We start from the raw sequence: 117,107 nt of genomic DNA on the forward strand, positions 1-117,107 counted from the left end.
AATACTCCTGGGATCCCTGGGTGGCGCAGCGGTTTGGCGCCTGCCTTTGGCCCAGGGCGCGATCCTGGAGACGCGGGATCGAATCCCACGTCGGGCTCCCAGGGCATGGAGCCTGCTTCTCCCTCTGCCTATGTCTCTGCCTCTCTCTCTCTCTCTCTCTCTCTCTCTCTCTGTGACTATCATAAATTAAAAAAAAAAATTTAAAAAAAAATAAAAAATAAAACCAATACTCCTCTATTTGACAGCTTCACAAAGAAACAGTAATTTAATTACAAAAGAACTAATAATCTCTCCCTCCATTTTAACTTCTCAAAGTATCGAATTTTGATTTGTTTTATGTAATCAGTGGTTTTGAATTACTTTTTGGTTTGGTTTCTTAATGTGAAGTCAGACACTACCAAAGATTGAAACGAAAGCATTGACATACAAGGCATTTGGGGCTAAGCATTTCCCTTATGGGAGGCTTCAGAAGTGTGACCCATAATTTGGCCAAGTATAGAATTCAAGTCCAGATTCCTTTCTCTTCAGCACCTGGAAGATATTGCTCCATTATCTTTATGCATCTAGTACTACAGTTAAGTTCTGTTGTAGACCCAATTCCTGTAATATGGATATTGGCCCCTATTTTAGGCAAAGCAGAATTAATAGCCAGATCTATCAGCCTCACCAGACAGTGGAAATGTCACCGAAATGAGACCCACAAGTGAAATTGTTGGACAGCAGAAAATAGCAAGAGCTGGTGAGGGGAGCATATATGGGGTGCGGGTGGGGGAGCAGAACCAGGCATCTCCAGCAGAGGGTGGGCTGCACAAAGCTTCCCGGTCCTCCTCCTCTGCCAGTCTAGCCCTCCTTGGCTCAGTGCCTACCCTGTAGCAACAGTAAGGCAGCAAAACAGCCTTCAAGGCCAGCAAAAGTTTGTGGAAAGGGAGTTACATGGCGATGCTGGGCCCTGGCTGGGTTGGAGAATGGAAACAACAGCTCCTCTCCTTTGCCCTGAGGACTAGGCTATTATGACCCAAGGGGAAGTTCTTGTTTTGGCAGAAGTATATGGAGATTCCCTAATGAGTAAAGTCCCTGGGGTTAAGACAGAGAGGAAACAGAGTAGAGGAGCCCAGATTATAACCCCAGAGTCTCTACTCTAGGCTGTAAATCTCCAATCATCCCCCCCACCCAACACCCTTATCTGTGCTTTGAACACATTCCTCAAACTCAACAAGATGGGCACAGGCTTTCATCCTCCATCCTCCTCCTACATCATGACCAAGTGAAATTTATCCCAGGAAAAATCAACAAGATTTGCCATAACTAAGAAAAAAAAAAAAAAACCTCATGATCACCCATTAGATGCAGAAAGATCATTTGATAAAATCCAACATCCATTGTTGATTATTTAAAACAAAAAACAAAACCCCCAACTTTCTGCAAACGAGTAGAAGAGAATTTCCTCAAGCCTGATAAAGGGTATCTACAAAAAAAAATATGTCACTAACATCATTATTCATGGTGATAGACTGAATGTGTTCCCCTAAGACCAAGAACAAGGCAAGCACGTCCACTCCTGCAGATTCTATTTAGCACTGTACTAGAGGTTCTATCCAATGCAGTAGGGCAAAAAAAGAAAAAAGAAATGAAAGGCATCAAAATTTGAAAGGATGAAGTAAAACTGTCTTTGTTTTTATATGGTGTGATCACATATGTAGAAAATTCTAAAGAACCTACAAAAAAAAAAGCTACTCAGAAGTGAGTTTGATAAGGTTGCAGCATACAAGGCCAAAATATAAAATTCAGTCATGTTTCTATATCCTAAAGATGAAGAATCTGAAATAAAAATTTAAATAATAATACTACTTACAATAGCATCAAAAACATTAAATGATTAGGGATAAATCAGGCAGAAGAGGTACAAGACCTACAAACAAAACATTACAGAGAGAAATGAAAGAGCTGAAGAAATGGAGAGGTGTGTTTTGTTCATAGGTCAGAAGACTCAACATCATTCACATTGTCCCAATTGATATTAAGTCTCACTTGTGCCCTGGCCTTAGTAGATGAGGCTGATGGTGAGCTGGAGGGTTTTGGCGAGAGAGGGAGTGGGCACAGGGTGCTACACTTGGGTGGCTCCTCACCTGGGCAGTGATACTTCTTGTTTCTGCCAGGTGTTGCCAACCACCTGCAGTACCACCCGGTGTCTGACCCATGCTGCCCCTCCCACCGTTCTATGTAAAGGCAGACGTCTTCATTTTTGCCCCTTGGCCCCTGGCGAGAATATGCAGCAGTCCATAGAACCTTGTTGCTCCCCACGTGGAATCTGGACTAATGGAGCTGTCCACAGCACCTGGGGCCTCTTCTGCTCTGTCCACACCACCTCGGGGCATGGAGCAGCGGGGGCGGAGGGGGGGGCAGGACTCCCACACACACTCTGCCTTGAGATTTCTCCCAACTGTTTTCTGTTCTCTCTGGAGTCCTGCTATTCTAATCTACTAAGAGTCCCCTCTCCGCCTTTCGGAATGGAACTGTATGGTTTGCTTGCTTATACCGTGGTCATTCTTAAATCCATTGTTTCTATGAACTTGGGACAGGAAAAGTCAACATTGCAAGGTGTGTTCAGTCCACTGACCTGAACCTGGTGCCTTTTCTTGGGTTTCCCCGCCCCTCTCCCCAGGTCTCTCTCTCCCACCAAGACCCTGCCCCAACTCCAAACATCTGGCCCCACAACCAGGGACTAGGGAAGCTACCAAACTGCCTTCCTGAGAGAAGAAACTCAGGAGCTGCTCGTCTTCTTGGTGTTCATTGGTTTTGCCCTGGTCGCCCTCGGATGTAACTTCTGGGTTCTAAAGTCAAGTCCAAAGCTCAGCATGACCCACCCCTCCGGGTGTCCTTTGCCCCAGGTTAGAGCCCAGCATGGGTTTTGTAAAAATAGACTTTATTATAATAAAATTGTCTTTTTAAACAAATGCCCCCACCGTTCCACACCCCTGGAGACCAAGGCGGGAGTGGGGGGGGGCAGGGGTTCAGCCAAACGATCTCCCACCATGGTGAAGGAAACATGCAGAGACACTCACCCAGCCACAGGGTTACAGGGGGTGGTGAGGGTAAGGGTGGAAAGCTCTCCACCCCACTCAGAACAGAGAATGTATGAAAATAGCTGCATAAATCCGCCCTCTTCCCCAGTCCCCAGACTCTGACGGGGACCAGAGGAAAATGATGCAAAAGAGAAGTTGAATCCGATGAGCAAAATAAGGCAAACCCCACTCTGGCTTTCTGCCCGCTGGCCCCAAGGGCCTTTGGGAGTGGGGACACACAGGGGCCAGGAAGCCAGGCCGGCAGGGAGGGGCGGAGCACTGTGGAGCCTGATTGGCCCACTTTGGCATGGCCTTTCTCCCTGGGCCGGTGTGGTGGAAGCGACAGGGGGAGGCTGGGCTGAGGCACTGAGTATGTACATATATACAGGGGTCTGCCCCGCCTGCCCCACGGGGAGCTGGGGCTCCAGGGGATCCAGTGCAAACCTGCCTTCAGGGGAAGGAAGACTATGGGGATAGCCAGGGCCATCAGGGCAGGGAGGACCCAGGAAGGGACCAGCAGAGTGTGGTGGGAAACCAGGCGTGGGCAGCTGGACCAGGAGTCCCGGCTCCTAGGGTCCTGGCACGGTGACTGGGCTGCTCAGCAACCTTGACCAAGGTATGTCCTCGTTCGCAGCTCCGTTTCCCCTTCCGTTGGAGGAAGGTGCCCATCCAGAGGAGCCATCCTTGGGAATGCATCTAGCTCTGACCTTCACGAGTCTCTGATTCCCATCCAGGTGCCACAGTAACTCGGAAGAAGAGCATCCAGGGCCTTTCCCACCCGGTGATCTGGGAGCCTCGGAGTGAAGGGGGGGGGGGGGCGCTGCTTCTGTCTGTGGGACGGGCCACAGCATCACTCCTTTTTCCCAGAGCCCAGTTTCCTTAGGAGTTGCTTTCCCTTGGAGAGGAGACCCCACACCTTGTCTCTCATGCCCTGTGACCCCCCCAGTTGAATCGCGGGGAAGCGGCCAAGGCCAGGGGCACGGGGCCGACCTTGGGGCACCGGGGGCCCTTGTGTTACGCTGGCCCAGTCCTAGAATATGAGAGTAAAGGGGCAACGTCAGAGCCTGACTCCTTGCCCCCACCTGATTCCTCCACCCTACGACCTCAGGTTCTTGTAATCCTCCGCATAACAGACCCATGGTCAAGAACCAGAGCCCCACCACCCCACCACTGCCCCCGCCCCACAACAAAGCTCAGAGGGGCGAATGCATGTGATGATGCTGTGGGAGCGCTGGGGACAGCCACAGAGTCCAGTTCTGCTTCCAGAACCTGGGCAAGCCCCTCCCCTTCTCTGGGTCTCTCTATAGGGAACTGGGCTGACAGAGCTCTGGAGTCCTTGGACCTCCCCCTTGGGATGGATGCCCCAAATTCCCCCCATGTCACCCCCTCACAGCAAAGGAAGAGCAAGGGCCAGGACCACATAGAGAGACAGCCATCCCCCCAAGGAAAGGCAGTTGTTGCACCACCTCACATGCTCGTCCTGCCCCACAAATGCAGTGCCCCAGCCCCTTCAGGGAATGGAGGCAGTGCCCACTCTGTGAGAAGGAGACTGGGACTCTTCCTTAAATGGCCTCTGAGAGGGCTGCAGGGGGCCTGGGCACAAGGGCATCACTTAGCTCCCACCACAAGCTCTGGAGGCTGCCCTGCCACCCCTGCTAGCATTTCTTCCTTGTGAATCTCCTCCTAGCTTCACTAGCAACTGTGAGTGGCTCCCCTTGCCCCAGGCCCACCCAGACAATGCTGTTGGTGGCCTAAAGGACAGTGGTTGGGTGCACAGGAGAGCCACCAGGAAGCCTCCCTGCCCCTATTTCGCTTTCCCACATCCTCACCGTAACCTCCTATGCCTGGCACAGCCCAGTCAGGCCTTGGCAAGCCTACAGGTCTTGGTTCGCCACCCCTGCTCCATACACCTTCCTCAAGCCCCTCCCCCTCTTCACCACCAGAGCCTGGCCATCTCCTGGCCAAAGCCAGCCATGGAGCCCCGACCAGTGGCAGGGGAGCCAGGTGCCCAGCCTGGGGCCACAACACCCAAGGCCCTGATGATGTGGCAAGGCCATGATGATGTGGCAAGGCCTTCCTCCAGGGGGGTCTGTCGGCACCCAGAGGTATAGGCATCTACTGCTAACCAGTCAGGGCTGGTGGCCAACCAGGGAGTCCCCAGTTCTTCCCACTCCTTCCCAGGGCTCCTTCCATAATATCGCAGGAGGGAGGGGTTGCTGCAGGAACAAATGAAGGAGGTTTCTGAACCCCAGGGATGAATGGTTGGTGGTTATCTGCAGATTCCAGTTGTTTAAGTACCCCCCCATCCCGCCCACCTTTTATTCCCTCCAGCCGAGAAAATTGAGTATTAGAAGTAAAACCATGTATCTGATTCCCTCACAGGTTACAGTGCAGAGAACAAGGGTGGGGAGACTATTATTACTGGTGGCACTGTGGTATCATCATTTTACCACCAATAATAATCACAATATTATAATACCATAGTCAAATAGTATCATAATATACTGATGAGTCATGCTATGGATGTCACCCAATATTCTATAAGCTGCAGGAGCTATAGAATATGGGGAGTCAGCTAATATGGGGCATTATGTACTAAAATGACATGTATTCCTATAACAGCTGGCACTGCCCAGAGTAAAGGCAAAGGGAGGGGATGAGCGTACACCCAGATCTGGCTCACAGAAAGATCTCCCTCCCCCATTCTGGGGAGGAAGAAAAGCCAGGTCAGCTCCAGCACTGAAGACAAAGGAACACTGTCTGATGATGGTGATGTAAGGAGCGGGAGTCACATGAACAGAGGGGGCCAGTCCCCCCACTTACACGTTGCTCTCTATATATATCTATCTCCATCTAGCACTGGACTCGTCTCCTCCTCGTTCTCTGAAGAACAGGGAACAAAGAGAGGAGATGGGTTATGGACTGACTCACATGCTCCCTGCTCAGTCACCAGGTCGCCCAGCTCACAGGAACTGAAACTTTGCACAACCTTTGCCTTTGGAAACACTGCAGATGGAAGCCCACGGTTTCCCACTGGGGCCTGGCCTCTTCCTCCTCTCCCTGCTCTGTGAGGCTGGAACTCCACTGTATTCCACCCGCCCCAGGAGAAGCACGTTCTAAGAACAAGGACCTGAGGAAGCAGAGCCTTGCTGGGCACCTGGGAGACAGAGAGACCCAACAGGGCAGGAGGTTCCCTGAAACCCAGGCTATGACTAGCTAGAGATGTGGAGGGTACAGGGGGCCTTTGCACAAGGTCCCCTTATCTATGTCATCCCCGGGGTGGGGGCAGCTGGGTCAGGTGGGTCAGGGATCGGGGTCCCAGCCATCACTGCTCTGCAGAGAGGGGCACATACTGGGAGGGAGCTGGCCCCGGCTGGGTCCTCCCTGGCAGTTCCTGCCTGGGCACAGTGCTCACCTGGATCATAGCTCGGCTGCTTCCTTCCCACAACACTGTCCCAATCACCACCGCCGCCACCACCACCACCACCACCACTACCACCACTGCTACCACCACCACCACCACCACCACCACCACCACCACCCCGGCAGGGTACAGCCCCAGCTTACTGACCTGACTCTCAGCTTGGGGTGTCCCGGGCTCCCTGTCCCGGACACCTGCCTCAGGCCCAGGGCCCTCCAGGAAGTTGGATGGAACCAGGCCCCTCCGTCCATTGAGCTCCCCCTGGGGAGGAGATGCTGGTGAGACTGGGACCAAGAAAGAGGCCTCAGCCCCGCCCCCTCAACCCTGCTGCCCCCCGAGGGAAACAGCCTGAGGTCAGTACTACTGCTACAGCAGTGACTTGGTCCATCCTTCAGGCTTACTCCAGAAACCCTCACTCATCCCCGTCCCTGGCTCTAGTAAGGCCCTCCCTGAGAGGGCTGGTGAGGGGGGCATATATGGCACACCCCCGCCCCCATGTTCTCACATAGTAGAAACCGTCATCGTCCATGTCTCCGAACACAGTAATGACGTCCCCTGCCCGGAAGGGCAGCTCCGCCTGTGGAGAGCCCAAGAGGCAGGTGTCAGCCCTGGGGAGGCGCTGCCAGCACCCTATTGGCTGAGCTCTATTTGTGGGTCCTCACCTCCACGTCCATGTTGGGGGAGCTCTCCCGGGGGTTGTAGTCAAATGCAGCCACCATGGTACGGGGAGATTTCAGGCTGGCAGAGGAAGTGTGCTGGGTGTGGCCTGCAGGGGAAGGGGGAGAGGGCCAGGGGCTCTCTCTGGACCCCCCATGCCCTACTGTCCTCCACACTGAAGGCCTGCTGACCCCCTATTCACTACCCCTCCACTAGTTGCAGCCCCAGGGGGGAACCCAGGGGGCCACCCAGGCCCACCTCTTTCCCAATATCCCCAGCACAAGAATGGCCCCTCACCTGCACAGGGCTGGGCAGGGCTTTCCACCTCAGCTGTGGAGAGAAGGTGCAAGTGAGCCCGGCCCCTCACTCCCCTCCTCATCCCAGGCTGGGGGCCGTGTGGGGCAGGCAGGATGCTCAGTCTCACGCAAGGGAGGCAGGAGAAAGATGTTCAGAGAGCGGAGCCCAGCCCTTTGCATGTGGTAGTGAACTAAGACCCAGAAAAGGTAAAGGACTTGCTCCAGGCTGCACAGAATTTAGTCAGGTGCTTTCTGGAGCAGAGATCCTGGCAAACCACAACCCGTCCCCATTAAAAGGAGGCTCCCCAGTGGAAAGAATGCAAGTGGATGAAGGCCTGCCCTAATTCCCTTTACCTGCTCAAAATCCCACTTGTGTCTCCCCAGAGAGCCAAGTGGTGCCCCCCACCCCCACTCATCCTCTCAGGCCCCAAGGGAGAAGGGGGTCTCACCCACCTTTCTTGGAACGGCGGGGCTTGGGGGGAGGCCCAGCTGTGCGGGCTGTAGAGTACACAAAGGGACCATTCCCTGATCCAGAAAGGCAAGTATACGTAAGAGAGAAACTGAGGCAGGGGAGGGGGATAGGATAGTGACTCTGGAGTCTCCTCTTTGGGCTGTGCCTGGGTTCTTCTGCTCAGGTTTCTAAAGGGCATTCCTCTTCCAGCCCCAACCTCCAGGATCTAAACCACATGGTCCCTCCCCTCTGCCGCAGACCCCCATTCCACACGGCAAGCTCACGGCTGTGGCCACACTGGCCTAAATCTCTGTGAGGCCACAGGCTCTGCTGAACTCCAGACAAATGAGGCTCCCCAGCCACCCTGGACATATGAATCGCTCAGGAGGGGCTGAGTTGGAGGTGGGGTGGTGGAAGGAAGGTAAAGGACAGCAGCGGCTCATACCTGAGCCTTCAATGAGAACATCTGGAGGCAGATAACCACGCTGGAGCAGCTGCTGTCTCTCCTTGGGGCTGTCCACAGCCACCTCGACCACCATGTTGCAGGGGATGTAGCCCATCCGGCCCTCACCTTCACCCCGGTAGAAGCCATCAGCATCTTTGTCCCCAAACACCTAAAGGCAAAGACCAGTTGTCTCAGGAGACCAGTGCAGCTCGTGCCCTGGGTCCTAGGCCCTGAGCCCCACAGCACCACACTCAGGATTGCAGAAGAACACTCTACGGTTTACAGGCCGTGAATTGGGAAATAGGGGGACACAGCCAAGGATAAGGGTCAGAGGGAGGAGAGGAGATAGCCCTTTTCATATTATCGTCACTCACTGCACACCCATTCCCCCAGCCCACCCCATGCTAGATCCCTGTAACCTCAGAGCAACAGCAAAAAAGCTTCAACAAATACTCAGACTTGAGTACAAACTGTATGTTAACAGCAAGGGTTGTTATCATGCTGAGCCCTGTGCCAGGCAGTTGAAGTACTCTGTGTATCCTGAACCTAATCCTCAGCCACTTCCGTGAGACAGACATGAACGTTATCCCCATTTTATCAATGAGGAAACTGAGGCCCAGAGCAGTTAGTTCATCTAACTCCCAAGGTTGCACAGCTCCCAGTGGCAGAGCCAGGATTTGACTCCACATCATTTGGCTCTAGAAGCTGTGTTCGCACCCAGGCAGGCTAGGATACCTCCAGTACAGCAAAGGAGAGAGGTCGAGGGACCCAGCAGTAGGTAGTCACCTTTAGAATCTGGCCCTCCCGGAAGGGGAGCTCCTCTTCCCCAGCATCAGGGTTGGGTGACATTGACACAGGGTCATAGTCGAACAGAGCCACAAAGACCCTGACAGGCAGGTCCTGGTAAAGCAGCGCTTCTTCTGGGGGGCTCCTCAGAGGGGCTGCAGAGAGCAATGATGGTAAGCTCTGGCCAAAGCATCAGGTGAGGAGAGGCCCCTCAGCCTAGCCTGGGTCCCTTTGGGTGCTCACCCAAGTCAGTGGTGCTCGCCCTGGAGGCCTGGGCCCCTCTCCGCAGGGGGCCCCTCCGCCCAGAGCCATCCTGCCCTCTGGGCTCCCCAGTCTCTGTTGCCTGCAAAGAGAGGGCAACAGACAGCAGAAGTGACACACCATCCCACAGGTGGGCACCTGGGCAGGGGCAGGACCCCACGCACATTCCCCAGCTCTGCCCCGTTAGCGTAAGCAGCACAGCAGAGCAGAGGCACAACATTCCTCTCCTGGAGCCTTGGCCCAAACTCACGGAGACATCGGACACCCCCATGGCGGGAAGGTGGGAGACCCCGGCTCTGGCAACCCTAGCAGATGAGTGCAGTAGAGGGGACTAAGGTTAGCTCCCAGAGCTGGCCGAGGAGCATGGGAGAGGAGACCTCTTCTCAGGGTCAGTGTCCCGAAGACGTAACTAGCTAGGCAGAGGAAAGGGCCACCCCGCCCAAAGGCAGGGGGCTGGCTGGCAGCAATTGGCGACTAGCGATCACAGAATATTGTGCATCCATCCCAGTTCCGATCAGCAGAAGCAGCAAAGCAGTGGAATGTGGGTGGGAGGAGGTAGGAGAGGGAGCCCAGAGGCCCAGCCCCACCTCTGCGGATGGAGGCGGCAGCAGCGTGGAATGGGAGCGGCTGGTGGGCAGCAAGCAGAGCCACCAGGCGGCAGCAGGCAGGGGGCTGCCAGGGTAGGGGGTAGGCACGGACCCGCGAGGGTGGCTCCTTGGCTCTACCAGTTGCACTGCGGCCTCTCCGCTCTGGCTCCCCCTTCTCCCAGGCCGAAAGGCGTGGGGAGGGGTTGGGGCCTGAATGAGCCTTCAGAGGCCCCCTGGACCTCCCTATGGGGGCTGTGCCCCAGGCCTCCCCGTCTCCGAGGTAGCAGGAGCTGGTGATGCCGATGCCCCCGTTGCCTGCCTCTGGCTCGTCCTCAGAATCATATTCGATGCTGATTTCCAAGCACTTGGGGGAGAGGCAGCTGGCCAGGTTAGATTCTGGGGCCCGGCCACGGGAGCATTTCCGGGAAGGGGGCGGCCGTCCTCTCCCACCAGCCTCTGGCAAGCCCTTGGTCCCCTCGCCCATGGGGGGGCTACCCCTCTCCCGTGTGGGGCCCGGTCGTCCAGAGGCCTGGGGCCCGCCATTGCTGAGAAGTCGGCTGCAGTGTTCACGGGGGTCTGGGGACCGCCGGCGGTTTGGGGGCTTCTCAGGGGAGCCACTTCCTCTCTTCCGGCCACTTCCACCAGCAAGTCCAGGCACATCCTCCAGGCGGTCCCCAGCCCTGCAGGGCTCTGGAGACAAGGGACACGGGCCAGGTCCTCGAGGCTGACCACTGTCACAGCCAAGCCCTGGCACTGCCGGTGCAGGTGGGCCAGGGTCTTGGGAAGAACAGCCTGCTCCTGGCCTCTCCTCATCCTCCTTGTCCTCCTCCTCGTCTTCCTCGTCCTCCTCTTCCTCCTCCTCGGGGATGCTAAAAAGCTTCTTGCCGCAAAACTGCTGGAGGGGCAGCTCCAGGATCTGCTCCAAGATCTCCTCATCACTGTCAGTCTCACAGAAGGGGTCGGGGTCGGGCTGGGGCTGGGGCTGGGAGGGAAGGAGGGCAGCAGGGAAGAAAGGTCCATGGGAAGAGGATAGAGCTGTGACCTTTGTCCTCAAACGAGTGCAGGGGTTGCAGGCAACCCCATCGCCCTCCCTCAGCTTCCTCCAAGAGGAAAGACCAGAAAGGGGGCTGGCCCAAAGTCCCATAGCATGTCTGGAGCACAGCCAGAGGAGGAATTACGGAACACACCCAAGGAACAGGCTGCACAGATGTTGGGTTTCGGGGGACAGGAGTGACAGGGAGCAGAGCAGACCACGCCTGTAACAGCGGAGAGGCCTTCCCACCCCTCCCTAGAAGCTCCCAGCAAGGATCTCAGATGGCCGGGGCTCTGCACATGGTGGGCTAGAGCAGGAGAAGGAGCAGAAGAGAGTTCTTCATTTTCTCCTTTCTTCTCAGGAGGGCAGAGGCCAGTCCTGAGCAACTTCCTATACTTCCTATCGATTGCTTGGGACAGGGCCCAGGCCACACACCTAGAATGTTGCTGGCACTCAGTGATGACTGGAGCAGCTGCTGGCACGTGGGGTAGAGGCCCCTGAAACCCGAGATCTAGGGCCCACCGGCCTCCCCTCCCCTCATTACCTTGGCCCCATTCTCCCTGGTGCTGTGGCCAACAACCTGCTTCTGGAAAGAACAAGTCCTGGAACCCAGCTCCTCTTCCTCTTCCTCCTCCTCTTCTTCTTGAATGTCTGAGAGATCAGAGTTGCGGCCATGGTCCACAAGGGAGTTCATCAGACGGCCCCCAAGTTCTGATGTGTCCTCCCTCTGCAAGAGGTGAGACAAAGGAGGAGAGGAAAGGGTCGCAGGAGGCACTGGGGGGTCTGGGAGGGTCAGCCCCAATTGGAATGACCGAGGTCCCTTGGCAGAGGGAGGGAGGGTCATGTCCCAAATGGGAAGTGTGCACAGGTGGGGGCAGGGAAGTGGGGGGTGGGGGGAGGATAGCAGCCAAAAGGAAAAGAGAAATCCAGGAAGACAAAGTGACAAAGAAGCAGACACAGAGCACAGACCAGAGCAGAAAATAAACGGAGAGGACATCCGGATTGTGGCTGGCAGAGGCAGGGAGGCAGGCCCCAATTCAATAACATCCCAAACACATACCTCAGCCCTGGGCCTCAGCCCAGACCCTGGGTCTCCTCCACGGCAGGCCTCAGCACAGGGCACCCGCTGGGCCAGTGCTCCCTGGGCAGAGGAGGGTGCTGGGAGAGTCTCCTCCTTGGCCAGGGGCGAAACTGCAGGGTCAGGAGCTCTCTCGCCCATGGCTGGCTCGTTGGCCTTCCCATCCTCTGAGGCACCCAGCATAGCTGCCCCAGCCTCCTTCTGGAATGGTAGGCACTGAGGAACGGCCAAAGCCCTAGGCCTTTCTCCCAGCCTCCACCTGTTCCCCCTCCCCCTGGCAGGTACCTGAGAGCAAGGTGCCAGGGGTTCCTCATGGGATCCTCTCGACATCTCTCCAGGAGGCGGACCCCCAAGGGGCTCTCGAGCTCCCCGGGGGTCAGGGCGCCGGAGGGGAGAAGTGGAGTCTCCAGGCCCTGGGGAAGCTGGAGCGAGGGATGGTCTGGCCTCGGAGCCTGGTCGCGGTGAGGGGCAGGGGACGGTGGCTGGCAGGCTGGCTGCCACCAGGGCCGGGGGGACAGGCGCCGGAATGGAGTCGGCTGACTCGCCGTGGGGCGACATGGTGCGCACAGCCACCTCGCTACACGCCTGCAGCTGATGTAGCTGGGACAACTCCACCAGCACGCTGCCTGCCGTGGGCGAGGCCACCTCCATGATCTGCAGGGTGGAGGGAAGGCAGGCTGGGGAAGGGAGGCTGCGGGGGCCACATGTCAGGACACGAGGGTGACAAAGGTGGTCAGCATCTGCCAGGCATTGCGTTAAGGCCTTGGCGTATCTCCTCTCACTTAATCCCCCTCCTGCATGCGATCTGAACTGCATTCATTGCTACCAAAGCCCATGCCCTCAACCAGTCTGCTGGCTCCGTGGTGCCCAAATGCCAGGGACTGGGGAGACTAGGCCTCTGAGCATGGCAAGGAGAGCCCCCTTCCTGTTCCTGGGGTACAGGAGGCAGAGTCCCCAGGCCATACCTTCTGCCCATCAGCATAGATGGCATAGCCTGTGACCCGGACGCCATTGGAGGTGCCAGCAGCGTCGATTGTTACTGGTAGCCAGCTGATGATCAGGATTCCAGGGGAGGGTCCCGGCTCAATCTGCACATCCAGGGGGGCATCAGGCGGGCCTGAGGGGAGAAGGGCACAAGACCAGGGGATGCAGGACGCTCACCTCGAGATGGCAGCCTAATTTGTGGTTCCCCTGTAACTCCCGTGGCCTGGCCTTCTGGGTGTTATGGACAAAGCCCAAGCCTGCATACCTGCTGGGAGTGTGGTGAACTGCAGAGTGGCAGCCCGCTGCTCCGGCCTCTCCCAGCCTGGTTCCCAGGACTCTCGAGGTGGGAGCTGAGCCTCTACTCGGGCCTGATAGAGAGTCCCAGGCCGCAGGTGGCAGAAGGTGGCCCAGTAGGTGCTGGGGCGGGCAGGGGGGCACTCTTCCCCATTGAGGTAGACGGCATGGGCCAAGTTGCTATTGCCGGGCACCCAGGTGATCTCGGCAGATGTGGCCGTCAGTCGATGGACCCGCAGCTGGCTAGGTACCACCCCGGCTCGGGTACCCAGCACCAAGCAACAGCGCAGAGGGTCGGAGCTGCCCTGGCTGGTCAGGGCCTGCACAGAAACACGGAGGGGCCCGGCCCGCAGGTCCAGGTTCTCAAGCACAGCCTTGGGGGGCACCCCTGGCCCCAGGGCCTGACGCAGCTCCCCATTCACGCAGATATGGTAGCCACATAGTTCCACACGCTCGGGAGGTGGCTCCCAGGCCAGGACCACACTGTGGGCCAGCTGCCTGAGGACCACCAGACCACGGGGGTGAGGCACGGCAGGGGGCCCGCCCAGGCCCTCAGGCTGGGGGCTCAGACTGAGCTCGGCCCCCTCGGCCTCGTCCTCAGGTCTGGGCTGGCTGCGGCCCCCGCTGCTCTGGCCTCCGCTACTGCTGCCACCCCCACCTCCGCTCAGGAGACTGAGTTCAGGGCCCGAGCTGTGGGACAGATCGGCCAGCTCCGAAGGGAGGGAGGTAAGGAGGTCATCGTCGGACACACGCTCTACAAAATTGGAAGGGACCAGGCCCCTTCGGCCATCCATGAGCTCCCCTGGCAGAGGGAGGGCGGGGGAGGGGGAGACAGAGAGGAGGTAGAGAAAAACCGGTCCGATAAATGCATTTGAGCCAAGGTTAGTGCATGATCTTAAGCATTTGATGCAAATCAACATTTATCTGTGAGTAGTTTTAAAACGCAAGAGCAGTCGATGTGTTGCAGGAGGGAGTTATTGCTAATATTCACCGGGACGATAACAACACTGCAGTGATAGAGGCCAGCGCTTCTTAAATCTTAGTGTGCCTATGAATCGCCTGGAGATTCGTTAAAATGCAGATTCTAACTTAGTGAGGTCTGGGTGGGGCTACAAGTCTGAATTTCTAACAAGTTCCTAGGTGAGGCTAAGCTCTGCCAGGCTGCCAGAGAACGTCCATGTTCTGAGGAGATGAGTGCCGAAGCGTGGCTAGGCAAAATGTTATGATGTCTACAACTCACTTTTACCTCATTTTTCTTTTTTAACCTACAGACGGAAAAAGGAAATACGACAAAAAGTTAACAACCTCTGAATCTAGGTGGTGAGGATAGGAGTGTTAACTGTACTACGCTTTCGTGTTTCTGCACGTTCGAAAACTTTCATACTGCGAAGGCCTGAGGAGTAGGGGACAGAGACACCCTTCAACCTCCCTTAGTGGAAAACCGACATCCTCGGCGGGAGAGGAAAGCACCGCCTGGTCAGGGGAAAGGAAAGTAATTTGGTCCGGCAGCCTGAGCACATCAATATAAGACTGACACTAAGGTATGTGACGGGAAAGAGAGGAGCCGTCGCAGACCCACACCACCTGTAACAGCTGGCGCTGGAGCTCTGGCCACAGCCAGGGCCACGTTCCCCAAGTTGAAGCCACAGACAGCAGTCCCCCATCTGGGACCAGACATATATGAAGCAGCCACTTAGCTAAATGTGATGAGGGACATGGCATCATGGGCCCTGTTGTCTCCAGGCCTTTAAATCTATCCCAGATGGGGCAGTTCAAATTCTAATAATCTGAGGTTAATATTTGTGGTTTGGCTGTCCTCTCCCCACCCCAAGAAAAGGTGTTGGCTCTGGGTTTTCGGTTTGTTTGTTTCATTTAAAGTCATTTTTCTGGGAAATACTTAACCCCACTTCTGTTATTCAGACCTCTGGGGACTTGAGCCTCCCTCAAGTTCATGAGTTCACCCTCATTCATAGCAGCTACTCAAAGACCAGGCACAGGGCCTGGGGAGGGCACACTGAGCGGGCTCTGAAGACCCAGCCTTACAAGCCCAAAGCTTTGGATGTTATAGATTCAGATCTAACCTCTTTCCTAAATCCCCGCCCGTGGTTATAGTCCTCACCCTGCCTTGCCTACACTCCAACCCTGTCTTGGCACCACGTCACTCCCCCTGCTGTCTGGCCAGGACCCCCTAAGGAGTCTCCCAAGACTGTTTCTGCTGCAGGTTCTGCCCTGTTGCCCAGTCTCAGGAACGGGGCACTACTCAGTTGCCTGAGCCCCCCATGGACACTGGAGGGCTGCCCTGAAGCCTCTGCCCTTCCTGAGCCCTGGGACCTGCTGACTATCTACTAACTCCCTTTCCTGGGCTCCAGGCCCTCATTTCACCACACCTGACTGAAGCCCAGCATCAGACCCAAGCTGCATGCCCAACTTCCATGTCACTAAGTGTTAAGCACCGTCATGCTCCATCTGGCAGCACAAAAGCAAATTTCTTGGGGCAGATCTGTGGTCAGACCAGCTTCCCCCTCTCCTATGTCCCTTCCACATGGGCTGCCAGGTCTCTGCCTGCCCTTTAGCTAAGTCTGAAAAGTTCTGGTGGGCTGAGCTAGTTGAGGGAGGGTATGGGTAGTTGGGGGTCTTTGGGAAGATGAGCTTGAAAGCAGAGGGATGGACAGAATAACTCTGCTACCTTCCTACCTTCAAAAAACCCATCCTCATCCATGTTGCCATAGATGTAGATGTACTCGCCCGCAGTAAGAGGAAGCTCTGCCTCTGGATTCTCATTGGGGCCCTCGAACGGGTTGTAGCTGTTGAAAAGAGGTGCAGAGGAGGAAGAGTACAGTGACCTATATCCTACCTCCATGTCCCGTCTCCTCTCTCCCACTGTACTAGGCCCTTAATGGATACTCGCTCATCCTCAATAGCCAAGTAGAGCACTCACTGCACCCACCTGGCCCAATAAGGCTGAGACGACGTGTCCAACTGGGATCCCTGTGCCATTCCCACCACCTTTTCTTCACCTGGTCCCTTCCTCCCATATACCTGAAACATTAGGGAAATGGGAAGCGGGAGAAGGGGCCCACCTATAGCGCGCTAAGAAGACCTGGATCCTGGCTCCTCCCCGGGCGCCCTCTGGTGCTGCTGGGAGCAGGGAGACACTGTCCGCCTCCAGCTCCTCCACCTCACTGGCTGTGTCCACCTGTGGGCAAACAGAAGTTCAGGACCCAGGGCCAATGGCAAAGTAGGCAGGTTTCCAGGATGAGCCAGAGGATGCACTGCTTTGAGACTAGAGATAGCACATGCCAGACAATGCCAGCAGCAATGACCCCTGATGATTTATACATCAGCACCCAAGCCCGCGGGTCCCGGCAGAGCCTGGTTGCTCTGGCAAAGGGGAGTGAGAATAACCTGCATCTCTCCTGAGCCCTGGCCTCTACTGCACCAGCCCAGTAAAAAGACCGCTCTCCTCATCAGAGAAGCAGCCAAACACAATCGTGTGCAGTGGGCGACCAGGGGCAGTTTGTCTCCTTAAGGGGGAAACAGAGCAAAGCACTCCAGATGGGAAGAGCTGGAGGCAAGGAGAAGGAGGTGCGGGGAAGTCCCCAGAAGAAGGCTCCGGGGCTTGGGCTGGGGACAGGGCAGCCCATCCACCACACCGCCAAACCCAGCACCGTCATTCTAGCCCACAAGGGGGCAGTAGAGGCTGGGGCTGGGTTCTACTGCTTTCCAAAACCTTGGACAGCAGGGCTGCGCCTGACCTGTCGCCTCCACAAAGGGGTTTGGGAGCTGGAGACAGGGACAAGGTGATCAAGCAATGGTAACGAAAATAGCTGCCACATGTTAAGCATCTACCATGTGCCCTGCAGTAGTCCTCTTCCTTCTATTTTTTCACGTAATCCTCACGACATTACAAGGCAGGTTTTATTAGCTCCAAAATCCAGACAAGGAAACCAAAGCCCAGATAAGGTCAGAGACTCACCTAAGACAGAGCTGGGATCTGAATCCTAGAACCTGTGTTCCTTCTCACACAACCATCTGATTCGGCTACAGACACTAGCACGAACAGTCTTTTTACAGGGATCCTAGTGCCAAAGTGTCTCCCTCCATCCAGCTCAGGACTCTGGGGCCTCTCTGAGCCCCCAAGGGGTGGGGCTGGGCAGCCCCAAAGTAGGATCTGCAGGGAAGCCCTGGAGGGTGGGACAGGCTCCACCTGAGCTCCTCACCCATAAAGGAATCCACAGGCCTTCTCTCCCAGGGCCTGGTTCCACTTCCCAACTTGGGACCCACATGGACCAGCAGCCACCCAACTCCTGGGGACCCCAGAGGAGGATAGGGCCACTCCACACCTTCCCCAGGCCCCCGCCCCACCACTGACCTCCGGCGTGGGGCATGACTTGGGGCTGTTGTGGATGGATTCGGAGCGAGAGGAGTTGGAGAGGGACTCTGCTTTCTTGGCTGTCCTTCGAGGGACTCCAGTAACAGTGGCGTGGGTAGGCTCAGAAGACTTTGGAGTGCAGCGCCCTGGGGAGCCCGGAGGGACGTCGAGATCTAAAGAGAAGATGGCACGTGGGGTCTGTGGCCTGAGAAGGGACGAGGGAGCAAGGGTGGGGCTGCTCAGATATGAGGGTCAGGCCCTCGATAGCCACGTTTCCTTCTTAGAGGAAACATTTGAGGGAAACTTACTAAGTAGAGGTGGAAGTGATTTACATATATTATATCACACAATTCTCAGAGCAGCTTGATGAAGTGCACTGAATTATTCTCGTCTTACAGCTTAGGAAACCAGAGCCCGCAGAGGTTTAGCAGCATGCTCAGAATCACCTGGACTGTTATGTGAGAGGGGCTGGGGCCCCCAGAACTGCCTGATGCCTGGCCCAGCTCTTCATAAGCCCATACTACCAGCTGCTGATTCCTAGTGCCATGACCACAGAGTCTTGCTGGAGGAGAGGACCAGTGGCCAAGATGCCTGGTCAGACTCCAGGAGAGCCACTCCTGTGAGCTCATTTCTCCCCCAGTGGAGTCTTGGTTCTAGCCAGGCCTGGCTCTAACTTGCTGTGTGACTTTGGATGAGTTGCTAGCCTTCTCTGATTCTGAATGCTCCGCTCTATACAAAAGCCCCAGACTAATATCATTGGGGTCCACCTTACCTTTGGGGCCAGACCCCCGGCAGGGCTGGGGAGTGGAGCAGCAGCAGGGGGGTGGGGGGTGGTCTCCAAGGGTACTGTAGCCCAGAGCAGAGGTGAGTAGATCCAAGGGGCCAGGGTGCAGGCGGAAGGCCTGGAGCTCCTGTGCCAGGAGGCTGAAGCGCTCTGTTTGGCTGCGGCATTGTTCCTCCAGCTCTCGAACCCGGACCTGGGCCAAGACTTCCCATAAGCCACCAGGCCCAGCAAAGCTGCCCAGTCCCATCCGGTGCCACGTCCACATAGGAGGAGGCCACACTGGGCTTCAGCTCGTTATCTGAACAGCCCTAGGCCTGGGCACCAGCCCTCAGCCTAGCTGCCCCACTGCCTTAATAGTGTCTGAGCTGGAGGTGAAGTACCAGCCCTGTGGGGGCCCCACCTCCCACTCAGCACACCCCCACACCCCAGGCAGTGGCACTTCCTGCTTCCAGCAGCTTCTAGGCCAAAAGGAATGGCTCCCACTCCTAGCTCCACTGCCAGGACCTCCTCAGGAGTTTCCTTGGCTCTGCTGCTTGTCCCCTCCCACAGTCAGTGACCCAAATCCCTACCCTCAACAGAGATCCCACACAGGAACTAGGAACATCTTTGTGGCAGGAAGGAGCCAATTCTCAAAGAATTCTTCTCAGGTATCAGGAGAGAACCAACATTTGGGGCCTCTCCCCTGGCCAATATCAAGAGGATCATCCGTTAGGCCACTAATGAACTTCCTCATGGTTTGAGCGGCCAGGATTTAGAGGAGGGATGGCCCTGTGTCTGCCAGGCATGACTGGGTTGAGGTGGCCCACAGGTCCTGTAGGAATCCCAGCCCATCTACGCATTCTCGGGTCTGCTACCGATCATACCCTCCTCTGTCGGCCATGAGGACTGGGGCCACTTGGACCCAAGGAGGGAGACACAGCTCAGCCAGCCTGGAGAGGTGGAGGGGAGGGGATGGCCCAGGGAGGTGGGGGGTAGGGGGACAGGAGGCTGTACCTGCATGGAATCCAAAGTCGACTGTGGCAGGAAAGGAAAGCACAGAGGACAGGTTAGAACCATTCACCCTGTGGGGTCATTGTGTAGAGAGGGAGGGAGGGAGGGAGGGAGAGAGGGCCCAAGTGGACACTACCTGGTCGGCTCCCTGGACTGACTGGGCAGTTCCTAAATGGAAGGATATTTCAGGGTGAAGGCAGCCTCTGGGGGTGGGTGGCAGTGGGAGACTGCTGCCACCAGACCCAGGAGCCCCTGCCCAGCTGTGCCCTTGCCCAAGGAGGCCAATGGTGGAGGGGATTCCCTAGGCTCTGGAGCATTTTAGGGCCCTTCCTGCAACCCCACACCCCCCACAGCCACCAAGTCCATTCCAGCTCTCTCTGAACTTCCCTGCCTTCCCCCCAAGACCGGTCTCCCTCCCAGGACCCTACCTCCAGCAGCTGCACAGCCCCTTCATGTTCCCTCTTGGCTTCTGCTTGGGCCTACAGGGAGGAGGAGGCAAAATGTCAGAGGCAAAGGATGAGGAACAGGGAGGGGGTGGAGGGAGATGGACAAGAGGAGGGGCAAGAGGGAGGAAGGGAGGGCAGAGGGAAGGGAAGGGTCAGGGAGACAAAGAAGGAAGGGCAGCTGAGAAGGGGGAGGCTGAGGGCTCTCCCCTCCCACCAAACTCTCGCCCCAGAACCATACCTTAGGTCAGAAGGTAACGGTGTCAAGGAGAGGCAGGTGTGACACTGCTTCTCTCATTCTGAGACATCTACCCTCTGGGCTTCCCTCCCACCTCCTGGGAGGCTCCTTCTCAGCCTCCCTCACCTGCTCCCTGCCCTCTGCTCTTTCTGAATGTGTTGCAGGGCACAGGGCTGGGCCCGCTTTATACTCTTCGCTCTCTCCCAAGGGGTCCCATCTAGTCACACAACTGAACACATCTAGTCACACTCTGAAACATCCCTCTCTCTCTGACCAACTTCCCCACGACTCCAGACCTGTAGATCCAACTATCTATGGACATGTCCACTTGTATGGTTAACACACAATCCAAACGTAGCCAGAATCGAACTCAGGACCCAGGGCTCCCTAACTCTCATATCTGTTGCCCCTTCATCCTTCACCTCTCGCAGAGTGGAGAGCCTCGCTGTCCCTCAGGTTTACTCAGCAAATGGCCAAAAGGAGCAGGAACTCTACTTGAATCCTATGAAGTCTTCTGAGTACTATCTCCAAAATGTATTTCAAATCTTTCCCTTGGTTTCCACCTGTACTGCCTGCATCCAATCCAGACAGACATCATCTGCACCACCCCCAACACAGCAGCATTAACACCTGACCACCTGTCTCCCTTACCCCTCCCCCCACCCCACCCCTGCCACCTTGCTGCTCCAGTCACCTTCTGAAAGAATGAATCAGATCATGCTTCCCCCCGCTTGGGACCATCCAACAGCTTCCAACTGCTCAGAGAACAGAACATCCAAACTTCTTTAAGCCCAACAAGATCTGGCTCTCGCCCGTTCCTGCTGTTCTGTACAGCGTGCTGTATTCTAGCCACGCTGGTCTAGACCTCACAGTCTTTTCTGCCACAGGGCATTTGCACTTGAGTCTCCCACTTGGCGTACTCTTCAGCTGTCTCCTTCTCACTCTTAAGGTGCGAGGTCTTCCTTGCCAACCTCTCTAAAGTGGCCCCTTGCCCCATCCCATTCACTCGGTCACATCACCCTGCCACTTCCCCCACTGGGCCCCTAAGTGGCTGGGGTCCTCTCACTCGAGCATCTGCTTATTTGCTGATTGGTCTGGGACCTGATCTTTCTGCACCACTGTCCCCCAGTGCCTGGCACAGAATCTGGCATTCAGTGGGTGCTCAGTAAATGCTCATCGGATGAGTGGATGACTGAGGCTCCCGTGGCCCACCACCCTTCCCTCATCCCTGCGCCCACCTGCTGCAGCCTCCGGACCTCCTCCTGCTTCTCCTGCAGGCTGAGCCGAGCCTGCTCATGCTCCACCTCCAGCTGCTGCCTCCGCTGGGCCACCTCCCGCATATGCTAAAACACAAGACCCTGAGTCAAGGCCAGGGCCCCCGCTTTTCCGTTTCTGTGGATCTAATATGGGGGGGCCTCAGACCCCATGTGTTCCAGATACCCTCTGTTAAAAAGGAGACTGAGGCCAAAGAAGGGCAGGGGTTGGCGGCGCCAGGACTGGACCTCAGACCCCAGTGCCCCACATAGGGCACATTCTACAGACTCACTTTCTCCTTGTGCCAGGGACAGAGGCCCTCCCCCCACCTCCACAGTCTCCTCACCTTCAGCACCTGCTCCAGGCTCTCCAGCTTGCTCTGCAGGCCCTGGCTCTTGCGAAGGGCCGAGTCCCTCTCCTGTGTCACCCCCAGGAGCTGGCCCCTCAGCTCTGCATTCTCCCACTCCACCTGGAGAGCGGGAGCCGCAGGGAGCTAGGTGTGTCAGCCTTGTCCCAGCAGCTCCCTCACCAGGGGGACAGTACCCTTCATACTCTAGCCCGTTCAGGGGGTAGAGTTAGCCCCTCGCCCAGGAACCAGGGTCCCAGCAGAAGCCCAGGCCCCACGGCACATGGGCAGCGCTGCTACCTGCTGCTTTTCTGTGGCCCTCCCACTGAGCCGAGAGTTCTCCTCCACGAGGCGGGCATTCTCATTCTGGGCTTCTCTCAGCTGCAGTTCCTGAGAGACCAGGGGAGCTCTGGAGAGGGGACCCAGCACCCACACTCCTCTTCTCCCCACACCAGGACCTGGCCCTCCCAGACAAGGCCTTCCTCCCCCAACCCGGACCCTGCGCCAGGCAGGGCAGGAGAGCCCTGAAGGAAAGGTGAGGTGAGGGCAGAGCTGAGAGGGAGCCCACCACACGGCTGGCCTTGGGGAGGCCCTGGGGGGGAGCTCACCAGCTCCTCACATCGCCTCTGCTTTTTCCGGGCTTCCTGTTCCAGGCTCTCGCATTTCTTTCGCTTCTTGCTGAGCTCCGACTCCTGTGGGGTCAGAACCAAGGGCTCCTCATGTGGGAAGGCGAACCTTTCCACAACTGGTGGCCTGAAACCCTCACCCTGGAACTTACCAGCTGCTGCACCCTCTGCTGTTTCTCTGGCTCCCCTAGGCCAGCAGGTGGGTTTTCCACATCCTCCTGGGGTGTGGCCTGGAAATGCCCAGGGATGGGGGCTGGCACCGGAGAGCAGGGCCCCAGGGCAGCCTGCCCCCATCACATCCGCAGCCCAGCCTGTGTGTCTCAGTCTCCCAACCCCTCTCAGCCAACAAAGCAATCCCTGCCTAAGAAGGGGGTGGTGGTGCAGCCTGCCCACATCTCCAACTGATGTGGAAGTGCAGAGGCTGCTCCCCTGTGTCCTCCAGACATACTGCTTGGAGATCCTGAGACCCATGTGTGCCCTGGGAGTTGGGTCCCTTATCCAGGCCAAAGCCTTCCGTTTTTAGCTCCCAGCAGCAGCCCTGCTCTGCACTCAATAACCGTCCTGGGTGTCCTTCAGTGACTGGCAGAGAACTAGGAGACTGCCGGGGCCCCGCGGGCTGTGGTGCTCCCAGAGCTAGGAATTCTGGATCATCCAAACCCGGGCGGGCATTGCCTAGAGCAGTGCAAGCCCGGCCACTCTCCTCCTAGCTTCCCCCAAGCCCACCCCGTCGCACTTGAGACTTCTCCGTGCAAACTGCGGAGGAGGGCAGCCCTTGAGGGGAGGTGCATCTCCCTCCCTGGGCCTGGCAAGGGGCAAAATCTGAGCCAGAAGCGCCCCACGCCCGGAGGCCTAGGTCGCTGGGGAGTCCCTTCTCCCACCCCTCCTGCCAGAAGGAGGTGGACCGAGGTGCCGCCCAAGGAGAGGGGACGGAGAGGAGCCGACCTCTAAGTCCTGGCGGCCCGGAGTGGGGTTCCCCCACCACAGCCCCCGCGACAGAAGCTGCCTAAGCCCAGCGCCCGGCGAGGGTCGCCCGTACCTGGAGCCGAGGCGGAGGCACCGCCGCCCCCGGGGCGGGTGGGGGCCGCGGCCGGGCCTGGCGGACCCGGAGGGCGCTGAAGGGGGCGTCCCCGCGCTCGGGCGGCGGCGGGAGGCGGCGGCGCGGGCTGGGCCCCGGGCGGCTGCCAGGGCAACCGGGGATTTGCGGCCGGGCGGTACCACTGGCAGCGCGGCGGGGGCGGCGGGGCGCGGGGCGCGGGCCCGCGGAGGGGAGGGCGGACCCCAGCGGCCGCGGCGGGGCGCGGGTCCCGGCGGCCCTGCCCTCCGCGCTCGGAGCGCGCCTGGCAAGCCGGGCCGCGGGGCTGCGAGCGCCGAGCGGGGACGACCCCGGAGCGCCCCGCCCCCACCTGCACGCGCCCGGACGCCCGCCCTCGCGCCCCAGCTCACCTCTCCCGGGGCCCCGGGGGCGGGCGCCCCTGCTCTGGCCGGGGCAGCGGGTCCCGGGGGCCGGGGCGGCGGGGGCGGCGGGGGCGGCTCCCGCTGGTTGCGCAGGGCGATCTGCCTCTGCAGCCGCAGCACCTCCCGCTGGGACTCGCGTAGCAGCCGGTCGAAGTCCCGCACGTGGAGCCACTGGGGGCCCTCCTGGGGTTGGGGGCCAGGGAGGGGCGTCAGGCCTAGCCTCAGTTCGCCCCGCGCCATGCCCGGCCGAGCCCGCCCTGCACCTTGCAGGAGGGGCTCGGACGCGCGGGAACGCGCCGCCCTCGCCTGCAAACATGCCTGGTCATAGGTGCATGCGTATGCAGCCACATGCTCCCGCGAGCCCGCGTGCAGACGGTCACGCTAACTCATCTACGGGGCACTCACGGTGTGCCCGGCACCGTGCTAAAGGCCTTGCGACCATCGCTTCACACAATTGTGAGATATGTGTGGCTTCATACAGCCAGACCCGCAGGCATACAGCGCGAAGGCCTGAGCACAGAAATTCCCAGGCCTGGGACTCGGGGCTCCACCCCCTTCGGTTCAGGCTCCTTCTCCCCGCTCCCACCTGGGCCGTTGCCAGGGGAACCTACTCCCCAGCAGCTTCTACCTTCCCGCTTCATTTGCATCTCATCAACATCTCGTCTGCATCCCACAAGCCAGGCAGGCGGCCCGGTACAGGGCTGCTCAGGAAGGGGTGTCCGGACCTCGCACCTTGCCAACCAGCGTGAGCCTGGCCTGCAGCTCCCTGCACTCCCGCTGCAAGGCAGCGATCTCCTTGTCCTTAGCCAGCAGGGCGCTGGCTGTCTCACTGAGGTCCCGGGCTCGCTGATGGGCCAGGGCCTTCCGGCACAACTCCAGGCTGGCCCCAGGACGGGGCACAGGGGCACTCACCTGGCCAGAGGAGGGGCAAGGCCAAGGGTCATCTGAGGGCTGGGGCACGTCTCCCACTCCTCAGCTCCTCTCAATGGAGGGGGTAGGGTGAAAACCCGCCTTCTGTTTCTACCCTGTATGGGGGTGACCACTAGACTTACTCGACACCACCCCAGCAATTCTCAGGCAGAACTGAGAGGGTTAACTCCATATCCTAGTTTAGGATGCAGCAAATTCAGGGCTGCCACTGTTATGGGTCTTCATCCCTGCCCCCACCAGCTCTGCACCCAGAGATGAGCTCAGCGGGAGGCTGCAGCCAGCACCAGCACGTGGTAATCCAGAAACCTGCTCCCTGCCTGTTCAGGAACTCCCCGCCCAGCCCTTCCCTCCCTCCTATAACCCCAGAAACCCTCAGCCTCCTGGCCCAGATGGCACTTGCCCTTCCTACACCCTGGGCCTTGGGCTCCTGCTTTCCTGGGTGCTAGGAGTCCATGACTCCTAAGCCCCACTCCCTCACACCTGGCCTGGCTCCCCTGTCCCTGGTCACCCAGCCTCCATCCAGCAGCCTCCTGTCCTCACCACCTTCAGGTTAGTCTCCTGCAGCTTGCGGGCCCTCTCCTCCAGGCGTTTGGCAATGACCGCCAACTCGGCATTCTTCCGCTTCAGCCTCCGCACCTTCTCCTCTGTCTCAGGGAAGCTGCTCTTCCTCTGACAAGGGGTCAGCCAGAATTGGGGCATGTGGGGAGCACCCCACAGACCCAATCCTAACTGGCTGGGTTTTGGGTTAAAGGTTAGAGCCCGGGGCTTGCAGTGGGGTCCTTGGCCACCCTAGATAGGGGGTTCACCTTCTCTGGGTCTTGGGATCATATCATTTCCAGGTAGCCCCCACTTGGAGGGATCATATATGGGACGAGGAGGACGCTGAGGCACAGGCCTGGGGCATCTGAGTCTGCCTTCCCCCAGTTCCAACCAGGACTAGGGACTTGCTTTCCAAGCCTCACCAGCATCTGATTTTCCTCCTTAAGGATGTCACAGCGCTGCTGCAGCTCCCCCAGGGCCCTCAGCAGCTCCAGATTGGGCCTGTCCCCAAAGCCCATGTTCAGCTGGCCCTGGCATGAGAAAGGATGGGGCACAGCACCTCAGGAATACACCCTCCCCAGCCAAAGCCCTCCATATGGAAGCATCCTGCCCACCAGTGGTCTAAGGAGACATGGAGACGAGAGGGTTCTCCCCCATGTCCCAGGCCTTCAGAGACGAACGAGCATAGGAGGCCCAGAAGGGGCCCACACTGGCCTCTCCCAGCCTTGGGACCCTCTCTGCTAGTACCCAATTCTTTCCGTCTCTGCCCATCTCTTCCTGAGAAATGCCAGCTCCAGCTCCCAGCCCCACCCCTCCCGGCTCCTTATGTTCCCTGTGTCCCCCTTCCTTCCCCAAAGCCCTGGTCCCTCCATCTTCCATAGGAGGCCACTCACACCTACCCCAACCTTGTCCTACCTGTCTCAGCCCAGCACTGAGCCCCCTCCCCTGAATCCCCTTCCTCTGAATTCTGATTCCACCATACACCTCCACAATCCCCACCACCCCCAGGATCCTCCAGCCCTCAAGGACAGAGACTCTTGGAGGAGGAGACACAGACAGACCATCAGAGAGAAAATCACCAAGGGAAGGGGTAGGGGCAGGGCCAGATGTAGCAGACAGGCAGAGAGTCAGGACAGACATATGGCAAAAAATGGAGCCACTGAGATTCCTGCCCCGAGAAGGCATGGCACACAGTCACAGAGAAGGACCCCCAGACAGAGGCCAGGAGAGGAGAGGCTGGCGGTGGGGTTGCATATTGTGCCCAGGCTGGAGGGTATCATGACAGGCCCCACCACGTAGACCCCAGCCCTTCCAGCTCCCTTACCTTAGGGAGAGCCTCCACCTCCTCATCCTCCAGCCTCGGGCAGCTGGGTCTGGAGCTCGCTGCTTGATGCCTCAGGTTGGGCAGCCCAGTTTTGGTTCCTTCGGGCTCAACGCCCCCCATAGTCGTGAGGCTCTGGGCTCCCTCTGGCTCAGAGCTCTCTTCGGGCCTCGGCTCTCCAACCTGCAGAGCTGCCTGAGTATCAGCAACGCTTGGGGTCGCGCCTCCAGGTCCCCTCCCCTGGCCTGGAATCCAGCTCTGCCAGGCAGGCAGGGCCCATGGCTCCATGGCTCTGGGGTCCCCCAGCCGTGGGAGGGGTGTCAGTTGCTCCATGATACTGCCAAGGGGCCACAGGACCCGGGCCGGGGGACATCACCCAGACAAGTGGAGGGGCTGGCGAGGATCATGCCAGGCCAGACCCTCTCCTCTCTGAGCTCTTGGCTTCACCGAGGCTCCATCCAAGGTTGGTCGATCTTCCTCACCCACAAAGGAGGCTGCAGGAGTCAGAGCTGCCAGAGCCGAAGCTAAGGGTATGCGAGCTATGTCTGCTCGTGGCTGTGTGTGTGTGCGCGCAAGTGTGTGGAGGAGCGAGGGTGTCCCCGTGGGGGCAGGGAGGATGTGCAGAGGCCACCAACAGCAGCGCCTGGGTGAAGGTCTGCGTGTGTCTCTAGCTCTGTCTGTTCGGGGCAGCGCTGCCTGGTGTGTGTTTGGAGGAGGGATGCCCCCACTTGTGTGTGTTGGGGGTAGTGGTTCTGCGTGTCCCTGTCTGTGCCTGTTTCGGAGTTGCCAGTTGTTTCTCTCTGTGTGTGGGTGTCTGTGTTGCAGGGCTGTGGCAGTGTGTGATGCTGTCACTGGTTGTATCCAAGCAGCTCAGTGTTGTGCGGCTGTGTGCATCAGTGTCATTGTATGTCCGTCAGCATCTGCGAGTCTGGCCATCCATCTCGACCCTCAGCCTGGTTAGGGTGTGCAGGAGCTGCTGGGGGTGATCCTCAGCTGTCCGCGATGGTCCTTTATCTCCTGCCCTCCTCTCTGCTGCTTCTCTCGTGCTTGCTGGGCAGTCGGCAGGTCCTAAGGAGGCCTGGGTCGGTGGGCTGTTTGGCTCATAGTCTCTGTCCCTGCCGGCCTCAGCTCTGGGGACTGCAGGGGTCCCCTACAGTCCAGGAGCCCCGAGATGGGCGCAGAGGAGGGCTGAGCCTCAGAATGGGGGGGGGGGGGAGCAGAGAAGAGCCAGCCCTCCCCTCCCCCTTGCCGTCTTCTCCGCCCACCAATAGGAAGTCGGCTGCTGGTTTCCATGGTGATGGCGCTGGACTGGTGGGCTGGACCAGCAGGCAGGGTCGGGACAGAGGGAAGAGCTGGTTCCTCACGGGATCCCAGCCCAGTACTCCTGACATGTGGCCTCTCTGCCCTCGACCCCACATGCCCCATACCTTCCTTGTGCAGAAGCGAGGGGGCTGCAGACGGTCCTCCCCACATCGGCTCCCGCCCAAGACCAGTAGAGACGGAGACAGGAGGTGGTATGACAGATAGACAGAGCCAGCCATGGAAAAGGATAGGTATAGAAAACATGGGATTCAAGATGAAACAAAGAAAAAGAGAGACCGAGAAATCAAAAAAATGAAAACAGGAAGACAGAACAGAGACAGAGGTAGAAATTGGCTGAGGGAATTGATTCAGCTTTCTCCTGGCAGACTTCATTTCGGGGGTAACCTGACCAGCCGGGGAGACCATATGGCCTGCTGGGCTGGCTTTGCCCTAAACTGCAAGGAAGTTCATCCTCTGTCTAACCTTAGGCCTTTGTGCTTATGGGAAGATGGCTTTTGGGGACAAGGACATGGGAACTCCCGTACCCACACAAGTCGACCTGTCTGTGAGGGTAGGGGCCTAGATGAAGTCCCCAGAGACTGGGGTGTTGGGAGGGGCCTAAGGGAGGCAGCGCCTGCCCCCACTGAACCTGGGACGAAGTCCATCTGCACCCAAGCCAGCGTCCGCCAAGGTTGGGGGCCCTCGTGTGGCACCCTGGGGAATAGCAGCCACGGCACTGAGCCACGGAGCCCCTGACTGCGGGCTCCACCCAGGCCCAAGCTGATGGAACTGCGGGGGAGCGCTCAGGGAGGAGGTGGCAGCCTCGCTTCCCTAAAGTAGTGTGTAGATCATGCCATTATTTGCATGCGTGTGTATGGTATGCATGTCTAGAATAGGCATGTATTTATCTCTGTATACGTGAGAGGCGGCCATTGTATTCGTTTGCATGTGTACACAGAAACGTGTGTGTGCTATTATGTGTCGGTGAGTCTCACTGGGTATACATGTATGCATGTTTCTACGTGTGTGCCATTGCTTACCTATCTCCTTGCCATAGCATTGCATGCTATTATGTGTATGTGAGGCGAAGACTAGAAGTGTATAAATTACATGTATGTCACAGTGCATGTATATGCATGCTGTTCTCTGACATTTCACAGTATGTAATGACACATTCTCATTTCACAATATGTAATGACACACTCTCATGCAGTCATGTAAATTTGTGTAATGACAATGACATGATTTTATTTGGATCTACATATCTAGATAATATATGCCACCATGTATCTACTGTATATCTATAATCATGTATGAATGTGTCAGCCTATTTGTGTATGGAACCAATGTGTTTATTATGTGAGTATCACTATGTGTGTATTTGTATGCTTCTATGTGTAGCACGCATCAGATGTGTTTATGGTGTTGCATGTGTGTATATTGCATATGTATGTGTCCTGAGTGTGTGTATATCTGTGTGTCATTATTTGACATGCCAAGCATGTCACATGTATGTGTCGCTGTACACGTCTGTTGATAGCATATGTGCTGGGGGGGGTCCTTGAGTGGAAATGCACATGCATAATGGTGTGTATGTATATTATATATTAGTATTGTGCTTTATTTATGTATGAGATGCTTCATGTGTGTGCCATAGTGTGTTTATACCCGATTCTTATACTACCAAGGACCCATGGGACTTCCTTAGATAGAACTGGAGATAGGCCACTTTCAGTTTAGGGGTGTGGAAAGCAAGTGGAGGTCAGGGCAGGGCCACAGCTGAGGAAGAGGGTAGGAGGGCCCCTCCTAGCCCTGCCCCTCCACGTCCCGCCCCTTTTCCTGGCTTTTCAGGGAGGTCTCACCACCCCACCCCACCCCCCACTTACCCATCCCTTCCTTTCTTCCCAGGCTGGCCAGGCCCAGAGCTCTCTGCAGGTCTCACAGGCAGAGTCAAACCCACTTCTCTCAAGAGAGTGAGTGATTCTCCCTCCCGACCCCTTGGTGTGCCCACCCCACCTGTGTGCCCGCTAAGCCAATTCAGCACCCCCACCCCAGCAACAGAGTCTCAGACGAAACAGAAGCAGAGTCCATTCTTTATTAGTGTTGGGACCCCTGGCACCCCCCATGCCCCTCCATCTACCCTCCTTTTCAGCCTCTTCCTCGTCCTGGCATCTGTCCGCTTGTGGCCAGGCCCCCACGCTGGGGCCTCTGGGGCCTCTCCAAGGCTGGGGCAAGTCCAGCTGTACAGCCCTCCCAGGCCTCTGGGCGGCAGAGGAGCTCGTGTGGCATTTCCCGGGCTGGCCAGAACCAGGAGGGATGACGCCACGAGGGACAGTGGAGGCCTTTCAAGGGTCCGGGCTGGGTGGGGAGGGTGCCTGAGGGGCTCACCTGTCACACACGGTCCTGAGCGTGGAGGAAGATGGCGGTGGCGGTGGCAGCAGCGGCGGTGTGGTCTCCGAAGCCCACAGTACACTCATCCATAAAGTAGGAAACACTACACCCTCCAGTGCTGTTAGTAGTGCTTTCTACTTTATGGGTGACTGCACTGTCTGTCTGTCCGTCTGTGAGTATTCTTGAGGCCGCCTGCTCCTCTTCCTGACTCCTGCTTTGAGAGCCCCCCCAGCCCTCCCGGTGGCTCCCTAAGACCCTACCGCCCTGCCCCATGGTCCCCAGAAGGCCTGCACTGGGCCTTGTGGGCGGTGACTCAGCATGGCGCCAGTCTTTGCCTCCCCTTCCTTCCTCCCCCCACTTCCTCTTTGGTTCCCTCTTCCCTTCCCCCTGCGGCTCCACCCCATCCCCCCACCTTTGGAAACACTCAGGTAGAGACCACCACCACTCTGGTTCTGAACCGGGTGCTGACCCCCTGGGTGACCCCTTCCAACCACACTACCTGCCCTCCAGAGTCCAACTGAGGCAGCCACAGCTTCCTCCCACTCAGGCCTCCATCCGCAACCTCACCAGCCCACGGCCCTGACTCCCTCACCACCCAGCAGCTCCCCGGGCAGAAGCCCAAGGCCATCACAACAGAGATGGTGGCCATGTTGGGTGGAGAGGCCATTTAGTGCGTCTTGATGACACTGAGTCCCACTTTTCAGCCACCACCCACCCCCTGCCATCCCCACCTTACTTTCTGGCCTTTGTCCCTTGAAATCCAAGACCCCCCCTTTCTTCATCGGGGCCAGGAGCCATTTTACCTTCCTTGTCTAGAAGGACGTCAAGGCCCAGGATTTTGAGTAGCTGTTCCACCACAAAAGCCGAAAGTCGATAGATCTGAGGGTATGGCACCTCTTTGCCTAGAGCTTTGCTAGTAAGCCTTGGCATCCAAACTCTCAAAGTTCCTCCCCAAAATATCTCCACCCATGCCTACAAGTCAAACCCAAAGCCAAGAGTTGAAGAGCCCTGGTTGGGGCTGAAGTGAAGGTCCAGATCCTTACCTGATGCTGCAAGGCCCAGAGGAGCAAGCCCCGTGCTCCAGGCTCCCAAGTGGGGTTCCCTTCAGGGCGGGCAGGGCTTATAACCCCGAGGCCACGTGGGCCAGATCTCAGGGCGCCCAACGGTCGTGGAGCCCGCCCCCACACCGCAGTGGAGATTAGCCGCCCCTCCCCTCCCTGGGGAGGACAGACTGACAGGAAACCAGAGACAAGGCTGGGTATTGGCGGGAGGGGTGCTGAAGAGACCATCTCACACGCCCTGGGCAGGTGGCTTCCGGGACCCCAGGCTTGCCCTTCCCCCATGGCACCAAGTTGGGGGGACTGAGGGCACTGAGGGTGACCCAAGGAGATAAGGGCTCCCTGTCAGGGCCTTCAGTGAGTGCCCAGAACACAGGGTCCCCAGTGCAGCACAAGGAAAGCCCCACCCCCGAGAAAACTCTCTTCCTTTTGGGACAGCAGTGACATTCAGAACAAGCCATGTGTTGCCTAGAGAGACCACACATGTACAGATGCACGAAGGGAGGTCCAGGCCGGCATATCATGGTACCCTTCACATAGTTGGAGGCCTCAGCACCCCACAAAGCCATCCCTGCCCCCCGCCCAGCCTGTGGAAGACCGGCATGTGCCCGCAGCACAGTACGGAGGTCACGCTCGGGCCAGGTGGGCCTGTTAGCACTAGACTGGATGCTTAGGCTTCCTGTGAGGCCTGGAGGGCTAGGAGGGCAGGGCAGAGCAGTGGGGAGGACCAGGGTCTAGGGAAGGACGGTGGTGCCATTAGACTTGGAGGAGTGAAGGGGAAAAGACTCCAAGGGGAGGTTCTGGCAGCCACCGGATGTGGGCACGGGGCCCACCCACCTGCATGCCACCCCCGCTTTCCCCATGGGGAAGGCAGGAAGCTGCCCATCCCAGGGCCCCGGGCTGGGGGAGGGGAGCACGGTGTGGGGCTGGGTGGGGGCGGGGATGGGCTAGGTCTGGGCCACACATTTTCCCAAAAGTTCTCCAATCCTCTCAGCGGGCTCATTTCTGGAACCAAGAGGAATAATTCAGGGGGATGGGAGGGTGGTATGCATGGACCAGCATCACCCACTGGGACTCCTTCCCAGAAGGCCATGGGCCTCTTCTCTGGGTCCCCCATTCAGAGTCAGGCCCTCACAAAGTTCAGGGGACTCTCGGATTCAAGATCCCAAAGAGGGTTGGCATGCAGTAGGGGCCAGTGAGGAGGGAGATCATCACATGTTCTTTCCTTCAGGAAAGGCGATCCTCAACCTGAGAATTATTATCCAGGCCGGGTCCATAAATAGGGTGGAGAAAAGGAGAACAAGACCCTTCATCCACCAGGGTCTGAAGAGACAGCAGTGAGGAGGGCAAGCTGGCTAGAAATGGGACAGTGCTCCTTTAACAGACCACCGCTCTCCAGACCCTGGGTGGAGGGGAAGTGGCTGCCCTCCACGATAAGAGGATAAGAATATCAAAGTTGTGCAGTAACCTGAGTTCCTGGACCCCCACCCTTCGGGGCCCCTCCTCCTGGAGCATCTTGCCATCCCACCACCACCCTTGGCCTAGAGTGCTCTTGTAGCTATCACCTCAGAGATATTTTGTCCCGGCAAACAAGAGTCACAGACTGGGACTCCTGGGAGTCAGGAGCCTGGCTTCAGGGCCCAGCTCTACTATAGACTCTCTCCACATGTGACCTGTGGCAAGACAGAACTGAGTGTCCCTCCCAGGGACCCACAGGTCCCTTAACAGTCTCCAACTCAGCCCCTTTCCTGTCTTAGGCCAGGTGGAGGTGTCTCCGATACCGCTCCCTTGTGACCACAGAGGCTGCTTTCCTTTCATGTGTCCCCAGTGCCCATGGCCAAAGACCACCAGTGATGTTTGGTTGTTTGTTTGTTTTAAGAGAGAGACTAAGGCCCAGTCTCTCTACCCCAGAACTTTTGGAGTTAGGAGGCTTCTGGAGGGGTTGAGGCTTATACTGGTTGCCACCCTCAGGCTAGGGTTGAAGAGGGATGGAGCAGAGGTGAGGCCCATTGTCCCTGGAGCCTGAACTTCTCCCCCGACCCAGCAATGGCTCCCAGCTCCAGTGGCTTCAAACCAGGAGAAACAGGACAGGGCCAAAGACAAAATCAAGGACAAGGGGCATGGTCTGAAATAAGGACATAGAGATAATAAAAGTGGAACAAATGCACTGGACTGGAAGCCCCACTCCAGGCTGGCATGATCCACATGTGTGTCCTGCATAACTGACCAACAGGTACCTGAGGGAGGATCAGCGGATGCCAATGAGCGCATGTACATACACACGCACGCACACACATAAACACACACAAGGACACACATGGTCCAAAGGGCCCAAAAGATTCACAATCTTTCCAGGGAAACAGCAGACATGCCCAGAGCCATGCAGACAGGTAACAGCCTGTCTCAGGATGGGTAACAGCCCATCTCAGGCCTATAGACACACCTTAAGGAAGACCTGCTGCACACCCTGGACACATCTGCCTCCTTCCTGGAAACACCTGGGAAGGTTCACTTGGGAATTTGGAGCCAGCCATGGGAGGGAACCAGGGAACCAGGGATGGCTTCAGAACACAAGCACCTCTGTACAAGAGGTGTGACTCCCACTCCTGCCCCCAAAGCCCTCTGTTGCCGCAGTTCCCCAGGAGAAATGATGGCTAGTGGCTGAGAATGGAGGCGGTTGAGGAAGGATGCTTCTCTTTGTGGAGGAGAGAGGAGTTCAAGTTGACTCCTCAAATTCCACCCCTTGGCAATAGGTCAGGGCTCCATCAGACACTGACTGGGAAGCCTTGCTCACTTGGACTCTGCTAGGAAGTGTCCTCCATGGTCCTTCTAGTTCTGACACTCTTTGTCCAGGGATCGTATTTCTGCTCAGAGGTAGCAAAAGGGGAGGAGGAATAGGGACCAGGATAAGAAGTAGTAGAGGCAGAGAAGCTGGCATCAGAAAGAAAGTGGGAAGAGCCCTTCGCCAGGTAACGGGGCTGAGGCCTCTGGGGTCTGGGATCCTGGAGGGCTCCAGGTTCTCAATCGCACACCTCTGCCCCAACCTGACAGCTATCTTTGTGTGCCAAGCTGAGACTGTGGGTCAGTAAAGGTGGGCCTGAGGAGAAAAGGAAACAAGACCTGTCTTCAGGGACTCCCACTCTGATAGACAAGACAGATCTCTACACAGGGCGTGGAACTTTTGTGTATCGGTGTGAGAACAATTTGTACCAAAGTGGGCACAGAGCTTCAGGTCTGATGTGGACTCCTGGATCCTACTTGAGCAAACACTGAATCTGAGAGGTAAAGTAGAGCCCACATAAGGACCTCCACACATTCCTACATCCTACAAAATGACAGCAATGAGGGCAAATGAGTCCTGGGTGGGGTGGAAGGGCCCCACAGGCCTGAACTGACAGGTGCTACAGTGGCCACCTCAGAGATACAGGGGGCCCCCAGCAGATAAGGCTTCCTGGAGAAGGCGAGCATGGAATGAAGGGGGTTTGGAAAGAGAGAGAACAGGGCAGGAGCTGGCTGGCAAGGGGGAGAAACAGGGAGAAGAGGCCTAACATTTGCAAAGGGGAGTGGGCGCAGAGGGTGAAGGAAGGGCAAGGGTGCTGTCTGCACACGGAGGCACAGGCCCTCCCTGCAGCTGCATGGGTCTGGGGCCTTCGCTAGGCAACAGACAGAGATGGCAGCCCAGATAACCTGCCTCGTGAGGAGACAACAAGACAGAAGCCACAGGACCTAACCACTCACAAACAGGAAGTCAGAAGGCAGAGGAGGCCCGCCCTCGGGGGAGCAAGGCCTGGGGAGCCCCCAGGCCCCCCCTCTGTGTGACTACAGAGGAGGGAAACTAAACCCCTAGCATCGCAGTATGGGGCTAAGGACAACTGAAGTCAAGAGTCTCAAATGCTGGAACCTTTTGTCACCCTCCCTGGAAGGGCTACTAAAGGAAGCAGGGTCTGAGAAAAGGAAGTGCCTCAAGAACCTAAGACAGTGCATGGCCCTTGCAGACCTGAACTGGGCACCTAAGCAGGTGCCCTGGCTCCTCAGAGCCTCGGGGAGCACCAGTGTTGTTGAGAGTCCTCCCGAGGAGCAGAGTCGGCACCTTCTCCCCTCTGCCCCGTCTGCACTGCCCAGGCATCCCACAGGTTCAACTTCACTGTCTCCTGCTCTCCTGGGCTCAGATGCCAGCTCTGCTGGTCTGGTTCAGCTCTCCAGACCACAGTATTCAAGGCCTTTTAAGCAGCAAGGTCAGGGTGTAGTAACCTGGCCTGAGTTGGGAAACTGGCCTGCGAGCCCAGAGAGAGGCAGGAGGCAGCCTGAGGTCACAATGCAAGTGAAGGCCAACTTCGGAGTTTTGTCCATAGCATCTGGGAAGAAGCAGGATTGTCTGGCTAGGAAATGGGGTGTGGGTGTGAGGAAGAAAGTTAACCTGACGACTGTTGTGGGAGTGACCATGAAACCAGAAGGCCACTGGGATCTCCCAGGAACACAAGCAGAAAAGGCCCCCCACCCCTGGCTCTCTCCAACAGAAGTGCTTGTATTAACTTGCTGCTTTTGCTCTAGCTTTAACGGCTATGAATGAACTCTGTGTTTATTGTATGTGCGTGTCCCAAGAGCTGGGACCAGGCAAGGCGTCCCTGCCTGGAACCCGCTATGCCTCTCATCAGTCTAACTCCCTTCCCCAACATCAGGACCACCAAACAGAAGGCAAAACAGGGAGACAGGAGACTAGGGGCCCAGCCCCCACACTGTGACTATTTACAGTATAATTTCAGACCTTTCACAGAATCTGATCCCCAACCTGCAGCTTTTGTTTCTTCACCTATAAAACTGAGGAGGAGGTTGACCAAGGACCCGTTTGTTCTCTCGGAAGTTCCCAAGAGCAAGAGGGCCCAGGAACCTTGGAAGAGGAAGCAGCAAGGTCTGTTTTCCAAGACCTGCCCAGCCAGTAGGTAGCTGATGGATTTCCCCAGCAGGCTCAAGGGCAGGGCTCCCATTACTCAGAGAAGGCAAGTGGCTGGGAAAGGATCTAGAGCAGAATCCTCCCCTGATTTTGTCTGGGAAAACGGGGCAAAAGGCTGGGGGTACTCCTTGGTCTATCTCTCCCCTCCTGCCAGCATCCTGTCCCCCACAGGATTCCTCATATCCCAGGGACTGCTGGATGGGGCAGAGGGTGAGGTCTGCCCCATGAACTGCTCTGGGCTCTGTTGCCTCATTCACCCCCATGTTGAGCACACCTAGCTGGGGGGAAGGGCGGCAGCTGAGGCCACTAGAGAACTTTATAAAACACATTGAATCCGAATCTCATTTGATCAGCATGCTGAGCCACTGATGTAAATGATGGGATCCCCATTTCAGAGATGAAGAACTGGAACTCCACAAAGTTCAATTTCACCTTCCTGAAAACGAGCCAACAGTCTGCCTCCTGGTTCTGCCTCACTAAGGAACTCAATTCAAAGTGCCCCCGAGAAGAACCAGACCTCTGAGAGGTGACCCACCGGAGGGGGGAGTCACGGCCTATGTCTGCTGGCGTACCCAGCTGGGAAAGGGAATTGGAAAAGGCAGTGGGAGGAACTCGAGTGGGCCCCACTCCCCAGGCGTGTGGGGGAGGCAGAGAGCCCTAAAGGATAGCCGAGGGGTCTGCGGAATCTCTCCAACAGCAATACCGACTCCCTGCCCCTCCCGCCCCTTCCCTCCCAGCCTAGCCGCAGTCAGATGAGGGAGCCGGCCGCGAAGTCTGAGGGCCCCCGCGGCCACAGCAGCAGCTCACGGTACTGGAGCCGTTAAAAAATGACTCAACCAGAAAGTGCGTTTGAAGCGACGCTTGCCAGGGCCCCAGAGCCAAACCTCAAAAAGACGAAGTGAGAGAGAGGAGCCTGCGGGGCGGGCTGGGGGCGGAGGCCCGGGCTGGAGCCGGCCTGGCCAAATAAGGGCAAATGCTCCCAGGCTGACCAATGGCGCCCAGGCAGCCACGTCATGGGGCTGTGGCTGGGGGGCAGGGGAGAGGCCTGGGGCCAAATGGGCGCTGGGGACTGGGGCGGGGGGCCCAGGCTCTCCGGGAAGGGTCCAAGGGTGAGTGAGCAGCACGAGGTGTTGAGGCCCTGGTCCCCAAAGACCTTGGTACTGAGGGCAATAGACCTGTGCCCCTGAAAGCCCCACCTACAGGCTGGGGCTCAAGGGGGCAAAAGGAAGAGAAGGAGGGCCCCCTCACCCCTGTCCCACTTATGGGCCCCAGATCCCCATCTGCTGTGACAGAAATTGAGGGAAGCCATAAGCTGATGCACCAGTGTAGTTTTGTCTGGCTACTGACTTTGGGTAAGTGATATAACTGAAACTCAGTTTTCTTATCTGTGAAAGGTGAATAGTACCTCACAGATGGTACTGAGGATAAGATTCAATGATTGAAAGGGGCCGGTTTTGAACCTGGTAATTGTCATAGTGATACAGTAAATTATTAGAAGCCCAAGGACTGCTTCTCACTCATATTCTTGCCTCCCAATTGTTGTGAAAGATCCCTTTGCAAGGACACCATGTGGCTCTCAGTGGTGGGCCCTGTGGCTATAGCAGGGGAGGAGAGGTGTGGAGGTCTGAGGGGTCCTTCTAATCGAAGCCTAGTCCCTCCTACCGCAGAATAGACACACTTTCCTCAGTCTCAGTCACCAGAGACGTGACGTGGCCACCCTGATCACCTCCACCTCATCTTCCCACCGGGTCCTTCTGAGCTCCACACTCTGCCTCCACCTCCCTGCTCCCCTGGAGTGCAGGGCTGAAGAAGTGAGTCTATTCAGCTACCCAGAGACAGTGCCAGTGTCTCAGCTGCCAGCACAGGGTGGGGGCAGCAGCTGGCTTCTCCTAGGGGACCTCTGATCACTCCCTTGCCTCAGGCCTTCCCAGCCCCTGCTGGGACCATAGCCCAGGTGAAATGGCTGCCAGTGTCTTCCTCTCCAGTCCTTCTCTGTCCCAAGCACGGATTTGCATTTCCCCCCTGCCCTCTGCTACCCAAGCCCCCAGGGACAAGGTGACAGTTAAACCCCTTCCTCTGACTAGTGGCCCCAGAGCACTCACTTCCTTCCAGGTATTTTCCAGGATGGGGGGAGGGGTTCATACAGGGGCAGTGGCTGGTTGTGGGGAAGAATGAGAGAAGCTGGGGTCCCTACACTCTAGTGTCTGAAGCTGTTGCTTACCGTCCCTCAAGTTCTCTCTGTAGCACAAGAACTCAGTGTGGAGGAAGGAGAATGCACAGGCAGGAAGCAGCACATAGGAGCTCTTAAAATGGGCCTGCCAGGCCTCTGACTTCTTACAGACTCAGGCTTCCATCTGTGGAATGGACTTTCAAGGAAAGCCCAGGGTTCAAGTCCTCTGTCCATGACCCCATAATGCCTGCCTTCCACTCTGGGGGTAGTGTTGAGAATCAGAGTGCCAGAGGTCCTCTGTCACATTTCTTAGAGGATCTGGCATGTTGGCACCAGCAGCACAGTTTTCTCTGCCCTCAGTTCCTACCTTCTTAGGGTCTTAAGGCAAAGAGAATCACAAGCATCTCTAGGCAGAAGGCACCAGGCTAGGTAGGGTAGGACATATAAAGTAGCAGTGGCCCCTTTGGGGTCAGGCTGACCACTGCCTCTGGTGCTGTCTTCTCACCCATAAAGTGGGGAGGTTGGCCTAGGTCATGACTCTCCCAGGCTTCACATTCTCTGTATGATCTGCTGTCACTCTAGAGCCCCAATGCTCTGGTGAAGGACTCTGCACCCCAAAGGTCCAGGCAGGCAGCCATGTGCTTTCTTCCTCAGTCTACACCTTATTGGCCCACCCTATAGCACCCTTATAGCTCACCCTATGCTACTGGCTATCTGTTCTCCTGGCTCAAACAAGACTGGAAGGGGGACAGCCACACATGGGGAGAAGTGGCAGGCTAACATGAATCCAAGAGGTAGAAAAATAATCAGTCCCAGAACCATTTCACATGATACAAAAATGGAGGTGTATAACAATGACTTGAGCCAAGGAAAGGTTAAATCATACCCAGAATTTTGTATCCAAAGAGCAAGGAAATATATGAAAACAAGAGAACAGAGAGATTAAAATAAAAAGCCATGGTGCTTAAAAGGAAAATGTGTTGGTTGTGATATATTTATGTATGATGGATGTATTGTAACATCCATTGTCCAACAATACTACAGGGAGGACATTCTTGCCACACTTACTTAGAACTTATCTAGAGCTGGACAACTTTGGATAAAGATGATTCCTTAGATACACTTAATAGTTTACAGCTCTCAGATTGCTTTTACATAAATTAATGTATATCTCACAACTATCCTAAGATAGGACTACTGTGTCTTTAAGTGAATTTTTAATTTGAAGTTAGCGTACAAACAGAAAAGTGAATAAATCATGAGTATATGACTCAATACATTTTCAGAAAGTGACCTAATCTATACAACTAGCATCCAGATCAAGAAAGATTCAAGATCCCCTCATAACTCCTCTCACACCCCCACTTGTCATGGGTAACCACTATCCCACTGCTTAAAGCAGAGTTTTGTCAGCTGCATCGTATAGAGAGGAAACTTTTAGAGCAGTCAAGTGACTGGAGGCAGGAGCAATACCTCTAATTGGTTATGTGTGTGTATTTTCATCACAAGTCTCAGTGTTCCAGTGGAGTGTGAAGGTGCCATAATTGGGCTGCAGATGGAGGTGGTAAGTAGGAAAAAAGCAGAAGTTGGGGGTTTGGAGCACAGATCAGCAGATACCTAAGAGCTGCTAGAGTAGAAGAGAAGATGCAGGCAGGTGGGAATTGGAGGAGGGCTAGACCTGTTTCCCAATGTCCTGCCTAGGGATCCTTGAGTAAATCCCAAGGATCACCTCCCTGGACCATTTCCCCACATTGCCTCCTCCTGAGGTCATTTTAGACTGGGAGACTAGAGACGTAAGTGGTAGGCGTAGGGTGTTCGGGGGACTCAATGTATAGGGACATGTAACTTTCTATGATAAACCAATGCCTCATGCTGGTTCTGTGGAATACTCATGAAGGGAGCAAGCCCACGGCATCCAGGGCAACCTATATGAGAAGAAGTTAACAGCCCTAAATTTGAGTTAAGGCTCTACTCCTTGATCATGGCCAAGTCACTTTAACTTTGACCTTCAGTCTCTTCATCACTATATAAAGATGTTAACGATGACACAGGAGTTTTGTGAGGATCAGGTAAGATAAAGGGACATGAAAGCCCTTTTGTCAACTGAAAATGCCACTTAAATGAAAGGCTTTACTGATAAACATGAACCAGACTTCCAAAGTAAGATACTAATCTGTTCTTCAACATTGCCTACCTCTTTTACACATGCTCACAGGATCAGGTGTCAGGGAGGGAACATGAGGATTGAATGGCGGGCTATGGACAGGCTTGGAGTAAGAAAGTAGTGGCCATGCCCAGAAATGGCCATGGCCAAAAATGAGGCCAAACCTACCGAGCTCAGCCTGAGCTTAATCCTCCCCAGCTCATCCCCATTATTTCTCGGAAACAGCTTCCCTCCAAGACAAGAACATTCCTCCCCTCGTTCCATCAGCCATCAATTGCTGCCCAGGGCTGTAGTCTGTAGTTCATCCAGCAATGAACTGCCACTGAGTATGTTTTTTAACCCCACAGGCAGTAGTGGGTAGGAAGTAGAGAATGAGGAATAAGTAGATAAGGGGAAGGCAGCCCCATCACTACACTGACTCATGTCTGTCATTGCTGAACTAGGGAGGAGCCTCGCCTTTCTGAAGCAGAGAAACCAAATGACTGAGCAAAAGACCAAGACCCTGGATGGATGCGGGACCTCAGTGGTCAGAACGGGGCTGAAGCTCTGACAGGCACAGTGAGAAGGGCACAGCCCTCATTGAGGGCAGCAGTGGCACCGGCAGCAGCGGAGCAGCCAAGACCTCCTCTTCCACATAGCCCTGCTCCCTCCGAGGGAGCCGTGAAGAACCAGCAGTCCCTCTTTCAGTTTCTTTGGGCTCCCAGCAGTGGATAGACTCTAGCACCTTCTTGCCTGTCGGGCTGTTGAGCGGCACCGTAAGTAGCTTCCAGGACCACAAAAAGCAAGAAAGCGAATTGAGCAGCTGCTTCCAGGCAGAGCCCATTTGACACCAGGTCTGTGAAATCCGGTCCCCACGACTGGCCACCCCTCCCCCACAACCATCAGGCCTGTGTCTTTCGCTTCCTGCAAGGCTAACAGTTAGGGCCTCAGCCCGCCGTAGGGCTGAGGCAGGCAGGCTGAGTGTGGTTATTTGTGCACAGCTCCTCTTGCCTCCCCTCCCCACAACTGTTTCCATTCTCACCAAGCAGCCACGTCCGGGTCAGACACGCAGGACAGCAGCTGGGGATTTCCAAGGGACTTTTTTGAGAGAAGCCAGTGAAAGTTGGGTGTTGGCTGCACAGCCTAGGCACTCTTGCTGAAACCCACTTCTTCCCTCCAGAACATAAGGCTGGCCTGGTGGGGCTACTTCCCAAGGATCCTTTTAGATGGGAATTGAACAGAAACCACCACCCTTGAGCTCTTTCAGTTTGCTGGGCTGGAGAAATCCTTTAAAAATCCAGTTGAAATGGGGGTTAATGGACAATTCCCTCAGAGCTTGAAGGCATCAGCAGAAAACAGTTCTGGTCTGAGGAAGACCCATGAGTGACAGGACCCGCCTGAGCCACTCCCAGCTTCCTTCCCATGGGCCTATGAGAGGACAAGGACAGGGGTGGGAGGAGGTTCACTGGACAATCAGCACCTCTCCCTCCTTTCCACACACTCCAGGGCCACAGGTATCAAGAGACACTGACTCACTAGCAACACCAGGTGGCTAGAGACACAAAGCCTCTGTTCACAAGTCAAGAGCTCATTCTGCAGCAGTGATTCTAGACATTTCTCCCACTATTTGGCTGACTATGCACATACTGCACATATTTAAAAATAGCTAATAAAAAGAGTAAATGAATTTTACCTTTTATAAAACCTAAGTTCTAGAATGTTCACTTTGCTTCATTTTTATAATCATAATACTAAGGTAAACAGGCAGAGTGTTATCACTGTTCTACATATGAAGAAACCTAGGGAATCAAAATGGGGATATGAAAAGGATTCCCTGTGGAAATTTAATAAGAATGTATGATATTTATCATTCCAAAACAGGTAACTCACCTTGGCCAATATCCTGATATCAAAACCTAAGCCAGAAGGGAAAGAGAGGGGCCCAACATCTCCAGAGGCATAAACCAGACCAAGGCCCAGCAGCCACCCGAGGGGCTCCAATTAGGGGAATACATCAGAATGTGTGTGGCAGAGGAGGGTCATGGGTACCAATGAGAGGCCTAAGGTATAGCAAAAGCAGTTAAGAAAAAAAAAAGGGGGGGAGCAGGTAAGGGCATTAAACACGGTCAACAGGCAAAGAATACTGAGAAACCTCAGGCTTTCTTTCAAGGGACACTTGCTGCGCCAGGTCTAAAGAGCAAAAGTCGGCAACCCTCACACACCAGGACTACCAGCTTGCCTAGACCCAGGACAGCAGACCTTCCAACAAGACCCAAGGAAGCACACTAGAAAGGCTGCAATCCCAGAAGGCTAAAAGATAGGTAATGGGAAGCAGGAGTGCCTCTACTGCTCCGGCAAAGTGCTTACAGGGTTAAGTGAGTTATTCCTGGGCCCATGTAAAAGGAAGAGGGACACAAGGCATCTGTCATGGGCTTAAGAACTTTCCTTAAGAACGTTCACGTTTATTGGCATTTGACCCAGAGTCCTACCCATGGGCCAGGGCACAGACCGGGTCTCCTACCCCCCATTCATTTCGGTCTCTGTCAGTACACAAGCCCAAACCACCCCACCCCCATCAGAAATCCAAAGGTAAAATGACCCAGGGACACGATGTGCTCTCTCAACAGTCTGCTGAGTCTCAGAACTGGAGGGTGGGGAGTATCTGAAGTTCTGCTCCTTTAGTTCCAGAACAAAAAATAAGCAGATGCAAGAGGTGAGGAGGAAAGATGCTGGTGGCCACACATCTTGCTAGGTCTTTATAGCTGTGTCTCTGGATTTGTAGGCCACTCCTCGACTTTTCAGCTCTCGCACGATTCCTGCAGCAGGAAAAGAAACAGCTCTGTGAGGGGGGAAGATTCCAAAGGGCTAAGAAAGGTCCTTCTACTATCACTTTGGGTGGGGGAAGGGAGGAAGGAAGATAGGTGCTCCTCAGCAAACTGGAGTCCTAGACAGCTCATCAACTGATGATTCAGGCACACGTTTGGCCATGACTTGGTAAGAATGAGAAGGAAAAGGGAGCCCAGTTGTAGTCACTGCAACCAAGGGTCCTAGAGCCAAAATGCCTGGGTTCAAATTCTAGCTCCTCTCTTACTAGCAGGGTGACCCTGGGCAAGCTATTTAACCTCTGTGCCTCAGTTCCCTCACAGAGTTGGGAGGACTAGTGTGCAGTCACATAAAGGACTTCCAGGGAGCTTGGCGCAGTATGCGAACATCGGCTGCTGTTCTGATAATTACCTTGGGGAAGGCGGCCAGTGACTGACACTGCATATACACCCGGCTTAAAGTTACCTAGGAGAGAAGAAAAGAGATGGCTGTGAGAGAGAGTTAAGTCTAAAAACCAAATGGAGGTTTAAGCTAAAAAACGAAAGGAATGCTGCAACTCTAAGAGAGGAGCAATAACGTCTTTTGGCTACAGTGTTAAATGACAGGGCAAAGGACACTTTCCTCATGTTTCCTACAACCTATCTGTTTCATTTGGAGGCCACTTACCCGCTGATTTAAGACTGCCCCCACTAGACCCAAGAGACAGCAACAACACAGCTAGGCCAGGATAAGGAGAAAGGGAGACACTTACTGACTCGCTGCCACTTGGAGACCCAGCTGTCCTCTGGACTCATCATTGCAATGATTCTGGGAAGGGAAAAGAAGCAGAGTCAGCTGAGCCTCCCCTACTGGAGAAGAGAGAGATGGAGGAAAATGCCCACTTTACTCTTCCAGCCAGCAAAATGATTCTAGGAGAGGAAACGCAGGAAAAAGCCAAGTAGTGTCTCTACTAGAAAGCAGGGGAAACGGACTACTAAATGCTGGGATGGGGCTGATCCAAAGTTAGTACTGATGAAGGTTCTTTGCCTGCGAAGCATAGGTCAGTCACCATTCCCAAAGGACTAGCTCACCAGGCTCAAAAAACATCGGGAGCCCCAGCCCAGATTCTCTGGGAAACAGGACAGCTTTAAAAATACCTAACTACAGCCAACAGGACCACTAGGGGGCTGGGCCCCCAATGCAAACGGCGGGTAAAAGAAAACCATGGGTCCTCCTACCAGAAGTAAGTTAGACTTGGCCAAGCTCTGCCTCTGATGAGCTGTAGAGCCTAACACACATATGGAGACCACTCTCAGAATTTCATGGGATGAAACTCAAAGACTGAGCTCATACAGGAAAAACAACTAGCACAGAGTAGGTGCTAAATTAGCATTAGCTCTCCTTACTATCCTAATTGTTCTTCCCAGGATAGCTCTGATCCTAGTGCACAGGCAACAGAAAGGCCACTTAAGGGCTAGAAGGCTGCCACTGGAGCTTGACAGGTAAACATCACAGGCACTTTCAGAAGCTACAGAGGTCATTTCTGTCATTCATTCATTCAATCAAATGCTTGCTGACCACCTTCTGTGACAGGTCTGCTCTAGGACACTGACACCTGCCAACATTTATCTTCTCGATAACCATTCTCTCTTCTCTTGGCAACAATCTTGGATTCTTATTTGGGGAGCCTCCCTCCCCATCCAAATCCTACATACTCAGCCATCTGCTGTGAGTGGAACTGATCCCACTCTCCAGGGTGGTGAAGTACGGTAACACCTACCCTGGCCTGGCAGTTTAGTAAGTAGTGTGTTTAAGCCCAGTTTGTGTGTAAATCCTTTTTTAAAAAAATATTTAAGGCACATATACAGGCCACTCTCTGGACCAACAGTATGTTTTCTTCTGATCTTCATAAGCAACTTGTCTAGCCTTATAGTGCCTGTCACTCAACCTTATGATTTAAACTCAATAGCACCCCCACCATTCTCCAAACATACCCTGATTTTCCCACCCCATGATTTTGCTCAAGTCATTCCCTTCTTTAGTATGCTTTTTCTAAAATGTTCTCTTACCGCAATCTCCTCAGAGCTCCTGTACTTTTTTTTTAATTTTTAAATTTTTTTAATTTATTTATGACAGTCACACACACAGAGAGAGAGAGAGAGAGAGAGAGAGGCAGACACAGGCAGAGGGAGAAGCAGGCTCCATGCACCGGGAGCCCGACGTGGGATTCAATCCCGGGTCTCCAGGATCGCGCCCCAAGCCAAAGGCAGGCGCCAAACCGCTGTGCCACCCAGGGATCCTGCTCCTGTACTTCTTAGAAGAGCCTGATTCACCTGTTATCTCCTCTGCTTCTAGCTGAGTTCATCTGGCCCTCCTCTGATCTCCTTTAGCCCTTGATATACCCATTTTCCAAAATCTAACTTGTGTCAGAATACACAAATAACTCAAATAACTCCTACAACTCAACAATAAAAAAGCCAAATAACCTACTTCCAAAGTGGGAAAAGCATTTGAACAGATATTTTTCTGAAGATATACAAATGGCCAATAAGCACATAAAAAAGATGCTTAACATCACTAATCATCAGGGGAAGGCAATCAAAACCTCAACAATACCACTCATATCCAATAGGGTAGCTACTATCAAATCCTAAACAAAACACAAAACATAAGTAATAAATGTTGGCAAGGGTGTGGAGAAGCTGGAACCCCTGCACACTGCTGGTGGGAACATAAAATGGTGCTGCTGCTGTGAAAAACACTATGGCAGTTCCTCTAAATGTTAAACATAGAACAACTCAGCAATTCCACTTCTGGATATATACCCTAAAGAAGTGAAAGCAGGGACTTGATCAGATATTCGTAAACCCATGTTCATAGCAGCATTATTCATGACAGCTACAAGACAGAAGCAACCCAAGTGTGTAACAACAGATGAATGAATAAAATGTGGTATATACGTATAATGGGATCACTCAGCTTAAAAAGAAAAGTCGGATGCATGCTAGGATATGGATAAACCTTAAAGATGTGATGCTAAATGAAATAAGTACAAAAGGACAAATATTGTATGATTCGACTTACATGAATTATCTACAATATACTTCAAATTCATACAGAAGGAGGGGCACTGGGTGGCTCAGTTGGTTAATCATCTGTCTTTGACTTAGGTCATGACTCTGGGGTCCTGGGATCCAGGACACGGATCCCAACACGGGAGTGTTGGGCTCCCTGCTCAGTGGAGAGCCTGCTTCTCCCTCTCTCTGTGCTGCTCCCCCTGCTTGTGGTCTCTCACCTCTGTCAAATAAAATCTTAAAAAAAAAAAAAAAAAATTCACACAGAGAGAAAGTAGAATGGTAGTTGGCAAGGGCTGTGGAGCAGGGAAAATTAGATGAAAAAAGTTCTGGAGACGGATGGTAGTGACAGCTACACAATGTGAAGATATTTAATACCACTGAATTCTACACTTAAAAATGGAGTTTGACAAGGGGCTCAATTCCAGGACCCTGGGATCATGACCTGAGCTGAAGGCAGATGCTTAACTGACTGAACCTCTGAGGAGCCCCTCTTTATTCATTTGTTAGCAATTTTGTTACAGTGCTAACAAATCAATGAAGGGACTGGAGTGTCTAACTGTGCATATACGTGTGTAGGAAGTAAGGTTCCATGACAACAGCGTTTTTGCCCAATCCTTCATTCTTCCTTAGAGGAAGTCAAAGAAGGAATGGGTGGAGTTGGCCTCGCCTTGAAGGAAGTATAATAAGTACCGTGTTTGAGCCCAGTTTGTGTAAATCATCTTCTTAAAAAAAGATTTAGAGAGGAGAGAGCATGCAGGCAGTGGAGGGACAGAGGGAAAGGGAGAATCTCAAGCAGACTCCCTCCTCACAGAGCACGTAGCCCAATGTGGGGCTCAATCTCATTACCCTGAGATCATGACCTGAACTGAAATCTAGAATTGGACGCTTAACTGACTGAGCCACTCAGGCATCCCTATGTGTAAATCCTTAATTGGCCTAGAGGCCAAAAGACACTTTATAATATCTTCTTAACCCCCAAAGAATACTGCCTTCTGGCTTCTACCTTAGGGGTAAAATAACCTGAGACCTAGCCACTTATGTTAGACTCATTTCCCCTTTTCCCCATTGGACAATCTCACCAAGGAAAACTTCTTATGGGGGCCTCTTAGATACATCTAAAAGCATCAGCTTTCAGGTAATAATTTACCATTACTGTACCTTACCTTACCTTCATTTTCAGGTAGTGTCATCATGCATTCAACAAACATTTATTAGCCCTCTGCCACCTTCCAGGCCCTGTGCCAAATCATTTTTTTTATTTTTTTAACTTATATACATATATTTTAATCTATATACATAAAATATATTTAAATATATATACACACACACACACACACACACACATATATATATATATTAAGATTTTATTTATTTACTCCTGAAAGACACACAGAGAGAGAGAGAGAGAGAAAGAGGCAGAGACACAGGCAAAAGGAGAAGCAGACTCCATGCAGGGAGCCCAATGCAGGACTTGATCCCGGGACTCCAGGATCATGCCCTGGGTCAAAGGCAGGTGCTAAACCGCTGAGCCACCCAGGGATCCCCCATTTCTTTTTAAAAAGATTTTATTTGTGGGTTGCCTGGGTGGCTCAATCCTTGAGCATCTGCCTTTGGCTCAGGTTGTGATCCCAGGATCCTGGGATCAAGCTCCACATCAGGTTCCCCACAGGGAGCCTGCTTTTCCCTCTGCCTGTGTCTCTTCCTCTCTCTCTGTGTCTCTCATGAATAAATAAAAATATTTTTTAAAACAATGATAATAAAAAAGAAATTATTTTATACTCTTTTCCCTTGTTCTACATCTTGCCAATCTAGTATATATTTCACCGTTAGAGCATACTTGTTTGGACTAGCCACATCCTCAAAATAGCTTTGAGAACAACCAGGATTATAGTCTCAGTAGTCTGCTTCACATTTACTTGGTGGGGTGGGTATAGGAAGAACAAAGAAGCGAATGAAGGAATTTAAAGAGGCTTACCCATCAAAGGAAGAGCTGGTGCAGTCATATACCATCTCCCGGTTACCCTTCATCTGAAGGTATGCATCACAATTGTCACAACCATCATATTCAAACTGGTCTATAGTCTGGGAGGGAGATAAAACGGGATAGGGATGAACATAAACAAGGCTAAAAGAAGAAGTAGCTTTCTCCATACTCTTACCTGGTCAAGTAGAAGGCTCCCTATGTTGGCTCTGTCTCATCAGGTTCCTCACCTACCACTCCCACAGCCCCATTCCTAAAGTTCCACCCTCAAGTCTTCCCTCTCTTGTTCCTAACAGCGTTTAACCTATTCCTTTCCCTAGTCCCCTCAGGGTCAGGCATCCTCTCTGATTACTCTCCTCAGCTGCAGATCCCCACCTTCATTTGACTCCCAGTGGCCTTCGGTTTCAACAGATGTTCACGGAACGTCTGTTAAGGATCAGACCTGTGCTGAGGATTCAAAGGCATGTAAGACTCCCTGCGTTCCTACAGACTTAAACGATGGCCTCCAGCAGCTTCCCACACCCCCTGCCGAACCCGGGGTCCTGGACCTTACTTTTCGCTAACCCCCATCCCCCTTCCACCTTTTCCCCCAACCTGGATCCCCCATCGTCCCTACAACCAGCTCCCCGAAGGACACCTTGACCAGCGAACACAGCAAACAAGCCCGCAGATGCCGCAGGTCCTTCGGCACCGTCTCCAGCGCCATCCTCTCCGACAAAACAACAGCAAAGGACTGGGCCTCGGATTCCTCAGCCGCCGGAAGTAAACATCGAATTACCCAGAATGCCATCCACTTCCGGTACATCGGACTTCCTCTTCCGGTGTGGGAAGCCGGAAGGCCCAGCCCCCCCCCCCCCCCCGCCTAAGGAGATGGTTTCTCCCGCCTGGAGGCGGAGCCAGCCGGCAGTCACCTGGGCCGGCGCGCGCACCCGCCACCTGGGCCGGCGCGAGGGCGAGGCCCGCGCGGCCGTTGGGCCCGTGGGCAGGGCCGTGGGGGAGGGGCGGCGCGGCTGGCGCCTGCGCGGGAGCGCGCCGCGGCGCGAGCCGGAAGCCGGCGGCGCGGGCCGTTTGATCCGGGCGGCTGGCGGCCGGCCGCCGCTCCCCTTCGGAGGTTCCCAGATGCCCGCCGAGATTCCTTTTTGTCTTCCCGTTTTAAAAGCGTAGGACCGGAGAGTCCGCTGTCTCCCTCTGGGTTCTCCCTGCGGAGCGGGAAAGAAATCGGGGACAGCCCCTCTGTTTCCTGGGAGCAGTGTAGGGTTTCCGCTTGCCGTCGGCGGGGATGCTGGCCTGGGAGCCCAGGGCGCGCAACAGGCGCATTTAATTATCGTTTAATTTTTTAAAATGTATTTTCCTTGTTCCGGCTGATGATTTAGGCTTTGTGCAGCTTTTAGCATTGAGACAGTTCCTTTACTTGAGAACATCTGTGGGGGATAGCAGATCTTGTGTCTTTTTTTTTTTTTTTTCATCCTTTAGAAAGCAAGATACTTCTCTGCTCTCTGGTTCAAAGCTGGGCTACGGACAAGGACCGGCGCTGTGAAACCTTTCCAGAAGGGGAAACGTGCTTTGTGAGGCCGGGAGCAAGGGCCGCCCAGGCTGTGTGGAATTCGTGGCAATTTAGCACCAGCCCTGGATCCTCACAGTCGCCCCACGAGAAGGCAGAGCACAGTGGTGTTTATCAGAGTTGGAGCTCCGGGATATAAATAGATGGTTTCAGACCCTGCTACTCTATCCTCCCAACCAGGCCTCCCAACCGAAACTGGCTTTTTCAAGGGGGCCTGCTGTTCGTGCCCGGGCTGTGCTGTGTTCAGATGGGCTCTGTGATGGGTTAGGGTGTCCTCCAGCCCTGGATACTTACTTCCCACCTCCAAACTTGCTTTCAGGCTGGTCTCGGGGGGAGCCCTGCAACACTTCTGTGAAGCAGGCCAATTTTATGGGTGGGAAAAGCGAGGGTATTTGCCCAAGGTCACAAAGTCACAGGAGTGTGAACTAAGAGGTACAATAATAATAATACCGATAATGACTGGACCACAGAATCTAGTCATGCTTCCTCTCCACCCTTCCTTGATCTCCCTAACCCATGCTTTTAGGAGCTTACAAGCCAATTCTTGTTACCTAGCCCACCACTCTGTTCTGTCCTGTCATAAATCAGAGCCTGGCCTCTGATACCAGAAATCACGTATTTCTGTCAATGTAAATGATAAAATTGTTACCCTAGGTGATAGTCATGACAACAAAACCACAAGACCAGACCACATTTATGGATAAATATATTAGCAAATAAATACATTTCTCAACATAGTGCCTGATTCAAGCGTCTTTCTGTCTGGTTCAGATATAAATACCCATGTGGGTGCCTAGGTGCTACTTCCCCCACTGACTTTGAGGGAAGAAGATTCCCAGGTAGGGTCCTGTGCCCACTTTGCTCCCACATTCACATTCCAAATGGGATAATGCCTGAGGAGCCAGCAATGGTCCAGCTGCCCTGGGGTGAATATCACTCTCAGGAGGCCCCTCAGCCCTTGTCCACAGGGTACCAGCTACCCAGACCAGAGGTCTTGCATGTACAACCTCTTGCATGCACCCCTTGCTGGGTGTCCCTGGCCTCTATGGCTTATAATGGGAAGCTGGGCCTTGGAGCCATCTAAACCCAAATGTCCCAGTTTGCTTTTCCTTTGTATCCCCTGTTCCTCATCCCTGCTCTGACAGAAAACTCCCAGAGAAGAATCTGTTGTTGTCCTTGTTCAGCTGTAATTCTGTCTTTTCTACCTTCATTCTGTCCTCCCTCCCTCTTCTGGATGAAGTCCAGCAGAAGTCCTATTCTTTCCACCTACTTTGGGACTTTGAGATAGGCAATCTCCAGGAAGGAATTATTCCCTCCCCACTACCCCTACTCCAAGCCCCCAGAGGAGCTGGAGCTGCTGGAGTGACAAGGGAGTTTGAGAGTCAGGTTTTTCATCCCTGGTTCTTCAAGGTGCTGCACCATTTCAGGGACAGGACTCTCCACACCCAGCTTCCCAGAGCCTCCCCTCAGACTTAATATAGGGGATCTGACAAAGACAAGAAGGTGAAAACATTCTCCCTGATGCACCAGGACAGGCATTGCCTGGAGAAGCTTCAGAGCCTCTCGTTTTAGGCTCAGGGCTCACCTATGTTCCTAATCCTTTTGCAAAGAAGGAAAATGATAAAAGCCATGGTTGCTGCTGATGCAGCAGCTTTACTGAGGAGTCAACACTGGTGTGCAGGACTCACCCAAGAAAGGAGGTAAGAAGGACCCAGTGGCAGGTATACACATGAAACTTGGGATGAGGAAGACCTGCTGGGCCTGGGGAAAGGAGCAGCACCTTTATAACACCTATCTACCCATACCTAGCTTCCTGCTCCTACAAAACAGCCTTTAAGGGAGCCAGCCCACATAGACAGTAGCTGGTTGCCTGGCTGGACACAGACTGCTGCAAGGCAGATGTATTCTGCACACAAGGTCCAGAGCTGGGAGCAGGGCATGCCTCCTGCCACCCACCATCACCACTCCTCTTCCAGAGGTTCCAGGAAGTATGGCAAAAAAAAAAAAAAAAAGAGGAAGTGTTTTCTGAGGTCCTTTCTTCTCTCAGGAGCAGGACTCTGTGCCAGGTAGGGCCTGAGTCATCTGGAGCACACTCTTGGTTCAAGCTAGGTCTGAGCATCTCACACAGCCTGTTCACACAGCTAGCTCTTCAATCTCCTCCTCTGAGCCTGCATTTAGAGAGAGGGGAGGAAAATGGTCAGTGAGGGTCAGGGCAGCCTCTTTCCTGTTCCACCTGCAAGTGAGTATGGCTGGGAGAGAACCATAGAGAGGGAGGAGCAAGGAATGTGTCCAGAAGGGGTAATTAGATTGAAAGCTGGGAGGGGCCCCAGTTGGGATACAGGGGAGGGAGGGAAGCTAAAGAAAGAGAAACATATATAGCAACCAATGTGTTGCAAATACTTACTATTTGCTCATTAATCCAATAAATACTTATTAAGCACTTGTGAATCTGACCTGTTACCATGTGCCACACTGAAGAATAAGCAGGGACTTGATGATCTTGTAGAAGAGAAGATGTGTATGCAAAGGGAAATTATGCAGTGTGATAGGACTGGATCATAAGACCTTTCCTGGGAAGGGGACAGATCATGTTCAAGTGGAGCAATCAGGAAGGGCTTCCTGAAAGTGAAAATAAATGAGCTGGTCCTGCAGAAATAGATAAGAATTGGATTTATGGGGGGTACCTGGGTGGCCCAGTGGTTGAGCATCTGCCTTTGGCTCAGGTCATGATCCAGAGGTCCTGGGATTGAGTCCCACAAGGGGCTTCTTGCAGGGAGCCAGCTTCTCCCTCTGCTTATGTCTCTGCCTTTCTCTCTGTGTCTCTCATGAATTTAAAAAAAACCCAAAACAAAAATAACTGGATTTATGGGAATAGAGAGGCAGCAGAACATTCTGGGTTATAGGGACTGCAAGAAGTATTTACTAGGTTTGGCTAAAGCATGGGGTGGGGGAAGGAAAGGGGAAGAGTGAAAAAGTTGGGGAAGGAAGACGGGCTAGCTGGTGCTAGAGTCTTGAAGGCTAAACAGGCTCAGTTTTTCTTTACTGTGGACAAAATAGAACATTTGGAAATTTCTGGACAGTTTATTTGAGGAAGATGAGACTGGCAGCAGTAGGTGAGTAGGGTAGCTGTGCTGCATGACTCTACGGGACACAATGCTGTATGTGCAGTGCCTAGCCTTCATGGCCCTGTAAGAGGGGAGGGAGGAGCTAAGAGCTCCTGCCTTGATCTTTAGGCTGCATCTAAGACATGGGCAGGGGCCATGAATTCTGAAGGAGAAGGTAAAAAAAAAACTATCAGGGATAGAATTAACAGAAACTGGCACTGACTGGATTTGAGGAACATGGAAGAGGGAGGCATTGAAACCAGTTCTAAGTATGGGAGAGAGAGGAGGCAGTGGTCAGGCACCAGCAGCCCTCAAAGCGCACACATGATAGAGTCCAAATGGATCACCCACACATGGCCAAAGCTTGCTCTACATGGCTCTAAGGAAGTAATTATTTTCTCTGCTGTGACTGTGTACATGCCCATGACCCCACAGACCTGTATCTCCTGGTTGACAAGTTCCATGTCCTCAGAGCCTAGCCTGGAACCTAGCACATAGCAAGCATACAATATAGGAAGAAAAAAGGAGGGAAGTAGTGAATGAATGAATGATAACAGCTGTTGGTCTTGACTGTAGGATTCTTAGATTGTGACGCCTTATATTTCAGGACCTCTGGGTTCCCTTTTGGGGTGCCCAGTGATAGTTGTAGGCAAAGAGCTGTGTCATCTACACCATGGGAGATGATGGGGAAAATGGGAAAGTGGAGGGGCTGCTCTGGAGGAGGAAGAGGAGGATTTGAGCAAGAGAAAACTGAGGATTTACATTATCACCATTGGTCATAATACAGTATCAGGGATGCACTTGAGGCCCCAGGAAAATGAGGTTGGTCTTATTAACAAGGGTGCTTAGAAGGGAAGCCTTAGTTGTTCTTTTACCCCAGGGGAAGAAGAGAAAACCTAAAGACCCACAGGGTTGCTGGGAGCCATCCATGATCTATCTATCTATCTATCTTTCTTTCTTTCTTTCTTTCTTTCTTTCTTTCTTTCTTTCTTTCTTTCTTTCTTTCTTTCTTCTTTCCCTTTTTTAATTACATAGCTCTTCTCATATGGCCTACTGTTATGGATATCTGCAGTTATTTCTCCTACAAGGCCTCATATTGCCTAGGATTATGGCTATCAGTAATTATTTCTCCTGCTGTACTGAAGAGCAAGGAACACTTCTTGGCCTTCTTTGTACTTAAAGCCAGATAATTGGTGGATCAGTCAGTTATGCATCTGACTCTTGGTTTCGACTTAGGTCATGATCTCAGGGCATGGTGTGGAGCCCCCAGTCAGACTCTATTATTAGCAGGGAGTCTGCTTGAAGATTCTTTCTCTCTGCCCCTCCCTACTCTCTCATAAATCAATCAATTAATCAATCAATCAATCTTTAAAGCTGATCATTGAAGTGTATGCATTGGTACAGCTTTACTAATTATTAAAATATTGAAACACTTACATTTAAGCTGTTGCCCCAACCCCCCCCCCCCCAAGTGCTTTCTGATATTTCATCTACACTGGCACTTCCCCCTGAGACCTCCCTATGGTCTGGCAACCACAGGAGTAACACCTGGCAGAGTCAGAGTACTTCAGCCAGTATCCTACACTATGCTTGTTGTTCAGTATTTTGAATGTTACCCCATTTGTACCCTTCTCAGCTTCTGTCAACCTGTTATTGGCTGACTTCACCCATTCTACAATAACCTCTAGTTATCCTCTCCCCACCACACCCTCTTCCCCTGAAAACTCACCAGGCTGGGCTGGCGGCACCTGGCAGTGTGAGTAAGGGCATGGCCTGCCCTCTGAGGTGCCAGAACTCCATTCAGAAGGCCCCTCTCCTGGCAGGTGTGGACCCAGGGACTGGCGTGGAGTCAGACACAACCACACTGGCTGTGAACTTGAGTAACAAGGGCCTGAAGAATCTGGTAGCAGCCTCCTGTCGAGGCCTGGAGGTCCAAAGATCAGTGGGTGGGCCTCTGGGGACCAAGGGTATGCCAGGTTGGTACTGTAATGGGGAAAAATCCGGCAACCTGGGTGTGCAGTCAAGTCCTGGGGCTGAGAGGCTGGTGGGGGCTCTGAGAGGCCCCCCCGCCTTTTCCTCTGTGGGTGTCGAACAGGGAGGCTGGATTTCTGCAAATGTAAGAGGCTGCTGGGACTGGAGTTGGTGGCATCGGGTGGGCCTGGGGCTGCCTCCATGTGGGCCCTGGACCTTTGTGGGTTGGAGAGCTGCCCTGAAGGGGCAGTTGGGTGGGATCTGGCAGCTTGCTGATCAGGGGAAGGTGGCTCTGGCTGGGGCTGTGTCTGAGGAACGGGAGGCCTGGCCTGGAGGGCCCCAGTCTCTGGGCCAGGCTTCCGGCCATGCCATTGGAAGCGTTTTTTGTAGTGGTGATGCCGGTGGCGGTGGTAGTGGACATGGCTGGGAGCCTGGGCTTCCCCTGTGGGCACCACTGAGTCCAAAGAACGGGGCCGACAGGTCACACTAGGCTGAGTCTCCTCCCCCCGCAGCTCCCCCTCCGGGCTGCAGTATACCAAGGGGTCAAAGTCACTGCTCAGGGAGCTGCGGAAGGTAGAACTGCTGCCGTGGATGCCCTGAAGACTGATGTCCGTGCAGTTTACCACTGAGTCACTTGAAGAGCCATGGCAGGGCCCTGAACTGGAGTCACTGGCTGGCCCATCTGCCAGGTAGCCACTGCGTTCTGTGCGGTAGCTTTCTCCAGAGCCGCTGCTGTCATGAGGCCTGGCCCGGCGTGGGGGTGCTGGGCAAGCAGAGGGATGCTGTGAGGTACATCGGAGGTGGTTCAGTCCCCAGCCTGGCGCATAGGGGTGCTGGGCCACTGCCAGGCGCTGCTGCTCACCCGGAGCTCTGGGATGTGCAGCTCTGGGGAGGCGATGGTGCCGGGGGGCTGTGCCTGGCTCCTGTGATGTTAGGAAGGGACCAGGTCGTGGGGGCCGAGACACTGCACTCCGGGAAGGGCCCAAGAGGTAGGCAGCAGGTAGGTGGTAGTGGGCATGGCCAGGATGCTGCCGAATGAGGTGGAGTCTGCGGCCTGGTTCCTGGTAAGATCGAGAGGGTCCCAGGGACTGAGAAAACGAATCTCCCTCTGGAAGAAAAAGAACCAAGAGCATAGATGTTTGCCTCCATAAACCTATGGAGCGTGTATTCAGAAAAGTATGGCTGTAGCACACCTATTGGAGCCCACATAGCCTGTGTGTTCAGTCAGAGTTGGGGGACCAAGCACATTCCTAATCTGCCTGTGGCCCGAGGCACCCTGGGCTCCTTCCAGACATCCCTCCTGGGGAGCTCCCCTGTGCATGTCCTTCCCTACTCCTCCCACCAGTCCATGTGGGGCTCTTTCACTCAGGGCCCCCACTAGCCCCTGGTGTACCTTTGGGTAAGTTAGAAAAAGGCTCTCTCTCCTCAAGATACTTTACTTTCATATTTTAGGAAATTTTCATAATATCCCAGTTTAGTTAGAATAAGATACTTTATTGCCAGAAAATCAAAATTATAAATATACAAGCTACCCAGACTTGGAATCAACAAGGTTGTCATAAAAATACAATTTTGAAAGTAGTAAGTTTACAAGGTGAATGGTGTCCCCCCCCCCCCCCTTCATCTTAGGCACTCTTGAGCAGTGCACAGCTTAAAGAATGATAAGGGCAGACCTGTTTTCTCCCCAGCCTCAAGGCAGAACCTCTCATCAAAGGGCTGCCTTGTCCTAGAACCATTTGGCTGAACATACGGGAGTGTTTGGCCCCCCTCCTACCTATGATGTTGAACATGCAGAGAGGGCATGTCCGATGCTGATGTAGCCAGGGGTCCACACACACACGATGGAACTCATGGAGGCAGGAAATGATCCGTAGCTCCTGCAGAACACAAGGGGGTCCAAACCAAAGTTATCTGTCAACAGCAGCAACCAGGATTCCCCTGACTCCCTCTGGCTTCTCCTTCTTATAAAATACCACATAACAGAATAGAAACAGTAAGGGCTTTGGTATCAGGTAAACCTGGATTTTGCCACTTAGCTGAATGACCTTGGGCAAGTTCATTAACAGATCATTTCTGCTCTAAAAGGAAGATTAAAAAACCTAATCTATCCCCACCCTGCATTGTCATGAGGCTAAAATGAGATAATGCATCTAAAGTGCCCACTGCAGAGCCTGGCACACATGGTACACACTCAACACACAATAGTTCTCTTTCCCTGGAAGACCAGAAAAATAACCGGACCTCAAGGCTGTCCCCTATCTCTACTTCATGGAAGATATATAGGACACAGATGCAACCAGAGCACCCACATCAGCCTTAAGTGCCTCCTCCAGCCTCCCGAGCTACTGCTTCTCTCTCCCCAGCCTGGTCATAGAGGTCAACCACAAGCTCTGCCTTACCTGGCCCTCAGAGAACTCCTCCAGGCAAATGGCACACACAGGGGCAGAGTTACAGCTGCTACTCGAGTCTGGCCACTCAGCCCGAGCCCTCTTGCTGCTGGCCCGGTACCTCCTGGTGGCCAGCTGGCTGATGGCCCAGGCTGTTCGCTGTTGAAGGGGATCCTGGGAAGATGGGTGGGGCTCAGAAGAGGTAAGGGCTCCTTTTCCCTCACATGGGATCTCGGGACTTTGGTGTATACTCGGTTCCCAGTCACACAGTTAGATCACATGGTCAATTGACAACCCCTAGGAGTCTGTCCCCTTCAAGCTCATACATGGCTCTGCCAAGTAGGCCAAGCCCTCCCACCCCACTCCCTCATTCTACTATCAAGCTTTCTTTTCCTCGATGACCCAGGAGAGAAATTTTTCATCCAACTGTCTGCTTGACATCTTAACTTAGATATCTAATAGGCCCATTAAACTGAATTCCTAATCCCATTAACTTCCCAACACCACACCCATCCTCTTCGCTTAAAACTTACTACTTCTGCTCAAAACCCTCCAGTAGCTTCCTTTTCACTCAGAGTGAAAAACACAGTCCTGCCCATGGCCTCAATAGTCCAGTCAACTCCTGTCCTCACCTTCTTCTCCTCCCTCTCGCTCACTCTCTTCTGGCCACATGGCCCCCTAGCTGTTCCTCAGACATACTGGGCACACTTCTGCCTCAAGGCCTCTGCCTCTACTGTGCTTCCTGTCTGATCACACTCTCCCCAGATTTCTGCACATACCACCCCCTTCACCCACTTAGGGTCTTTCCTGTAAATGTCATTCTCTCAGTGAAGCCTTCTCTGGCTTTGCTTTTAAAAAATAACCCTGTCCCTTTATATTCCCTCTTCCCTCTTCTATTTTATTTTTCTCCCTGGCACATACCACCATCCAAAATACTACATATTTTATTTATTTTGTTTATTGCTTGTCTCTTCCCAATAGAATAAAAGGTCCCTGAGGGAAGGGATTTTCTGTCTTTTTGTTCACTGTTCCAACAGCTGGAACAGTGCCTGACCCATACGAGGAGCTGTCTATATTTGCCGAATAAATAAATGAATAGGTCAGCCTATGTGAAGAAGCTGCTGGAGATCAACAAGTTGGATGCCAGGGTGTTTAGACATAAACTATTTCAAGAGCATAAGGTACCTTCTTTCTTCCCTTTCCCCTTCCTGCTCTTTATCCTCCCTCACACATGAACATGCCCACTTCCACCAGGGAACCCTCCCTGCTCACCGGCCTGCTGTGTTGAGGGCGGCACCGGATACGCAGCACTGAAGCCAGGATGACCACAAAGATGGTGCCCACCACTGTCAGGAGGATCCACACATCATAATCTGGCTAGGGGAGTGAGCAGAGATGGAAAGAATCATGCTTCTGAAAGGAGCCAATTTGGGAGAAACTCAGGTATCCAGGAGACAGACAGCTAGAGGTCCCCTCAAGTCTTCCAGCAGAGGGGATGAGGTGGGGAGGAGCCTGTAGGTGGAGTTAGGTGGTCCCTCTCTGTCCACGGGCACTCCTGGGAGAGGATCCTCCAGATGTCAGCTGTGAGAGGTACTATGTGAAGACCTGTATGCTTGGGGGAAAGAGGAAAGGGACCCCTCTGCTTAGTGAGAGCCTCCCAGTGACCAGCTGGGTGAGATTTCTCGCCGGTGGAGAAACACCAGCCAGGGTATCAGACACTGGGGGCAGGACTTCATTCTTGCTCTGCTACCCTGTGCCCCGAAACCACAGAGCTGAAAACAACTTTAGGACTCAGCTGGCCTAACCTATTTGTTCTGCAGATGGAGCCCAGAGGGAGAAGAAACTCATCCAGAAGTACACAGCTGGGGATGAAGTTGAACTATAGGGTTTCTAAATTCTCTTTAGCTCTAGGAGTCCAAGGACTTCCGATGGGAGTTGCCATGGAACAAGGAGGTAGTGAGAATGGGTGCTAGGGCAGGGTCTGGAGATCTGGCATGCTTACCCAGGTTGGGGATTCCTTCAGTTCAATCCTAACATGAGCCTTTCGGTTCTTGTACACAAACTCCATCAACTTCTCAGCATCGTTACCCCAGATCAATACCACTGGCCAAGTCAGCCCCAGGGGCTGCTGCAGCTGTAGGAAGCAAAGTGACCACAAGGGCTGTTGTGTCCTGACTCGTCTTTCCCCAGGTAACTTTATCTCCCTCCATCCAGCAACCTCTTCAAACATCCCAATATCCCTGGGTACCTGCTCAGCAGCTGCTCGATCCTCAGTGATGTCAAAAAGGACAGCACTAGCTCCTCGCTCCCCTGCCATCCGGGCCTGCAGGGACACACAGCCAAGGTCCACGGGGGTCAGAGGAGGACACAGCCCATTCATGCACTGGCCTCACCCTCACATGTTCATCCCCTCCTAGGACCATGCACACACAGTATCCCAGCACATTCATATGCAACACATGCAAGGGGGCAGTGGGACTAGGATCCCTGTCCTGCCCTGAGTTCGCCCAGCTCCCACTGCCTTCAAGGACAGCATCTAATCCTTCCTTTTATAATCGAATAAACCCTTAACAAGTATTTAGTAGGTGCCAGCTAGTGGACTAGGCTCTAGAGCTAAGGACAAATAAGGCCTCTCCCTACCCTCAAAGTACCACAAGTCTACCTTCACTAAGGAGTGTGAGAACAGAAAGCAGGGAATGACCAGCACCCCCAGGGAGCAGAGAAGGGTGACCAGTCCCCAGTAGAGAGAGGGAGAAGGGGAGAAAAGACAGGTGGGGAGCTCCTTCAGAATAGAGCTGGGCTTTCCAAGGTTCAACCCTGCCTGACGAGAGAAACCTGCGAGGCATCTCCCAGAGGCCGGGGACCCTGCTGCCCACCAGGGTTTCTCCATGGCAGAGCCCCAGACTCAGCCAATCTCTTGGTGTCTCTCTCTCCCTGACACACTCTAGTTTGCCAATACTTCCTGGCTCCAATTCAAGGCCTTAATGGAGTCCCCGACCAGTGTTTCATCCCCACATCCCCTCCCTGAGGGTGGCACTGGAGACTCCATGGGGATAGACCCGGACCTGAGGGGCTGTTCGCACAGGGTGCAATTGTGCATGTGTGCGCATGCGTGCTTGCCAAGGCTCCAAGAGCAGACTTGGGGTAGCAGAATCTAGCCAAGCACGCAGAGCAGAGCAGAGCCAAAGAGAGAGAGAGAGAGAGAGAGAAAAGCAGGAATCTAGAAGCCCTGGGTGTGGGGTGAGAGAAGGGAGATAGGAGCAGGGGGTGGGGTGAAGGTGCAAGGGCAAAGGAGCAAGATAGATACTGTCCTGCCTTGTGTCAGGCCTCCCTGCCCAGTGTAGCCACTCTCCAGCCTTTTTCCCCAAAGCAAAGGCTCAATTGTCCTGTTATCAGGCTGGGACTTCATGCCTCTGGGGGCCTGCTGAGTCTTTGGGGCTTTGCTGCAGGCAATGAAGGAGTTAACCCCTCTGCTAGCAGTGGTGGCAGGAAGAGGAGTCAGTGCTGGAGCTTACTCACACTCTTAGTGCTTTGATCTCTGCTTTCCTTCATGGGGAAAGCCTGTCTGGGCAGGTCTCCTGCCAGGCAGGCCAGGGGAGCGGCTCCTTGCTCCAGCTCCTCACTCCCCAGGAGGCAGCAGGGGCCAGGGGGCCCCTCACCAACAGTCAGCCTATTGCCTGGGGAGCCCTGGAAGGTGGTGGAGACACTCAAGTGGGGCCCTGTTTTGTCAGGAGGGTAACTTCTCCCCCTTCTTCCTTCCCTCCCTCCCTCTCTGAGTTACTGAGGAGTGGATTGGGCCCTCTACCAGCACCCAGGCCCAGCCCAGGCCCAGGCTCCCCAGCCCAATTGGCTGGAAATTCACAGTACTCCAGAATGGAATTGCTGAAGAAATTGAGAGATCACAGGCTTCGTTGTCCTCCTGCCCATTTACTGCCAGGAAGTCCACCCCAATTAGGTGACCCCAGGCAAAAAGAAGCTCTCCAACCTTCAGAATCCCCCAAGCCAGAGCATGGGAGCAGCCCCAGAGGATGAGGAGAGGGGCTCCTACTGCTAGTGTCACAGTTTAGGACTCGGTCAGGGCATGGGGAGGTCACCCCAGTAGTCAAAGAATTAAGACTGCTGGATCCTGCATGCTGCCAATGCCTCAGTTTTCTCATGCCCAGATTGAGACCCTACACCCAGCCCAGCTTGGAAGAGCATGAGGGAAGGGCACAGTCTTCCTTCTCCAGAGATTTTCTTACCCCCCCTCCCCCGCTTTGAAGGATTGGGATAGGAACAGTGGAAAGTAATTACCCTGATGTTCAAACACCCCAGCCCATTACAGCCCATAATTACAAAGTTGTAAAAGAGATCAAAGAAAGAGTACTGGCCGACAGGGGAAACAAACAGGACTTTTAGGCAGTGGGTACCTGTGTCCAGAGTTCTAGGAATCAAAAAAGCAAGACTTGGGGCCAGATGGCAGCCCATTCTGAGGCTGTCCATGCTTCCTTCCAGTCCACGTGCACCCAAGAAAGTGGGAAAGAGGGAGAAAAAGAAGCACTTCTTGGGAGACTGGAATCTGAAAGGCAGAGTGGGTGGGTAGGCCCTCTGCCTGGGAAGACTGGGCTCTAGAAAAACAACCCGGAGATCTCTTTGGGAGCTGCAAAGAGCCAGCCAGAGCCAGCCAGCCCCTTTGCTTGCTGCTCATGGCCTTCAGCAACCAGAACGAGTACCATGTAGGATTTGTACACTACCCTCTACACTTCTCTGGACTATAGGTTTCCTCTCTAGACACAGTAACAGTCTCTGTAACCTCTTCCTCATCAAAGACTTATTGAGTACTTACTGTGCCCAGGGCACCAAGCCAGGGAAGGCCAGGGCCTTTAGAACAACTCATCATCTAGTTATAGAGACAAAGTATGTACAAAAGATAATGCTGATAACATTCTAGATTACAAATGAATAAAATAGACCAGTAGTTCCCAAATCTTTCTTTTTTCACTGAGGAAAGCCCTTGCCTCCACTCTCCCCACTACACACATTCACACACACACACACACACACACTCTCACACACACAATCTGACACAAATCTTCAATCACAAAACAGAGAAAAGTGAGCTGAATTTGAGCTGAAGTTAAGAGCAAACCTTGGTTTCCCCCTTCCCACAAAGCACCTCCATAAACCTGGTGTGTACAGCATGGATAGAGACCTTGAAAGCATCCCAGAAGAGCTGGATTCCTGCCCCTAATAGACTAGCTGGACTGAACCAGTCAGGAAAGATTCAATAGAAGAGGTGGAATTCATTCGGGCTTGAAAGCAAGGGTTGGAGGAAGTAGAAGAGATATAGCCTTTATTGAGACCTACTCAGCTCACACTGCTCAAGTTTGAGTCCTGGACTTGCTACCGAATATTAGCTGTGAGACTTTGAGCATGTCATGTAACCACTTTCTTTTCTGTAAACTGGGGATAATAATAGGATCTACTTCACAGGGTTGTTTTGTGGACTGTATAAGTTAATCCATGTAAAGCCCTCTAATAGTACCTAGTACATACATACTCAGTGTCCCTTAAGCATTATTTATGGTCATATCAGCTATTACTACATGCTTTGGGTACCTAATTTCATTTACTCCTCACAACTCTATAAGAGTCATCCAGTTTTAAGTTGAGGAAACTGAGGCTCAGAGAGACTGAACAACTTGCCCAGTGTCACACAGCTAATAAGCAATGGAGGCAGGATTCCCACTCAGGATTTCAGTCTTCCAAGTGCATGGTTTCTAGGTAGTGGTCTCTATGGTAAGAGAGACAGGGGCTCATGTCCAGAGCCAGTTTATTTCACCCAGTAGAAGGCTACTGCTTTAGTCCAGGCATGAGGCGATCAGGACATGGATAATCACAAGGATGGCTGTGGAGTTGCTAATAGAGAAACAGAAACTGGGTGGCTCAGTCAGTTAGGGGCTGCCTTTGGTTCAGGTCATGATGCCCATGTCAGGCTCCCTGCTCATCAGGGAGTCTGCTTCTCCCTCTCCCTCTGCTGCTCCCCCTGCTTATACCCTCTCTTTCTCAATTAAATAAATAAAATCTAAAAAAAAAAAAAAAGAAAGAAAGAAAGAAACCAATTTGGATGACTAGATAGCAGGAGGAGGATGGTGGTGGTGACAAGAACAGAACAGTCCAGAAAAAATTATGGTGAAGATCTTAGAGAAGATCGAGAGAAGTAACAATGAAAGAAAAAAAAAAAAACCAATCTTGTTAACTATAAAAGCATAAGATGATGATGCCAATGATGACAACGGTGATAATTGTAATCATTTATTGAGTGATTCCTATGTGCTTACATGGGGCTAAGAGCTTCCATCTGTACTGTCTCATTAAATACTTATAACTACTTTATGGTGTAAGTCCCATTATTATTTCCCTTTTACAGATGAGGAAACAAGAGGCCCAGAGAGGTGAGCTAAAATGTCCAGGTCACACTGAGGGGCAGTGGAGATGCCAGGCTTCAGACCCAGGGCTGTCTAACTCAAGAGCCCCAGCTCTGTTGATGGTAATGACACCACTAATGCTAATCGATATACCAGAGCAGAGCTGATTCAAGTTAGCAGTTTTCAAACTTATCATTAAAACCCACCTTTCCCCTATCACTTCCCCTGAGGGGGAAGTATGTATTCCCCTACCAAAATATATGTATTTTTTATTTTTTAAGCTTTTAAAAAGATTTTATTTGAGAGAGAGAGAGAAGGTGAGCATGAGCATGGGAGAGGGGCAGAGAGGGAGGGAGAAGCATCCCAGGATCATGACCTGAGCCAAAGGCAGATGCTTAACTGACAGAGCCACCTGGGTGCCCCAAGCCATATATATATTTTTTATGTTTTTACCAAACTAACTGCATGTATTATGTACAATTCATCTTCCTATGAGAAAACTTGTAACTAAAAGCAACAAATAAATATCTAGTTAAGCTGCAGGACTTAGGAAATATTGGAAGTAGTTCACAGACCTCCTTTGGGCTGGGGGATCCCAGGTAGGAGCTGCTTGGTGAGGTCTAAGGATGAGACTTGAGGGAAGCCTTGGACCCCACCAGCTGGAGACCATGGGGCTAGGGCACTCCCACAGAGATGAGGGAGAAGCCTGGTTTGAAGAAGCTGAGGAGTGAGTGGGGGGTGGCGGGGAGGAAGCATGAGCAGTGACCGCAAAGGCTGTGGAAGAAAAACAGGTCCCCAGGCAGAAGCCAAGGTGCTTCTTCTAAACCCCTAAGGGTTTTTTGTTTCTGTGTTTGTTTTAGTTCAGGCACTATTGGTACTTGACATACATCATTTTTATCCTCGCAGTGATCACTGGGGTAGAAAATAAAAGTCCCATTTTATGGTGGAGGAAACAAAGGCACAATATGGTTAAGTACCTCAAAGAGCACCAACCACATGCTCCTTGCTTCCTAGCGTTTGTGCACATGCCTCATTTATCCCCCAGGAGTGTGATTCTCCAGGGACGAGAAGAAAACCTCCCAGGTGGATGGCGACCTCACAGGTGGCCCAGTGTTCACACGTATGTGACATCAAAACCTCCCCGGTGGATGGCGACCTCACAGGTGGCCCAGTGTTCACACGTATGTGACATCATACATTACACTGCTCTAGAAGAACAGTGGAGCTTCTCTGAGCCCCTCTTCCCCCATCTCCCTCTCCCCACCCCCAACCTCTGCATCTTACACTCATACACACACACACACACACACACACACACATACACACTCTGCACTCACATTCATACTACCAAGCACTAGGCACTCATCTACCAAATGAATAAATGAATGGCATTTGCCCCTATTCTGTAAGGCAAGGGAAATCTAATAGCCAAAAGTAGGGTAGCTTCAACCTAACAAAATTCTGTTGCCATTAAGGACCCACACAGTCTTTTTTCCTTTTCTTTTTTTAAAGATTCATTTATTTGGGGGGGGGGGGAGGCAGAGAGAGAGAATCCTGGCCCAGACTCCCCACTGAGCAGAGAGTCTGATATGGGGCTCCACGCAGGGCTTCACACGGGGCTTGATCTCACCACCCTGAGATCATGACCTGAGCCAAAATCAAGAATCAGCCACTTAACCAACTGAGTCACCCAGGTGCCCAAGACCCACCCAGTCTTGTCTAGAAACCTCACTCTCCGGCTCTTCCAAGAAACCTCACTCTCCGGCTCTGTCCTGGCCCCTATTTCCCACATCTTCCCGTAGCTCCCTTCTGCATCAGTTATGGCCAGGCTGGGGAGAATATCTTCACCCACCTGTGGGTGCCACATTCACAATCCTGTCCACATTCCTGCCCCCTCCAGGGGTCAGGTAAGAACCCAGGTTGTTTCCTTGAGACTCCTGGCTCAGGAAACAGACCTCAAGAGGATCAGGAAATCCCTAGGGGGACCTAGGTACAAAGAGCAAATGCACTGGTTGGGACTGTCCGCTTCTTCCACCATGTGGGGAGCTGGACCCCTCCCCGCAAGTTGATTTGAGTATTATACACAGAATCTGACTACACTCTGGCTTATGTCACCATGAGAATCTCCATATACATCCAGGGTTCCCAGCCAGAATGGGAGGCAACAGAGAAGAGAGTAACAGCTCAGGTTTGAGAACTAGACAAGGCTCAGTTCAAATTGTAGCGCCACCCCTTTCTAGCTATGTAACCCTGGCAAGGTACTTAGTTTTCTTTTCTTTCTTTTTTTAAGTTCCTTTATTTATTTATTTATTTATTTATTTATTTATTTATTTAGTAATCTCTACACCCAACGTGGGGCTTGAACTCACAACCCTGAGATCAAGAGTCACATGTTGCTCCAACTGAGCCATTTGGGTGCACCAGTTACTTAAGTTTTCTGATCCTCACTTCCTCATATGTCAAATGGGGAATAAAAGTGTCTAGCTTTCCTGATTGCTGTGCAAAGTAAATGAGATAATATATAAAGAATCTGTCCCACCTGGCACATGGTCAGCACATGGAAAACAGTCACAAACATTAGAGCAGAGATCACAAATGCAAATGTTCACAGGGCCTTTGCAGTAGCAGGCCAGTGAGGAGCATGGCAAACCAGAGAGCCCAGGATGCTGGAAAGGTGGTGACTCCCACCAGCTCCAGCCAATGGTGCTCCATAGAAACATGGAGTCACTGGTTTGCAATCTTGGAGGAAGAATGTGAACTTTTTATGGATAGGGCGATGGCTTCTGTTTCTGCTATTCTTGCATATGTTCGGTTAATGTTTCTGAGAGATGGAAAGTCCTTCAACTGACTCCTCCTTGCTCTGATGCTGGGCAGGGGAAGGGGTTTAGAAACTTCCAGGTGATGTGGGAGGATATGGGTGGGGTGCATCCCCTGGATGACAGCCAGAGGTTCTGCTGGTAGATGATGTTTGGTGGGGAAAGGAGGCCTCAATTTCCACCCCTCTCAGACCAGTCATGAGTTAGGAAAACCTGAGTGAGTTGGGACATCACTCCTAGGCAACAAGGAAACAGAGAACAAAGGGGCTGGGTGAAGTTCAGAGTGTGTGTGGGGTCAAGTGTGAACCTACCTTGCTGGCCAGTGACAGGCAGGGGCGGGGGGCCCGTTGGGGACTCTCCAGCTTGACGATGCTGATGAATCCAGGCTCCAGATTGTCGTCATCACTGGCATTGCACAGATACAGGGGGTGGGACTGCAGAGAGAGAGGGGGAGAGAGAAAAGGGGAGAGAGAGAGAGAGTTTAAGGAGGCTCTAGGGAATAGGAATAAGCTGTAGGAGCGAAGCACTTCCCCACTGTTCCAGGCAGGGACAGGCAAGTCTCCTTGTGCTGTTAAAGAGTGGGTCTTCTTTATACTTTACCTCAGAGAAGTTTGTAATTTCAGGGGTGCCAGGGCCAAGAATATGTGGAGGTGAGGGGTAGGTAGGCATGAGAGGTGTCCTAAAGGGGGACGTCAATGAAGAGTCTGTAGCAAGGCCACTCCGACAACCCTCAAACTGCCCCAGCCTCTTTTACCTCCTACTTCTTCCACCTGCTACAAACACCCAGCTGAGAGCCATATCAGCATCTGCAGGATCTTGCCTTTCCCTCCATGCTCTCCTAGGGTGGTGCCGGGTACAACCAGTACCTGCTGCCTCCTCGGTATGTCCCCTGAGGTCCCCATCTCTCACGTACCTTGGGTCTTCTTGCTTGGTGCTGCCTTGTTCCTCCCGATATCCCCCTTTGCCCCTGCCTTGCACCCATCCTGAGATGAAGCAGGGCACTGGCAGGAAGAAGACACTTGGGAAGGAGGCTTAACTAATAGCCTTGAACCTCACACTTCCTAGGAGCTCGTCCTGGTCCCAGGAAGTATGCAGTGGAGATGAGCCAGTCCAGCCCATCTGCTCTGAGGGTATGGCAGGGCCAGGCCAAGACCCTAGGCCCCTAGCCCAGTGGGTGCAGAGCAGTGCCTCAGGGGCAAATGGGCCCAATGTGTGCTATCACACCAGAGGATCCCCTCAACAGAGGGACAGGAGTGCCCTTCCGTATACTCACTTGTCACTCAAGGGGAATCAAATGCCCACTTGAATCTAATTTTCCCGGAGTGCTGTGAGAACAAAGTATGATTTATTTGACACTAGATAATCCTATGTGCTAGAAGTTCCTACGTGATGGAAACGCAGTGTATCCTGTAAGACAGGGGATTTTGTATGAGGGAGGTGCCCATACTTCCCTCCCTACTGCTGCTGAAGGCAAAAGGACTTTCAAAAAGAACCATCAGAGAAACCAGACAGCATTCTGAATTTATGAAGATGCTTCCAAAGATGACAATGCTGATGATGGATTTAAGAGTACAGTTACTTCTTGAAAGCATTTTTTTTTAAGATTTATTTATTTATTTATCATAGACATAGAGAGAGACAGAGAGAGAGAGAGAGAGAGGCAGAGACACAGGAGGAGGGAGGAGCAGGCTCCATGCCGGGAGCCCAACGTGGGACTCGATCCCAGGACTCCAGGATTGCGCCCTAGGCCAAAGGCAGGCACTAAACCGCTAAGCCACCCAGGGATCCCCTTGAAAGCATTTTCATGTTATTTCTTTTCACTGTGTCCCTTAAACTTAGGGACCACCTTGCTTTGAATTCTATCCTTTCTATCAATTCTATCAAATCTTTGGGCACCTCTTTGCCCAGGCATGGAGGCATTGGCATGTGTCTGGAAGGGATTGCAGGCAGTTAGGTCTGGTGTAGAGGGGAAGGTGGTGATGAGACTGGAAAAGTCAATAAGCATCAGACCAAGGACCAGAGACCACAGATTTGCGTTTGAGAAAGATCTTCCTGGTGATGACAGAAGACTGTCTGGTATGGTAAGGAGTCAGAAGTCAGCTGTTCCAACAGAACAAGAGATGGGAGATCCTCCTTCAGGAATAACAAATTGCAGCCATAGGAGTCTACTGCTTTGCTTGTTCCCCTACCATGACCCATGGTCAACTTTCTTCATATAACTCCAACATGCCTCTCACTGACCAGAGGGTCAACTGAGGGGAAAGTCACCTCAAAGAAGAGCTGTCTTTAGAGAAAGATTTACAAATATTTAACCACTGTTCTGTCCTCAAACCTCCACAAGGGAACCAGCATATACAAAGCAGCGCTATATTGTAGGATAACTCTGATGAGATGCAGGAGAAAAAAGTCAGTATGTCAGATTCATAAGACTTCCCCGTCTGAATGAAAAACTATGGAAGAGGGAAGGGGAGGAAATTAACTATTAGTAAATGCCTCTTGTATGCCAAGCCCTCTAGATCTTATCTCAGTATAAGGTATGTGTGATCATCCCCATCTAAAGAAGAGAATGAAGCTTGAGGCACAGGGAAGTTAAAGTCAAACACGATTAGAACTCAGCTCTATCTGACTCCAGCCTCTGGAGTCATGAAACTCTAAATGGACACACAGTCAACCCTCCATTGTCCACACTAATGATGATGATGATAATGCTAGAAACTACTGTCTCCATTTTATTTTATTTTTATTTTTTCAATCACATTCTTTAGTGTGTGGGGTTTTTTAAAAAAATATTTACTTGAAAGAGAGGAGAGAACACAAGCAGGGGGAGGGGCAGAGGCAGAGGGAGAAGCAGACCCTTGCTGAGCAGAGAGCCTGACGACGCAGAGCTTGATCCCAGGACCCTGAGATCACAACCCGAGCTGAAGACAGGTGCCTAACCAACTGAGCCACCCAGGTGCCCCTATTTGTCTCCACTTTATTTATTTTTTTTTAAAGATTTTATTTATTTATTCATGATAGTCACACACACAGAGAGAGAGAGGCAGAGACGCAGGCAGAGGGAGAAGCAGGCTCCATGCAGGGAGCCCAACGCGGGATTCGATCCAGGGTCTCCAGGACCGTGCCCTGGGCCAAAGGCAGGCACTAAACTGCTGCGCCACCCAGGGATCCCTGTTTCCACTTTAAAAATGAGGAAACTGAGGCATTAAGCGGTTAAGTAACCAGCAAGGAAGAAGTCAAACTTTCATTATTTGCATATGACATGATACTATATATAGAAAACTTGAAAGATCACTAAAAAGCTGCTAGAACTGATATATGAATTCAGTAAAGTCATGGAAACAAAATCAATATGCAGAAATCTATTCCATTTCTATACACCAATAATGAAGCAGCAAGAAAAAAAAATTAAGAAGTCAATCCCATCTGGGGTGCCTAGGTGGCTCAGTCATTTGGGTGTCTGCCTTTGGCTCAGGTAATGATCCCAGGGTCCTGGGATGGAGCCCCATGTTGGGCTCCCTCTTCACAAGGAGTCTGCTTCTCTCTCTGTCTCTACTCATGCTCGCTCTTTTTTTCTCTCTCTCAAATAAATAAATCTTTAATAATAAAAATAGAAATCAATCCCATTTACAATTGCACCCAAAACAGTAAGATACCTAAGAATAAACCTAACTAAAGAGTGAAGACTTGTACTCTGAAAACTATAAAATGCTAATGAAGGGAATCGAAGATGATGCAAAAAGATGGAGAGACATTTGCTCATGAACTGGAAGAACAAATATTGCTACAATGTCTATTACTACCCAAAGAAATCTACAGATTTAATGCAATCCCTATCAAAATACCACCAGCATTTCTCACAGAGCTAGAACAAACAATCCTAAAATTTGTGTGGAACCACAGGAGACCCTGAATAGCCAGAGCAACCTTGAAAAAGCAAAACAAAGCTGGATGCATCACAATTCTGGACTTCAAGTTGTATTACAAAGCTGTAGTCATCAAGATAGTATAGTACTGGCACAAAAACAGACACATAGATCAATGGATCAGAATAGGAAACCCAGAAATAAGCCCATAACTATATGGTCAATTAATCTTTGACAAAGCAGGAAAGAATATCCAATGTGAAAAAATGGCTCTCCAATAAACAGAGTCAGGAAAACTGGACAGCAACATGCAAAAGAGTGAAACTGGACCACTTTCTTACACCATACACAAAAATACATTCAAAATGGACTACAGACCTAAATGTGAGACCTGAAATTATAAAAATTCTAGAAGAGAGCACAGACGGTAACTTCTTTGACATCAGCCATAACAGTTTCTTTCTAGATATGTCTCCTGAGGTAAGGGAAACAAAATAAAAAATAAACTATTGGGACCACATCAAAAAAAAATAAATAAATTCCACAGTGAAGGAAACAACAAAAGTAAAAAAAGGAAAAAGTAAAAGGGAACTTACAGGATAGGAGAAGGTAATTGCAAATGACAATGATGATAAAGAGCTAGTATCCAAAATATATGAAGAATTTATATGAGAGAGAGAAAAACCATAAGAGACTCTTAGAGAACTGAAGGTTGATGGAGAGAAGTGGATGGGGGTTGGGCTAGATGTGTGATGGGCATTAAGGAGAGCACTTGTTACGATGAGCGCTGGGTGTTGTGTGTAAGTAATGAATCACTGACAGAATTCTACTCCTGAAACCAATATTGCACCGTGTGTTAACAAACTAGAATTTAAATAAAAATTTGAAGGAAAAAAAGAATTTATACAACTCAACACCAAAAAAATGAATAATCCAATTAAAAAACAGAAGACATGTATAGACATTTTTCCAAAGAAGACACACAGATGGCCAATAGACAAATGAAAAGCTGCTTGTCAGGGATCCCTGGGTGGCGCAGCGGTTTGGCGCTTGTCTTTGGCCCAGGGCGCGATCCTGGAGACCCAGGATCGAATCCCACATCAGGCTCCCGGTGCATGGAGCCTGCTTCTCCCTCTGCCTGTGTCTCTGCCTCTCTCTCTCTCTCTCTCTCTGTGACTATCATAAATAAATAAAAATTTAAAAAAAAAAAAAAAAAAAAAAAGAAAAGCTGCTTGTCATCTCTCATCATTGGAGAAATGCAAATCAAAACTATAATGAGATACCACCTCATACCTGTCAGAATGGCTGAAATCAACAACACGAGAAACAACAGGTGTTGGTGAAGATGTGAGGAAAGAGGAAACTTCTTACACTTTTGGTGAGAATGCAAATTGGTACAAGCACTGTGGAAAACAGTATGGAATTTCCTCAGAAAGTTAAAAATAGAACTACCCTACAATCAGCAATCGCACTATTTGTATTTACCCAAAGAATACAAAAATATTAATTCAAAAGGATACATATATGCACCCTGATGTTTACAGCAGCATAATCTATATTAGTTAAAGAAACAGCCCAAGTGTCCATTGATTGATGAATGGATAAACATGTGGTATATGAATAAAATGAGTATCACTCATAAAAAAGGATGAAATCTTGCAATTTGCAATAATGTGGGTGGAGCTAGAGAGTATTACGCTAAATGAAATAGGTCAGAGAAAGACAAATACTATACGATTTCACCCATATGTGGAATTTAAGAAACAAAACAAATGAGCAAAGGGGGAAAAAGGAGAGAGAGAGACTCTTAACTATAGAGATGTGATGGTACCCAGGCGGGAGGTGGGTGGGTGGATGAGTTAAATAGGTGAGGGGGATAAAGGAGGGCACCTGTTGTAATGAGCATCAGGTGTTGTATGGAGGTGTTGAGTTACTAAATTCTACACGTGAAGTTAATATCACAGTGTATGTTAACTAGAATTTTTTTAAAAACTTAAATAAAAGATTAAGTAACATGCTCAGAATTACATAGCTGAGATCAGAAGAAAAGTAGGATAATGTAAAATAATAGTAAATTAAGAATAATTTCCACTTAACTTTGAAAACCCGATGCCTTCCCCCAACTCATGGCCATTCAAATTTTACATTCCTAAAGAGTCCCTGAAATATTGGTGGTGACTTCTAGGATCCTGTCTTAGGCCTCCTCTCTTTTTACTCTCCATGCACCCCCTGGGTGACTCCAGCCAGTGTACGGCTTTGGTTCCCACACAGAGATCATTGATTACATATGTGTAGCCCAGACCTCTCTTGAGTTCCAGACCCAAAATGTCCAATACGTAGGGCTTGGATGTTTCTGCCTGAAGAACCTTAAGTGAGACATCTCAAACTCAGCATGTTCAAAACTGAACTAATCATTTTATCCCTCAAAACTTCTCCTCCAGTGTTCCCTATTTTAGGGATTGGAACCACTATCCACCTACTACCCAAGCCAGATGTGGTCCTCCTAACCTCCTCTCTCTCCTGCCTCCCTATCCCCACCAGCAACAGCCACCAATCACCAGATTCTAATAATTCTATCTTTCAAACATGTCTCTAATTTATCCTCTTCCCTCCATTCCCACTCTGGCTACTCTAATGCAGGCCGCCATCACTGCTGTTCCAATTTACTGAAATATCCTCTTAACTGGGGTCATCTTACCCCTCTCACTGAAGCCAGAGTGATCTAAAATGCTAACTTGAGTGTGTTGCTCTTCCACTTTAAGCTCTTTTTTTTTTTTTTTTTTTTTTTAAGATTTATTTATTCATGAGAGACACAGAGACATAGGCTGAGAGAGAAGCAGACTCCCTCTGGGAAGCCTGATGTGGGCCCTCCGATCCCAGGTTCCCAGGATCAAGACCTGAGCCAAAGGCATTCAATCACTGAGTCATCCAGGTGCCCCCCACTTTAAGCTCTTAAAAGGCTTCTCACAGGGAATGCCTGGGTGGCTAAGAGGTTGAGCTTCTGCTTTCAGCTCAGTGCATGATCCCAGGGTTTGGGGATCGAGTCCCACATCAGGCTCCCTGCATGACGCCTGCTTCTCCCTCTGCCTCTCTCCTTGTGTCTTTCATTAATACATAAAACCTTTTTTAAAAAAGGCTTCTCATAGCTCTTGGAATAAAGTCTGTATTTATAAACACAGCTTCAAAGCTCTGTCTGCTCTTGGCTTACCGTTCCCTTCCCATACTTCTTTCCCCCTGGCAACTCGTGGTCCAGAAATAACGTGTTTCATGTCTCCAAACACTTTTGGCATTTGCTGCTCTGTCAGGAGAGGTCAGAAGCCTCTCCTTCGGGCCCTCTTAGCTCCCTGAATTCCTCCATCACAGACTCATGCAGTGGTATTTCAGTTGTCGGCTCACTTACCTTTCCCCCCAAGCTATCACTGACCTCCACATCCCCTTCAGTGCTTGCCACACAAAAGATACTTGATTAATATTTTTTAAATCAAGTATTAAAGGTCTACAGTCAGATCACTGACAGTCAAACATAAAGGCAATGCAATGCACACCAAAATTCTGATAATAGTGGCTTTGGGAGAGGATTTAGAGAGGAGACAGTGAAAACAGACTGTTTTACTTCGAACATTTCAATCATAGGATAATTTACTGAGATATTAATTTGAATTTTGCTATTTTGCTGTTGTGAAAGAACAGAAAAGAATGAGAACTCTTTATATTTTGTTCTGTCTTTTCTCTCCTGCCATTCCAAAAAGAGAGCCTCTCCTTCTATTTCCCTGCCTCAGGGGCACTTGCCCAAAACAACTGTTGCTAAAGACCTATCTTCCTAGCTTCTATGAAAGATTGAACTCCTTGAGGAAAATGTGAGTCTCCTAAAGGCAGAAAGGAGTGTGTATGGGAGTGGGGGGGGGGGGGCATTAGAATCCCTGGAATCCTAGGGAATGGGAGGAGGAGCCTGGGAGATGCCAAGTTGAGGGAATCTGCAGACTGTGCCCTAGAAGAGGTAGATCCCAGAAGGCTGGACCCTGGCAAAGATGATGTGCCTACATGGATTTCAAGTGAACACTTGTGCTTGAACAATGGGCATATTTGTGGTGACCAGCGTGGACACATATCATCAGAGGGGTCTCTTAGATATGAGACTGTTTTAGCTGCTCTGTGAGGGGAAGCTCTCAAGAAAACATATTTCTTGTATCGTCATATTTGTTGTATGAAAACCATGCTCACTACACTTTTGTGTGGTTTGATTCTTCTACAGTAAGACGTTTTCACGTATTCTCAAATTTAAAATAAAACCAAGAGAGAGAGAGAGAGAGAAAGAAAGAAAGAAGAAAAGAAGAAAAAGAAAAAGAAAGTCATTCAACTAGGACACTGTTCATTACCTAGCAAAGCAGTTTTAGTCTTCCTTGGGTATAACAGGGGTTGTCTTTGCTCCCTCCTCCAGGGAATTTTCAGCTGGGAAGAGGGCCCCTGAGAAGAAAATAGATCCAAATATACCTGTCTCCTTAGGATACAAGGTCTCCTAATAAGGAGGTGTCATCACCTGTCCTCTCAGTGACACCAGGAGAGAGCCAAGAGAAATAGGCTTGTAGGATTCAGGGAGGGTATGGCTGGGGAGGGCCCCCAAACACTTGATGGATTTAAGGATTGGCTGTGTCTTCCTGAAAGGTCAGACACGGGGACAACCTTGTCCTAGATGCTGCCATGAGGGGCAAATTAAGAGGAGCCTGAACTTGCTCTAAGGGTCCAGACCACTCTGGCCGAGATCTCAGCTTTGCACCTATATTTTATATGTGTATGTAGAGATGTGAATACTGTCCTTTAGTGGTATGTGTTGTATACTTCCTATTCTTGGATCTGTCTTCTTCCTCTATTTGTTCTGACTTTCCCCCTTCCTTCCAAAATAAACCTAATGCTCCAATTCTGACTGTGCGACTTAGCCTTTCTGAGCCTCACATTCTTCACCTACAGAATGGGATGATTATCATGAAGACTGGAGATAATGGATATAAGTGCCTAGCACAGAGCCTGACACTCAGTAGGTGCTCATTCAATGGTAGTTGTTTTATTATTGCATTTGCAACAATAAAATCCCTCCTCATTGCTGGAAGGGACAAAGACCTCTCTGAGTGCTACTGCCTTGGTGATTGTCAACAGTGCCTCTGAATGTCAGTGTTCTACAAGGCGCAGTCTGGGACAGCTCATTATCCATGGTCACTTCTCTCCTCTAAACCCCACTGAACAAGCTCTTCCAGTTCTCAGCCCGCCTCCTTCCCATGAAGGAGGCCATGTGATCTCATTACCTCCTCACAAAGGGCATTCCAGGGCTCAACCAAGCCCCAAACTTAATGCTGGTCTTTCTTTATCCACGGCATCTCCTCATCTTGGGGTGTGTGCTTTTGCAAGCAATTCTTTACTGTCTCTTGTTTCCAGCCACCTCCCTCCCCCTACCTCTGCTGCAATAATTTCTTAGTTCTCTGATTCCACATACGGACCTTTACCCAGGCCTTGGACAGGTAACTTTACTGCCTGCTACAATTTTGCCTTTGTAATCAGGAACATTGGCCAGGCATCAAAGGCACCTTTCTCCCCATTTCCTCTTTTCAGATTTTATAATCAATCTCTCCTGTGCAACCTCCATTACCTGTACTTAGAACTACCTGACTCTTATCTCCAGCAGTAGGACACACCAGCATCATAAAGTCAAGCTCCTGTAGCTCAGGAGTTGGGAAAAACAAATCGGCCTGAAGTTGCTTCTTCCTGCCTGCAACACCAGAATAGCCTCTGAAGCCCAGTTTGGTCATCTTGTCCTTTACTGAAAGAGGTGAATGCTCATATCCACAGATTAGATCCTAATGGTAATTGATTAGGCTTAGATTTGGAAACCACTAGACCTCATTCTCTTCCTTACCTTAGCCTGCCACTATCTTTGGAATGGCTGAGTTTCCTACTGAATTAAGTTGAGAGACTGGGAGATTGTCAAAAGGAGTTTCCCTTTATCCTGTTAAACATTTTTTTTAAAATAAGGAAATGTATTCCTGCTTAATTGTATAATTTTTTAAGGTAAAAAAGAAAATAATATTGGTGGGGCTAGAGAAGCACAACCTTGGGCTCCCTAGCAAGAGTGGACTGGCAGGGAGATGATGGGTGATAGAGGCCTCCAGTGTTTCTCACTTGATCCAGAAAACCTCCTGGTGGACAGGTGTGCTGGTAAGTAAGAATGCTGACAAGAGAACGGAAATGATGTGCTGGCTTCCAGTAAAAAGCAAGGAGACAAAGTCTGAGGGAGGAAATGAGCTCATCAGAAGTCCAGTCTGGGGCTTTGCATTTTGGAGGTCCTTAGTATTTGCTGAAAGAATAAAATTTCATTTGAATCCAGCTGCCATACAGTTTATAAAGAGATCTGAATTGCTAATAGCTGAGCCTGGTTCATGTCTCTAAGGGACTCTTCAAAACTTCCTTTTTACAAATGAGGAATATGAGACTCAAGTCACAGACTGACCATGGTTACACAGCTAATTAAAGGAGATGGAGGTCTTCAGAATTCAATCCTAGTGCCCTTTCTATCCTGCCATGCCGCCTCCAGCATAGACCCCCAGAGGTATTGTGTGGTACAACAAACTTTAGCCAAGTATTGCAATGCATGGGTGGAAGGCAGGACCTCCATTTGTAGAATGTTCAAACTTGAATATTAGCAACAATATAAAGGCAGGGTCTGTTTGCTCATCTCCCCTCTGGCCTAGGCTCTTGCTGCCTAGCAGCCCCAGCTTCCTTTCTCTCTTCTAGGGCTTATCTCATCTCTTCTTCTAGCCACAACAAAGGCAGCCAGATCCAGACACTGCTCAGAGATGCTTTCCCAGTGAAAGCATGTTTGTTTAGGATGAGAAAGGTGTGTCCTGAAATTAGAGGTCACAGAAGCTCAGACCCAGATAATAGTCATTCAGCCAGACTACAGTTTCCCTCACTGTCTTGCTCCACATTAAAGACTTCATTTTAAAATGTATCTATCCTAGTCTCAGATCATGTCTAAGCTCCATGATGTAAATGGACCCCATAACCCTAAAATGTCCCTCATGCTGGGGTTTCCCTGACCCCATACTCTGCTTGGCATCTATGTATGGGTGGTTTACAGGGTCATAAGCAGAGTCATGAGAAGGAAGAAGAAAGGGAGGGGAAAGAAGAAGAGCTAAGTTGCTTTTGAAATAACGGTTATCAGAGAAGAAGCTTATTTGGCAATAATCAGACAGAGAGAAGGAGGAAAATCTCAGCCACCCAAGAGGTAGAGCTTCTGTCCATTCTATTCCCACACAGAAAAGGGTTTGTCCTGACTCAGCCCAGAACAACTTCTGGTTACAGAGGCACCAGGAAGCTGCTCCTGAAGTTAGGAGCAAAGGAGAGAGAGCCCAACAAATAACATTTTAGTTACATCAATGTTCTTTAGAAGGAAAGCTATGAAATAGGATGCCAAGGTTCTGGGGCCTACAAAGGTCAAGACCTTAGAAGACACCCCCAGTCACGCAGTTTGAACTGCTTTCCTCCACCAGGCAAGGATCTCCGGGATCAGACCTCCAAGAATCCTACATGAAGATGTCCTGAAATGTCAGTTGAGTTCTGTCACTCAATGACCACTGTCCCAGAGAGACCCTACCACCTTCACTGATCTCTATTCTTCAAGAAGCACCACGTGAGGACCCTCATTTACCTATGTCTTGTTAAGAGAGGTCATCTGCAGAAGAGCTGAGGTCTTGGCACAGGTATTGCTAGGGCAATACCTACCCTCCCACTTTCAAGATAAGGTCTAAGGAGGCTTTGGTCAGGGCCCCTCCAGGGGATGGCCTTAACTCTTACTGCAATAAGGTAGTTAACGGCACTCCCACAAGTGCTCCAACCTGATCCAATGTTGACTTGCAGACAGCCCTGACACAGTCTGCTTTACGATTTTGCTCTTCTCGTTGCAGCCAAACTCATGCCCGAGATGGTAGGAATTTGGAAACCTGCTGGAACCTGTTGTAGGTTTAAGTAATTATTTATGTTAGTTAAGATTTTAATGCTGAAAAGGCCAAAGACTAAAACCAGACAGGCTTTGTGAAAAAAGACCAAAGAAATGAAACTTGAGGAAATCAGATTATTCACTTCAATATGCCAGATGCACATCAGGACTACCAGCAGAGCTACTCAAGCATTGCTAAGTTTGGTGAGTTTAACACAAGAGTGTGAAATAGCTAAATTAATCTGGTTATTCCACACATTCCATCTTTTTCAGGCCTAGTCTCCTGCTCAGAGGTTGTAGGGATTTCAAGTTGTCCTGCAGACTCTGTGCCAGTCTTCCACGATCTGCTTGTGGCAGTGCTTATAAGTCCTTTGAGGGCAGATATTATATCCAGATGGGCCAGCTCAACTAAATCTATGTTCAGGTTTTAATTGTCACATTGTAAGTGGGGATGGGAAGCTATGGGGTTTGCTTGGCTGACCCCAGTCCCCAGTTCCTGGGCAGTAACACACAAGATTGCATTTACATTGGAAAGTGGGGGGAGAAAATGGAGCATGGGCCTGTGCTTTGGTAAAGAAACAATCGAAGGGATATAAGGTAGTTGCACTAAGAAATTACGTTAGGAGGAGAAGGACAAAATTATTCAAGCCACCAGCCAACTCAGATGCCCAGAGCCTCTCCTCAGAAGCCACTGGGGGTTGAGAACAGGCCAAGGAGGCTTCTGTTCCAAAGAGGCAACAGTCAGAAGAGGCTTGTGTTGGAGACAACCCAAAGGCTCCAGCCTGCCTGCTGACAGCCCTTTGACCACAACTCTGAATCCCTGTCCATGGGGTGGCCCTGGGGAAGAGGCCTGCTTTGGGGGGACTGTTTAATGATTTGCCAGTAAAGAACAAGGCAAACAGCCTGCTGGCAGCTGCCTGGATGCAACAGGAGAGTAGACTTTTATTCCCACCCACGGTGTAGCCTTCCAGGCAGGAGATAAAAGAAAAAGTGAAAGATGGTGTTTCGAGAGCCTGGAAGGGATTGCCATTTGGGATCAGCACCTCACTGGGTCTCTGTGGATAGTGCCTGGATATCTTGGCATTGGTGCCAGTTGGTATTTACATCCTCTGAATATTTTAGTAATTCCTAATAACAGCATCTCTTGGGTTCCTAGGAACTAAAGAGTAAGATCTATATGTGGCCTCTTCTGGCAGGATTCTAGGCATTAAAGAGAATGAAACCAGAAAAACACTGTCTTGGCTCTTAAGTAATCTTTTACCAAAAAAATATATGAGCTGGGAAAGTAGCTTCGTTCTCTGCTAATTTCCTTTTACTTTCTTCTCATGGGCCTTTCCCTATCTCCTTGGCTCTATAGAGGGGGGGAAAAAAAGGGCACCTCCCATTCCCCTCTGAGCCAAAGACTCCAAGGTCTAAGTCCTGCAGCTTTCTGCCTCTTTTTGCCCTCAATCTCTTAGCCCAGTCCTTCTATAATCTTCTGATGAGCCTTCAGTCCTCAGAATTAAACATTTTCCACCATTAATCCCTAAAGCGATAGATTCAGAATTCTTAAATGACACTTAGCTCTTACAGTTTATCCATACAGTGCCTAGTTCTTAGATTTCAATAAAATATTAGACCTTTCCTCCTTTCTCTAAAGTAGATCCTGAGCTATTTCAAGTCAGGAACTTGGCCTTATTCATCACTTGGTGTAATGCCAGGTACATAGTAGATGTGAAGAAAAAAAATGCATGCACGCAGAGTTATCGGTTTTAATAAACAGATGTAAGATCAAATACATTTGTGGTTTCTTTGTCATTTCATCAGTAGATGCTTATTTACAGATTTCTGCTTTCTCTTTAAAAACCTTCTGTATACTCCCTGTAAGTTTAGGTTTTAAAGTCAGCTTTATGGTATTTTGACCTCTTAGCAAGGGAGAGTTTGCTTCCTTCCTTTTTATATCATGCCTAAATCTCCTCCAAAACTAAACAAAATTCACTTCTTTCAGGAAAATCTTCCTGCTTAATAATCCATCCCCAGTTACTCTTTTATTGTCTTCCCTCAGTATTAATGTGCTGAGTTGAACAAAATCCCTATGGGAGAGAAACCATCTTCCTGCCAAAAAAGGGTATGGGCTCCTGCTTTCAAAAGACTAAGGCCTAACTATAAATCTATGGCCATGCATACACACAAGCACACACACAAGGGGCTCAAGGCCATTTGTCCAGCAATACACAGGGAATGCAATTTCATAGATCACAGCACATCCATACTGAGACAATGTAGAATGCATGGGCAGACAAACTTATTCTTGTGATATTATTTTGGAAATGGTCTCTTGTCCTTTTGGGCCCTTTTGCCTAATCTCCCAGATCTTTCAGGATAGGAACCAATTAGAGACAATTAAAAACAATTTTATTTATTTTTTTATCCCTACAGCATTGACTCAAACTCTTGCTCCCCCACTGGCCACAGATCATAGTGTTGGCTGAGGGTCTCTGCTGAACTTTAGTTCCTACAATGACTTTATGAGGACTCAGACCAGGGATCAGCATGGAAAAGGTTGGGAAAAACTCAGAGTTGATTTACTCCCAACAGCACTCTATATTTTTTCTGAATGGGTCAGATTAACATTAAATGAAATAACTTATTTAAATATCATTTTTCTTACCTTAAGTGGAATGAGAGATGAATTATACTTCTTTTTTCCATCCTTCTACTCTGAAAAGCTGATGTGTCTAAAGCCCAAGTTTTAAAGACTTCAGTTGAGGAGCTACTTGGTATCATTGCCTTTCCTATTTCAGCTTCCTTGCAGTCTGCTTAGCCCTCCATCCCACTCTGGTCCTGAGGATGTAAGCAGGCCATTTCATGCCAGAGGTGGTTATATTTTCAAATGTTCCAAGCATTCCTTGACTCACTCTTTGTGAACTATGAGTTGTTATTTCCTAATTGCTCAAACCTCTTTATTTTTCTTGCTAAGCACAGATAGTAAGAGATATAAAAAGATAATCAAGGTGCTGATAAATAGAAGAGGAATCTTCTCGGTTATCAAGTTGGCTCTGCTGAACAGAAGTTCCCATTTGCATATGTTAGGACATTCAGAGAGGTGCCATCGCCAGACATAGTAGGTAAGGGAAGTACTTGGAGAGTTAGGAAGGAGCAGAGCCAAATTTCTGGGTTGAGAGTTCACAGGGCAATGAGGATCAATAGCAGCACTTCTGATTTGCACACTGTTATCAAGGTACAAAGCAACACTACCCTTTGTCCTTTTTATTTCTATCCTGCTAATGGAACCCTTCACCCTGAATTAAGACTATTACTTGGCTTTGATGTTGTGTTTTATATTAGCAAAGTACTTTACAATCCTTCATTAGCTATTTATTCTCCCTTAATTAGTACCACCCATTTTACAAATTAGGTTGAAGAGACAGCACAATGCATATTGGGCTTGCAACCAGGAATCCTGAAATCTGAGCATGGGTTTCATGTATTAAATATACGGAGAGGAGATGTGACCGACCATAGGAGGAGTCACAGAGTAAAAGAATAAAGGTGCCAAAATTCTAAAAGCCTTCTTGGGAACTAATACCTCCAATGATTTAGGGCAAGACCTGAAATTTTTACTTTATTTTGCCAGCAGCAAAATTGAGAGCTCTCACTAGCTTAAATTTAAAATGTGATCACCAAACACATCTGTAGTAGGAAAACAGTTCTCCTGGTTGACTAATTTCCTACATAACAGAGTTGAACGCAGAAGGGACAAAGGATGTATGGTGCCAGTTGTTGCCTAAGAAAACGGACTGATGCTAAAGCAAAACAAACATCCCGAACTTACTTCTGACTTACTGAATATCTCTTAACACTCTCCCTACTTGCTGTTCTAGTTTTCCCATTGTTTAAGATTTTATTCATTTATTCACGAGAGACAGAGACAGATAGACAGACAGAGACAGAGACACAGGCAGAAGGCAGGTCTCATGCAAGGAGCCCGACATGGGACCCGATCCCAGGACTCCAGAATCACGCCCCCGGGCCGAAGGCAGGCGCCAAACCGCCAAACCGCCAAACCGCCAAACTACCCAGGGACCCCCTAGTTTTCCCATTTCTGTGTCCCTCATCTGTTGCCTCTGCCTTCCTCTTCTCTTCTTCTGCCTCTCACTTAAATATAAGATTACCTTTCTTTTAAGGTTCTTACTCTAATATCTTCAATACAAATTCCAAAATTTGTCTCCTAACTCAAATTATCCTGCACTACAAAATGCCTGTTACACATTATTTCTTTGAAGTCTTTCTGGTACCTCAAACTCAAATATACCAAATGTACAGATCATCTTCTTCCTGTATTTCACTCTAAACCAATAACTCCTCTTAACTCATCTGTTTTTGTTATTGGCACTGTCATTCGAGACCTGGGCTGAGCCTCGCAGAGTCATTATGATCCCTCTCTTCCTGCATGCAATCACTCAAACTCCTCTTTGGAAACCTACCTTATGTCCCTGGAGTCTGAACCATTAATATAGGCCTCTATCTAGTCTCCAGTCTCTCACATTCTAAAGCTCTCTCTATATCTGCAAGAGCAATATTCCTAAATATAGCACCAATCATGTCATTGTCCTGTTCAAATACCATCAATGACTCTCTACTGCCTTCTGAATTAAATTCAAACTCCTTAGCCTATCAGATCAAGGATTCAGTACTCTCTGAACTGGCTTTGGAATAAGACAACCTGGTTTCACATTTCAGATCTGTCACTTGAAAGGTGTGTGTGTGTGTGTGTGTGTGTGTGTGTGTGTGTGTGTGTGTGTGTGTGATTGAGAGAGAGAGAGAGAGAGAGAGAGAGAGAGAGAGAGAGACTTTGGGAACCCTAACCCTGAGTCTTGGTTTATGGGTAAAAAAGTGCAGGTACCACTAGCCACCCAAGAAGATTATTGCAGAGATTAAATAACATATTTAAAGTACCAGAATTTCCTGCACACAGTAGGCACTTAAAAAGTATCAATTCAGGCAGCCCTGGTGGCGCAGTGGTTTAGCGCCGCCTGAAGCTTGGGGTGTGATCCTGGAGATCCGGGATCGAGTCCCACGTCAGGCTTCCTGCGTGGAGCCTGCTTCTCCCTCTGCCTGTGTCTCTGCCTCTCTCTCGCTCTCTCTGAATAAATAAATAAATAAATCTTTTTAAAAAAAAGTATCAATTCCTTTCTCTTCCTTTCTGCTTTTTCAGCTTTATTCCCATTTCTCTCCTAAAGGTATTATACCTGTCCAACTCAAACTTATTCTTCTCTCATATCCTCTTGGAATGCCTTTACTCCTATTCTGTCACTTTTTAAAATGCTACTTATCATTCAAGGGCATATTTATATACTAGCTCTTTCATAAAGAATCTCTTCTTCATCTGAAATGTCCCAAATCAACTTGTTTGTATTTATGGTGTGGCACTTTTCACCTTCTGCTTTATATTCTTATATACCAAATTGAGGGCAGGGTTTTCTTTATATCCCACAGAGCACAATGCCTTAATATAACAGGCAACCGATAAATGCATGCTGAATTAATACTGAAAGCTTGTGCTTTTGGTCTCCTGAGAATCCATTTGTTTGTGATTCATACTTCACACTGAGAACTCTTTAGAAACAATCTCTGGCGAGATATCAGAATTTCAAACAACTTTAGCAGAGAAGCTGAGTCAGTGTAGGATTAAGTTTAGTCCTAGTTCCGTCACCAGGAATTGTCTGGACCCTGTTCCTGATTGAGATGTTAGCCATGGAGCTCATTTGAAGAAATTCAGATGAGAACGTAACTGTTTTAGGAATAGGCAAGCAAAAATGCATGATACCTACAAAAAAAATCAACCAAGAGGCTGACAATGAGAATGGCTTCACTGGTATAGGAAGAAGTCCCCAAAAGCCATCTGGTTCCATAGGCTCTGACTGTGGCTCAGCTACAAGGTAACTATACCTTACTCTGGCTTTCATCCAATCCATTTCCTCTTGGCCCAGTTAGCAAATGGGTAATTATATGACATCAGCCACCATGGGATGGCTAGAACACAAGGTGGCTTCATGGTGCCATATAATGTGGCACCAAATTTCTGAATCAGCAACCACAGGTGCATCGACTCTTCCCCACCACCACCACACTCCCACTCCATAAAAATGACCTTATCTGATATTGCTGTTGACACAGTGACTACATTTAGGTTCTGGGCACTTTCCTTTGCTTCTTCATAGTGTTTGCTTGGGTGGGTACTTCCATGTAGCCTATAAACAAGTATTCACAGCGCAGGAATAATCACCCAGTCATGAGGCCATGCTTTTGCCTTTAGGTAGGCTTACTTCAGAAAGTAGCAACAAATCTAACTACTCAGTTCACACCTGCCTAAAATACTGCAGAGGCTGAACTTCCTTTCTAGCCAAATACCTAACTAGCAGAGTTGCTGTCACTAAGTTTGATTCTTAGCCTGGACACTATCAGGCCTATTTCTGGAGCCACCTTTCTTCCTAAAAGAGCAGTTGCAACAATTTCTTCCCAAATTCTTTGTCACCGGGGAGATCAATAGCTCCCAAATGCACTTTGTCAAGATACAGGAAATCACATGATGTTGCTATTAGTAGGATGCTGAATGGGTGCACATGAAGATATGCCCCATGGGCATATCAGAATAGGCCTGAAATATGGCCTCTTAGTTGGCAAATGTTTGATGAACATCTATCTTCTTCCCAAAATTATGTTAGATCCAGCCCAGGAGCTGTAGTTTTACTAGGGAGATAACATATGAACACAACTAAATGGTGACATAAAATGGTATACTATCAAGTGCCACATTGTGTCACAGCCAATAGATCCTGTGGGCTTTGTGGAGGAGACAAATTTTAAGCTATCCCCTAAAGAAGACTGAATTAAATAAGAGAAGAATAACCACATATGTAAAAGAAGGGCATACTGATCCACTGGATTTGTCAAATGGATTTGGGAACTTCCCAGCTACAGCCTTGAGAAAAAACTGGGGTCAAGTGAGAGGGAAAAGGAAGGTTCTTGACCAGTTTCTCTCAAGTTTTCAAAGTACCAGAAGACTTACGTGGCTGGAAAATAGACCTGAAAAGATAGTTTAGATAGCTGAGGTAGGGTCAAGTTGTGAAAGCCACAGAATGCTGAGATAAGAGCTAGACCTTGCTGGCATAGGATAAAGAGGAATCACTCTAAATTCTTAAGCAAGGGGATCTCATGATCAAAACAGCATGTCAAGCACAATTGAGTATCAGAGTAAAAACTATAGTGGAATAAAAAGAAACTGGTGGTAGGAAAACCAGTTAGAGAGCTGTTTCAAAATCTAGCATGGCATCATGAAAGCTTGAACTCTGGTCATAACAGTTAAAAGGTAAAAGGATGAATCACAGAAATATGAAGGAAGTGTTGAAAGTACTTGCTGACAGACTGAACTATAAGAATAAAGGAGTTAAAAGTTCTACACCTGGAGAATTAGCGGGGGAGGGGGCAGGAGTTGCATCAACCCAAAGAATATGGGGAAAAAAGGTAATTTTGAACAGGGAAAATTAATTCATTCTTGGGAATGCGGAATTAGAGACAAATATTTAAATCCTATAGGCAATCTGAAATAAGAATCAGAGTTTGAGTTAAAGGACAGGACTGGAGATACAAATTTGCCAAATAGTATTTATGTCTTCAGATATAGTACTGCTGTTATAACATTTTAAATATTAAGTTAGAAAAGGCTGAAATGGCTACATAAGTGAATCCAATTAAAAGCAGAGCTTGTGGTTGTTGGTTCACTCTAATTAGTCCCACTTCAATAAATCCAGAAGGGATGGTGCTGTGTAGCCTGCCTTGTGAGAGTGAAATTCCACTTACCTATAGGTTCTAAAAGCATCTCATGTACAACCTAAAAGATTCTGTGTCTCAGGGAAGTGGAGAGAAGAAAAATGGAGTTCTCATTTGCCTAAAGGCAAGGCAACCTTGGAATCTTCTCTTTGAGGAAAAATACAGAAGCTACTCAAAAGTGTTGGTTTCATTCTCCTTATGTCTTCTTGCTAGTTCTGTAGGCCAGATAGTAGTTTTTTCTAAAAGTTAAGCTCTGACAAGCTACCTGCTGCTTGAAAGAGTCAGTAAAGCTATTTGCCAGGTGCTGATAAATGATCTAGCCTTCAGGCCACTTAGTCTCTGCAAGTAGGACAAATTCTCTCATAACTAAGTGTTCATTTTCAGGTATTAAGGTCACAGTCACTTCAATGCAAGCTGGATGCTGTGGATATCTGTTAATGTCCTCACGGTTATAAAGGAAGCAGTAACCTAGAGCAGTGGGCTTCAAAATTTAGTCCCCAAGACCTAGAAGCATCAGTAACACCTAGGAATTTGTTAGACATGCAAATTTTCAGGCTGCACTTCAGGCATATGGAATCAGAAACTCTGGGGATAGGTCCCAGCAATCTGTGGCTTAATGAACCTTCTTCTTCTTTTTTTTAATGAACCTTCTAAAACTGATTCTGATATACCTTAAAATCTACGAAGCACTGATCTAGAGGGCCCAAAATAATTCTAGGCACTCGCCCTACTATATACATTAGGAAAACAGTGAAGATGAGAAGCCCAAATTCAAGAATAATCACTTCCCCCCCAAAAATAAAAAAGTAAACATTATATTCAGGTGGAAGAGCATCGACTTTCTCCATTATTTCCTCCTATTAAACCTGTAAATGACCTCAGAATTAACCAGGGCATTGAATTGGGTGGATCAGGTAGCAAGCCACAAAGCTTCCTTGTATAAAGTACCTTATAAATTTTGTATTTCTACAATTCTATTGTATAAATGTGATTTAACATGTCTTTTCAAATAACCACTCTCTTGTTTACCATGAACAAATAAATAATAATGCTGAGAAAATGGTAAAGAAACGGTTTTGTTTTCTTTAGTGCTTGTTTTCTCCTAAAGGACTTGATTTCTTTTTTTGAGATTGAGTTTTTTTTTTCCCTCTTTGATTTAGGGGAAAGTATTAGTCATCCCAGAAAACAAGCACTCATCCTCACCAGAGTGGTAAAGCAGAAGCAGAATACAGGATAGAGAACAGGTTGCACATCCTCAAGCCATGCCTTCTCTTTTATTTTATCATATGCTCCCCTAAAGCTACATTAGAATCAGCATAGAAAACTTGGATAGTTAAGTCAGAAGCAGACCCACAAATATGTAAAAGGAATGAAAAAGTGATCTAGAAAGCTGAGCAAAATGGAAAACGAAACAAAGAAAATCAGAGGCACGAGATCAGAGCTTCCTATCTAATTAAGTCATGAGGGCCCAGTTAAGTTGACCATATGATGCAGTTCCCCCACCACTCAGGCTTTACTCGGGAAGAATGTCTTATGGCTGTAACATTTTCCTTTGAAATAAATGAGGCAAGAGTTAAGATATTGTTTTGCAGAGAAAAAGAATCTAGCTGCTTCACACTTGGGATTCTGGTGTAAGGAGCAAAACCTAGGGCTCTGATGCTCCTCTTGAATACAGTAAGTATAGGATTTTATTTCTTTTGTTCATCTCAAACCTATGCCCTAATCTAAATTTTGCTCCTGTGCTATGCACAATAAACTGCTTCAGCAATGACAGCCTTAAAACCAATCTCAACATCTTTAAAAATATTTATCAGGAAAGAGTCTTCTGCAATTAAGATGCTTAGAATAAGTTGTGCTTGGTTTTCCTGAACCATCTTTTGGTACCAGAATACCCCACGGGAAGGCAGGTATTCTACTCTACTTCTGCAAAATTCTATTCATCAGAAAAATTCTAAAAGAGGCTTAATGATACCATTTACTATATGCTTGGAACATTCAATATGTGGCTAGCAGAATTAGCAATTTAATGGAAAAGGCAAGAGAGAATTGATGGGAAATATAAAAGAAACTAATAAAAAGAAAAGTACTGAAAAAAAATCTCTCACAAAATTGAGAAGGAGTTTCCCTAATCACTCTTGTCCATGTAGCTGTGAACTCCCACAGAAACTCACTGTGTGCCTCAGTTGGCACTTGTTATGAACTCTCATGGTGGTAGTTATTTCTAGTATATATCTAGTATTATCTTAAGGTCTCAATTAGTAAGCACCTTGAGGGCAGCAGGTCTGTTATCTTATGCTCCTCTGAGCCCTCTCCAGGGCCCAGCATCGTGCCTTGTACTTGGAGCCCAGTAATATTAAAGCTAAGTAGGGACATGGGGTGTACTGAGGGCCAAAGTTGGATTCAATGTGGAGCGAAAGAGCAAAATAAAAATGTCAACAATAAGGTTGTAAAGGTGTCAGAACACAAATGTGGGTAGGAAAATTGAGCTGAAAAATGAAATTTCCAATCCCATATGATAATTCTTTCCCCACTGTTTATTCCTGGTCAAGGTTCTCTCTTTCTCTCTCTTCTTCTTCTTCTTCTTCTTCTTTTTACCTTCCAGCATCAGCCAGGTGCAGAACAAAAGGAAATTAATATTTAGTTATTGCTCCAATGCTGAAAGTTTGGAAGTCAGTCAGTCAGAGCCGGCTCCATTGTGTGTCCCTGCATGTGTCAGGCCTTGGTGGCTCCGCACAGAGCACTATGGTTCCAATCACCACAGTGGGGGCCAGTGCTGGACGCCTGGCTTCTAAGCAAGGGAGATGAAAGGCTTCTTCTAATGTAATAACTGACGGCCTCTCAGTGCCGTTTGAACTGTTTACAGACTGAGTTAACGATTACAGGCTATGTGTATCTTGGCTAGGTGCCCGAAATTCTTACCCACCCGTCAGATATTATCAAAGAGCCCTTCCATGCCTGGCTGGAGTCCTTCCAAAGCACCTCACAGAGATGCCGACACAAAAGGAGGAGTGTTCAGAATGTGCTCTCTCTCCTGAGGCCCGGACAAGAAAGTTAGAGTATCAGGCATGAATTAGGTGCTGAGAGGACAGAGTTTCCAGGACTGCTCAGGGAAAAGGTCAAGGTCAGCACTGAGGCCAGATTCTGAGGAACCAGATTCCTCTCTAAGCAGTTTAGGAGATATAGGTAAGTAAGAGTCTTCACTGTGGGCAGCTAGAGATGTTGATGAGAGTAGGGAAATGAGAACCTTGAAATGAAGCAGAAATCTGCACTACACATGAAACAGAAGCCCTGAAGACATTAGAACTGCAAGGCTGGATTTATTATGGGGCAGCATATAGAGGATGGAGGGAAGTATATTGTTTTTTCCGAAAGCAATATACAAGTTGAAAAAGAACATTATCTCAAGACTAAGAAAGAATAAGAGACTTCAAAAATGATAGTATATAAAGTTAAGAGAAGCAAAGAAGACACCTCTTTATTGAGGTGAGTCTCAAGAGACCAAATGACATCTATTTGGGCATTATCAAAATATTTTTCACACAAATACATGCAATTATTAATCATGAGATATAATGGAAATCTGGCTAGCTTGTAACTAAAATATAGACTTAACACCAAGAATACCAGAAATATTTTCTGGGGGCAGCATATATTAAAGAGCACTCAAGCCAAGGAACACCACATCTAGTTATTATTTAACTATTATGCTAACTTGTGGACTCCAAAGGAAGATAGTAGGGAATTTCTATTATTTCATTATTAAGTACATATTGGCCCCTGAATACATTTGAAAGTGGCATAAATGGCAGCCCCCACAACTAAGCCTTATAAATCTAAAGTCAATACATAAGACAGCTGTTCATTCATTCCAGAACTATTATCATTACTACAACACCCTCAAATGTGAATACCTGTCTCCAAAGGCTAAAGAAGGGTTATATGGCTTTTTTATTTCCATACATGTCCTGATGAGTGAATAGACATTATATAATTTATCACTAAATGCTCTCACAGGAAAATTTGGGGGCAATGCATGCAACTCATATTCTTTTATCCATATATGAATATAATCCTTATTACATTGTTTCCTTGAATTTTCTTTGCAGCCTCAACTGGATATGGTTGTTTTATTCTCCTGTCCTAACTTACTGAGCAATGTTGCTATTATGGAGCAGCTGGTGACCTACCCTGTGTAGTGGGGGATAGGCCATCATGTTAGGAGATAATTCTTCTATCTACCTTGAAGGGGAGGTGAACTTGACATTACCATTTTGAATGCAGTATAGATTAGGAATGTATAATCTGATTTTTGAGACACATTGTACTGTTTATATTTTCTACATCAGACCATAACCCATGTGTATTTACTTGCACAAGGCTTGAATAGAAATAATTATATATTGTTGAGTTGCTTCAAAAAAGCACTTCCAACATTCTCTAGTCTATTCTCTATATGGTGATACTCTTCTCTCTTAGAGTAAGATTAGACAGAGTTCAGTTTGATTTTTAGAATACAAAAAGAAAAATAATATAAATCAAAATCTTCTTTGCACTGAAATTGTAGAAAGGATATGACTCAGTGGTAAGCTTGAGAGGTAAAATTACAAAAGTAAATCCTATCAGTTGATGTTGAAATTTATGAAGAAATTCCAGATAATCCCATGAATCTGGCCCTATACTCTTCTAGAAAATAGCCTCAAAGAAGGAAGAGAACGTGCATCTAATTTCTCTATATAAGTGGTTATCAATGACTTGATATCAGATAGAATGAAAAAAGTAATGCATTGGATACTGTACAAATGAAAATAATTCAGAAAATCATTAGGGAAACAAGAAGTGTACAAGAACTCAGAGGATGATGCTATTGTAGTTTTTTGTTTGTTTTCTTTTAAAGATATTTATTTAGAGCACAATCAAGTGAGGGGAGGAGCAAAGGGAGAGAGGGTGAGAGCGAGAATCCTTAAGCAGAGTCCTCACTGCACAGGGAGCCCAACTTGGAGCTCGATCCCATGACCCTGAGATCAGGACTTGAGCTGAAATCAAGAGTCAGATGCTTAACTGAATGAACCACTCCAGCACCCTTGTTTTGTTTTGTTTTGTTTTGTTTTGTTTTGTTTTTATGCAGAAACAAGATAGTTCAACAATCCTCCTCACCTTGGGGGTTGAGAGTACACCTGCAGTACTTACTATCACTGCTTACAGCCCTTCCTTTGTAAAAGAGATTAAGACACAATAAGTTCAAAGCAGGCCAACAAAAGGACAGAAGGACTTAGGAGATGATTCCCAGGGAAGGGCAAGGGCCACGAAATGAATACGTTAGAGGATACCAAGAAGGCTATAGTTATCTCTCTAGTAATTGGACTGCTCCAGATGCATGGATTCCACTGGAACACCAGCTGTGTCTTTGAACTTTAGGAGTCTTGGGGGCAAGGATGGTCCTCTTTCATCCTCCCAACTCCTCTAACCTTCAGGGTTGTGAAAATCTATGGAAGCACAATGGTTCAGCTATTTTACAGATATTCCACCTTATCTAGAGAGCTGAAACTCTACCACAGGGTTCTCCAACGTGGGGCATGGTGCTGGGCAGGCAAGTATATCAAGAAGAAAACAAAGTTCCTTATCAGTTTTCCACATAATAGGTTTGCTCTGACAGATTGACAATATATGGAAAATAGATAAGAAATACTGATTTCCTTCTTCACAAGATTACTACTACAGCCTCTCTGCCTTCACTACTTAGTAAAACTGGCAAATATTAAACAGGATCTGAAATTCCTTTGAGGAAAAATATAAGGTAATGGCTTTAAGGCAGCCAAATGGTCTGTCATAGCATGATCAACCCATCCAAAGATTATGGAAAGAATATTATCGATATGAGGTGATATAATGTGTTGGTAAGTTCCTTCACTTTAAACATACGCATGACTCAATTATTTCTGATTAGAGTCCTGGATCCATGGTAAGATGCATCCAAACCTACTATCATAGTAAGACCATAAAGTTATTCCTTCTTTATGAAAAAGTTTATTATTGTGCACACTTAAACTCCTAGAGGTATTCAGTTCCCTGACAATTACATCTATGATGGCAATGAAATCAGAAAGCCATAAAACACAAAAATCTGAGAAACATTCTTTTGGAAGAAAGATCATGTAACTTAGTCCCTCACCATAAAGATCAAGTATTAAACAAACTAAAAAAAAAAAAAAAAAAATTAGACCGGTTCTGCCGCTTGAGAAAGAAAAGAAATGTGGTTTCTCCAGCTAAAAGTTTTCTAGATGATGCAGGAACTGCTGCTTAGAAACTACTTTCTAAACAAACTGCAAAGGGATGACTATAAACATTTCATCAACATATTATAATAAAATTCTCTAGGAAGCTGCTTTACCATTAATGATAGAGAAAACTAGAGATGCTGTGATTTCAGTTCATCTCTTTCATTTGCGATATTTTGCAATTTTCTCTAAAATCTAAGCTTTCATTTGATAGGGAGGAAAAAAGGATCTTTTTTTCTGATGGGAAGATACAGCTGTCAGCATGTAACCTGACGTGCAGTTGCCTGTTCATGCAGCCTGCAGAATACTGTCTCCAGATGAAAATAGCAGCAACACACCAACTTATTCAACACAGTTATGAGTGAACATATACAGTGAATCTGGTGCGCTATGATATACCAAGGAACAGGCCAGGTCATCAAATCCCAACCTAAATTAGACCAACGTAATGTGAAGGGATACAAAAGTGATAGTAAATTTTCATAGTGAGAGGAGACATTTGATTTGACAGTGGGCACATATATTTTTTTAATGACCCCAAAATGAAAATGAGAGAAAAGAAATAGAAGGACCATTATGTAGGTTAAAAAAAAAAAATTGGTGAGGAGGCGCAGAGGAAGAGGGAGAGAGTGAGAATCTTAAGCAACTACAACCAAGATCACAACCTGAGCCAAAATCAAGAGTCAGACACTTAACTGACTGAGCTGCCATGGTAAAAATTCTTAAGGAGATATCAGGCCACACAACTAGGAAGAGATGAGAAAGTAGAAATTAACAAGAAAGAGAAGAAAGCCAGGTCCAACACAGTGAATCTGAAACAGAGCAAAAGACAACAGTTTGAGGTTAGAATTGATCGCTTTCTGCTAAGTAAGTTTAACTGAAATTATGGGTGGAAGAGCAGGTGTCAGGGAAAAGAACACAGGGAGAATGTACCAAAGTTATTCATTTTGCCTGTGACTATCCTTTCTCTCAATAGGCAAAATTTCAAAAGCTAAATAAGTAATTTGGCTTTAGGTTCGCCAAAGGCAACTATTTTCAGAGTCTGGTCCAAGGTTTGCATAGAGGAAGTAGCTTCCCCTAAAGGATGAAAAATAAGTATTTAGAATATGTACATATATTCTATATTCCATATATATTTCTATATATAGAATATGAGTTATATATATAATGTTATTTATAAGTATAGCCAATACATATTATCCATTCTAATCTAAACACCCATTTTCAATCCTTCCTGTGTATATACACACAAACACATATGTTATCACTATCAGTAGTTTCAGGGTGGTTGCTTTTGCATAAAGCTAAGCATGATGTTAATTTCAAATAATTTTCTATTAGTGGTTGACATAATGTATACCATCCTCCTATCTAATTTCCTATAAAATCTTTGGAGTTTCCTTTGGTTCTGATGAATATTTTCAATTTATTTTTCTACTTTACATTTTTTTGGTCAAAGCTAAGCTTAGAAGCACAAAAATCTGTGTGCATAGAAATGCAGAAATTGATGTAGAGATTAAAAAAATAAACTCCATTGAAAAGCTAGTGGGGGAAAATATATGTGTGTGTATATAAGCAAACTTTATTGTAGAATAAACATTTAAAATCCAGAACAAATAAACAAGTCATTAACTAGGGTTACCTTTTCTTTTTTTTAATGAAATATATGGCAACCCTACAAACTCAAAATGATGGACCAATAGCATTAAAACAAAATTGAGCACTAATTCTACTTGATTCTTAAATATAGCTGCCAGTCAGGGAAGAGAATATTCTGATTAGCTCAAGTCCTTGAATACAGAAGGCACAAAATAAAAGTTTGTGATTTATTTAGCTTGCTAAGGACCGGAGGAAGTCTTTTAAAATTTAATCTGTACCATAGAAACCCTATCTAAAATGTATTGGTATACTTCCCTGCCTAAAATACATTACACTAAACATATTTAGACTTTATTTGGTATCTTCAGTATCTTCCAACACTATAAAGATATCATTATGATCATTTTTAGCATGAAATAATTTACATTCTGAAGCATAGGAGGTTGGCTGAACTTATTACGGTGCCCCTAGGAAGTTCTTATATTATTTGTTTTTTAGATCCTTTATATCTGCTTCTTCCTTTTAATTTACCTCTAATTCATAAACACAATACGGATGGATATCCCAGTTTATTTGGTATTTATTCTAGTTGGTAAAAATTTTCATATGAAACTCTAGTTCTATTGGAAGGTACAGAGTTGAAAATAAAAATTCAAATGATCAGATATTAAATTAAGTTTGTTTAGGGGCTCCTGGGTGGCTCAGCAGTTAGGCATCTGCCTTGGGCTCTGGATGTGATCCTGGAGTCCCAGGATCGAGTCTGCGTCAGGCTTCCTGCATGGAGCCTGCTTCTCCCTCTGTCTGTTCTCTGCCTCTCTCTCTCTCTCTCTCTCTCTCTCTCTCTGTCTCATGAATAAATAAATAAAGTCTTTAAAAAAAAAAAAAAGTTTGCCACCAAGATTACCAAACTTGAACAACGGTATCCAAAGACAGAAACCTGAACTATTCACTTTATTTTTTAAAGATTTTTATTTATTTGAGAGAGAGAGAGAGAGAGAGAGAGAGAGAGAGCATGAGCAGGAGGAGGGGGGAGGGGCAGAGGGAGAAGCAGACTCTCCACCAAGCCGGGAGCCCAATGCTGGGCTCCAGCCCAGAGCCCTGAAATCATGACCCCAGGGAAAGGCAGACATTTAACCAACTGAGCCACACGGGTGCCCCTAAACTATTTACTTTAAACACATTTTCAGACATATCCCCCATAGTAATGGAGGTTAGCAGTCATTCATTCTTAACACCCTATTACTTAGGATCTCAAGACTTTGTCCACAGTGTCAATAAACGTATAAAGATATCAAGAGGTAAAGGTCAAAAAAGAAATCCTGAACATCAAAAAAGGCTGCTGGAAGTGACCCAAAACATCACATGCTGGGCTTTCCTTTTTAATGATAGTGACAATGATATTGAGTGTTTATCCATGCCTTTATTTCAAAGAACTTCAAATACTTTGCAGACATCTCTCACTAATCTTCATTAGGCCTTGGGAAGAAAACAGATTTCCCCAAGAAGTACCTTTAGAGAAGAAGGATGCTTCCCAAAACCAATACAAGGAAAAACATTTACCCCCTCCATCTTCCCCATACATACTTGTCTCCTGACTCCTACTATGTCACACTGTGGTTGAAATGGATTATAAGACCATGCAAATGTTGAAAGGGTAAAAATGGTAATTCAGTTTTTTTCTAAGAGAGTTATAAACTACGTGTGTTTAATCACAACAAGGAACAGATAAGTAGAAAAGATGAGAAAACCCATAATTACCTTTATCCCATTATTTACTGTTTTGGGGAGAGACTTCAAATTGGTGAAGTTACAGTATGGAATACAGATTTTCCAAACTGCAGAATACAAGTCTCTGAGATGCCTCAAAGGTAATCTTTACCTAAAAATTATTTCTGGGCCACAAATATTGGATAGGTGCTATAACTGAAACTGCTTATTCTCATTTTGATCTAATACTTCTCAGATAGGTAACTGGGAGTCTTGTGAACCTGTGGGGTAATTTCCAAGCAGCCTACAGAAACTTATCTGCTGAGCTTCAAAGAACAACATGTTGAGACCAGAACAGTACAAGCATAATGAACTGGGTAAATTAGTTCCCTTCACAGTCCTGAATGCCTCTCCTTCTGTCCCTTTGAATACAGCTGCAAAGCTACACAGGAAGCTGAGAGCTTCAGCATTCTGAGCAACTGTTTCAGGGCAGCAGCAATTAAAAGAATATTCAAAAAATTCAAAAAGGGAAAATGTAAGAGTGATATGTAATATGCTTCTAGTATCCCTCTAATCTGAGAAGTAAAAACTTAGAAAGTAGCTGTTCTGTGTTGTGTCAGTAATCACCTCATTGATCCTAGAAGGAAGCTCAACAATATAGAACAGCTACATGTACAAAGGTCCAGGACAGGCAAGTGATTCACCATGGCAGAAGCAGGGCAGCAATAGAACTTAAGTTCCTACCCTAGGACCCATATGCCATTAGTCATTCTCTAAGCCATGAAGGCTACCTGTTACTACATCATGGTAACATGTCATCAGCCTTTAGGCCCACAAAAGTTTGAATCTAAAGCACTGTATTTTTAGCTACATAAAAAATAGAAATAAAAAAATAGAAATAGTCTTATTCTTAGTTATTTTAGGATAATGCCAAATTAAATTCAAATAGGCTAACTGAACTTAAATCAGTAACTCTTAATAATATTTCTTAACAGTAATTAGGTGAATGAGAAAGAGTTTAAGTCCAATTACTATTAATACCTTACATTTGCAATTTTCAAAGACAATTCTCATTTCATTTCAGGTTGGAAGACAATTACTATTATCCCTATTTAATTTTAAATACTTTTATTTTTTTAATATTTATTTATTTATTTGAGAGAGAGCAAGTGTGAGTAGGGGGAGGGACAGAAGGAGAAGGAAGAAGAAAAGGAGACAAGTAAGCTCCACGCTGAGTGTGGAGCTCTACACTGAGTGTGGAGGGAAAGAGAAAAGGAGAGAAGTAAGCTCCACACTGAGTGTGGTCAATCTCAAGACCCTGAGATCTTGACCTGAGCAGAAACCAAGAGTTGGACACTTAACTGACTGAGCCACCCAGGCATGTATTATCCCCTATTTTATTCATGAGGACAGAGACTCAAAGAACTTAAGGAATTTTCCTTAAGGATCAGAGCTGAGATTAAAACACAAGACTACTAGGGTACCTGGACGGCTTAGTTGGTCAAGTTGGACTCTTGGTTTTCAGCTCAGGTGGTAATCTCAGGGTCATGAGATCGAGCCCCACACTAGGCCCACAATGGGAGCTACATTGGGCTCCACATTCAGTGTGGAGCCTCCTTAAGTTTCTCTCTCCCTCTCACTCTGCACCCCATTCTGTGCCCTCCCTAAAATAAATAAATATATATTTAAAAAAACCATAACAAAACACAAGTCTACTGATAGCTCTGTTCACTGTAGGATGTTGTCACTCATTTTAGAGCACCCTTTATGTCTTATTACTATATCATTATATTTGAATACTGTGCAAAGAGCTCTATTTTGTGGGCATATTCCTTTTTTTTTTTAAGATTTTATTTATTTATTCATGAGAGACAGAGAAAGGCAGAGACACAGGCAGAGGGAGAAGCAGGCTCCTCGCAGGGAGCCTAATGTGGGACTCTATCATGCCCTGAGCCAAAGGCAAGATGCTCAACCACTGAGCCACCCAGATGCCCCAGTGGGCGTATTATTTTCATTCATCTGATTGGTGGCAGAAATTATGTTCTTAGGCCAGAAGGCCTCCAGTTACACATAAAGTTAGAGCACAGTGAAGTAACTACCCTAAGGGAACCCAAGATACACTCTGATAATTCAAAAGGAAAATGTCCTAATCCAGGAAGTTAGTTGGCCTCCAAAACAATTGCCTCATCAAGACAGCATTCAACTGGTGACCCATAGGGTAACTTACATTTCTGGAAATGGAAAAAAAAGCAAGGACAAATGGTTAGCTTCTCCTAGAAAACACTACATGGTGTTCTGACTTTGGACATAATGTTCCTGATCTCTTTTAAATAGATCATATTCTCCTTCATCCTTAGCAGAGGCACAATTGCAGAATGCAATTTCTAAATAATAAATTACCAAACTGATCCATCATCATTGGTAGATCCTGACAAAAATCTCGAAACCAGTGAACCAGAAAGTTACATTGCCTCCATCTGATAAATAGTAAAATAATCATTGAATGTGATGTAAAAGACTATCTTAGAAGTCAACAGAGAACTAGTATGAGTCCTCCTGAAATTAGGACATCCATGTTTTTGGGTGTATGCACCTACTGTTTAGGTGCCAAATACTATAATTTCTGGGTAGAGTTTGGCTACAGAAGAAAATCAGATCTTCTGGCAGCACTTACAAGGCAGGTGCAGTCATAAAGAACTTGACTTTTGATTCCATTGTCTCTGCCAGGACAGGTGGTTTGGTAGAAGTATGGAATCCTGCCAGACAGGCTCCAATTCAAACTTCCCCTTAGAAAACAAAACAATAAAAATGGAAACAAAATGCCAAACCCTGTTCCATACCTTTAAGACTGACATTGGTGGAAAAACTAGGGCATTTCATATAATGTTATTAATTTGGTTCAAGTACACATCAACTCAGGAGAAATAAGATTACAGTAATGAAAGGTTGCAGGTTCAGCTCTTCCCTTTACAGTTCAATTCCCTATTCCCCCTTACAAACGTTTAAAAAGGGATTCTTAAATTTCAGTGAATTTTACCCATATATTCTTAGTGTAAAAAAAAAAAAAAAAAAAAAAAAGACAACCCAAACTGTAATTGAATACCTACACAGGAGTAACACAGGCAAGTTAGTTTAACACTGCTGAGTGGAATAAAAACCTCTGGCAAATCTTGCCTATCCCATACATCCTGACTTACCTTCCTAGTACAAACTAGTGCACTTAAAATTTTGTGAGAATGAAGTGGATGATACACTGTCTTTCTCTAAAAACCTAGAGCATATTAGTTTAGAACAGAGTAAAAATATAAAGGATTGTTTTTCGTGTCAAAGAAAGACAATTGACATTTTTACCAGGTTTGTCTTCAGGACAAGCCTTTGTGATTGACGATGTAGGTTCCTAACCACAAAGACACAAGAAGGCTCTGAGGAAGAGTGCTCAAAGAATCCTTGTGGCGGGACTAGAGCTGCCACTATTGGAAACTGTGAGCATTTTTGGTGTTCCTGGAATTCTATTTCCAACCACTACTTTGTGGTTGCAATGAAGGGACAGAAGAGATTGGAAGTCTCCTAGACCAAATACTCTCTTCTGTTCATAACCACAGAGCCAAGATTAAAATAACAAGAATGTACTTTGCCCAGGATACAACTCTGCCTAAATCTGTCCTATCCGTCACTTTATTTTTTCTAATTCTTGTTTTTGTTGTTGTTAATCTACTCTAGGAAGCAAAGTCAGATAATCTATAAATGGATTCCAGAAAAGCCTGGAAAAATTCATGGATTCAGAAGATATTTTAAAAGGAGCATAATCTCTTAGAACAACAGCCTTTAAATGTCCTGACTGCAAGAACCAAAATATTAAATTAATCATTGTTCTGATCCAGAAAATAATTTCTTGAAGTTACAATGTTAATTCTCCCTAAACAATAAATGATCTATTCAGGTTCTAGAGATGAGGCTGTGAAGCTAGTACATAACATGGTTGTGCGTCTTTATGCCTGAGTCAATCAAATAGTTTAAATCCAGAAGTAAGTTCCTCCTTCATTTACCTGCCAAGACCTGAGTTCAGGCCCTCAGGGTGCTGAGGTTTTCCTTTGTGAGAGAAATGACATCATCAACACCTCAGAGACAGCAGGGAATGCAGGGAATGTGGCTCCTGACATTGGTGATATCATCAACGACCCTGGGAGAAACCCCAAATTCCCAAAAGTTGAAATACTGAAGGTTAAAAAAGATTTATTTATTTATTTATTTATTTATTTATTTATTTATTTATTTTGTCATTTCAAGTTTACCAATAGATCTTCATGTTTCCCAATACCAGGTTTTAAAAGGGCAGGTAGAGTAACGGTAAGTTCCATTAAGAACCTCAAGAACCAAACATACAGGAATTAAGTCCAGACAGAGCTATTCATCTCATTTGTATCTTACTGGAGTACAACCAATCAAGGAGGAGTATACACTCAGTTATATTAGGCTCTCTCTGAGATAAGTATATTCTTTGGGGGACTTGCTAATGTTGCAAGTTTGCATTCAGAATAAATTCTAGGCACTCACATAATCCCCCGGCTCCTCCAAACTTTCTTTGATGTCCAACAACCAAGGACAAGGATCTTTGATTATAGAACAATTTCTTTGGTTGGAAGAAAATTCTTTGCAGGGCGTGAACAGCAGGAGAAAGAAAAGATTTTTCTGAAGTGCAAACTAGTTGGAAACCCCCTGGGGAAAGAATCAGATTCCCAGTCTTTGAGAGGATGGGGCCTGCCTGTACAGGCTGCCTCTGCTGCAGGCCTGTAAGAAGGAGCTTTTGTGTCTACTGTATCGCCCTCAGCAACAGCATGGCAGCCCCCCCCCCCTTTTTTTTTTGCCAGCGGAAGTTTTCCAGCTCTGGGGGATATTCAATGCAGAAAGTCACGGTTTAAATAACAAGGCATAGTTATTAATCAGATGGCCCCATTTCCACTCTTCCCAGATGCCTCCAGATGCTTACAGACCCAGCCCCACACACAAACACCTATCAGTTGCTCTGAAATCCTAAAGTATAATTATTCAGTTTATCCCTGATAATTCAACTTCACAAAGTATTTTAGAATCAGACACATCATCCTTTTACTACTATGGCCCCGATTGGCTCTAGGTTATCAGTGGCTTTTCCAAGCCTTTTCGAAGGTTCAGATTCACTTAGATGGAGGTTCACGATTGAAATCAGTGTGGTTTGGTCACTGCGATCCTTTGATGAAGAATTTAGAATAAGGGTCCCCAATTCACTACAGATAATTTAAAATATAAATCTACAGAGGAAAACTCATTTTTGCATGAGTTTATTTTGTGAACAAAATATATTCATGAACCATAACGATAGGACCAGAGGACTGGGAGTGCATCTGAGTCTGATGCTTCATTTTGCTGCCAACTTATTGTGTGGCTTTAAGGAATTTAGTCAGATTTTTTGTACCACCCACCAAATAAACTTTATCTCAGGGGAAAGAAATAAATAAGCAAGTTATATGTCCCCCTAATATAATAAGTCTATTTCTAGGGTAAACATAAACTCCCAATGTTTAGAGTTAGAAAGGATCTTAAAGATTATTTGGTTACCTTATCACATACCCCAACAGATAATAGGTTATGTGACTTGCTTTTTATTTTTATTTTTTTTTAAAGATTGTATTTATTTATTCATGAGAGACCAGAGAGAGAGAAAGAAAAAAAGGCAGAGACACAGGCAGAGGGAGAAGCAGACTCCATGCAGGGAGCCTGATGTGGGCTCGATCCTAGGTCTCCCTGGGGTGAAGGCAGCGCTAAACCGGTGAGCCACCCAGGCTGCCCCGTGACTTACTTTTTAAATGGTCATAAGTCACCTATGGACTTTTCATATACCCACAAGAGATAACTAAATTCTACATAATCTCTAATGGTGATAAAAGACATGATGCAAAACCATACAGTTTACTAACTTCAGAGCAGGTAATAGCCTACTGTTGTTGTCATAGCAGACACATACATTCTTCTAGATTTAGTGTTTATATGCCTCATATTAAAGTCACAACACATTTTAAATAATTGAAATAACAGATACTGGTGACCACAGTCAAACATTTTTTAAAACCTCAGTATTAGAAATAAATTTTGCTAAACAGAGGTTATCTTCAAATACTATTCTCCTTCTACATAGTATTTATTTCTTCTTTTATACAGTCTGTAAACTAAAACTGAGCTAGTGAGATTCTCAAACAGAACTACTAATATGTTGAATTCTGTTTAAAGTTAAATTTTCTTTTAATTTTACCACAACTAAACAGGAATTTCTCATACATTTTAGAAAGTTTGTAATTTGAGAAGAAAACCATAATGTTTATTTGAAATTCTAAGGAAAACACTACAGATGGATATTATACATACAGGAATATTTATATAGGCAATATTATAACCTATATTTAACTGATAACAGTGGAAATTAGAAGGTATGACTGTTTGGCTCATAGTTGTCCTCTAGCTTTACGCTACTTGAAGGTGCCTGGGTTAAAATCTTATGTTTTTTGTTTGTTTTTTCTTCAGTCCTAGAGGACTGTGAAACAGAACTACCACAGTCATTTGAAAGACTCCCAAGAGAATAAAAATTGGTATTCTAAAGCATCCATGCCTACATTTCTCCTTGGCATTTATCTTATACTGTCTTCTGTTGTTTTCCTCAGTAGGATTAGGGTAAGGTGCTGTTCTTTGTATTCCTACAGGACTGCCACAGTGTAGGAGATCCATCTTATAAGACATTGAGATAATCTAGTGCAGTCCCCAGTCTCAGTAAGGTTCTTGGCCAGATTTCATAAAAATTCTCTACTGCTTTGAGGAAACAATCCAGGTCATCAGGCCATCTGGTGTACAGTGATTCTACAGCAGAATAAATAACATACCCATCATGTAAAATAATGCTAAGTTGTGGTAAGGTATTTGTTCACTTATTATAAAGTATGCCTTCTGGTTGACTAGGATCAAAGAAGAAAGAGAACCTATGGCAGTCTATAATATCTTCTTAATGGAATGCTCAGGGGAAAGTCTCTGCCAATATCTGCTTTTAATCGCCCTGCAATGACCCCCCAAAAAAGTTTAAAATAAATAAATAAGGCTTGGTAAAAATGCTGGCTAGTAAGATAAGGCAATAGATTGGCAGCTCTTTGGCAAACTACTAATCTGCCTATTTCTTCATCTGTAAAATAAAATGATTGGATTAGGTGTTTTTTCTAGTTTAAAATTTGATGATTATGTTTTACAAATGGAATAGCCTGCCCTGTATTTTACCCTAGGTAAGGAAAACTGAATAGGATTTAATTCTAGTATAAGACCAATAAAGTCCTCCACAAAGTTTTATAAAAACTTGGCCACAGAATTGTAAAGTCAGATACCAATATAGTTCTAAGCAGAAGATACAAAAATGAAAGAATCTGAAACCTGAATCACATAAAAGATTTCTTTTTTCCTTTTCTCTCTCTCTCTCTCTCTTTTTTTTGAGTGGATAATTAACAAGACTGTACAAAATGGTTTACAGAAAAAAGAATGGGAATCCATAATCTGTTTTTAGGAAATAGCAAGATCAATAGGCATAAAACACAAAGCCTGCAGTCTCATCCAGATTATTCTACGAAATAACAACAGCAATAGTATTTCCCAATTATCATATATTATATATACATAATAGTACCCTTTTGATATATAAGCATGCATAAAATTGGTAGACACATGATAACTAAATATGCTACCTAAATTACAGTTGTATTATGGCTGCTTTCCATCATAACAGAAGTATCCTAAACTTTTAAAAAATGAACAGTGGTCTTGAAAATAATTACACTGCCGTCTTAAACAATTACTACTGCCTCAGATTCCAGGGACCAGAATTTCTAAATAATCTAATTTCCTATCTCCAAGAAAAATGTGAGACTGTGTTCATAATTCTCAAAAAAACTCTCTAACTTAAATCACTTTGATTATTTTGGTGTTTCCAAATTTGCATATTAAACACAAATTGTAATATATTAAAAGTATCAAACAAAACAAAACAAAATATATTCATGAACTATAATGTTTAGAACCCAGATAAAAATTAGAGTAGGTAAAGTAGCTTATCTGCTATTTTTAAAAATAAATGAGCAAGCAACAATAAACTTTTTTAAAAAGATAAAAAGTTTTCCATTTTAGCAAACAGAAATTTAAGTGTCCAAGGAATTCTATCCTAGGGAAAGCAATAGAGCTCAAAGGATTGAAACCAAAAAAATAGAAAGTAACTAAAGTTAGTTTTATAGCCTATGTTTTTTGAATTTAGTAATCAAACAGACACATATACCCACAAACATTTGGAGAGCACAATTCCTCTACTAAGTAAACATAAGTAGATCCTTGTCATACCAATTTTTGCATCTGAGGTCATCTTAGGTCAGGCCATCCATCTTATAACTATATCATAATATAGTTGTCTGTTTGACTTCAAGTAATATATACACTTTTGCTTTAAAATTTTGTTTATTGGGATCCCTGGGTGGCGCAGCGGTTTGGCGCCTGCCTTTGGCCCAGGGCGCGATGCTGGAGACCCAGGATCGAATCCCACATCGGGCTCCCGGTGCATGGAGCCTGCTTCTCCCTCTGCCTGTGTCTCTGCCTCTCTCTCTCTGTGACTATCATAAGTAAATAAAAAAATAAATAAACTTATAAAAAAATAAAATTTTGTTTATTTTAGAGAGAGCGAGCATGTGAAAATGGGGGGGAGGGGCAGGGAGAGGGACAAGCAGACTCTATGCTGAGCACAGAGCCTGACAGGGGCCCAGTCCCACAACTCCAAGACCATGATCTAAAATCAAATCAAGAGTTGGCCACCCAACTGACTGAGCCATCAAGGTACCCCTATACAAATACTTTTTAAATTAAGTAATCTGAGGGTAAATCGGTTTTGAGAATTTGGTATTATTAAAATAATTGGGATTAGTCTAGGATAACAGTCATTGATCTGGAATCCTTAGATCTCTATATCTTTCAATTCACTGAGGTTTTATGAAAAATTATATGTTAAGTACATGTGGTCAGCAACTTTTCTCAAATCCTCAAAGGTGTCTGTGACACCAAAAAAGGATTAAAAATCACTGTGTTAGGGTATCTCAAAACCAGAATTGGGAACCAAAAGCTTACAACCAAGAAAGTGAAATCCTTTGGATATATCCCAATATTTTATAATTACAGATTTAAAGTCAGTACCCCAATAAATCTTTCTTAGAAAATTAGAATTTATGGGACACCTGGGTGGCTCAGTGGTTGTTCCACTGCCTTCAGCTCAGGTCATGATCCGGAGTCCTGGGATCGAGTCCTGCATCAGGCTCCCTGCAGGGAGCCTGCTTCTCCCTCTACCTGTGTCTCTCATGAATAAACAAATTTTAAAAATTGAAAAAAAAAAAATAAAAAATTAGAAGTTCCTAAAAAGCAGAAGTTGGTCTATCTATTAAACCAAATAAATGCTGTGTAAAAAACACTGTGGAAAGGAGCACCTCAAACATATTGATTATACCTATGTTTACAATTTGGAAGCAGCAATCAAGGAGATACTAAGCTGTCTGTAAGTCAGAGGAGTAAAGGAATAAAGCATGTTATATCAAACCCAAAGCACTCAAAATAATTGACCTCGTAGTATACTTAGAAATGTGATGACAGGGGATCCCTGGGTGGCGCAGCGGTTTGGCGCCTGCCTTTGGCCCAGGGCGCGATCCTGGAGACCCGGGATCGAATCCGACATCGGGCTCCCGGTGCATGAAGCCTGCTTCTCCCTCTGCCTGTGTCTCTGCCTCTCTCTCTCTCTCTCTCTGTGACTATCATAAATAAATAAAAATTAAAAAAAAAAGAAATGTGATGACATAAATAACTCTGTTTCATCCTAAAGTTATCTCCCAGCTACTAGAGTTACTCAGCACCACCATCTTGTTCCTTATATTTATTCAATAAATAATTATTGAATAACTATTATGTCTAAGGCACTAAGTATATTAAGGCACTACTTTCCAAGAATACAGCTCTGAACTAAGGAGACAAAAGTCCCTACTTCCATAGAACTCATATTCCAATGAGGGGACAGAGACAAGTACAAAAGTAAAATATTATAGTATGTCACATGGCCAAAGCTTATAAAGAAAAACGAAGCAGGGAAGAATATGAGCTCAGGAGGAATGAGGCCTTCCTAGACTTCAGCAATGCTGAAAAAAACAATGAATGCAGATCAGAGCATGGGCTCATTGGGTTTGAGACATAAAGTTGGCAAACTGTTTCACCCATAGTTTTTTGACTGAATTATCACACTGAACAGCATAGGCCCAAATAGAGTAGATATCTCAGCCTTTGACAATATTTTAGCTTTTTAGAATTCCCATTCCAGAGAACCAATCCCAGAGAAACCCACATCCTTGGATACCTTAAAAATTGGACTATTCATCTATCTCCTGCAAAGAAGACTGGGTCTATCCCTGTGCAGCTTTGTTCTTGGATAATTTATTTGCTTTCTCTCTCCCATTATGTTTCCTTTTTTGTAAAATGGAGTAAATATCACTTGTTCCTATTTGGCTTGCAGGTATTTGTAAATCATTTTAAACTTCTTGGAAGAAAACATAGAAAATCAATGGAACATCATTACCACACTCTTCTCTAACAATACCCTCCCTGTACTACCAATTCTGGTTCCTAACAGGACATTTATAATAGTATAGTGTTCATTTGTAACACCTTTTTCCTCAACTGTACTTAGCAATTTGAAGGAAGTAAGAGGGAAAAAAAGGCACAAAAAAGTTCCAACACTTTCCAGTGAGTAAAATGCAAAAGCCCATCTATTAAAAACAAAAACAAAAACAGGGGTGCTTGGGTGGCTCAGTCAGTTAAGCATCTGACTCTTGATATCTGCCCAGGTCTTGATCTCAGGGTTGTTGAGTTCAAGCCCTGTGTTGGGCTCCTAGCATGGAGCCACTTAAAAAACAACAAAAACAACAAAAACCAAGAGCCCCAGAAACGTCTTTAATACTATATAAAAAGTAAACTATGGCTGGGGTGCCTGCGTGGTACACTTGGTTAAGCATCTCACTCTTGGTTTCAGCTCAGCTCACAATCTCAGGGTTGTGAGATTAAGCTCTGTGTAGAGCCCCACATCAGGCTCCATGCTGAGCACAGAGTCTGCTTAGGACTCTCCCTTTCCCACTCTACCTACCCCACACTCTCTCTCAAATAAATAAATAATCTTTTTTTTTTTTAAGTGAACTATGGCTAATTTTTACATAAAGAAAAAAATTACAGCACACATGCAAACACTTTACTGCAAAAAACAAGGAAATGTCTACTCCCAGAATCAGCTAAATAAACACTAAATAGCCTGATAGGTGTAATAGCCAAAGGTACAGCTCATTTATTGATTCCTATTAACCACAGAGACTTATGAATTTGAATTTACAAAATATTTGCTGGATTTCCACATGAAATAAAGAACTATTATGTATACAAATCTGTTTTATGGGTGCTTATAAAAGAGATACCTTCTTAACTTGAAAAATTATCATTAAAAATATTCTGTAGCTTTCTTCTCTCCTCTGGGTGCCAGGCTTCTAACAACAAAGCCAAATCAAGAGAGGCTCTGAGCTAGGACCGTAGAAGGCAAGTATCTAAGATTGTTAGTAGTGCACACAGCAGAACTGTATCTGATGGGTGTACTTCTGACTCTGTTCCAAAGTCAATTATAAATTAATTGGTTTTTCTGTACCTCCATTAATATAAATAACTGAGAGTTGACTGTGCCTTGAATATTTACTCTTCTTTTAAAGGCTGGTCTCAAAACAAAATCCCAAAACTTTGAAATCTTTACTTCCAAGGGGCTCCAACTTGTGCACTCAGTGCATATGCTATTTTAAAATTTATGATGCCAGGTTCCTGTATTAGATGGTTTACCATGGTCTGTTATAAAATGAAGAGAAAGCTAATGAAAGCTGTTACATGAAAAGGTAGATACTGATTAAATAAACAATCTGATTTACAAATATCTTTGCAAATGAAACACAAATGAGAGAAAGGGAAGGAACAGAGATTATTAGAAATTAGCAGGATATTGGGTATTCTGGGTCAACCTCAGAAACCAGTACTCATCATTTTCATTCCTTTCTAGTCTGGAAATAAATGAATCATTTATAGATATAGCCCACACTGGTATTCTGTTCATTTGTAGCATTCTTTGATGCCCAGAATTTTAGAGCTGAAAAACCTTGGGCTCTAGGGTTCACGCTTCCAACTATGCCACCTACTAGCCACATGACCTTGGCAGATAATAACACTTTGAGTCTCAGTTTCCTTATCTGTCAAATGTGAAGAATAAAAGTTTTGTACTTCTCTCACAAAGTTATTATGAGGATGCAATGAGCTAATAATACATGTAAAATGACTACCACAAGTTTGCAATGCACTATTATATTTGAGTCTCTCATTTTTACAGATGGGGAATCTATAGCCTAGAAAGGTAAAAACCATTTCGTCCCAAAACACCCAACTACTTAGTGACAGAGTCAGAGCTAAAAGTCATGTCCCTTGAGTCACAGTGCAGTCACTTTGTCAACTATAGTTACCTAAAGCATTGTCTCTCTGGCTTTGGCCACAGCCTTAATCATAAAGATTTCTCTCCTCCTCAAATTATTCATTTCAGGTTCTGACTACAAATAAAGCAAAAATGCAAAGATAGGATAGCTACATGTTGACTAAAAGGTAAATTAAGGGGCAAGCAGAGACAATGCACAAGGGGGAATTTGTCCAGGAGGTGTTCACTGCTTGTGGCCAAAAGCTAACCACCACAGTTCCCACTGTAAGTCTGAAGCCTCAGGACAGTACATTTTAATCTTGATCATAACTTTATCCTTGAGTCTAAGAAAATCCAGGACAACCCGCTGAGCAGGAAGAGTATGACAATCAAAGAACGTTGACCTCTCATGCTATGCTAATAGGAATCTCGCTCTTTTGCTTTGAGGAAAAAGATCGATTTTGAGTTGTCCCTCTGTGTGACATTTATAAGGAGTAAGAATCAAAAAAGAAAATAGGACTATAATCATTTATAGAAGTGGTAGCAACCATGTTACTAGAAATAATAGAAACAAATCTTGACAAGAGTAAATAAACCAGAAAACTGGACAGTTAGACAATGCATAAGATCTACCACATTTTCCATCTACAGTGGTATAAACCAGGAGAAAAAAATATATATTTTTTCAAATGAAAAATAAAAACAGTAAAAAATTATACTCACCATCATTTAGTCCTTTTTATCAGACACAGACAAGGAATTAGGAGATCTGGAAAGTTTCCCTGACAGGGATTAATTGAACAAAATATAAAGAAATGTCAGGTTTTCTGAAACTCTCTGGGAATTCCAGAAACCACAACAAGAGTACTGTTTTTTTAAATCACAGTTCTTGTACGTTTACATTTCCCAATGCATAGCACCCCCAATTTTACAAGGCCTGACTACATCTTTAGAGACAATCAACCTTAATAGGCAGCTAGAATAATTCATAGGCAGAGGATACATAAAATTATCTAAAATTCATCAAAGCCAACAGAGAAGACTGCCTTCAGATTTGTGACACAGGGTACAGCTATCTATCAAGCAAGCTGAAGTGCAGCAAAGCACAGCTCTGAGAGATGCAAACTTCAGTTAAATGGGAGGCTTGGTTAACCACAGTTGAGTAAACCTGAGCTGCAGTGTAATCTGATAAGGAACAAACAGCATGGATTCTACAAGTGTAAACCATGTGTCCCTAACACACTAGAGTTCTTTGAAAGAATTAATCAAATGGCAGGTAAAGAAGAACGGGTGCATATCATTCAAAAGGTTTTTGTATTTTTAAAATAAAGTCTCTCAAAAGAGGCTATTAGGAAAATTTAGTAACTATTGTGGATTAAAAATTGACTCAGAGACAGTAAACCAGGACCAATATTGATAGTATCCAGTGATTAATATTAGCCTAGTATACAAACTTATTAATGACCTAAAAAAGAGGCTTATGTGAACAGAAAAAGTGAAGAAAGACTAAAAATTGCCAATGATGCAAAACCACCCTCTAATAAAGCATTTAAGGCCTTGCTAAATAATAGATACAATGAAATTCCCCCTTCACTAAGTAAAGAAACAACATTTAAAGTATACTGATAGGTTCAAAATTAACAGCTAAAAAAAAAAAAAAAATCAGCAGAATTTACCAGAGTGAGAAGAAAGGTAGAATAGGAGAAGATGTGATAAAGATTGGTAAAATAATGAATGGTAGAGAGAATCCCAGCTAGTCTCTGTTATATACCTTTTCCTTTATAAATACACAGAGCTTTATAACAGAAGACAACACATTTAAAATAAAAGAGACACTATTTTATGTATCATAATTTTTTTAAAGATTTTTAAAAGATTTTATTTATTTATTCATGAGAGACACAGAAAGAGAGAGAGGCAGAGACATGGGCAGAGGGGGAAACAGGCTCCACGCAGGAAGCCTGATGTGGGACTTGATCCGGAACTCCAGGATCATGCCCTGGGCCAAAAGCAGGCACTAAACCGCTGAGCCACCCAGGGATCCCCTGCATCATATAATTAACCCATGAACATGCTGCCACAGGACATTAATAAGACACATAGCTTAGTATGGCTCCCAAAGACCTCAGATATATCAAAATATGGTTCTATAGTAAAATTAGAGATAAAAATGAAAATGAAGCACATACATTCATTATGCTTCAGGATATTAACTAGGCAAAGTCAGGAAGAAAGTTTCCTTTCCAATTATATTCAAAATGATTTGTGATTTCAATCTGTAAGTATTCCTTTTTTAAAAAAATATTTTATTTATTTATTCATGAGAGAGACAGAGAAGTAGAGATATAGGCAGAGGGAGAAGCAGACTCCCCACAGGGAGCCAGACAGGGGACTTAATTCCAGGACCCCAGGATCATGCCTTGAGGACCTGAGCCAAAGGCAGCCGCCCAACCGCTGAGGTACCCAGACGTCCCTCTACCTATAAATATTCCTAATTCCATCCTAGAGTTTAAATGAATAAATAGGCTCTTGTCCAAAAATTCTTTTGCCATTTTTTCCAGATACATTCTTTTTTGCCTATTTTTCCATTTCATCTAATTCTTCCACTTCATTTAACCCAGTGTCAAAATATTGCCTAAAAAGTGATCTTAAAGAACCACAAAATCATATAAGGTAAAATCCCATGTTTGGAAAAGAGAGTTCTATAATTTGTTAAATTTTCTCACCTTCTTTAAGTAGACAACAATTTAAATGCAAACAATACTTTGGTTCTGTTCATATCACAAAATTAAAATCTGAGGCTGGATATTGAAATAAATCATATTTAATAACATTTTAACCTATGTCCAAGAGCTATAGCAAGAGCCGCCCATTTATAAAATGAATATTAAGCAATAATCTTTCACAGTTCTATGGAATAAGACACTAGAATGCCACAGTAAAAAAGTACAGCCCTTTAGGCTCTCTCTTCACCATGGGGAATGAGCAATTCACCTATGAAAATCTATGGCCCCAGTCAGTTCATAAATTTGATACATAAAGAATAGGCTATGAATGAATTATAGGCAAAATTCACAGCGTAAAAGCCTAAGAAACTGTGTCTGAAAAGCTTGGTGGGTGAACAAAGAACAAATGTTGAAATAAAAAGTTTTCAAAATAAAATTATGTGTAGACAAGACCAAAGGAGGCAATTTTACACCTTGTGTCCATTTTGTAACGTAGTCCTCTCCATTTTGGGGTTAGCAATAGAGTGCTACACGTGGTATAAAACCAGCCGTAACATTCAAGCTTGATTGAATTTTAAAAGTGATATGATGATCAAATATGTTCCAAAGACATTCTAGAATCTCAGGGTGCTGCTGACCATTGTAACCTCCTTACAATTGTATGGCAACAGATGGTAACTAGACTTACTGTGGTGATCACTTTGTAATGTATACAATATCAAATTATCATGTTGTACACTTGAAACTAATGTTATATACCAATTTTACCTCAATAAAAAAAAATCAACCTCCTCAGTGTTCACTTCAAATTTAAACAGGATATAAAGTCCGATCCTCGGGTCAATTAAATATAAGTCTATATATTTAATCTATCAAAAAATGGGCCCCAGAATACATCACTTGCAAAGAATGGCCTTATTACATGGATCTAAAAAGACAATGTAATATCAGCATTAAAAATAAGCAGATGATCTTCTAAAACATGGAATTTTATATGTTTCTTCTTCAGTATAAATTAAGATTTTGTTTTAGAAGGCCAATAAGGCAATACCCTTAAAAGATAAACAAAACTAAACAGCAGAAGCTCTTGTATTTGATTTGAGAGACAAAAAAGAAGAAAGGCATATTTTGGACAGATGGAAAGTGAAATATAATAAATTATCCTTACCTGCATTAATTTGCCTTCTGCGGGAGTTATTTCAGCAACACCAGCAAAAACACCTTCCAAAGTGAGATTCAGTTTTCCTGTGGGGTCCATTTTCAAGGGGATCACTCTGATAATAGCTTTCTGCTCTGCTGATCTTTCAGACTCCACCGCTGCTGCCAATACCAGTCCTGTGCGTCCAAAGCCTGCCTGCAGGGTAGCCATCAGCAGCCAGGGCCAGAGGGCAGCCAGCTGCAGCTGGTGGCTACCACTCATGCTACCAGCTGCAGCAATGCACTTCGGCCATACATACTGCTTCCACTAGCTAATACCAAATGCAGGTTCTCAGATCCAGACAAATGGGAGGAAAAGACAATTTATGCTTCAGTTTCTGAAAGCCAAGTTGTAGTTTTGGCTCTTCCTTTCTCTAAAATAAATTCCCAAGAACAGGTGGCATTCCTGATCTGTCAGGGAAGAAGAGGGTGTTTTCAGCCCACTTCTGCTGCAGATATGTCATTTTCTCCCATCTTCACTATGATTTGTAAAGATATCACCACTTCTCTTTGGAATTTCCAACTTTGCTTGAAGTTGAATGTCACATCCTGAATTATTATTATGTCAGTTCACTTGGTGCTGGTCTTCCATATGCATCAAGTTGCTGAACCGCTAAACCCAATGTTAATGAACAAAACAAGGCAAAGTAAACAACTAAAGCCATGCATTGGAGAGGAGAGTGAAAAAAGCCAGCTTGGAAAATGAAGAGATGGTCCTTCCTAAGCCACAAAATTGTCAATGGTAAAGGAGAGATTTTTTTTTTAATGGAGGAGAGGGTACAATATTTCAGGCCACACTTCGAGACATGTCCAAAGATGCTATGACATGTATTCAAAAATTTTCACATTAAACTTTTTTTAGTGTAGCCAGAGTTCTAGGCCCATTGAATTTATACTTTTCATGAAGTTAAATATACTATCATTTTAATGTTCTTCCTAAATTTGTCTATAAATTAGATGCCAATTTATATGTCTTCACATATTACAGGATAATCCTGAGTATCATTGCCTTTTCCAACTTTCAAAATCATAAGAGTATTTGAAAAAGTTAGCTTTCCAAATATTTTTCCAGTTAAAATTGATATTTCTATCTTTATTTTCCGTTCTATCTTAGGGATTCCAGCTTTTACTCTCCTGCTTGAGAATGCCAAGCACTTTGATTTCCCATGAGATGCTTTTGGAAACTCCTTTATTATCCAGATCTTGTAATCTGTAATTTTCTACGTTCTTAGGTAAAACAAAGGACTATTCCTAACACGTTTTCAAATTCTTTGAGGGGGTGGGGAATAAAAGGGGGAGTAGGGAGGTGATTAGTCTACAGGCTCTAAGTAGAACATCCTGAAAAAGTAAAAATAAGCCTGAGTAGAGCAGATCTGTGCTATTTCTAGGCACACTTGAGAATTTAGGTCTTTGTACAAACAAAATCTTAGTTCTAAGATATTAAAATGTGTACCCTTCAGGAAATAAAAATGCACTTCAACCACAAAGCCCGCTGTGTTCAGAGGTCAAGTTAAAAAAAAAAAAAACTTATAAAGTCTTCGGAATAAGTGTTGAAAAGCCAAGCAATTGAACATGAACCTGTTATATAGATCCTTCTCTTTTGCTGAGGCAGAGGGAGAAAAATAAGAATTTCAAAAGAAATCTGCAAACCTGTTGTGCTGTCGGGCCCACCGGAATCCACGGGGGTGAAACAAATTCAATTATGCTTTTATAGGTCCTGCTCAAAAAAGGTTTCAACTGCTTAACCAAGTACAGCTCATTCTTCCACCTTCTTACTCTGCAACCAGATCAAGGGCCCCACACTGCAGGTAGGTGCCGAGAAATTCCGCAGCCTGAAAAAATAATCCATGCAGGTCAAAGGCAAACATTTACTCCAGGCTTAGAGCTACTGTTCCCAAGAACTCTAAAAGCACTTATAAAGGATCCAAAATCATTTCTGAAATCTCCTTTCTAACAAAAGTTCTTTTTCTCCCCGAACAGCATATAAAATGATCAAATCCTGAGAGAGAAAAGAAGCAAAGTAGCAAATACATCAGCAACAATTCACTACCAGGAACACAGAAAATCCCAGAGGGAGAAAGCAGTGTCTCTGAATCATGGATGGGCTTGGAAAGTTCGGAAAGATTCGAGTGCTTCCCTTCCAGAAAGACAATTCTGGATCAACTCCCTAGAGGAGGAAGCCTGTGGTTTGTAATTGGTGTTCTAGCTCTGACTCCCTCCCCTGGGACTGCAATCACGCTCTCTACCTGCTGACACAAAGTGAGGGTGGAGCAGCTAGAGGCAACTACCCGCCCCCCTCCCCAGCCCGCCCCTCCTCCTGGCTGGCTAGGGCGAGGGCTTGAGTGCACGCACACTTACAGAGCCAGACACGTTCTTTTCCTCTCCGCTCTCTCAGCTCCCCTACTCCCTCTATTGAGCCACAGTCAAACTGCATCCAATTCAATGCTCAATCATTTTCTCTGGGTAAGCAAGCTACATGTCAAACAGGTATCTAGGCAGTAGAACACACCCAAGAGAACATAAACGGTGGTATAATGAAATAAAGGGAATAAAATAATAAAAATCCAGAACATGAAAGAGTGGACACAAGATTTTGCAAATATGAGTTCAGAGGGATTTCTGCTCTTTTTGGATTTTAGCGTCTATGAATGGCACAAAGCTAGAATAAAGTGATCCAGTGCTATAGTACTTATTGCTGTCTCATGTATGCTACCCCGGCAAGAACCCTGTCCATTTTGTACATAGTTTTTCTTCAGCTTTTACTTATTTAAATTCAGGAGCTCTTTTCTAAACTATGCCGGTATAGAGCAGGTTGATATCAGAGGTCTAGAACCTGTTATTTTCTTCTCAGGCCTTTGGAAAGTGAAATAATACTATAGATCACACCTATGTGTGTGATCTTTTAGAGCTTTTAGAGCAGGTTGATATCAGAGGTCTAGAACCTGTTATTTTCTTCTCATGCCTGAAAGTGAAATAATACTATAGATCACACCTATGCCCTCAATGTAAGATTGCAAGTAAGTCTATGTCATTAATACAAGCAAAGGTATAAAATACATATGCTTAATGGGAAGCATGTAGGCAAAAAGGAAACCAATTTTTGGCTAACTACCACAATCATGAACTATAACCCTTTTAGTTACTTTGTCATTAGAATGCAAAAGTTTCTAATATATGTTTCTAAAATTTGAATTTTCAAATTTACCAGATTATATTTGACTGTGTCCATTTCATTTTTGACCTATTGACATCTCTCCAAAATGTAGAAATGCACGACAGTGTGAATGTGGTTAACACTACTGAATTGTATACTTAAACTGTTTTTACACTTAAATTTTTAAAATTGTGGTAAGAAGCATGTAAGATTAAAAAATGTTTTATTTATACAAGTGAAAATACACAAACTGATCATCTGTAAAATGTGGATAGCAATAATTGCATTGTAGGTTGGAAACTAAAACTTAACTGACATAATGCCTCCAAAAGCAAAAAAGTATGAGTGCTTTCTTCACCTTGAGCATTTTTTCCATAAGAAGATATATGGCAATAGTTTTGGCATTTTAGGCCTAATAACTGATATAGAGCAGAAAAATACGCTCTAAAACAAATCTTTAATTTAGCACTTAATTTAGCACTTTCTCTTTACTGGTTGGACCTTATGAACACAATACAAGTATAAACCTTTACAGCTCTTTTCATTTTTTTTTTTTACAGCTCTTTTCAAAAGAATTTTTCTAAATCTTCTATGGTTTTATATTTCTTATTGTATGTATACTGTATAATAGTATAGCATAAATAATGCAAAATATACATTGCCATATATTTGATATATGCAAAAACATTTTTAAACAAAAAGTGACTAAGGGACTTTGCCTCACCTACTCCTGCTTGAAACTTTCAAAGGAGTTCAAAGAAAAGACCTAAACCTAAGAGTTAATACACACATTCAGTTAGAAGGAAGAAAATGCAGATGTGGTTGCCCTTTCTTGAGGAAACTCCCAAGATCTAGGAATGATGGTAATATGTATCATGAACCTGGGTATCCCGTGAGATCCTCAAGATCAAACCAAACAGCCCTGTGAGGTTTATTTTATTGATATACTGTGCTTACTAGGTCACCAGAATTGACAAGCAAGAGAAATTATTCTCTGGCTTATCCCTCAGGAGTTGATATACCACAGCTTCCACAGAGGTGTCATAAAGATGTCATTACTATGGTAATGAAATGCCCATCTCATTGACATCTACTATCTAATCTTACCCATGAGAAAGATCATCCTTCAGGATCTATTTCCACATCTGATTGACTAAAGTTACTGAAGACTACTCATCCTTTTCCTTAAAAAACAAAACAAAACAAAACAAAACAAAAAAACAGGTTTCTATAAACATTGTCCAAGAATTGTCCTTATCCTTAACAGCATTTTAAAGATTCAATCTCTATTCAATTGCCAATGGGAAAAAAAAGCCAGGACTAACTTTTTTTAAGTTGAAAAACAATACATTCTCTTTTAAATTTTGCTATTGGGGATCCCTGGGTGGCTCAGCAGTTTAGTGCCTGCCTTTGGCCCAGGGCGTGATCCTGGAGTCCTGGGATCAAG

General features: G+C 47.5%; 3 protein-coding genes across 11 annotated transcripts; all 3 read right to left on the reverse strand.

Annotated features, from left to right (window-relative positions):
- Positions 1-2,902: 2,902 nt before the first annotated feature.
- On the reverse strand, positions 2,903-27,851 carry TSPOAP1 (TSPO associated protein 1). 9 transcript variants are annotated; one of them, XR_011999721.1, is made up of 32 exons: positions 26,658-27,851; positions 25,756-25,863; positions 25,334-25,462; positions 24,596-24,775; positions 23,852-24,046; positions 22,561-22,638; positions 22,391-22,474; positions 22,083-22,172; positions 21,783-21,905; positions 21,421-21,525; positions 19,930-19,980; positions 19,505-19,525; positions 18,500-18,704; positions 17,728-17,900; positions 16,436-16,551; positions 16,050-16,159; positions 13,327-14,157; positions 13,043-13,194; positions 12,363-12,731; positions 12,060-12,278; positions 11,544-11,726; positions 9,967-10,948; positions 9,362-9,461; positions 9,119-9,273; positions 8,333-8,501; positions 7,890-7,961; positions 7,438-7,470; positions 7,146-7,249; positions 6,989-7,060; positions 6,634-6,744; positions 5,886-5,945; positions 2,903-4,092 (listed from the first exon to the last, which is right to left on the reverse strand). XR_011999721.1 is itself a non-coding variant. In XM_072747575.1 (32 exons), exons 1-31 carry the CDS (start codon positions 26,985-26,987, stop codon positions 5,916-5,918), a joined length of 5,568 nt encoding a protein of 1,855 aa, XP_072603676.1. In that variant the 5' UTR covers positions 26,988-27,851; the 3' UTR covers positions 2,903-4,092; positions 5,886-5,915. The 9 variants fall into 9 exon arrangements, 6 of the variants coding, with proteins under 6 accessions (XP_072603676.1, XP_072603677.1, XP_072603674.1 ...); XM_072747575.1 differs by having other exon boundaries at positions 10,079-10,948; XM_072747576.1 differs by having other exon boundaries at positions 2,903-5,278; positions 10,079-10,948.
- A 15,243-nt stretch (positions 27,852-43,094) lies between these two features.
- Positions 43,095-49,326, reverse strand: SUPT4H1 (SPT4 homolog, DSIF elongation factor subunit). The gene is made up of 5 exons (XM_025996017.2): positions 49,167-49,326; positions 48,524-48,630; positions 44,244-44,299; positions 43,904-43,957; positions 43,095-43,485 (listed from the first exon to the last, which is right to left on the reverse strand). Exons 1-5 carry the CDS (start codon positions 49,317-49,319, stop codon positions 43,418-43,420), a joined length of 438 nt encoding a protein of 145 aa, XP_025851802.1. The 5' UTR covers positions 49,320-49,326; the 3' UTR covers positions 43,095-43,417.
- Positions 49,327-50,783: 1,457 nt separating this feature from the next.
- On the reverse strand, positions 50,784-114,750 carry RNF43 (ring finger protein 43). Its single transcript, XM_025996019.2, has 10 exons — positions 114,157-114,750; positions 112,478-113,119; positions 67,087-67,209; positions 59,801-59,875; positions 59,555-59,686; positions 58,825-58,929; positions 57,565-57,726; positions 56,940-57,042; positions 54,924-56,273; positions 50,784-52,258 (listed from the first exon to the last, which is right to left on the reverse strand). Exons 2-10 carry the CDS (start codon positions 112,727-112,729, stop codon positions 52,224-52,226), a joined length of 2,337 nt encoding a protein of 778 aa, XP_025851804.1. The 5' UTR covers positions 112,730-113,119; positions 114,157-114,750; the 3' UTR covers positions 50,784-52,223.
- Between the last annotated feature and the right edge of the window lie 2,357 nt (positions 114,751-117,107).

The sequence above is a fragment of the Vulpes vulpes genome, chromosome 2 (genome assembly GCF_048418805.1).
Source record: "Vulpes vulpes isolate BD-2025 chromosome 2, VulVul3, whole genome shotgun sequence".
Taxonomy (NCBI): Eukaryota; Metazoa; Chordata; class Mammalia; order Carnivora; family Canidae; genus Vulpes; species Vulpes vulpes.

What these genes read in the sequence shown, in the direction of transcription:
- TSPOAP1 (XM_072747572.1), bottom strand. Translation starts at nt 26,987, where the DNA reads ATGGAGCAACTGACACCCCTCCCACGGCTGGGGGACCCCAGAGCCATG. An exon ending in GGCTGAGGCCCAGGGCTGAG is followed by an intron (nt 11,727 to 12,059) that starts GTATGTGTTTGG and finishes CACCTCTTGCAG; the next exon opens with AGGGAGGACACATCAGAACT. An exon ending in CCCTGCCCAGCCCTGTGCAG is followed by an intron (nt 7,250 to 7,437) that starts GTGAGGGGCCAT and finishes CTTCCCCTGCAG; the next exon opens with GCCACACCCAGCACACTTCC.
- SUPT4H1 (XM_025996017.2), bottom strand. Translation starts at nt 49,319, where the DNA reads ATGGCATTCTGGGTAATTCGATGTTTACTTCCGGCGGCTGAGGAATCC. An exon ending in ACCAGCTCTTCCTTTGATGG is followed by an intron (nt 44,300 to 48,523) that starts GTAAGCCTCTTT and finishes TTCCCTTCCCAG; the next exon opens with AATCATTGCAATGATGAGTC. An exon ending in CACTGGCCGCCTTCCCCAAG is followed by an intron (nt 43,486 to 43,903) that starts GTAATTATCAGA and finishes TTCCTGCTGCAG; the next exon opens with GAATCGTGCGAGAGCTGAAA.
- RNF43 (XM_025996019.2), bottom strand. Translation starts at nt 112,729, where the DNA reads ATGAGTGGTAGCCACCAGCTGCAGCTGGCTGCCCTCTGGCCCTGGCTG. An exon ending in ATCGAGCAGCTGCTGAGCAG is followed by an intron (nt 59,687 to 59,800) that starts GTACCCAGGGAT and finishes TGCTTCCTACAG; the next exon opens with CTGCAGCAGCCCCTGGGGCT. An exon ending in TGAAGGAATCCCCAACCTGG is followed by an intron (nt 58,930 to 59,554) that starts GTAAGCATGCCA and finishes TCACTCCCCTAG; the next exon opens with CCAGATTATGATGTGTGGAT.